The sequence below is a fragment of the Sus scrofa genome, chromosome 15 (genome assembly GCF_054392235.1).
Source record: "Sus scrofa isolate SSC_HxYL_T2T_F1_AM1 chromosome 15, Sscrofa_HxYL_maternal_Yorkshire_Landrace_v2.0, whole genome shotgun sequence".
Classification (NCBI taxonomy): domain Eukaryota; kingdom Metazoa; phylum Chordata; class Mammalia; order Artiodactyla; family Suidae; genus Sus; species Sus scrofa.
The window spans coordinates 146,665,218-146,807,381 of record NC_139397.1 but is presented as its reverse complement, the minus strand read 5'-3'; the positions used below and the strand labels follow the sequence as shown (position 1 = coordinate 146,807,381).

Below are 142,164 nucleotides of genomic sequence, written 5' to 3'. Positions count from 1 at the left end.
GATCTGAGCTGTTCCACCTTTCCTTCCGGTAAGGGTCGTAGCTGCCCAGCTCCGGGGAAGGGTGAGATTTCTTTCCCTGCAATCTCTTTGGGGGAGTGCCTGTAATGTGTGTGCAGCCTGGTTTAATGTTTGTGCAACAGGAAACCTGTTTTCTTTCTCTGCTACCTTTGTGAGAGCTTTTCCAGGTTGGCAGGTATCTGCGTCCATGCAGGCTGCTACAACAAAATAACAAACTTAGTCTTCACAGTTCTGGAAGCCGGAAGTCCAAGGTCAGGACACAGCACGGTCAAGTTCTAGGGAGAGCCATCTTCCAGGCTGCAGACTGCCAGCTTCTCACTGTGTCCTCACGCCACGGTGGAAGGGACGAGCTAGCTTCCTGGGGTCTCTCTCTCTCTCTCTCTCTCTGAGAGAGTTTTATTGTTGTTGTTGTCTTTTTAGGTCCTCACCTACTGCATATGGTAGTCCCAGGGTAGGGGTCAAATCGGAGCTGTAGCCACCAGCCTATACCACAGCCACAGCAACGCGGGATCTGAGCTGCGTCTGCAAACTACACCACAGCTCACCGCAACGCCAAATCCTTAACCTACTGAGCAAGGCCAGGAATCGAACCTGCATCCTCATGGATCCTAGTCGGGTGAATTAACCACTGAGCCATGACAGGAACTCCAAGGGGACTCTTTCATAAGGGCACTTATTCCAATCCTGAGGGCTCCGCCTTCCCGACATAATCCCTTCTCAAAGGCCTCAGGTCCTAGAACCATGACCTTGGGGGTTAAGTTTTAGCATGGGAATTTGATGGCGGGACACAAACATTCAGACCATAGCAGGAGAGTTTGTTTTAATTACTTCCCCAACCATTCACCATGATGCAGCAGTGGATGTGGCAAAAATGGTCTATGCTTTTAGGAGATTCTAATCTACGGGTTTGAGGCGAGATGCAGACCATCTTCAAACCCTGAGGACGTGAAGACAGAGCTAGGGAGGGGGACAGCCCGGAACAGCAGGAGGGTCCCTCTTCCCAGGGCCATTCAGGCCCCTTTTCCTGGGGAAGAAGGGCAGGGAGACCTGTTAACCCCAAGAGCTTCGCCTGGCTTCTTAGCAGATCAGCACTGGGAACTGTCACCTGGGAGACAGGTAGAGGAAGACCAGAAGACCAAAGAAAACTGGACTGACTTTGAACTCTGACGATGCTGTACGAAGACGCAAAGGAAGACATGAACAGATGTGATCATATAGAAATGTACCACCTTGGTGGGTTTTTCTCCCACCTTACCACAAGTATAAGGCTTATCCAAATACGGAAAATAGCTACAGCACAATTAAATGTTGATGAAAAACACGAAGCCCTTCAGCATAAATGGGCAGGGGGTAAAAAGAGACCCTTCTCAAATGAGAAAACACAATATAGGAAATACACTCCACCCAGAAATGGAAACATCTGCAGCTTAAACCAGCAATGAGAGTCCACTTCTCACCCCTTGTCAAATAGACCACCTGCTGCGGGCAGGGCTAGAGGTGATGCAGAGAGGAACGGGATCCAGCGAGCCTGTAGGAGTCTGTCACCCAGGCAGATCAGATCAGATCAGTGCTGTGCAGCAGTTTAGGGAAGCGCCTTAACAGAGGCACCATGATGAAGGGACAGGAGAGACGCGCTGGGTGGACGTGAAGCTTTGGGGAGGAGCTTTCGGGGAGGCTTTGACCTTGAAGGAAGGAGACTCCTGGACGGGGAAGACTAGCAGCAGGTGGGAGAAGCCAAGACCAGAATATTCTCTTGGGCCGCAGCTTTATGAGAGAGAGAAAGCTGGAGAGAGAGGGACTGCCCCCCCACAGAGCAGCCATTCACTCTGGGGGCAGCACAGAGCCGAAGTGGGGTCAGGCTCACACTCTGGTCCCAGTTCTCAAAGAAACAACCCTGCCCTGTCCTGCGAAGGCACCTCTGGACCTCAGACATGCCACATGCCCGCTGGCCAAAAGCAAGTCCCGCCCTACCTAGGCCTCCACTTGGGGGCCTGAACACCAGGCCTCAGGGGACAGTTGAAAGAAGAATTATTGTTTTGGAAGTGTATTGTTTATTTTTTTAATTTAATTTTATTTTTTTTAGGGACGCACTCATGCCATGTGGAGGTTCCCAGGCTAGGCGTCCAATTGGAGCTACAGCGGCTGGCCTACACCACAGACAGCCACAGCAACACCAGATCCAAGCCATATCTGCAAGCTACACCACAGCTCATGGCAACACTGGATCCTTAACCCACTGAGCGAGGCCAGGGATCAAACCCGAAACCTCATGGTTCCTAGCTGGATTCGTTTCCACTGAGTCCCGACGGGAACTCCGGAAGCATATCATCTATAAAGGACTTTAGCTACAAAGGGAGGGTATTCTTGGTGAAAGCTAGGCTGGTTTGTTCTGTAGCCACACAGACTCTCCTGTTTGCATTGGAGGGCCGTACATCATCAAAGAGACATAAAAAGAAAGCTTCGCTATCAGACAATAAAGCTTCAGTGTGCCATTTAGTGACAAAGATAAGGCAGGTGTTCAATGACAGCGTTAGGGTATAAGTGGGTTATTATATGCCCATATAAATTACGGCTGAAGCCAGCTAAATTTCTTCCAGAGTTACACATGGATGAGAAAAAGGGTGTTAGCATTTTTACGAGGTCACAGAATGCCAGAGCTGACTTATGTCTCTGTGAACTACCTCCTGGATGGGATTTAATCTCCCAGATGCCTCTCAGAGGAGAGCCCAAACCGGGGGACAGCTGCTCGTGGTCTGGCATTCTTGTGTTAGAGCACCTGCTAAAAAATTTATTTTCCAATGTAGAGGCCGGTGGACTCACGCCTCATGGCAGAAAATGACTGCAATCACCGTCCTGTCCCTTTGGGACCCTGAGCAAACAGTGGTCTGCGAGCACACTGTCTTCATGGGGTTAAAGTCACATTTCATCAAATTTCAGGTCCCAGACCCCGAGGGCCTGCAGGAGTGCTAGATGAGTTACAGATGACTAGTTGCTGGTACTCCGTGGGGCTTACACTGAGGCTTTGCCCAACCCCCACTAAGGAGGAAGACAGGGGAAAAAAAGAGTGTCCTCCAAGAGGCATCAAAAAGAGCCTGGAGGAGCTCCCTGGCGGCACAGAGGGTTAAGGATCTGGCATTGTCACTGCTGTCTCTCGAGTCACAGCTGTGGTGCAGGTCAAACCCCTGGCCTAGGAACTTCTGTGTGCCACAGGCACAGCAAAAAAGAGAGAGAGAGAGAGCGAGCCTGGAAAGAATAGCCAATCAGGACCCTGCCTGATCCATTCCTGACCACCGCCATCCCCCACAGAAAGAATGGCTAATGCGTGCACAGGTTTCCGCATGGACACGTTTTCTACCTTCTTGGGTATAAACCTAGGGTTGGAATGGAATTGCTGAGTCAGATGAGCGCTCTATGCTGAACTCTTTGGGGATTTACCATATTGTTTTTCTGAAATGGCTGCAGCATCGTACATAACCACCAGCAGTGTGTGAGCATTTCAGTGTCTCCACTCTCATCAACCCTTGTCATTATCTGTATTTGCGGTGATGGCCATCCTAGTGGGTGTGGTGTCTCACGGTGGTTTTCATCTGCGTTTTCCCCATAAGAGATGTTGAGCACTTTTTTGTGTGCTTATTGGCCATTTGCATCTTCTTTGAAGAAATGCCTCTTCAGATCCATGGCCAATTTTTTTAATTGGTAAGAGGTGACACAAAGCATGTGGCTTCTTTTCCAACCTCACTTTTCCAACTTTCCAGCCCTGACTGTGTGTCCTACAGTGCAGGCCTCTGCTGACACTAACTACCTGGAGTCAGCATCAGACTCCACAGGTTTAAGAGTTCAGTCCTACAAGATTCACCCACTTCAGACACCAGCCACAAGTATCAAGTCCCCAGAAAACCTATAATTCTGTCCAATGTGGCTATAAAGTCAGAGGGTCCCACCTGCCCCAGGTCCAACAGTTTGCTAGAATGACTCATAGAACTCAAGAATACTGAGCACAGGGGCCTCTATCCCTGTGGAGTTGGGGTGTGCCACCCTCCTGGCATGGTGAGGGGTTCACCTACTCAGCAGCTCTCCTATGGAGGTTCCGCTGTGGAAGCCCAACTGTGCCACCAGGGATGACCCCAACCTGCAGCCCAGTTCCAAGCTTCTAATCAAGGTTGCTCTCTCTGAGAACCAGCTCTCGTCCTGAGCTACCTAAGAGTGAACCAAAAGTCCCCTCATTGGCAACAAGAGATGCTGCTATTACCCTTATCACGCAGGAGATTTCGAGGGGTTTAGTAGCTCTGTGCCAGGAACTGGAAACAAGGACCAAGCATCTTTCTGACTAGATCACAACAGGATTATTTGTCTTTTTATTATTGAGTTACGACAGTTCCATATATAGTCCCTTATCAGATATATAACTTATAAATCTTTCCTCCTATACAGTAGGTTGTCTTTTAACTTTAATGTGGGTGTCTTTTGAAGCACGAAAGATTTTAATTATGATGAAGTCCAATTTACCTATTTTTTCTTGGTTTCTCATGGTTTTGAAGCTATTACCAAATCAAAAATGACAAAAATTTATTTTTTTTCCTAAGAATTGTATAGTTTTAGCTCTTGTAGTTAGGTCCATGATGCACTTGGGGCTAATTTTGTCTATGGTGTGATGTGGGTATACAACTTTAATTTTTTTTTTTTGCATGTGAATTTCCAGTTGTCCCAGCGCCATTTGTTAAAGACACTATCGTTTCCTCCATTGATTGTCTCAGCATCTTTGTAAAAAAATCAACTTCAAGTGCGAGGCTTCTGTATGGACTCTGAATTCTATTCCATTTTTCTACATGTCTATCCTTATATCACTACCACATGGTCTTAATCATTGTTCGTTTTAGTAAATTTTGAAATCAGAAAGTCCTCCGACTTTCTTCTTTTTTGAGATTTTTTTGATGTTCTTGAATTTTCATATTAATTTTAAGATCAGTTCATCAATGCCTGCAAAGAAGCCAGCTGGCATTCTGACAGGGACTGCATTGCTTCTGCAGATCAGTTTCAGAGAATTGGCATTTAAAAAATATTGAATCTGGAGTTCCTGCTACGGCACAATGGGATTGGCGGCATCTGTGCAGCACTTGGATGCAGGTTCAATCCCCAGCCCAGCACAGTAGGTTAAGGATCCAGCATTGCAGCTGTGCAAATAGGTCGCAACAGCGGCTCAGATCTGATCCCTGGCCATGGAATGCCATATGACATGGGGCGGCCCAAAAAGAAAAAAGAGATCAAATCTTTGGATCCATGAACATAGAATGTCTTTCCATTTATTTGGAATCTTTGAATTTCTTTCAACAATAGTTAAGAGTATAAATTTGACACTTCTATTGTCAAGTTATTCAAAAGCGTTTTGTTCTTTTTGGTGTTACTATAAATGAAATTCTTTTCTTTTCTTTTCTTTCCTTTTTTTTTTTTTTTTTTTTTTTGCCACACCCACAGCATGTGGAAGTTCCCAGGCCAGGGATTGAACCCGCACCACAGGACTGACCTGAACCACAGCAGTGACAATACCATATCCTTAACCTGCTGAGCCATCAAGGAACTCCATGACATTGTTTTCTTAATTTCATTTTCATATTGTTCATTGCAAGTGTATAGACATACAATTGATTTTTGTGTATTGATCTTGTACCCTGCAACATGCTGAATGCATTTCTTAGTTCAAATAGTCTGTTATACATTTTTAAACACTATAGGACAAAAACAGGAGAAGTTAGGAAAGCTTTCTCAACTGACCTCATTCCAAAAGGTCCAGAGAACCAATTCCATATAAAAAAAGAAAAACACAACGTATCAATGTCAAATATCATCTGAAGTGTTTGTAAGGAAAAAAAAAAAAAGAGAATAAGGAGAAGAATTTCACCTGCCGAGACCAGCTCAGCCAGTGGGGGGTGAAGGACGGGCACTGCAAAGCTTGAGAAAAGTTAAACGGCAATGAAGAAAGATACACAGACAGAGTAAAGTTTAAAGATGGGACCGGGGTGGGGGCAGGCGCTCAAGACCTCATGGATCAAGAGCCCAGATTGCAGGTGCCTCACTGCTTTTATTGGGCTCATTCGAAATGTGAGGGGGTGGGGGGGGGAGGCTTAGGGCGTGACTGCTCGCAGTCAGGTGGCAAGCTATTCTTTAACTATGGCCTTTAGGCAGATGTTTCTTATCTATAGGGCACGAGGGAAACTGGCACAGCTATCACTGCAGAACGCCTTGAGAAACACACGTGCCTGCACAGATGGCGGTCCTGCTTGCGCTGACTCTGCAATCCAGAGTGGACGCCCTGTGCTTAGTTCAGGCACATCCTTCTTACCAGTCCCTTTCAGCCCAGTTCCCATAGTAACCATATACCCGCCACGTGCCGTTCTGCAGTCACTTCAGAATTGAGGGAAGATGTTTTCCCACAATCAACCATACAGACAACGAGTGAAACCATACCAATTGTTCCAAATGAAGAAAAAAGTTATAACATTTGGAATTAGAAAAACTCTAACTTTTTATACCACTTAGGACAACTTTAGACATAAAAGATAACAGCACCTAGGACAACTTTAGAAATAAAAGAAAAATAAACTCAGATATGAAGACCAAATCAAAAGAAATACAGGAGTGAATCAAACCATGCCTCACGAGAAACAGAATGAAATTTGAAGGAAAAGAAAGAAATTTGAAGTGAAAAGAAGCAAATTTTTAAAGTCAGAAAGCAAAGAACATATAAAGGGATTCGAGAGAAAATGATAAATTTTGGAAAGAGGCAAAGGATTCCTGAAAATGAAATTCAGAGCCAGGGAACACAACATGTACTAAAAACTAAAATTCAAGAAAACCTAAACAAAAAGGAAAAACAAAAAACATCTGATACTACATCGCATCAGTCAGGATCCATTTAGGAGAGAGTAGCCACAAAGTCATTTGAACAGGGAAAGCTGATTTGAAACATGGAGAATTACTAACCCGAACAGCAGACTGGAGTGATAGCGGAATGGCTAGTAAGGAGGAAAAGGAACTCTATAAAGAAAAAAAGAAGTAGCAGATAAAAGGAGAAGCCTCTACAAATAGGGCCCAGACACAGGAGCCAAGAACAGGTCCCCCATCCCAGGATAGGGACCAAGACTTGGGAGAGGACACAGCTGTGACTCACTGGAGGGTAACGTTTGTCAAGGCTGTGAAGCCACCCAAAGGAAGGCCAAAGGGAGCTCCCCACGGGGAGGTGCCCTGTGCTGCTGATCTCCAGGTGCAGCTGGAGCCAAGCTGCACACACTGTGTGTGCTGCGTGAAGCTGCTGCAGGAGGCGCAGTAGAATCAAGAAGGGAAACCCCTTTCTCCTCCATTGCCCCCAAAGCAATGCTCCAGCTCTCAAAGGAAAATTAGTTTCAGGGTCTGCCTCCATGACTGCAGAGCAGAGACTAAAGGATGCCTTTGGGAACTGAGACACAACAGATTAAAAGAGTACATGAGAGGAGTTCCCGTCATGGTACAGTGGTTAATGAATCTGACTAGGAAACATGAGGTTGTGGGTTCGATCCCTGGCCTTGCTCAGTGAGTTAAGGATTCGGCGTTGCCGTGAGCTGTGGTGTAGGTCAAAGATGCGGCTCGGATTTAGCGTTGCTGTGGCTCTGGAGTAGGCTGGTGGCTACAGCTCCGATTGGACCCCTAGCCTGGGAACCTCCATATGCCACGGGAGTGGCCCAAGTAAAGGCAAAAAGACAAAAAAAAAAAAAAAAAAAAAAGTACATGAGGAGTCCCCATTGAGGCTCAGCGGGTTAAGAACCTGACTAGTATCCACGAGGACTCAGGTTCAATTCCTGGCCTCACTCAGTGGGTCAAGGATCCAGCATTGCAGCAAGCTGCCATGGAGGTCGCAGACGCTGCTTGGATCTGGTGTTGGCTACAGCTCCAATTTGACCCCTAGCCTGGGAACTTCCATGTGCCGCAGGTGTGGCCTTAAAAATCAAAATCAAAATAAATTAAATAATACAAAAATTTAAAAGTACACAATATACGAGAGGAAACTGACTCTGAATGAGCAATACCAAGACATATTTTAGTAAATTTACTGGATATTATAGGGAAAACGCTGTTAAACATCAAGGGGGAACGGAACAAGTGACTTAGGGAACAAAGATCAGATTATCATCAGACTTTTCAACAACACTGCTCGGTGCCAGAATAAAATGGAGTAACCTATCTAAGGGGGCAAAAGCGTGAGCCAAGGAAAACTGACTTTATATCCAAGAAAACTATCAAGTACAGCAAGAACAAGCTGTTATACGAACTCAGGGAATACTGCTCCTATGAACACTTCCTGAAGAATTTGCTAGAAAACAAACCTCAGACTGCCAAAACACCTAGACACATCAGCATAAGAAAGCATAAGAATGGAGTTCTTGTGGTGGCTCAGCGGTACTAAACCCAACTGGTGTCCATAAGGATGCGGGTTTGATCCCTGGCCTCGCTCAGTGGGTTAAGGACCCAGTGTTGCCATGAGCTGTGGTGTAGTTCGCCGACACAGCTTGGATCCTACTTTGCTGTGGCTGTGGTGTAGGCTGGCAGCTACAGCTCTGATTCAACCCCTAGCCGGGGAACGTCCATCTGCTGTGGGTGCGGCTCAAAGAAAGAAAGAGAAAAAGAAAGCATAAGGACCAGGGGAAAGCGTTAAATACATGGTTACTTGGAAAACCAAAACTATATCAGGTTTAAAAAGAGGAGAACATATATATGTGGGATCCAAAAAACAAAACAAAAAACGAAGCAAAAATAGACTCTTGGACGCAGAAAACAAAGGGTTGGTTGCCAGAAGGGGGAAGGGGGGAAATAGACAATAGAGACTAAGAGGTACAAACCTCCACTTAACAATAAATAAGGTACAGGGATGTGACGTACCGCATAAGCATATATGGTCAGTAATAGAGCAATAACTTTATGAGAACAGATGGCTACTGGACGTACCATGGTAATCACTTCGCAATGTACGCAAGTGCCAAATCCTTACGCAGTACACCTACCTTAATGTAATGTTATATGTCAACTATACTTTGATAAAAAACATAAATAAAAGGAAGAGAATATGGTATGTGAAGGCTACAAGCTCTATCGATGAAGATGTAGAATAGCTATAAAAATTGGGGTGAGAACTTTAAAACTATCCCCACTTCTCATTCTGGTGGTAGCAGCATTAGTGTTATTATTCCCTGTTGTGTGTGTAATGTTGCTGAAATAAATGAGTAATTATGGGATATTTTAACTATTGTCCCCATGTGTCCTAAAAATCAGGATTCTCAGCATGGAAGAAAGGAGATACAGCAATAATTTTTTAAAGAGGAACTAAAACATCTGTAGTCATGAAATTCAATTGGCAATAACAGTATAAACGTATGAGGTATGTTATCCATTGTACTCTCCCTATCTATTCGTTCTGGCCACTGCAAACACCTGGAAATAACAACTGACCCGGTAGCAGTGGGCACCTCCTGAGTCCACACTGTGGTCAGGAAGTGCCGCTTCCCGCTAAAAGTCAGGGCTGAATGGAGAGGAGACTGACTGCAGGTCTGAGGAGAAAACGTGCAAAGGGAGACTGGGACATCTTGACCCTGACAACTGCACACGAGCCATCACGGCTCGGCTGGGCACAGACGAGGGCGGTGCCAAAGGAGCACAGGCGCCCACCCACCGATGTTAGCCCTGGCCAAAGACAGGACAGTCTGAGCTGTGACCAGAGCAATAATTGCAACGAAGTAAACCTCACCAAATGGATTTAAATCCATGTGCTCTTAATGATACTGAAAAAGTTAATCACTGGGCAAATATCTGGACAAAAAACTCTCCTTAAAAAAGACATGCGCCCGCATGTTCACTGCAGCACTATTCACAATAGCCAAGACAAGGAAACAACCCAAGCGTCCACCGACAGATGATTGGACTAGGAAGATGTGGTATATATACCCAATGGAATACTATTCATTCATAAAAAAAAGAACGAAATAATGCCATTTGCAGCAACATGGATGGAACTAGACTCTCATCCTGAGTGAAGTAAGTCAGAAAGAGAAAGACAAATACCATAGATCACTGCTATCTGGAATCTAATATCTGGCACAAATGAACCTTTCCACAGAAAAGAAAATCATGGACTTGGAGAATAGACTTGTGGTTGCCAAGGGGGAGAGGGAGGGAGTGGGGTGAATGGGGAGCTTGGGGTTAATAGATGCAAACTATTGCCTTTGGAATGAATTAGCAATTCGATCCTGCTGTGTAGCACTGGAAACTATGTCTAGTCACTTATGATGGAGCCTGATAATGTGAGAAAATAGAACGTGTACATGGATGTGTAACTGGGTCACCATGCTGTACAGTAGGAAAAAATTGTATTGGGGAAATAACAATTAAGAAAAATAAATTTAAAAAAATCAATCGGTCTCCTGCAGAGGATAAGGAACCAGTTTATTATTTTGCAAACTGGTAAATATAGGGAAAGAAGGAAGCATTTCTCCTGCCTCTCCTATTGGAGCTATATCACTGGGTAACCTCATGAGAGATGAAAGGAAGCATCTGCTTATAAAGAATTCCAGCAAATAAATGAAAAGGGAATGATGGAATTAGAATACCATCATCATTCGGTAGCGGTGGCAGCTGTGGTTCTTTTCATTACTGTATATAAAACACTGCAACAGTCTCATCAGTGCTGCCCTCATCTGTTTAACACTCCCAGTATATTTTCTCAAAGCCTATTTACTTATAAATTGTGTGGAATGGCAAAATGAATAAGCAATAACATGTGAATCAGAGCACGATGAAAACAAGGTATGTCACCATTCCGGACCCCCAGTGAAGTCATGGATCTGAGCATCCACAGCTGAGCACACCCAGAAGGAGAGGCAGCTGATGAAGGAACACATCACATTAAGAGTCTTGCCAGAAAGACAGAAGCTGGGTCTGGTTGAGCCTCTAGATCCAGCTGACAGTGGGCAGCAAACCCAGAGGGCAGCGGAGCAAAATCCAGACTGTGCGAAACACTGCAGTCAAATGGCCTGGATTCTTCAACCAACAAAATGGAAAGGATGAAGAAAGAGCCTCATTAAAAGAGGTAAAAAAAGGAAAAAAAAGAGGTGTTTTTTAAAGGAGGCAAGACTAAACCATAGTCTAGAGATACACGCTTGGATGGACTGTAAAGAAACGTGAGGCAGTGACTGCTATAAAAGCCAGGTCATAAGACCCTGCTTCAACCACAGCTTCTCCTCTGCCGCCCGCTGGGCCCCTGCAGACCTAGACCACGGGGTGGGGGTGGTTAGAGATGCCGTGACCAGGTTACCATCCTGAGGCAAGTGGCAATCTGCAGCAGATTAGTGTTTTAAAGACATGAGCTGCCGCTGCGGCAGAGACCTCTCTGGGGCAGCTGCCTAGCCATCACCCCCCTTATGCAACAACTGTACCCCCATCCCAGTAGACATGTCTGTACTTAATGGTCCGGTCCTGGCCATAGCTGCTGGCCCAGGGAGGGACACAAGACCCCATGCCAAAGACAGTGGACACCTGTGGCATCTGTTTTCCATTTCTCTGGAAACACATCACCTCAAATTTCTTTTCAGACACATTCCCTGTGCCATCTGGTGAGGGCGGGAGGAACCCACCTCCAGTCTGCGATTATCCCTATCATCAGGTGCTCGTGGAGGGCTTGGGAGTCCAGACAGAAGCCAATCAGCCTCTCTCGTTCCCTTGGCCCAGCCTCCCTGGTTCAGGGATGGGCACATGACCCAGGCTGGTCCAACCAGACGGAATCTTACAATTTCTGTAGGGAATGATGAGATCCCCTCACTCTCTCTTCTTCTGTGTGGTGTGGGGTGAGGATGAAAGGTTTGGAATTGCCACAGCCATTGTTGGGATCTTTTTATTTTATTAGGTCTATACTTGTGGCACATGGAAGGTCCCAGGCCAGGGCTCGAATCGGAGCTACAGCTGCTGGCCTACACCACAGCCAGAGCAACTCAGGATGCAAGCCACATCTGCGACCTACACCACAGCCACAGCCACGCTGGATCCTTAACCCACTGAGCAAGGCCAGGGATCGAACCTGTGTCCTCATGGATGCTTGTCAGATTCATTTCCGCTGAGCCACGACGGGAACTCCAAAATCAAAATTTTTTAAAAATAAGATGTGTAAGTGCATAGACCATCCTGCATGTGATTTCAAGGGCTGCACATCTCCCCTGACGCTCATCTAACTTCCTCCAGGGAAAGGCTGGGGCAGCCTTCCCAGTCCTCCCCGCGCCACAACCCCACATTCCAGCATCACCACCCAGGCCCTGCCTAGGAAGCTGCTTCTATTTCCCAAGGAGACAGCAAGCAAGGCAGCTCAGAGAGAGGCTGGTTTATCTGAAAGCTTTTTCAGCTAGCTTTCTGGAAGGCGGGGTGGGCATTGGTGTCCACACGCCCATGCCATACTCTGGCAGCAACCTGGGGACTCACGTGATGCCACAACAACCTAAAAAGTGCCCTCTGCCTGGGGCTCTTGCATATCCCCCATCAGACAGAACTTGTCTCCCACTCTGGGACCTTACCCTTTCAAAGTCATCTTCTTGTTCCTAGCCCACCCATAGCCTTTCAGACAAATTACTCAGTTTAGAGAGGGAATTAACCGCATTATCTGTCCTAAATTCCTCTGAGTCCACTGACACCCAGGCCCCAGGGCCCAGGATGTGCCACCGTTAAGATTCAGGTTCCTACACCATTTTCTGGGCACCTTGATGCGCTGCTGCCCTCTGCTGGTAGTTTCCAGGTAGTACTTAGAAATTCGTATTAAAAAAAAGAAAGGACCCCAGTGGAGAAATGAGTGAGGGACAAGAACAAAAAAATCATAAAAGAATAAATGCAACGGGATAATCAGCATAGAGAAACACTTACCCTCACTGGTAATTAAAAGGATGTAAATGACACCATCAGGGAGATAGTATTCCCCCAATGCCAATGGCTAGTGCTGTCCAGGGCTGGGGACATATGAATTGCCACAAGGCACACACAGAAGTGACCACCTCAGCAAGGCACCCTGGGCTCAAGTGAGTCTTAGGAGTGAGAAGGGCTCTTAATCTCATGCCCATAACCCACCTGGGCTCGGGCACCCTGTCGGGAAGCTCTGGGTTGCACAGCTGGGGGGAATGTTAAGTCAGCAAGGCTTTCTGGAGTAGTTTGGTTCCATGTAGCAATGGCCTTAAATTTTTCAACCACTTTAGGGAGTTCCCATCGTGGCTGGGTGGTTAACGAACCCAAAAAGAATCCATGAGGATTCGGGTTCGATCCCTGGCCTTGCTCAGTGGGTTAAGGATCTGGCGTTGCTGTGAGCTGTGCAGCTGTAGCTCTGATTGGACCCCTAGCCTGGGAACATTCACATGCCACAGGTTAAAAAAAAAAAAAATTCCAACCACCCTGGCTCTCAAACATTCCACTTCTAGGAATTTTTCCTAAAGAAGTTATCAGACAATTGAATCAAGAAATTACAAGCAGAAGAGCCGATCTTCATACCCCCATGTTCTTGGGCAAGGTGCCCCCATTCTTCTCCCAGAAGCCAAGCAGGAAACCATTTCAAAATTGAGAACCAGGCCTGTGGTCTCTCAGAGCTGCCCTCCAAGAAGCCACCTCTGTTGTTTGAAACACTCTCCCCACCCCATCTCCCCTCCACACTCACAGTAACGGGGCTGGGTTTTAGCTATTTTATTCTTTATTGTCCAACTCCCGCCTGGAACAAAAGCTCTATGAAGTCAGAGATGCAGTCCAGGATTCCAAGGAGTGACCAGCGGCGGGGTAGCCAGCTGGAGCCCCAGGAGCCAAAAGAGCGCTGAGGAGCTGCGGCAGTAGAACAGACCCAGGTGGATGTGGGACAGTGCGTCCCCCTTCCAAACATGCCACAGGAAGGTGACAACCTTCAAAAACGGGCGGCTGACATCTGCGCTATGTATGTGTAAGTAGGGATTCTTTTCATGGGGTCATTTATAAGAGACAGCCCTGGGTTTGTTGTAGGAATATAGAAGCTGTAGGAGAACGGCCTGGCAAACAGGTACAGCCACATGGTGCAATTCAAGATGAGGGAGGAGTATTACTCTCACTGACATTTATGCCAGTCAGCCAATGCCGAGTACCAAGCCACTGCCAAGCTGGCAGCTTCAACGACAGCAGCATTGATTTTGCTCTGCACATTGGGCGGGCTGGGCAAGAAGAGCTGCCTCTGCCCCCTTTGTCACCTGCCTTGAAGGCCAGGCGCTGGAACCACCTAAAGGCTTGCTCACTCCCAGGCGGCACCTGTACTGGGAAGGCCCTTGGGGCATCTCTCTACATCCCTTCTCCCCTGCTCCTGCCCCTGATCCTGAGGCATGCATCCCAAGACAGAGCTGGTAGAAGCTGTACCACCTTCTCATCCAGCCTCAGATGCCACCCAGCATCACTTCTGCCACCTTCTACTCAATAGAAGTATGTCACTGAGATGGGCCCACCCTCAAGGGGAGAAGAATCAGGCTCTATCTCTTGTGAGCAGCGTGTCAAAAAACTTGTAGACATATTGTAAAGCCACCAGAGGATGTTGGAGTTCTCTCGTGGTACGGCGGGTTAAGGGTCGCGGGTTGTCACTGCAGCGGCTTGGGCTGCTGCTGTGGCATGGTTCGATCCCTGGCCCAGGAACCTTTGTATGCCGAAGGAGTATCCCCCCCCCCCAAAAAAAAGCCACCAGAGTGTGAAAAATGTTCACCACATGCTAAGAGAGAAAAAAGCAAATTAGAGAACAGTATAGACAGCCTGGCAGGGCTAGCAGCCCCTTTGCTGTCACCCACACCTAGTTCCCAGACCTGAACCCCGCCACCCCCGGCCTCCCAGCCTCCTGGATGTGCAGCCAAGCCTGAGCTTCAGTTAGTCTCTGAGTCAGATCCAGACGCACACCCAGCTCTGCCTCGCCGTTACTCAGAGCTGTTTCCTTAGTGGTGAAGCCGGGGTAACAAGAGTTGTTGTGAGGATCCAGTGAGCTACCTGTGAGCGTTTAGCCAGCACCTGGTACATAACAAGCACCCAAGTGCCCTGCCTCCACCTGGGCAAGCCTCACCTGATGGAGGCTCTGCACCTGAAGCCAGCCCCCCAGCCAACTGTTTCTGGTGAGGATGGGATGCTGCTCCACTAGGGTAACCCCCAAACTGCAGAGTGTGACTCCCACCCCCAGAGCCACCCTCCACCCACACCCGGCCCAGACCGGGCCTCGGCCAGTGCTGGTTAGGGTAGGCATCCTGGGTGGGGGTGCCCAGCACCATGCCAGGCGCCACGAACGGGAGGAGCGCACAGCCCCACACAGAGGAAGAGCTCAGTCCGGGGGGGTGGTGCAGGTGAATGGACAGAGGACTGCGCTGAGGGGACAGGCAGGCACACAGAAAAAGATGTGGGACACCAGACGGTGCAGAGAGGGCCAGGGTGTCCCCAGCTCCGAGAGTCAGAAAAGGGTTTCATAGACGAGCGTGTGCCAAGTGGACAAGGGGGAGGGGAGGAAGGGAACCCAGGCAGACAGCACAAAGGCAAAGGGGTCAGAGGGCAGTGCCCATAGGCATGGCGCCTCCAGGCAGACTGGAGATGGGGGCAGGGGGGACACGCGACAGGGTGCGAAGGCACTGCCTGAGGGGGTCCTCAAGCTCTGACAGACTTGGGCTGGGTGGAGGGGAGGCCCCTGGAGAGTCTGCATCTAACACTTGAACGATGATGGGGGAGACGGCGGGAGGGGCCGAGCCATGCGGAGGGAAGGGAGGGGAGGGGAGGAGGGAGGAATGGCCAGCACAGGGCTAGACACTGGGATGCGGCAGATTTGGGCTTGCGGAGCTCTCAGCCTAATTCCTGGGATGCGTATTGCTGAGGGCTCCATTCTCTCCTGAAATGGAGCGTGCGATGGTCCTGACCAATAGTGGAATCCGAACATCAACAAAAACAGAAACATCAACCACGACCAGTGACGTCCTGCTCAGGGCGAGCCTGCCTGGCCTCCTGGAATCCTCCCTAGCCCCCTAGGAAGGGGTGTCACTCTTCTGCTCCCTTTCCAGAAGAGGGCAGAGGCCAGGGGGGCAGGTCACACTACCAGCAGCAGGCCCCTTCCCTCATCATCGGGCCGCGCTGCCTCTCACTGGCCCTGCTTCACCCAAGGCCCCAGGTGTTCAAGAAACTTGCCAGGCGACCAAAGGCCCTCTCCCTGCCAGAGCCATCAGTCACCATCAGGTTTCCAACGTGAGCTGCATGGTCAGCAGCCTGGTAAGACCACTGCTGTAGTGGGGACACCCCCGTGTATTTGCTGAAGTGACAAGGTAGTCACCGGAATTTAATTATATAGCATTTATCAGGTGAAGGAAGCATCCTTTTCTTAGCTCCCTAAAAGATTAGGTTGTATGTCTAATTTTATAAATTCTTTTCATCTGCATTGATAAACAAGATTAAGACACACACAAAAAAACCAACTTTGTTAGATTTTGATAATAGGGTACCACTGAAAAGCTTTTATTTATTTGTCTTTATAGGGCCGCACCCTCGGCATATGGAAGTTCCCAGGCTAGGGGTCGAATTGGAGCTGTAGCTGCTGGCCTACACCACAGCCACAGCCACGCCAGATCCGAGCCACGTCTGCGACCTACACCACAGCTCATGGCAATGCCGGATCTTTGACCCACTGGGCAAGGCCAGGGATCGAACCTTCATCCACACGGATACTCGTTGGGTTACCGCCGAGCCAAGACAGGAACTCCCTAAAAACGTTAATTGAGTTTTCTATTCTTAAAAAAAAAAGGCAGCAAGAAATCTGCTCAGCCTACGATGATGAAAGGAATCACTGAATCCTTTAATAACAAGAATTCACGCAGTAAATAGTATGAACCCAGAGCCTTGTTAGAGATGTCTTCGGTAGCCTTTAAATTTCATTTCTTGACTTTTAGTCAGTTCTAGTATTTTACCTGAGTAAATTATGGTCAATTTTCCAGAAAATTCTCTACCATTTTCAAATAGATTGATAGTAGATATATCTTACAGTTTTTAAATTCTAACTGTTCTCTTTATTGTCTTTTATTAATTAGATTTTTCCAGGTACTTATCTCTTTCATTATTTAAAAAACCCTTAGACTAGCAATTTTTATTTTGTCATTTATTTCTGCATTTTTATCATTTCCTTCCATATACTGTCCTTAATCTTTTCTTTTTTAACATTTTTTGGGCTGCGTTCCTAGCATTTGATGGACATCCAACAAGTGTACTAAGTGAATGGCTTTTCAAAGACTTCAAGTGGCAGAAAAAATGGGAAGACGCTGGGTTCAAAAAATGATAAAAACAGAATAGTCAGGATATGTTGGATCCGATGTGAGCTGAGAAGGAGTTAAAGATGAACCCCAAGTTCTGGCTCAGGTAATAGAGACGGAATTACGTTCTCCCAAAATTCGTATGTTGAAGCTCTCATCCCAGTGTAACTGTTTTGGGGGGCCAGGGCTTTAAAGAAATAATTACGGGTAGGGGAGTTCCCTAGTGGTCTAGTGGTTAGGATGTGGCGCTTTCACCACTGCAGCCCAGGTTCAATCTCCGGTCTGGGAACTGACATCCCATAACAAGCTGCTGCATGTCACGGCCAAAAAAGAAAAATAAGAAGTACTGATGGGTCGGCGAAGCCATAAAGGAGGGGCCCTAATCCAGCAGGACTGCTGTTCTTGTAAGGAGAGGAGGAGACACCAGGGAGGCGCCTGTTCAGAGGAAAGCCCACGTGAGGACCCAGCGAGAAGGTGGCATCTGCAGGCCAAGGAGAGGGCTCGGGAGACACCAACCTTGCCAACACCTAGATCTTGGACTTCCAGCCTCCAGAGGTATGAGGGAACACAGTGGTTGTTTAAGCCCCCTCGTCTGCGGCATTTTGCTAATGGCAGCCCTATAAAATGGTACCGTTGGTGAATGGTGGGCACTTTTGACTGACTGCATGAGCAGACCTGGGAGATGGCAAGGGGAAATGCCCAGGTGGCTGCTGACTATGCACGTTGGCAGAGCGAGCCAGAGCGAGATGTGGTGTTATAAATGTAAGCGGACCGCCACAGGGTGAATGCACAGAAGCAAAACAAGGTCACAACAGAACTCCAGCAAACACCGCCACAGAACTCTCAAGGAAGACTACTTTAGAATAGACAGAGAGGAGTTCCTGTTGCGGCACAGCGGAAAGGAATCCAACTAGTATCCACGATCCCTGGCCTCGCTCAGTGAGTTGGGGATCCGGTGTTGCCGTGAGCGGTGGTGTAGGTCACAGAGGCGGCTCGGATCCCGAGTTGCTGTGGCTGTGGCTGTGGTGTAGGCTGGCGGCTGCAGCTGTGATTCGACCCCTAGCCTGGGATGCTCCATATGGCTCGGGTACGGCCCTAAGAAGACCCTCCCCCGCCAGAAAAAGACACAAGGAAAAATCTAGAGAGACTGAGACCGTCAAAACTAGAACACTTAAGGAAATGGGCTCGAGAGTGCCGACTTTAACATAAAGTGAAAGCCAGACAAAGACCAAAGAGCTGTGTTGGAGGCCTGGTTTCCTTGACAAGAAAACTGTCAGTGAATGGTCGGCAACAGGAGCCACGTGGCAAAGGATTGACCCGTGGATGGGGAGGAGGGACAGAAGGGTAGACAGCTTTCTTGGTAAAGAAGAAAAAAGTGGAGGCTGGAAGGGGCCAGCAGGTGTAGGGAGGGTGTCTCGAAGGTGTAAAACTTCACTACGTGCAGCCGTCAGAGGCGGGGCGGCCAGGGACCTGAGCGAAAGCTCTTGGGGAAAGGGATGCGACCCCTCAGGTGGAAGACTTACACTCCCTCTGTGACAAGAGCAAGAGTATAAAGGGTGGATGCAGATGATTCCGTGGGCAGAAGACAAGAAACCTGAGGGGTTTCCCACCTGGTGGTGTCTTCTCTCTGAACTAGAAACACAGTCATCTGCTGAGAGGGATGTGATGGAGTAAATGGCTTTTTAAAAATGGTGAGGAGCTCCCGTCCCAGCTCAGCAGAAACCAATCTGACTAGCATCCATAAGGACACGGGTTCAATCCCTGGCCTCGCTCAGTGGGTTAAGGATCCAGCATTGCCATGAGCTGTGGGGTAGGTCCAGACGTGGCTCCGATCCCGAGTTGCAGCGGCTGTGGTGTAGGCTGGCGACTACAGCTCTGATTTGACCCCTAGCCTGGAACCTCCACATGCCACAGGTGCGGCCCTAAAAAGACAAACAACAACAAGAACGGTGAAACTTAACAGCTCTAGGGGATGAGTGAGAGTGGACTCATCCCAACAGCCTGGGGGACTCAGTTAAGTTCAGAGGCAAGTGCAAGGCACGGCCCTGCAGCTGTGCTTCTCGAGTGGCTGTATGACGTGCTACATCAGCCCCAGTCTCTCTAGATCGTCCTTGTGTTTCTCTGCCTGTTCTCAAACTTCTTCAGAGGCATCTCTTCCTATAATCTAGCCAAAGGGATCTACTAGGGTCCACTGTGACCTTCTGCTTTTACTTCCATTCGCTCTCCACCTCCCTGGCTCCGCTCCATTTCCTACGGCTCAAAACCTGGAGAGGTAAGTAACTAGGTGAGTCCCCAGTGGGGCTTTGCTGGGAAAAAGCAATGTAAGGACAGGCATAAACAACCTCAAGAAGATGTGGGCTGCCTCCCGTCTTTGCTCCCCTATCCCTGCACGGTGGATTTCATCCTCAACTAAAGGACAACAAACATTTCTCATCCCTAAACAGACCCCAGCATTCACTTTTAAAAATGGACACACACCCACTTTTACTGTCCTGAGGTCAAGTTATAAATAACCTACCTATGATAGACAGATATTTAAAAGATCCATTTAATGCCCTCAGGTTCATGTAAAGGAGATGGAAAATGATGCATAATTTAAATGTATTTCAATCTGCACATCTTGAGCATAACTGTAAGAAAAGACTTAATGAAGCAGCCAGACGCTCGTGGCTGTATACAGATCCCCAGCAAGACACGGAGAGTCAGAGACTCATCAAGGGGTGCTGTACCTGGAGTTCCCCAGGGCACGGCCAAAAAAAAAAAGTATGCTATACTCGAAACTCGGACACGACACGTGAGGAGCATGACATTCCATCACATCCAGTAAAAATCAACCAACTGCTCATTCAAAAAAAAAAAAAAAAGAGTGACTTTCAGCATAAAAACTGGTTTGTAGTTTTGTTTCAGGCAACCTAGCACATCAGAGATAAAGAAAATGCCAAGTATCTAAAATACCACAAGCTCTCTATCATCTTAGCTTCTTTGGTCACCACCTTTTCCTATCAATCTGAAGTCTGGAGATGGGGATTCTGTGCTTCGTGGGAGTCACCTCGGATCTGGAACCTGACATCAGCCTGTACCGGGGGAGTTTGACCACCTCCCTAATGCTACCCCAGAAGGACCCCAATGCCTCTCATCTGGGCAGACAGTAAAGCAGGCAGGAGAGGACTCCTGGAAGCAGACAGCTCAGGGGTAAAGAAGGCGGCAGGGAGTTCCTGCTGTGGCACAGTGGCTTAAGGATCTGACATTGCTGCAGCTGTCATAGGTCAAGGGCTCGAATTCCATCCCTGGCCTGGGAACTTCCACATGTTGCGGGTGTGGCCAAAAACGAATAATAATTATAATAAAGCGGCTAGAGCCACTATGACCAAGTTCCATACCACAGGGTCTCATCCCCATCTAAGGCGTTCCACCTAAGAGGACCCTCTTCTGAGAACAGTGTTTTATGTGAAAAGACCCCAGCCTGCTGTCAGGGCATGCCAGGTGGGAACCGGCGAGCTGGGAGGCCAGGGCTCCTACCAGGGTCCAACAGAGCAAAGAGCATTCCAGCTGATCCCGGAGCCCCACCCCACCCTCTCTGTGTCCTTCTAAGTGGTTGGGAGGGTTTGAGAAGCAGAGGCCGGGATGTGTTAGATGTGAGTGAAGAGCAAGAAGCATCCTCAGAGGAACGAGCAGGTGGGAGGGTGCCAAAGGCCAGCCTGGGGAGCTGATCTAAATGAGAACGTGACACAGAGCAGACTGCAGGCAGGTCAGGAGGTCCAGGAGTCTTCATTCCACCCCGACCCTGAATCCCCGTTTCCATTTTCTCACGTGGAAAGTGAGGACGACTGCACCACTCACCCTTCCAACCTCGGGAGGCCGTGTGGTGGCAAAGACTCGGGGCCCCACTGTGCGTGAAGACACGCGGCTGAGCACCTTATGGACTTGTTCCTATCACCGTCATCACCATTTTTAAGGAACAGCAGACCTGGGGAGGAGAACCTACGGCTCCTGAGGGTCTGGGCAGTCGAACAAGTGGTCGCATTTCCTGCAGTGGGAAACAGAAGGATGGGGGAACCACTAGCTGAGAGCGAGAGGGACTGTTCTGGGTCTAGAAAGAATAGTTGGAAAAACCCATCAGGCAGGGAGGTGTTTTTGAGAAAAGTGTTTCCAAAAATTTCCCCAAAATGCGCTCCACTAAGCTATCACCAAAAAGGATTTGGTGGTGAAGTCAGTGTGGGAACAGGCTTCCTCCCCCAAGCCTTCTCTGAGACCTTAACAATGAATTTCCAGTGAGGATACGGGGGTGCAAGATGTGCCAGATTTATTTCACAACAGAACCCCTTTTCCACAGAGCATCTAGCAAAGGGTTTCATGAAACATACTTTGGGAATTAAACCCTCCAGTTGGGTATAATGGTATATGGGCACACGGACCATGAAAACGGAAACGAGAGTACTTTGTGAACATTCAAGCAACGGCAGGCAGCTGCTGGACATTTTGGAAAAAGGAGAATCCATTTTTTTAACCATGGTTCTGAAACAGTATATCACATTTTCTCTGAACCACCCTCGTGCCAGCCTCTCCAGATCCACCAGCTATGCAATCCCATCATCACATACATTAAACCTACTTTTATTTTTTGTTCTAAAATGTGCTTTTCTCTCAGTCCAGGACCTCCGCCTTTTCTTTAAAACAAACAAACCCCAACAAAACACCACCACACGCACACATACACACACACCACCCTCCAACCAGGTGAAAATCCCCGGCGATTCGTCTATAACAAATATTGACACAAGGGGGGAAAAAAGCAAGTTGAAATGTATTAGAATCAGAACCTGTACAAAAAAAAAAAAAAAATTAAAATATAACCTGAAACCGTTCAAGTTCAGAAAGGCCAGTCAAGTCCTTTTCTCTTGCCAGGAGATCGCCATCATCAGAGGGCTCTGGGTCACCAGCCGGGGAGGGAGGGAAGCCAGAAACAGAAGCAGCAACAGATCCTTCACCAGAGAGGGGCCTGGACGCCGCCATCCCCACCGCAGATGCAGCCGGGAGGGATGGACGATCCCGGGAGAGCAAGTGCTGGCAGACAGGTCCGGGGGGCAGCCGGGGCCTTCACACCAAGACCCCAAGACCCGTCTGAGGAGTCAGAGGCAGCAGGAGGAGCGGCCAGGAGAGAACACCGAGCCGGAAGAAGCTTCTGCCTCCCGGCACACCCACAGCACCCTCCACCGGTGCTCAGATACCAGAGGTTAGTCAGCCCGGGGCTCCCAACTAGTGAGAGACTGGAGCTGGGCTTAAGAGGCTGAAAACCCGCAGGTTTAGTAAACACAGCCCAGCATCACATCCCTCCATGGCCTGATCGGAGCTGCCAGCAAAGGATAAGGCAGGAGAGGGAAAACAAGCATTCTGATACCCGGCTAGAGCGCACCTGCACCTGGGTGGGAACTGCGGGGCACGGGGCTGGAGAAGGCACGCCCCTCACGCACAGAGGGGCCTCCTTCGCGGTCATCCCCGTGGGCCAGCAAAGCTGCTTCGGCTTATGAGCAGCCTGACAAAACGACATGAAGCCAAAGAAAAACTGGGAGGGAGACAAGCCCTTAGACAGAGACAAGAACCTCCTGGAGGGGAGCTGGGCAGTGTCTGGCCCTGTTGGGGTGGCATCCGTGGAGCCCCTGAGTCTGAAGGGAGCAACTGGGGAAGGAGGAGTGGGTGAGGGGAGGGAGTTAACGGTTCTTCTGGAACAGTACCAATGTGGGGGAGGCGCTGGTGAGGGGACAGGCAGGTCTGGAACTCACGGAAGGTAGAGAGGGGAGGAAACAGGCCCTCGGCGTCCCCCTGCCACCTGACCCAGGCCTGGTGAGTGCCAGCTGCCCCCGCCGGCCCTAGTGGCGGCTGGAGACCAGACCTTTCACTTTGGACATCTTCTTAGTGGGCTGCCTCTGCTCGGCGTGCGGGGGACACTCTCGTTCAGCTAGCTGCTGCTCCATCTCCTGCGCGGAAGAGGACGCCGTGGCTTTGAGTGTCTTCTTGATGTTGGTAACCTGCAGCGAGACACAGATCAGTGTGCTCAGCTTGCTAAGTGCCAGAAACCCGCCGTAACTCGTTCTCGATGTAACAGGGGCCACTCGGGGAAGAAGCCAGACTCCTCTGAAAGAAATCTGAGATTATCTTCAGAAACCTAGATGAGGAGAAACAAGCAGGGGCGCCTCATGGAAGACACATGGAAATGGGTTGAGCAAAAAAAGGGGAATTATTGCTTTCTTGGTTGAAAACTAGGAATAAGCCAAGGGGTCATGGTTACATACCTCTTCCAGGTCTGCTAGAATGGTAACTGTTCAGTTTTGTTATTTGGTTTTGTTATTTCTGTGAAAGGCTAAAAGGAGAGAAGATTCTTCGGCAGGTTTGCGATGGGGCTGATTTCATTGAGAGGGAAGGCTCTTACAGCTAATACTCACCAGAATATAGCTGCTCTTATAAGATTCTGGGGGGGAAACATCCAGTTCTCCCCTCTGAGAACAAGCAATCTTGTTTAAGGACAAATAAAGAAAAAAATCCAAGTTCCCGTCGTGGTTCAGCAGGTTTGATCCTGGCCTCACTCAGTGGGTTAAGGATCTGGTGTTGCCGTGAGCTGTGGTGTGGGTTGCAGATGCGGCTCAGATCCTGCATTGCTGTGGCTGTGGTGTAGGCCGGCAGCTGCAGCTCCGACTAGACCTCTAGCCTGGGAACCTCCATGTGCAGTGGGTGTGGCCCTAAAAGCCTAAAAGCCAAAAAGCCAAAAATCCAAAAAAAAAAAAAAAAATCAACTCAGCTGAGAAAATGACTAAAAAAGTTAGTACAGGAGTTCCTGTCGTGGCGCAGTGGTTAACGAATCCGACTAGGAACCATGAGGTTGCGGGTTCGGTCCCTGGCCTTGCTCAGTGGGTTAACGATCCGGCGTTGCCGTGAGCTGTGGTGTAGGTTGCAGACGCGGCTCGGATCCAGCGTTGCTGTGGCTCTGGCATAGGCCGGTGGCTACAGCTCCGATTCAACCCCTAGCCTGGGAACCTCCATATGCCGCGGGAGCGGCCCAAGAGATAGCAACAACAACAACAACAACAACAAAAAAAAAGACAAAAGACAAAAAGACAAAAAAAAAAAAAAAAAAAGTTAGTACAGGAGTTCCCACTGGGTCTGAGCAAGTTATGGACCTGACACAGTCTCCATGAGGATACAGGTTCGATCCCTGGCCTTGCTCAGTGGGCTAAGGATCCAGCACTGAGGTAAGCTATGGCATAGGTCGTGGATGCAGCTCTGATCCAGTGTTGCTGCGGCTGTGGCGTAGACCCCAGCTGCAGCTCTGATTCAACCCTGGCCCAGGAACTTCCCTATGCCACAGGCAGGTGTGGCTGTAAAAAGAAGAAACAGGGGGAAAAAAGGACAGAATTATAGCTTTGTTCATGGTAGATTAGTTTTTTTTTTGTTTGTTTGTTTTTTTGTTGTTGTTGTTGTTGTTATTTCTTGGGCCGCTCCCGCGGCATATGGAGGTTCCTAGGCTAGGGGTCGAATCGGAGCTGTGGCCACCGGCCTACGCCAGAGCCACAGCAACGCGGGATCCGAGCCGCGTCTGCAACCTACACCACAGCTCATGGCAACGCCGGATCGTTAACCCACTGAGCAAGGGCAGGGACCGAACCCGCAACCTCATGGTTCCTAGTCGGATTCGTTAACCACTGCGCCACGACGGGAACTCCGGTAGATTAGTTTTTAAGGTCCACAAATATTTAGTGAGTGCCTTCTACGTGCCTCAGCTGGGGGACCATCAGCATCGTACACATGGTGGCCCAGATCACGCCTCTGAACAGAAGGTCTGATGAGGCTCGGGGCTTCGACCATGCTGCCGCTCTTCTCATACTTGTCCCCTCCAGATTTCCTACAAGCTTATTAAGTTAGTAGTAACTGGTGGTTTCCTCCAATTTCCTTCTGTCAAACTTGATCAAATCTTTACTGCCACCTGGTGGCAGCATCCAGGGCAGCCATAACTGTGTTTTCAAGAGTGGGCCCCTGAGAGCAAATCCAGGGACTCTCTCTTGTTTAATAACCACAATTTGAGAAGCCCAGCTGGGCCTCAACATTAGCCAGTGCCTTCTTTCATCAGATGCCATTTATCATGGAAAGAAACTTCACCCAAACAAAATTCTGGAACTAACAGCATTCATTTTTGCAAACAATCATAATCCAAGCCCACCACCTACCACCCGATTAGCCAGTCCAGGCAATGTGGCAGCCAGTGGTGATCAGGCTGCTCTGGGCTACCCTCCAGGTTAAAGACAGTCTGCTTCTCACACAGGCTATCCCAGGTCAGGTGGGTGTGTTTTGCCTCCAAGCCTCATTTGCTTCCAGGGTTAGATTTACAGGGAAGAGTCAGTGAAGAGAAGAGCGAGGTCAGCCCTTCCTACTTTGCTCAGACATCAATCCCAGCTCAGAGGAGAGACCACAATATTCAAGGGGGGATTACACAGCTTACTAGAGAAGCAGCGGGCTTACTTTCCTAATTTTATCTGTCCTTAGCTAATGCTAATTAAATACAGTTCACACATCTTTAGCTAGAAGTAGGGTTAAAATTAACAGTACATGGAACATTCACGGAGTTAAGTATGTGTATGTATGTAAGAATGTGTGTGTATCTGAAATAAATTTACTCTAGTTCATGAAAAGCAGAGCTCAGCAGTCCACTGACTCTTACAGGGTGAAACATATAACAATCATTTGAGCACTTATTATGTGTTAGGCATGGGACAATGAATTGGTCCCCCAAAGACTAGGCTTTATTTTCAGTAAGACACAGGTTATTTTCAAGGAGTACACGTCACAGAGGAGGGGAAATCTCCAAATTTCACCGATTCCCCTTTGGAAAGGCTGTTCCTCAGCTGCAACTCTGGGTCCCCTTCTGCCACACTTTTGGACACCTAACTTATAAAATTCATTAAGTACCATTAACGCTTCAAGCTCCTTCATGCTAGAAAAGGATTTTCAATGCTAAAATTAAGATTTTTTTTTTTTTTTTTTTGGTCTTTTTGCCTTTTCTACAGCCGCTTCTGTGGCACATGGGGGTTCCTAGGCTAGGAGTCAAATCAGAGCTGTAGCCGCTGGCCTACGCCAGAGCCATAGCAACTCAGGATCCGAGCCATGTCTGTGACCTACACCATAGCTCACGGCAACACTGGATCCTTAACCCACTGAGCAAGGCCAGGGATTGAACCCACAACCTCATGGTTCCTAGTCGGATTCATTAACCACTGAGCCACAACGGGAACTCTTCAATGCTAAAATTCTGATCTTGACTTGTGGTTACCAAGAGGGAGGGAGAGGAAGTGGGATGGACTGGGTGTCTGGGGTTAACGGATGCAAACTATTGAATTTGGAGTGGACAAGCAGTGAGATCCTGCCGTATAGCACAGGGAACTGTATCTAGTCACTTGGGATGGAACATGATGGAGGATAATGTGAGAAAAAGAATGTGTATCTATGTATGACTGCGTCACTTTGCTGTACAGCAGAAATTGACAGAACACAGTAAATCAACTATAACGGGAAAAGGAAAATCATAAAATAAATAAATAAATAAAATTAAAATAAAATTCTGAACTTAAGGGCTCCAAACAAATTAGGAAATGGCTTCACAGGTGTCCAGGCTACAGGACCACAAATGCCCACTCACTCAAAGCCTGGTGCCTGCGTCTCTCCCGGAGGCTAAAAGTGTCCTGAACAGCCAGGCGTCTACCACCACAATCACACACCTTCATCTTCTCTTGCATTTCATCCACCGAATTCCATCTCTTTCTCCCTTTTTTTAGCATGAGACACATGCATTGTAAAAGGTGACAACACACATGTGCAGAGGAGAAAATGAACGTGGGCACGCACCATGCAGCTGAAGCAGAGCAGGGTCCGGGCCCTGAGCCCCACGTGCCCCTGCCCAAGTGCACCCCTCCCTCTGCCCCGCCCGGGAACCACCAACCCGCCATCATCTCTAAGACTCATCCCCAAACTCATTTCTTCTGCTCTGCAGCTGCACAGTCCACGACTACTGAGGAATTACAACGTTCTCTGCCTTCCAAGCCGGTGACCAGGGATCAGGAGAGAGACGAAGGGCTGGGGGAGCTACTGCCGCTACCCCGCGTGTCACCCAGTGCCTGTGTGTGGACTGCTGCGTCGACACCACGGTTCACAAGGCAGAGGAACAGATGGGGATACCCTCGAGCAGGGCCGGACGCCCCCTTCCTTACCTCTGCCTCTACCTGCTGCTGAGTCCGGCTGTGGTTCTCCTTGTACTGGTTGGCTCTCAGAACTTGCTGCTCGATGCCCAGCAGGACCGCTTCACAGCCATCACACCTATAAAGGAGGTAACCAGCCCTGAGCCGCAGAAAGGCCTGGGGGCTCTCCTCTGGCCTCCCCAATCTCCCTCCCGACTCCTCAGAGACTTCCTGTGACACTCCGTCTGCCAGGGCTCTTGCTCCCTCAAGCCTTCGGAAAGACGGGCGTTTCTGAATGCATGCCACAGGGCCTGTGGAAACACACACGGGGCATGCGGAGTGGTTTCTTAGAACACAGCTCTCACTGCCAGCCTCTGCATCCCCTGGGGAGGCTGGACAGGATGCGCGTGTAAACAACTAGGAGAGACTCACAGGTGCACTGATTAGTTAGCTCTCTCAACAGAAAACATTATTTTCCAACATCCTATTTTGGAGATTGCCCTTCTTCTCAGAAGTGTGTTACTTCCTGACTGCCATTCCCCTCGTGTCATTTTCCCCACCTTTTATTTTGAAAACTGTAAAAACCTAAAAAAAAAAGGTGAAAGAATAGTACAATAAATACCCACATAACCTCCACTTTAGAATCAATGGTTATGAACATTTTGCTGTATTTCTGGTACCATTCCACAGGCCAACTTTGTTTCAAATCTAACTCCAACGCCTAAAGACAAGTAGTGAAAATGTGTGCTAGTACACATGCAGGGCAGGGGTCAGGATGGAAGCTAGAGGTGGGGGTGAGAACTGTGTCAGTCGTCTCAGAGACGGAATGAGACGAGCAACATTAGTAAGACTGGAAGCCTAGATTATATCCAACAGACTGTTTTCATGGTCGGGGTATTTTCTAAGTTTATTTCCCATGATTCCGACGTATCAGCTTGACAATATTTCAAAAGCTCCTGCTTGTGTCGGATGCTGTAAAAGGGTGGCGTCCGGAGTCATACTTGGGACAGAACTGGGGGTAAAGTGTGGGGAGCACACGCCCTGGGGTCCAAGAGCTGGAATGAGGGGACCTCGGGGGTCTTTGGACGCCTGGAGGGTCTAAGCTGGGCCGTACACCCTGGGATACATGTTCTTGAGGCTAAGCTAGAGTCAGCCTGTTTTAAAGCAAACCATTTCCCTGCCCCTCTGCAGAAAGTCTGCCTGCCCTGTTTCATGACCTCCAAAGGCCATGTGTCCGCCTGGGAACCCACTCTCCTCATCTCCAAGCAGACTCTAACCCTGGCCCTCCTGCACCACTCCGCGAAAAGCCCTTCCCCGACTAAGCCCATCTGGCTTTCTAAGCCCCAAATCATTTGAGTAACTCCAAAAAAATCCTTGTAGCATGTGCTGCAGCGATTGCAAATTCCACTGAAATAGAGTACATACAGGACTTCCCGCTGTGATGCACTGGAAACAAATCCGACCAGTATCCATGAGGATGCGGGTTCAATCCCTGGCCTCACTCAGTGGGTGGGGGATCTGGCATTGCCGTGAGCTGCGGTGTAGGTCACAGACGCAGCTCGGATCCCGAGGTGCTGTGTGCAGCTGTGGCGTAGGCCGGCAGCTACAACTCCAAGTCGACCGCTAGCCTGGGAACTTCCACATGCTGTGGGTGCAGCCCTAAAAAGCAAAAAATAAAATAAAAGAGTACATACAAATGTCCCACTTCTTTTTATTCGTTTTAGAATACAGTTATCAAATATTCTGTGTGTGTGTCTGTGTAAATACCCTTCACATTGTTTTACAAACACTAAGCAATGTTACTAATGCTGAACACGGGTTCTCTTTTCCCAAGAATCTGACCAACATAAACTTCCTGAGCTTAAGCTCTGAGGGTAAGTTTGCAAAGCACAGGCTCATTGTCACATGGTGAGGCTTCAGAGACTCCACCTGCCAACCCTAGGCATTTTATGGCCTGCTAAAGAGCCCCCCAACAGCAAAGGACAAGGACTATTTTACAACCAAGACACTAGGAAGCCGGAAATGATTCCTGCTGTCACACAGCTGTAGTCACAAAGGTAGCCCAGCTCTCTAGCTTACTGTCCCAAGGCCCTTACGTAGCTGCAGGTGGTAACTGAGGACCGCATCTCCCCAAACAAAGGCACAAAGGGCAGGCCAGATACCCCCTTCCTAAAGAAGGGGGCACTTCCTCTCTGAGCCTCACCATTCATGCAAGGTCTTGACAATATTATTAATATCTTTCTTTCGGATGTCACGGCCAATGCAGAAATCCACTTCCAGCAGCTGGTTTCGCTGGTCCAGCTTGCCCTGGATGATATCCGTGTAGACAGCCTCGATGATGAGGTCTTCCAGTTCCCGGAGGTTCCGCATCTCCAGGTCCCTCAGCAGCACGGAGTAGGGAATACACTGCAGATAAGGCCATGTGACACTTACAAAAGCCAGTGGCAAACATAAAGAAAATGCAAGTATTACCCAGATAGCCAACAGCTGCCTCGGAGCTCGGGGAAATGCAGTCTAGTGGTAGCTATTAACATCTACGGCCACAAGGGACGGATAAATGAGCAGAGACCTGCAGCAACTAGGAATTCGTTCTCCTCCATCCCCAGCCTCCTGGACTGGGCCCAGCTCCCAGCTCGCGTGCTCTGAAGCATCCTCAGAGATCTTAAGGACTCTTCCCGAGGAGAAAGGGAAATAATCAGTATATGGCACTCTGCTGCCTTCTGGAAGATTGCAGAATTTGCATAAAATGCCAAATCATCATAAACTACAAACAATTTCAGGCACCAGAGACACTGGCTGCTTGCCCAGTAGAGCACAATTTAAAAAACTTAGAGGCAGGAGTTCCCATCATGGCTCAGCAGTTAACAAACCTGACTAGTACTCATGAGGACACGGGTTTGATCCCTGGCCTTGCTCAGTGGGTTAAGGATCCAGTGTTGTGGTGAGCTGTGCTGTAGGTTGCAGACACGGCTTGGATCCTGTGTTGCTGTGGCTGTGGTATAGGCCAACGAGTTCAGCTCTGATTCGACCCCTAGCCTGGAACCTCCGTATGCCATGGGGGCGGCCCTAAATAAATAAATAAAAATAAAAAACTTAGAGGCTAACACATCCACCTACAGGTGGCCGGTGGGTACTGCCCGCTCAGAGGTCACCCTGAAATTGACATTTGTTTTCTCTGTCTCCTACAGCCAATGTCAATTTCCTAACAGCAGCCTATACCGGGCTGCAGCAACATTCTGCATGACTCCAAGACAACTGGATATCTAAATATCCAGTTTTTCTGCAAATCCTCTGACCTATCATTATTAGTTTGAAAAGTAACCCAGCAATCAAGTCTGCAGGAATAGAGAAGAGGAAGATGTATGCAGAGAAGAAAGCAAACATACCTAGAGGGATTTTCTATGACTAAAGGTCTGGAACCCTGTGGTAGCACATGGACCTACAATGACAGGCTGCAGAAAGGAGGGGGAAAGTCTCTCCTGCTCTTTGCTACGCTTGAGAAATCCACGATCAGGACCAAAAAAAGTTCAGGTCCTCACTTCCTAACAAAACAGGCCTCCCCCCGAAATGCTAATAAGAATCAGAAATTTGTGATTAGAGCAGGTAAAACAATTTCAGCAAGTGAAACAGCAATCCAAAAACCAACACACATCTCGCAGGCTCAATCACAGAGCAGAGATGCAAAAAGCAAACTTTTTCAAGGCACAGCCCCACAAAAACTTAGACATTTAGGCTGGGATGGGGCAGAAAGCCAAAATCAACTAGAAATTAATCAAACCCGGATCTTCTTTGTTAACGGCTATGAGCATCTGGCTGCATGTCTTCTAAATCGAGTGGGGCAAAGAACTCAGAGACACGGTGGAGTGGTATCTTACAGAAGGTTAGGGTCAGAATTAGCAATATAAGGCAAAATTTTCAATTAGTATAATTAACCTTAAAAATCCCTAGAGGAAGGAAGCTTATTAAAAATCTACCTCAGAGCCCCCTTCGTGGCTCAGCAGTTAACGAACCTGACTAGGATCCATGAGGGTTCGATCCCTGGCCTCACTCAGTGGGTTAAGGAGCCAGCGTTGCTGTGAGCTGTGGTGCAGGTCAGACTCAGGTTGGATCCCACATGGCTGTGGCTGTGGTGTAGGTCAGCAGCTACAGCTCTGATTCTACCCCTGGCCCGGGAACTTCCATACGCCACAGATACAGCTGTAAAAAGCAAAAAAAAAAAAAAAAGTGGGTGTAACACAGCAGGTTCTTCCTCCAATGCTGGCACAGTTCACTATGCACTGAGCAACTGCTGAAGTGGTTCACTTGCCTTGAGATGCTGTGCTGTTTGAAAAATCTGTACCTTGAAACAGCAACCTCCTTGAAGCATGGCAAAAGGCTCACACCACGTCGGGTGCCATGGCATGCCACCACAAAGACCTGCTGATTCACAGCCCCTCCTGGGCATGCTTCTCCTAAATGGCATGGTGACTAACTGTCTACACTCTTTTAACTGTTATCTCTGTCTCGTTTGTCCTCTGCCAGGCAAACTTTACACATTCATGATGCAACTCTACTGTGTGTAGCCGGGAGTTCCCACACGGATGCCAACGAGACACCTGCCTCGAGGTGAGGAGGGAGACAGGAAAGAGTTCAGGCCGTACCTTCATCCTCGATGCCAAGCTCACGATGGTAAGGTGTTTCAGCTTGTTCTGCTGAGCTGTGCTCAGTTCTGGCAGGCTCTCCTTGTTGGCTGCTCAGTCCCACCCACCAAAAAATCAAGACACAACATTAAATTAGGATTTCTTTGTGGAAGAAGTGTACCAACTTCCCACATCAAACCGACTACTGCATCACTGCAGGACTGCATTCATGCGTTAGGTAAATATTCCATGCTCCAGTTTCCCTGTCTCCTCTGAAAGACCACATGCTTCCAAAAAAGAAAAACTGAATCTCTACACACCAGAAGTTTAGTTTCCTGAGAAACCAGGCACGAATGCACAAAATGATATGACAATTATCCTAACGGAATACTATCTGTGCCCTCTGTGACATTCAGTCAAGTTCAGCATGTCTTCACTGAGCATCTGTTATGAGCAACGCACTGTCTTAAATGACTCCAGGGGAATCAAGGTAAAGAAAATGGGCCTGTCAGGGCTGCTGCACTGCACAACTCCAGGAGCAGCAACTACCACCCAGAGTTGTGCAACTCAATGGCCCTGGGCTTGTCCTCAGTCTTACCATCAGATGTTTCAACAGCTACAAATGCAAGACAGAACCACCAGAAGAAAGCTACCAACTGTCCAGAAGACAGCAAGAGGGGGAGAGGGAGAGGCAGAAAGGGAAAAAGAGAGAGCGGGAGAGAAAGAGAGAGAGAGCGTGCAAGTGAGCCTAATCACACCTGCGAGGTACCGGAGAGGAAAAGAAAGAAAGGGGGGTGTGAGGTGATCCTTGAAGGACGGGCACCATGAGCAGTAACAGTAATGATGACAGAAATGGCAGCAGCTGCAGGTAAGGCACAGCAAGGCTTACTCAGTGTAAGTGCACACACAGATCCACACGTACACACACACATCCAGTCTGTCCTCAAAACAGCCCCACAAGACAGAGTCCAGATGTCTTCAATTCCTTATTCATAATCCTGGATTCCAAAACGATGAATCCAAACTGATTTTTCTTTCTAGAGCAGGGTGCTGAACTCAACTGGAGGCATTTCCTGACCTAAATTGAGTTGAGGAATGTCATGGAATACCTTTTTATCCCACTTGTTGTGAAAAGTCATTTGTTTTGCTGTAAAACTATGACTGTGTTTAGCTACCAGTGGTATCTCTCAAGGGTGTTACATAAAAAAGTAGATGCAGTGGAATTCCTGCTGTGGCTCAGCAGTTAACAAATCTGACTAGCATCCATGAGGACGCAGGTTCCATCCCTGGCCTTGCTCAGTGGGTTAAAGGAGCCGGCGTTGCCGTGAGCTGTGGTGTAGATTGCAAGACATGGCTCAGATCCTGTGTTGCTGTGGCTGTGGCGTAGGCCGGTGGCTACAGGTTGGATTTGACCCCTAGCCTGGGAATTTCCATATGCTGCAGGTGCAGCCCTAAAAAGACAAAAAAAATAAAAATAAAAATAAAAATAAAGCAAAGGTCAGAAAAAGCTGGCAGGTGGCAAACTGTCCAGTCTGACATAGCACAGAGTAAGGAGAAGTGACCAAGAGAAGGAAAGTGAGGAAGAGGGGGAAGTCAGGGATACAGCGGGGAAGACCCTGAGTCACACCACAAAGTAAACTGCCAGGCCCATGTCACACCACTAAAATAAACTAGGGAAGCCAGACACAAATGCCCTGAGTGGAAGGTAAGTTAGTGTTTGGACATGTATGCACCTCATTTCTGATATTTAAGACTCTAATTTACAATGGCTCAAATGATCTACAAAAGAGAAGGGGTGAAGTACATGATGGAATATTAGACGAAAGAACATCAAAAATGACTGTGAAGACTTCAAACACAGATAAATGCCTATGACGTAAGTGAAAAAAGCAAGATATAAAACTGTACATAGTCTCATCACACCTACGTATCAGAAATCACAAGCACGAAGAGAAGTCCAGCACCATAACGCTAACAGTAGTTTGATGGTGGTACGACCATGAGTGACTTTTGTCCCCTATTTTAAAACTTTCTTTAGGGAGTGGCGCAGTGGTTAACGAATCCGACTAGGAACCATGAGGTTGTGGGTTCGGTCCCTGCCCTTGCTCAGTGGGTTAACGATTTGGCATTGCCGTGAGCTGTGGTGTGGGTCGCAGACGTGGCTCAGATCCTGCGTTGCTGTGGCTCTGGCGTAGGCTGGCAGCTACAGTTCCGATTACACCCCTAGCCTGGGAACCTCCATATGCCGCAGGAACGGCCCAAGAAATGGCAAAAAAAGACAAAAAAAAAAAAAAAAAAAAAAAAAAAAAAAACTTTCTTTAATATGGTGATGGTATTTACATAACATTTTAAATGCTTAACTACTTTACGAGTGAGTATTCTGACGTTTCACGACCCTCCTAGTGTTCTACAAACACTAGTCCCCAAGAATCTCCTCTGGAAAATAAACAAGGGGTATATTTATGGAGGAGCATACCCATAGCCCCACTTTACCACTGGGAAATAAAAGGTGGGACGGGAAAGTCCCCACGTGAGATCACCTACAGAGCACAGTAAAATGGGTTCGGGTAAAGCTCCCACGCCCTGTTTGGTATCCCAGACCTCGGCGATCCTTGTGAAGGCAACACATCCAAACAGAGCAACATAGAAAGTCTTTGGAGGATCTTAACCAACTCACCTATGTAATCTGGGTATGTTCCATAGGCAAACAGATTCAGCAACTGCAAATAAGCAGCATTAGCTCCTTCTGCAAGCTGGGGAGGGAAAAAAAAAAAAAAAAAAACAGTTCACAGACCTTACTGTCTACCAATCACTGCAGCTGCGTTCAAGCAGAGGGCAGATGATCACGGGCCACAGTCTGTACTGCTGTACAAAGTTAAGGCCGGCTCCACATTTCAGGACTGCATGTAGACTGTGAATGCTGGAGACGATCAGCATAAGGTGTGACAGAAGAGCCGGGGCAGGACAGAACACCAGCATCAGTCAGCCCCAAGGACAAATTTTCATTAACATGACTTATTCCTCACTAATGCTAGCAGGGAAGAGCCATTCACAGAAGGAAAATGAAAGAGACACTGTTCTGCCAGGAACTGCTCTGCTCTGCAACCAGTTACTGCAGCTGGGCGTTTCCCTTACAAACATGTACCCATTATCTTCCATTCACCACACTCAGTGAAGCCGAATCAGGAAACCCAAGCGGTGCGCTGTGCACATCAATAATCTTACTACTCAATTTTAACCATCTTTTTTAAAAAAAAAAAAACAACAACTTTTTTTTTGGCCCCACTTGTGGCATGTGAAAGTTCTCAGGCCAGAGATGGAACCCGAGCCACAGCAGTGACAATACTAGATCCTTAACCTACCGTGCCACAAGAGAACTCCTTAGCCATTTAAAAAAATTTTTTTTATTTAATTTTGTCTTTTGTCTTTTTAGGGCTGCGCCTGCAGCAAATGGAGGTTCCCAGGCTAGGGGTTAAATTGGAGCTGTAGCTGCCGGCCTACACCACAGCCACAGCAACGTGGAATCCAAGTTGTGTCTGCAACCTACACTACAGCTGCCAGCAACACCAGATCCTTAACCCACTGATTGAGGTCAGGGATCAAACCTGTGTCCTCATGGATACTAGTTGGGTTCGTTAACCACTGAGCCACAACAGGAACTCCCTTAATCATCTTTTTAAAAAGTTCCCAAAACTGCATCTGAAATTTCAGACCACTGAAAGGCAACTGGCTTATTTTCAGGTCACATATGGAAAAAACAAACTGTGGGAAGATGAAGGTGATTTGCTAAGCACTCCAGGGATGACTCTGGCATCCTAGACACAGATCTACCTTCTCAGATGACCAAAAACTTCCTGAGGTACTGAATCAGAAGTGGAAGAGACGCGGAGTTCTCTTGTGGCACAGTAGGCTAAGGATCTGGTGTTGTCACTGCAGCCACTCAGGTCACTCCTGTGGCACAGGTTCCAACCCTGGCTGGGGAACTTCTGCATGTCAAAGACGCAGCCAAAAAAAGGAGTAGAAGAGGAGTTCCCGTAGTGGCACAGCGGAAATGAATCTGACTAGGAACCGTGAGGTTGCAGGTTCGATCCCTGACCTCATTCAGTGGGTTAAGGATCTGGCGTTGCCGTGAGCTGTGGTGTAGGTCACAGACGTGGCTCGGATCTCGTGTTGCTATGGCTGTGGCGTAGGCTGGCAGCAACAGCTCCAATTAGACCCCTAGCCTGGGAACCTCCTATGCTGCAGGTGCAGCCCTAAAAAGACAAAAGATACACACACAAAAGGGAGTGGAAGAGACCATATAATCGAGCCCCCACTTTTCAGACAGAGAATTACAAAACTACCATAAAACACTATTTCCTCTAGAGAAGACATTCCAAAGTTTCTCCCACTGGTCTACATCAAAAAGATCTTTCTGGCTTTAATTTTTATCCATCTCCTCTTACACAAACTTCCATGTAAAACAACTATTTGGCATATTCACTCTGACTTTTCCTGAACCTGAAGGTCGTCTCTTCTTTTGAAAAATGATATATCAAGCCATGAAAGACATGGAGGAGATTTAAATGCACTATTACCAAGTAAAAAAAGCCAATCTGAAAAGGCTACATATCTATAATTCCAACTACATGACATTCTGGAAAAGTCAAAACTACTAAGACAGTAAAAAGATCAGTGGTTGCCAGGGATTAGAGGGGAGCAAAGGATGAATGAGTAGAACACAGAGGATTTTTAAAAAAGTGGAAAACTGTATAATACTGTACTGGTGGATATATGCCATTATCCATGTGCCCAAACCCAGAAACTGTACAACACCAAGCCTGAACCCTATTGTAAACGATGGTCTTTGGGCGACAATGACGTGCCACGCAGTTCCACCCTGGTGGGGGGTACTGAAAATGGGGCAGGCTATGCATGTTTAAAAGCAGGGGGTATATGCGAACTCTCTGTACCCTCCTCTCAACTTTGCTGTCAATCTAAAACTGCTCAAAAAATAAAATCTCTTTAAAAAAAAAAAAACACAAGAAAAAGAACTGCTTTCTTAAATTTTCCTCACAGGATGCCTTTTCTATCGCTGGTAAATTAAATTTTTACTGAAAGCCTACTGTGCATCGGGCTACATAATAAACTCTAGGGAAACAAGGGTGACCCACAGAGCTTACAGTCCAGCAAGCCAGCCTAACATTAAATAAAAATTCACAATTAAAAAATAAGTGGGTCTTATTTACAACTGCTGCAGAGAGAGGAAACAACGCCACGTCCACACATCTGCCATGAATGATCATGGGCAACTGCTCAACTTTCCTGATCGAGAGGAATAAGCAAATGAAGAGCAGCAAGTCCAGTAACCTGAAGACCCACAACTCCTTCTGCTACCACGAGCTGATCCACGGCAAGGCTGTGGGCGTGGAGCTGGCAGCCAGTGGCGAAAGTGTCCTAACAGTCCTGAAGCAAAGACGGGCCAACAAAAGCCAGCCCCCTCCTGTGTGTGGACCACCATCAACGAGAAGGCCCTGGGGGACCCTCAGCAGCATCGTGCACATGACCCATACGAACAAGTACTGCCCAGATCTGCATGTGGTGGCTAATGGCAGAGCTGGTACTATCCTGGGCAGCCAGAAATAAGCTGTGATAGTGGAGAGGAAGCCAACCAACCCACCCCACCAAGAGCTCCTCAGCACAACCCCCAAAGTAATAAAGATGTCGCCGGATTTTTCAATCAACATAAGTATCAATCAGTAAACATAAAAGTATCCAAAGTGGGAGGCAGAGGTTGAAAAGTATAGGTTGCTTTACATTCTCTGTCCCACTTGGTTAATCTTCACCAGATCTTCTCATTTTTAATGCCCGACAATCAAAAGTGCTACCCAAGGTTTTAATAACAAGCAAAGAAGTAAACAAAGCAAAAAGGACTACTTACCAGCTTTTCATATCACATCTTTTTTGCACATTTACTTTAGCACAACACTGCCCTTTTCACAACAATATATCCTTTATTTGTGCCCGTCTCCTATTCAATAGCAATCATTTTCTGCCATGTATGTACCCAACCAATCTTCATTGTCTGTATTTGCACTGGAGGTTTTTTGTCCCCAAGAATGACTGAAACTACCGTTGTTAACTTATACTCTACTCTTCTAATTTATCCAGTTCAATTGGCTTTTCTCCATCTTTCAAATTATCAGCAATCCAGTCTAAAAAATGTACCCCAAATTCAGACTGAAAATATTGAAGGAGCCCAGGACATCACCCTCACTCTCTTCTCCTGCCCCATCAACTCCCATCCCTCCCTCAACAGGGCACCTCACAGTCCACAAGGCTTCAGCACTCAAATGCCTTGGACACGTGGAGAATCACATCACAGGAAGGTTTAGAACAAAGAAGAAAGAGAACTTTTTTGGAAACTTCTCTTACCTCCTGCACATTGGCCAGCTCCAGCAGTTCTCCAAAGACATATACTCCAGGAGCCTCTAAAACTTGGCTTATGAGAGCAGTGAGGGCTGAGCCACTGGTACCTTTGGCGAGTAAAATAAACTGTTCCAGGAGGTTACTTGAGGGTTTCTGTTCACCAGCCATTCTCTGGCCTTGAGATCTGTCCAAAAACAAAGTGTTTCAGTAATTCTTCCTTCTCCTTTGCAAAATGTATGCTGGTTTATTGCTAGATCAGAGATCAGAATACTTTTATAGTATTTCAACAAAAAACAAAAAACGTTCCTGAATCCAGATCTCACTTTGTGAGATGCGTAGTGTTCAACTTGGAGTTAAAGAAATTTTTGTCCTGGAACTCCCTATAGTGGCTCAGTGAGTTAAGGATCCAGCACTGTCATTGCTGAGACTCCAGTGGCTGCTGTGGCGAGGGTTTGATCCCTGGCCCCAGAACTTCCACAGGCCATAGACATGGCCAAATAATAATAATAATAAAGAGATTTTGTCCTTACTCTGAGGTTTGAAACTCACTTAGTAAAAGTAATTTCATCACCAACTTGCACTTTCCCAAAGGCAGTACCTTCCTTCCAAGTCGTTAAACCTAACCAAGACCAAACACAGAGTCTCACCACTTGCTGTGTATATGGAAGTTCCCCGGTCAGGGACTGAAGCCGAGCCACAGCTGCACCCTATACCACAGCTGCAGTAATGCCAGATCCTTTAACCCACTGCACCGGGCCTCAAACCCTCACCCCCACAGTGACCCAAGCCACTGCAGCTGGATTCTTAAGCCACTGCTCCACAGTGGGAACTCCTCCACCTCATTGTTAGACTCTAGTTAAAAAGCAGAGAATCTTGGCCATACACAGGCAGTCAGATGTAAGTAAAAGGAATCAGTTACAGCTTCTAGTGTGTCAGTAGAATCCCACCTTCAGCCAGATACAGATAAGGAAAGACCCCAAAAGCAGTCTAGAAAGATGGCCCATTTAATCAAAGTCATTCAAGCGTGGCAAAAGGGGGGGGGAGGGGGAAATCATCTTGAAAGATGAGCAGCAACATATTCCAACTAAGGAAGTACACTCATACATGCGGTGTACGTCCACAAGGAAAAACCTTTTATTTGGCCTCCTAGTGATGTGTGACATTTCACCAACCCAACTTCAGAATTTGCATGAAACCTCAAGAAAACAACAAAAACATGTGAGAAAACAATGAAGATGTAGTACTGCCATCCTGAAGACATGAAGACAGGCAAGTCCCTCAATTGTATAATCTCCTTACTACAAGTTGAGTGTGTGTGAACTCACGCACTGCACACTACTCTACAGGAGTCCAGCATAAGCTAAGATTACTCCTCCAAGAATGATATGCACTGGGCAGTGTGACAAAATGAAGAAGTATAATTGAGGGAAGAAGAGAATAAATCAAAGAAGGATAGTTTGGTGCAAGAGAAACCAAGTTTTCCTTCGGAGGCAGGCACAGAGAGCTGCAGCCCTTTCACAGTATTGCAGAAACAAGTATGCCGTTTCACCCAGGGTTACCTAGGAAGGTCTTGTCAGAAACAGAAAAAAATGAAGTGCGAAAGAGAATAAAGGTTGCTAAGGCCAGGGAAAATTGGAGGAAGAGGGTAGGAGAGAGATGATGGTTAAGAGAGGAGAAACAAAAACCTCCTTTCCAAGCGGACACGTGTGAAGACATTGAATGATAGGGCCTGGGGATGGAGAAAGGGTAAAAAATGGACAGAAACTTCTGTCCCTCAAAACAATTTCGGCCTAAGAAGCAAAGCCAGTGGGGGCAATGAGTGAGGTAAGGAGGAGCTGATAAATGCTTTCTTCCAAAGTGGGAGGGCCCGAGGAGGGAGCTAGGAACTCACGGGGAAGAATTCCCGTCGTGAGGGGCGCTATTTTGACGGACGGCAGAGCGGCAAAGAGGCAGCCTTTGGGGGTGACGAACCGAGAGCAGCCGCGGTGCAGATGCTGAGAGTCGCGGCCTGGGGTGGGCTTCAGGGTGGGTGGTGTGTTCCAGGCAGGGCCGTGGGTGCAGAGTGAGGAGCCGCCCGGCGCGCTCCCCGGAGCGGGGGCGGGGCGGCGTGGCCGCGGGCTTTGCCCACGGCTGGCGCTCAGCCTGACAGCCCAGACAAGCCTGGAGCGCAGGTCCCCGCCCTCTCACCGGCCCCTACCTGTCCTCGCCGCCTCTCCGTCCTCTCGGTCGCTGGCGTGGCCTCCCGGCGCCTGCCCGCAGGTTGTCAAGCGTCCATGATCGGCCCGGCGTCCGACGCTTTTCTGCCTCCGCCGACCCGTTGCCCTTACGGCTCCCCCGGAAGCCTCCCGCCGCTGCACTCGAGTTCCGCCCACACCAGGTTCCCCCTGCCGCGTTGGCGGCCTCAGACCTCCAGGGCGGCCCAGAACAGGGAAATGGGGCTGTAGCCCAGGATAGGGTGGGGGTCCTGGGGAGAGAGGCATGCAGCCCAGGCAGTTATGGAGCCCAAACCATCACCATCACCCTCCTGGGCCATAAATCTCTTTGGCCAAGTTTACCCCTCACAATCTCCCTATGGTGACTGTGGCTACCGCCGCGGTACAGAAACATTATTAAGCCTAGTAACAACCACCGTTTACTGAGCGTTTTTCCATGTGCCAAGTGCTGTTCGTTGTTTCACTGAATTCTCTTAACTCTATGGCCTGTAATATTATTCCCATTTTTCGGGTGAGATAACTAAACCTAAAAATCCAAATGCCAGTAAGTGCCAAAGTCAGCTTTGAAACTCCGGCTACCTGAAGCCAAAGACCATGTCCCTCACTTCTATTCAGGACATATTTTAAAATAAGCAAAAGATGGGTTGAGTCAACAACGGTTCTGTGACCATAATGATATTCCTTGCATTGCATCTGGTACTTACCAACTTCCCTGGAAGATGGCTAAGAATGTCATATAACTGAACGCTTAAGCTGGTTCCTTTAAAGTATATACCAAAGATTTTCGGGTCTTGAAGATGAGAAAAAGAGCCCTATTTACCTTTTGTGCATTCAGAATGCAGAAATCAGATGAGGCAAAGGAGCCTAGCACCAACCCCCTAGCAGCCTCACCTGCAGCATGTGGAATCCTAGGCAGGGACTGAACCTGCGCCACTGCAATGACCCAAGCTGCTGCAGTGAGAAAGCTGGCTCCTTAACCCGAAGCGACAAGGGAGAACTTCAACTCATTCATTTATTTTTTAAAATTCTTCAGTACATATTATGTCCTAGAAGTTTATACGAAGATAAGACAAAGTTCTTGCCCTCAAAAAGCTTCACTGTATTAAGTGCTATGAAAGAGAACAACAACGCTTTGGAAGCATAGAAGAGAATGTGTTGGTAAAGAGAAAGCTGGCACCTTACAGGCAAAAGGAGGAATAAAGGGGGCAAAGTTCCTACCTTGGAGAACTGGAAGCTCCTGGGAAGGACAGGGCTATGACAGGTGGTGCCACAGGCACCCCAGGGGTTCAGATAAGGCTCTCCTGTCTCTGCCCTGGGGACAGGTTATTTAAGGCAGCCTCTTGGAGGAAATGAGGCTTGCGTTGAGCCTGGAAGAATGAATAAGCACATCAGAAAGAGTATAAGCCATGTAAAAGAATTTTTATTTTATCTCAAGGACACTGGGGAGCCATTTCGGGGGTTTAAGCTGTGGAGAGGTCTGAATAATTGCCATTTTGGACACTAGCTGCTATAGGAATGGATTAGATGGGGAGAGAACTGGAGGATGGGAAACCCTTGAGGGGACTGATAAATTCCAGTTAAAAGACTGTGAGATCTTGACCAAAGAGAATGGTCCTTGTTGGAGACATTTAGACCATAGAATCTATCAGACCTGGCGACCATCTGAATGCAGGGAAAGGAAGCTATTGCCCTGGATTCTGGCTGGGGAGGCCAGAGCTGTCTGGAGGAGGTGTTAGGTGAACAGGGCTGCAGAGAAGGGGCAAATTTGATGGTAGGAGGACAACTAAGTTCTGTTTAATTATAAATATTCCAGCTGTGCCTCCGCCTCCTCCACAATCATGTCCAGATGCCAAGGCTACAGTTAAAGTCCCTCTCAGTATGCCTCTTTCCTACCTTTCCAGCTTTGTCTTGCTCTACCCTAATTAGAGCCCAAACTCCACGCCTCCCAAGAGGACTTACATCTTCCCTCTCTGACCCCAGGGCCTAGGCTCAAGCTTGCTCTCTTTTTTGCAATGCTCTTCCCTCATATTTGTCTGCGAAAATTCCACCCACCAGGAAGTTCTGTGGTGGTGCCTCGGGTTAAGGATCCAGTGTTGTCACTGCTGCGGCTTGGGTCACTGCTGTAGCTTGGCTTTGATCTCTGGCCAGGAACTTCTGCATGCTGCAGGCGAGGCCAAAGAAAGAAAGAAAAAAAAATCCACCAACCAGAGAGGCAAAGATTTCTTATACAATGCAAAAAGCACTAATCATAAAAAGGAAACACTGAACTATGGCACTACATTAAAATTAAGAATTTCTCTTTATGAAAAAACACCAGTACAGGAGGTCCCGTCATGGCTCAATGGTTAATGAATCCGACTGGGAACCATGGGGTGGCGGGTTCGATCCCTGACCTTGCTCAGTGGGTCAAGGATCTGGCATTGCTGTGAGCTGTGGTGTATGTCGCAGACGCAGCTCAGATCTGGTGTGGCTGTGGCTGTGGTGTAGGCTAGCGGCTATAGCTCCGATTCGACCCCTAGCCTGGGAACCTCCATATGCTGCGGGAGCAGCCCAAGAAATGGCAAAAAGACAAAAACAAAAACAAAAAAACCCACACACACCAGTACAAGTCTAAAGAGATAAGCCACAAACTTGGAAAAGATATTTGTAAAGCATGTATCAGACAAAGAACTCCATATCCAGACTATATTAAGAGCCACAAATTGGGAGTTCCCGCTGTGGCACAGCAGAAACGAATCCGACTAGGAACCATGAGGTTGCGGGTTCGATCCCTGGCCTCACTCAGTGGGTTAAGGATCAGGCATTGCTGTGAGCTGTGGTGTAGGTCGCAGACGCAGCTCGGATCTGGTGTGCTGTAGGCTAGCGGCTATAGCTCCGATTCAACCCTTAGCCTGGGAACCTCCATATGCCTCAGGTGTGGCCCTAAAAAGACCAAAAAAAAAAAAAAAAAACCCTACAAATTAATAAGAGGAGAATCAGCCCAATGTAAAAACTGGGCAAAAGACATATGAAAAAGTGCTCGACACCAAAGACAATGCATATAAAAATTAGAATAAGATAACCACATTTAGCCAAAATAGTTAAACATTTTTAAATTGACACCACCCTGTATTGTCAAGGATAAGCATCAACTAGAACACTCTTGTGTTGCTAGTGAAGGTGAAAACTGGTACAAATACTTTAGAAAACTGGCAATATCTACTATTGCTGATCATACGCCCTCCACGCAAGCCCTCTTGTAGACACAAGGGCAGGGGTCCACAAAAAGAAACAAACAAGAACGTTCACTGCAGCTTTGTTACTAAAAGCCGAAAACTGGTAACTGAAAATCTAAATGCCCAGGAACAGCAGAGTAGATAAATAGTGCTGCATACATACAATGGACTACTATTCAGCAATTTGTTAAAAACAAGCTATGACTACATACAACATGAATGCATCTCACAAAAATATCGATGAATGCAAAAAGTCAGACTCAAACTGTATGATTACATTTAAATGAAATTCGAGAATAGGCAAAAGTGATCTGTCAGAAAAGACGTAGATGAGGATGCAGTATTGACTGAGAAGGGAAATACAGGAGATGCTGGAAATATTCTATACCCTGATTGGGGGGAGGATAATACATATGCATGTGGAAAAAACTGTTTTCTTGCTATATATGTTATCCTCATGAACAAAAAAATGTACAGATAAAAAAATTTAACCTAGAAAAAATTCCTATCCCTGCCACTGGGGCCTCTAGAGCATTCTAACCGTCCTTTCTTTTGTGCATTTATCACAGCCCGTCTTGAATTTCAGGGGAGCCTATTTCCCTAACTAGATGGTTATCTTCTGCTAGCAGTGATCATGTCTTTCACTTTCTACCAGCAGAGAGCCTGGCCAATAATGAAAACTGAAAAAGCTGTTTGTTAAATTACATGGAAGGAAAAATTGGATGAGTTCCCAGGTGGGTAAAAGGGAGACAGGAGGAGGGACGTAGGCCTAGGAAAAGAGACAGCAGATCTCCAAGGAAACCTTAGCTTACACTACAATTTTGCCTAGTTTCTGAAATCACATTAAATGTCACCTTGAATAACAAAGAATAAATAAAACACCAGGTCTTATCTGGACTGGGGATAAACAAACGTTATCCTCCTTCACTTGTAGGAAATCCACCAAATAAATGCTTACCTAAGGTCGAGTGAAGAAAAACACACAACCTAAAAGTTGTGAGTTATGTTTTATTTCCGGCAGGGGTGCGATGGGGTGGGGGGACTTATTGAGGACTATAGCCTGGGAGACAGCCCCTCAGATAGCTTTGAGGAACTGCTCCAAAGAGATATGGGAGGAGCCAGGATACACAGTTTTTTCCCGAAAAAAAAATGAACATTTAGTCGAACACAAAAGAGCACTGCCAATCACAAAAACTAGACATCTCGGATGAATGATTAATGCTTTTCTATGAATGGGAAGAAGCAAGAGTCTGGGCTCATTGAAATTATTCCTTAGATATGCATCTTAACTATGTAGGGCAAGTATCCTGTTTTCCTCCATGTATCCTGAATTCACCTCTGAGCCCATCTTCCGGGGTGGCTTCAGTGGCCAGTGGCTTGATAGTGGGTAACATTCATTGTTTACTGAAATGGCAGGCAACATTTTTTATTCCCACTAACCTCTGGGTGTTTCAACCTGAGTGGGAAAACTTCACCAAGGAGAATATTAAGATAGCATAGCCATGCTGCTAAAAATATCACCACCCTAGTGTAGAGCAAAGAGCCCAGACTACAGTAGACTTAAGAGCCCAATCCTAACTCTGCCCCAACTTGCTGTAACCTGTGAACAATCTTTTTGCCTCTTTGGGCCTCGGTTTCTTCATATGTAAAACAGGGGCTGGATTAGCAAATTCTCCTAAGCCTAACTGTATTGATATTCTGAGTTCACAATCCATATCTCTTCCAGTCCAACGCAGGAGCACAGCAGAGACCTCTACAAAACACGTAAAAGGCGCCCCAGGCCAACGAGCAAGCCTGATTTCAACGAGTCATTTTGTTATATTAGCTTTCATGGTTTAATCAGTGTTTTGGGGTTTGTTGTTTCAGGCTTACCATGATTTGCAGGAGATTTCTGAGTTCCATGTAAATACAAGTTGTCTCTCTGTGGGCTGTCATCTTCTTTTGAGGTTGAAGAGGATCTTCCCAAAGAGTTTCAAGTCTCGGGATTCAGAAACCACCAAGCCTACAGGCAGATGTATGAATTTGCGCACACTGCGCGGCACACTGGAATCTAAGTTACAGAGGACTAGGGTGCAGGGAATGCTGGGATTTGCAGTCCCTGGGCTTTTTGTTGCGTGCTGGGATATGTGGTCCCTCGGACAACCCCCTAGAATGCTGGGAAGTGTAGTCTCCGCCACATCGCACAGGGCAGCCTGCCGTCATCTCAGAGCCCTACTGTCCCCAGCCGCAGGAGCAAGCCCCTGGAGCCTCTGCCGATCTGAAGCCAACCCTCCTCTGAGGCAAACTCTAGGCAACCACACCGAATGAAAAAATCTGTCCTACGGGACTTTCCGGGATGGGCCCTTCCCATTGACGCTCTTCGTCCCCCTGCGAAGCCGCTGAGTGTTTCTATTGGTTGATCAAGATGCCAATCGCCAAGACGGGCTTTCCATTGGCTTCCGGGCGGGCGCTCCGCGGCCAGGGGGAAGGAGAAGGGATCAGGAGTGGGAGCTGAGGGGAGGGAGAGGCGGGTCCGGGTCTGGTCGCAGCCGCTGCTCGCCCGAGGTGTCCAGGCCGGCTCGGTCCTCGGCTCCTGGGCACCATCTGCGAGGCTCCGCCGGGCCAGCGAGGGAGAGCCGCAGGCGGCGGCCGCCGCATCATGTCAGCCAAGGACGAGCGGGCCAAGGAGATCCTGAGGGGCTTCAAACTGTATCCACCCGGGAGCGGGGCGGGGCCGGGAGGACTTGGGAGGCGGCCGCTCGCTGAGGAGACCGGCCGGGGGCGGGGGCCGCACCAGGTGGGCACCCGGGAGGGGGCGGTGGGAAGGGAGGGAAGGAAAGGCGTCCCGGGTCCCCGGCGGGACGGGGCGCAGAAGGCGCGGAGAGGGACGTCCGGAGGGAGGGAGGGAGGGGACGTTGACGGGAGCCCCGGGGTTAGAGGCGAGGAGCCCCGGAATTGAGCTTAGAGAGGCGCAGGGCGTCGGAAACGGGTGTCGGGAAGGCGCGCTTGGGTCCGAGAAGAGAGGCCGGGAAGGAGCTGCGGCCCGCAGGCAAGGGCCGAGGGGGCGCGGTGGGCTGGCCTCGAAGCCCAGCTGCCTCTTTGGCGGGAAGCCCACCCGGGCAGCAGGGAAAAGTGACTTGGAGCGAGTGACCTTGTGTGGGACAAATGCAGAAGCGGGTATCGAACTGTCTCGGGTTCTCCCATCCCATCCCACCCCACCCCACCCCCCGCGGCTTGTTTCCACAACTTCTCTTCCTCACTTGTGGCTCCTTCCAGGGCTGGAGAGGCAGGTGCGGCGGGAGAAGTCTGAGATGGACCTCATCTTAACTCTGTCTCGGCCCTTGGAGGCATTGGGCGGTCGCTGCTTCTCCCTTAGCTCCTCAGTTTTATTTTCCAGCGAAATAAGGGCCCTAAATTTGTGTGTGTGAGATGCGGTGCGATGCCTCGAGGTATTGTGGTTTTGCACTGGGACTCCTGGCAAAGGCTTCTGCTCCGTCCAGTTTGTGTGGTTAACGCGTAGAGCTGGTGGAGCTGTCCAGCAATTATTTGATTACGTTGGGGACACCGTAGGATTTAGTAGGATATAGAAATCATTGCCTCAGGCCTGTTACGGTGCAGCGGGTGCAACCTTCTCACTGTCGTGAGGCTTGGTGTTTTAATGGAGTGTTAATCTGTGACCATATGATGCAGATGAAAAAAAAATGCAATCTTGTCCATTCCAATTTTACATTTTCCTACTGACCTTAATCTCTTCCTATACCTACCATATGGAACATGCTTAAATTCTTCTCTCAGTGAAGATGTAGTTACCATTTAGGGCACCTCCCCTGGAGGTTTAGTCAATCCCTGTTCTCTGAGCTGACTCTGTGTTTTCACAATGCCCATGTCACCCCTGCAAGTTTTAATTGCTTTGTCATAATCAGAAACCAAGTATAAATTTTAAAACACAACAGCAAAAAAGTTACAGGAAGTTTCGGATGTATAAATGAAATTTTTCAAATAGAAGCTGATTTGCCATAGGCGTTATCACCTTTGCATACTGCCGTTCATGATAAACTTCCAGCAGTTTTATACAGTGAAGTTTAGTAACAGCCTCTTATAGGTCCATATACCTTTCCGTGTTCCTCTTCACAGTAGCGCCTATAAGTAGATAGGGGTGGCTGAAGTGTTAGAAAAGCTATGACATGGACTTTATTTTTCCCTTAAGTAATGTATTTTGTTATGTAACATTTATGCTATAGACAGTAAACTAGAGACTATGGAGAATTGAGAGATTTCAGAAGCAATATTTTTGTCTGATTGGAGTTAACATTTTACTCAAAGTAAAAAAGAGTCTTTTTAATGGCTTTTGAACAAAGCAAAGCAAAAGAGAAAGTTTGAGCTTCTCACTTTCAGTCTTTGCTCCGAAACCTTGTTCAGAAAGAAAGAGGCTAAGAGAGGAGTTCTCTGGTGGCCTAGCAGGTTAAGGATCTGTTATTTTCACTGCTGTGGTTCAGGTCAGAACTTGGTGCGGGTTTGATCACTGGCCCTGGAACTTCCACAGGCCATGGGCTTGGGCAGAGAGAGAGAGAGAGAAAGAAAGATAAAGGAAGGAAGAAAGAAAAGAAAATATAAGAAAAGAAAAGGGCTAAGGGACAAATATGGAAAAACATAGAAAGCAGAACCTGTATCATCCGCTAGAAAGGAAGATGAATTAACCAATTAAGTAATGACTTCAGTGTTTTCTGGGAAATTTTTTGACATGGGCTGATTAAATCGCAAGGGAAGCAGCCAATGAAAAATGTTAGCATGGGAGCAATGGATGCTCATCCTCCCTTTGCCTTCACTGGTATCTGAATTAAGAGTGAAATGGAAAGGAGTTCTAGAATTTGTTACTACCTTCAGGAAAAAATAAAATTAGTGTTTTAGTAGGAAACTACCTGACTGTTGTCCATCTTTTCTTGGATAAATTGTCTTTCTGAACTTTCTTTCAAAGTATCTTTTTTTCTGTAGGAAGAGTTTTTACTATAAAAAATCTCCAAATCTCCATTATATTCTTCTACCAACAATGTTGACAGTGCTTGTTTTCCACATTGACTATGTTGTTCTTTTTTATTTTTACTGATTTGATCAATAGATGATAGCTTGTTTTAATTTGTATTTCCCTGATACCTAGATCCCTCAAGAGGTAATATAGGCTAGTGATTAAGGGCTGTACTGGTCTATAGAGCTATTCTGTCTGAATTGAATTCCAGCCCTGCACACTTGGTGTGTATCCCTTATGTTGCCATAATTTCCTCATCTGTAAAAAGGGATTAAAATAGTACCTTATCTCCTAGGGTTGTTGTGAGGATTAAATAAGTTGGTGTCTAAAGTATTTAGCAAAGCACCTGATACCTAGTGAGCATTATGTATTGTCTGCCATTGCTGTTGTTATTAAAGAAGTCGCAAAATCTTCTCTTTGGCCATTTCTTTTTCTTCTGTGAATTGCTGGTTGATTTTGTTTTTGCCCATTTTACTATTGAGTTGTTTATTTTTCTTACTGTTTTGTAGGTGTCCTTTATTATAATACCTATCCTTTGCCTGTATTGTATATTGCAAATATTTTCTCTCAACGTATTGCTTGCCTGTTTTTTCTTGAACACTTGTCTGTTTTTTTTGTTGAAATTAGCACTTCAAATTTATTGATATTTTTCATGTGGCCTGCATTTGTGTTTTGTTTAAGAAGACACAATACCTTATCTTGAGGTTAAGTAAATATCCTACGTTTTTTTCTTTTCTTCATGTTTAGCTCTTTAACCCACTTGGAATATATTGACACGTATGATGTGTAGTAGAAATCTAACTTCCTTTGCTGTTTGGATAGCTGGTTGCCCCAGAATTCCTTACTTAGTAGTCCTTTCCCCACTGTTTTGAAGTGCCGTCTTTGCCATATACTAGGTCACCATAACACATGGGTTTATTTTTGTAATATTTCTGTTTCATTGATCCATTTATCTCTTCCCATTACTTTCCTGAACACATTGGTTTTATTATTATAGTTTTATAGTATGATGTAGTATAGTTTACAATAGGATTGATTTATCATGAACAGAGTTATGAGTTTGAAGTCATATTGTAAGTTCCTTATAAATATTCATGTCCCCTTTATGCAAATAGAACCTTGCTCATAGGCCCATAATAGATACTCAATAAGTATGAATAACATACTTCGTAAGTCAGAGCTAGTCTGACTTATGTGTCTGAGAGAATTCAATATAAACTTTTGTATTTGCCATAAGGTTTTTCAAAAATAAAATGTTGGGAGTTCCCACAGTGGCGCAAAGGGTTCGCAGCATGTTAGGAGCTGGGATGCAGGTTTTATCACTACCCCTGAACAGTGGGTTAAGGATCCTGTGTTGCCACAGCTGCAGCTTATGTCACGAGTACAGCTCAGATCTGATCCTTGGCCAGGGAGTTCCGTGTGCCACAGGGTGGCCAAAAAAGAAAAAAAAATTTAAGATTTCTTTTTCACATCACCTCCACCTCACCCCCTTTCAGCTCCTACACATTGTGTCTTGCATTTCTTTCTTGTTTGTTAAAAGTATAACATTTCCTAATTATAAACTAAAGTTGTGGATGAAGTATTACCTGGGACACAAATGCGATCCTCCTGCAAGTTTTCGAATTTGAGTATTTTAAGTAGCTGATATGGAGATTTTGTTTGTGAATCCTACATTCCGCATTTCATTCATTCAACTAAGGTCTGTTGGGAGACCTCTGAACAGGGCACTGTGCACTTAAAGGACATAAAAATGAGTGAGTTGTAGACCCTTCTTCTCAGAAGTCTAACCACCTTTATATCTGTTTAGAAGGCGTATTTTCAAAAGTGATGCATTTTAAATGGTATTTAATTTTCCTTAATAAACTCCAGCAGTCTAGTGATGACCTTTGTTAATATTTTAATATTGCCTTTTAATATAGCTAATTTTAATGTATTTCCTTCTATTAAAATGGAATCATAAGTATTATTTTGAAACTTTTTTCACTTAATGTGCCATGTGTATAATTTTCATTACTTTCAGTGATAAAGGTTTGTCAAAATCCTCTTATACTAGTTTTCTAGTGTAGGCTATAATGCACTCTTCTGCCTATTCAAATTACTTTTTCCTCAACATAAATCTATAACTTTATTAAATTAATATCAAGAAATGGACACTGCTATAAGAAAGGATTATGCTTTTATTATTTCATTAGTTTTAATCCATTTGAATTTACTTTGGTATAAGGTATGAAGCAGTAATTTAACTTTTTTAAAGATTAGCTAATTGTCTCCATTTCTTTCTTTCTTTATACTTTAGATATTAATATAATTTCCAGAATATAAATATCTGACTCAAAATAGGCAAAGGAAGAGTTCCCATGTGGCTCAGCAGTTAAGGATCTACCATCGTCACTGCTGTAGATTGGACTGCAGCTGTGGCTCAGGTTTGATCCCTGGCCCTAGAACTTCTGCATGCCACAGGCACAGGCAAAAAAAGCAAACGATCCCTTTTTTCCCAGTTAATTGACAAAACTTTTGAAAGAGTGGTGATATTCAGTGTTAGCAACCACTGGGGAAAAGGGATGCTTCATTTGCTCTGTGTATGTGTGTGTGTGTGTGTGTGTGTGTGTCCTTTATGGACAGTAACTGCTATCTATCAAAAGTTTGCATGTACCTGCAGTAAAGCACAGGGCAGTCATCAGAGCGTGGCCTCTAGGTTGGGACATTGCCTCCACTGCTGTGATGCTAGGCAGAGCATTCACACTCTGAACTTCAGTATCTGTTTCATTTCCGTAGATGGTTGTTATGAGGATTAAATGAGAGTGCATATAAAATGCTTAGCATGGTGCCTGGCACATAGCAAGTAATAAATGTTAACTACTGCATTGTTTCATTAATACTTCTTATTGACAATAGGGATAGTGTTAATGTTACTGTAAAGCCACTTATTTTTCTGAGGTATAACCAGTGATGTCAGTGCTATCATTCTCTTTCTTTTTTTTGTCTTTTCTAGGGCCGCTTCCCACAGCATATGGAGGTTCCCAGGCTAGGGGTCGAATCGGAGCTGTAGCCACTGGCCTACGCCAGAGCCACAGCAACTCGGGATCCAAGCCGTGTCTGCAGTCTACACCACAGCTCAGGGCAATGCCGGATCCTTAACCCACTGAGCAAGGCCACGGATTGAACCCGCAACCTCATGGTTCCTAGTCCGTTTCGTTAACCACTGAGCCACGACGGGAACTCCTATTATTCTCTAACTGAGCAAGTGTAATATCTCTGTTCTGCCCCTTTGAAGAAACAATTCAGTTAATAAGCATTGATATATACGTGTTTATCTTGTTTTCTAGGAAGCAATCACATTCCAATTTGTGGGAGGTGAGCAAAAAAAGAACTAGTTTGACTCAGAAAGTTTCTACAAGCACCTTTCATTTGTGTTCTTGCATTTCCTCTCCACAGTTTGCTTCTAAATCCCCCACATTCTCTTTCTCATAGCACTAGAACTTTGACGTTACTTCAGTCAAAAATATTTAGCTTCAGGGAGTTCCCGTCGTGGCGCAGTGGTTAACGAATCCGACTAAGAACCATGAGGTTGCGGGTTCGATCCCTGCCCTTGCTCAGTGGGTTAACGATCCGGCGTTGCCGTGAGCTGTGGTGTAGGTTGCAGACGCGGCTGGATCCCGCGTTGCTGTGGCTCTGGCGTAGGCCGGTGGCTACAGCTCCGATTCAACCCCTAGCCTGGGAACCTCCATATGCCGCGGGAGCGGCCCAAGAAATAGCAACAACAACAACAACAAAAAAGACAAAAGACAAAAAAAAAAAAAAAAAAATTTAGCTTCATGTCTTATATGCACTTAGATTTCCATATTAAGAATAGTAGACTGGAGTTCCTGTCGTGGTGCAGTGGTTAACAAATCCGACTAGAAACCATGAGGTTGCAGGTTCGATCCCTGGCCTTGCTCAGTGGGTGAAGGATCTGGCCTTGCCATGAGCTGGGGTATAGGTCGCAGATGCGGCTCAGATCCTGCGTTGCTGTGGCTGTGGTGTAGGCTGGCAGGTGCAGTTCCGTATCACCCCCTAGCCTGGGAACCTCCATATGCTGCAGATGCGACTCTCGAAAAGGCAAAAAGACAAAAAAAAAAAAAAAAAAAAAAAGAATAGCAGACTGTTGGAGTTCCTGCCGTGGTGCAGCAGAAACAAATCTGACTAGTAACCATGAGGACACAGGTTCGATCCCTGGCCTCCCTCAGTGGGTTAAGGATCCAGCGTTGCAGTGAGCTGTGGTGTAGGTCACAGACACACCTCAGATCTGGAGTGGCTGTGGCTGTGGTGTAGGCCAGCGGCTATAGCGCTGATTCAGTCCCTAGCCTGGGAACTTCCATATGGCGCAGGTGTGGCCCTAATTAAAAAAAATAAATAAAAAAGAATAGTAGACTGTTGGAGTTCCCACCATGGCACAGTGGATTAAGAATCTGACTGCAGCAGCTTTGGTTGCTCTGGAGGCACGGGTTCAATCCAGCATAGGTCAAAGTGACCTACACAGCTCACGGCAAGGCCAGATTCAATCCCTGGCCCAGGAAATTCCGCATGCTGTGGGTGTAGCCATAAAAATAAAAATAATAGCAGACTGTTGAAGTTCTCTTGAATGTCTGTATTGCCTAAGAGATGCTTTGGCCAAATGTTAAAAATGAGTCTGGGGTTTATAATTCCTGAACATAGTGTTTGTCTTACCAATTCAGATTTTGGGAAGGTAACCAGAATGTACCACCCATACAGTCAAAAAGCACTGTTGATCACAGATTGTCTAGTTACTGACTTCACATGGATAGTGATTGGTAGTTTGTTCTCAAAGATCCTTGTACATGGGCTCTGAGAAGTTGTTGTTATCCTGAATGGATGAAATGACTATAATGTCCTACTGACTGTGTTATTTGGGATTTTTAAACAGGAATTACTGCTTTTGCATTTGGGGGAGAAATTTGCAGCGTAATTAGATCCTTGTAGTCTTCAGACTTTCTGAATTTCTTTCCAGAATTGTGTTTATAGTGAAATATTAACTTCTGGAAAAATGGAACAGAATATGGTTAGACTCTCATGGAAAATCTCAGTTGTATCATCAGTGTCTTTGATAAGGGACTAGTAGAGATACTGAGGCTTGCCAGATCTAGGTTCTCATCAGGCTTTGCCGCACAGGCTTCACTTGTTAGCACTCTGTGTCCACAAATCCCCATGTTAGGACAGGACTTGACTTCTAAACATATGGACCAGTCCCTATTCCTGAGCTTTAGTGTCATAGGAAGATACTGCAAAGGCAAGGCCATCTTGTCTGGTAATCTGACTGTTCCAACCATTGTTTGAATGCTTAAAACTCAAATTAGCAAGATTTTAGGAGCAATATTCTTCTTTTCCTTTTGACCTGCCGATAATTTTGAAGCTGACAAGAAAAACAAATATATTTTTCTTGGAGTCCAATATCCATAAAGAGCTCAATGGATTAGGCTAAAGCAGCATACTGTTTATGGAGGCATTTGCTTAGTCTACGGTGGTGAGGGGTGGGGGGCACACAGCAAAGTGGAGCTGGTTCAGAGGAGAGGCACTTGAAACATGTCAGTACGGTAATTGGAGAACCGAGGAGGATTAACTTGGAGATGAGTTGGACAAAGGACTTGAGTGTTCTCTTTTAAAGTTTAAAAAAACTGTTCTTTTTTTTTTTTTTTTTTTTCCATTTTACAACCATACTTGCAGATATTGGAAGTTCCCAGGCTAGGGTTCAAATCCAAGCTGTAGCTGCGAGCCACAGCCACAGCCACGCTAGATCTGAGCCACGTCTGCAACCTACACCACAGCTCAGGGCAACACCGGATCCTAAACCCACTGAGTGAGGCTAAGGATTGAACCTGCATCCGCAGGGATACCAGTCAGGTTCTTAATCCATTGAGCCACAAGGGGAATTCCTAAAAAAGGCTTTTTTAAAGAGAAAAAATTAAATGTGTTCTGTGTGGCTTTTAGAGGACACAGGGTTAGAAGTTAACAGGGGACAGAGCTTAGCGCAGTTTAATAAACAGAGTTAACCTGAAGAAGTATAATTTTTCCAGAAACTGTTTTAAGCAGCAGATGGATCCTGTCTGTCAAGAGTATTGCCGAAGGAAATGGCGTTCCCATCAGATCAGGTGTTAGGTGATTTCCAAAGGAACTCAAATCCGTCCAACACTGCAGTTCATTGATTTGGTGGCAGCCTTTCTTAGTTAACAAGGACGCTTTTTCAGCAAGTATTTCTACTGAGATGTGTCCTACACCTAAAATAGACAAAACATTTTTTTGTGATTTGATGCGATCAAAGCATGATATCTTTCCTTTTTGTTTTCTGACAACTCTTTTCTTAGATCCTCAGTAATGATGATGTATTTTGTTTAGTGTGTTGTGGATCCACTGATTTAAAAGTTATGGAGAGCAATTTTTGCCTCTGAATTTAGATAAAGTCTAGAGAACTAAACAAAAATAGCTCTAAATAAATAACGCTGTAAACATAGCCACAAGAAGAAAGGAGATATCCTAATAATATCTGAAGTTCTTAGTCTTTTTCAGTTTTTCAAAACATTTGCTACATTATTACATTATCACAACTCTGTATGTTATTATTTATCCTTTATAGATGGAGGAAATGAGGACTGACGAGGTTGTCAGTCAGATAAAGGTAGAACCTTAAGTTAAACCTTAGTTTGTTTTTCTACATACTACTTTTTTTTTTTTTTTTTTTTTTGTCTTTTGTCTTTTCAGGGCCGCACCTGCAGTATGCAGAGGTTCCCAAGCTAGGAGTTGAATCAGAGCTGCAGCTGCCAGTCTCCCCCACAGCCACAGCCACACCAGATCCGAGCCACATCTGCGACCTACACCACAGCTCATGGCAACACCAGATCCTTAACCCACTGAGCGAGGCCAGGGATCAAACCTGCGTCCTCATGGTTACTAGCCAGATTTGCTTCCACTGAGCCCTGACGGTAACTCCCATACTACTATTTTTAATAGTATACCATAATGCCTTTCTGGAAATTTTCTTTTTGTTGCCGTATTATCAATTTTGGGTTTAAAATTTTTCCTCGGTGTTTGTTACAGATTTATTTTTCACTCGAAAGTTATTCTCTTCCATTGTGAGCATATCCCCTATATTCATTTTTCCTCAGCTCTCAGATAAAGGATTTAGCTTGGAATAAGGAAGAATTTTTTAACAATTAGAGTTAGCTGAAAAAAAAATTTTCCAGAAAGTATTTAAGTAGCATGTCTTAGTCTACTATGGCTGCCACAACAAAATACCATAGACTGGGTAGCTGAGACAACAGGCATTTATTTCTCAACAGTTCTGAAGGCTGGGAAGTCTAAGGTCAAGGTCCTGACTGGTTTGGTTCCTGGGCAGGACTCTGTTCCTGGCTTACAGGTGGCCACCTTCTCCCTGTGTCCTCCTCTCATGGTGGAGAGAGAGTGGATGGGCAAATTGTAGGAGGGGTGTAACTATACCAGGTAGTGGCACCACTACCTGGTTCATAGACAGGTCACTGCCAAAAATATTTAAGAGACTAAATCTGAGGCTCTAGCCTGATCACTTTCGTGGAATGAGAAGTGAAAGACTGAAAAGCCTTTGCTTTTGAGCCATCTTCTGTAGAAAGGATAAAAGCAAAGAGCTCTGGCCTTAGTGCTGCCACTTACTAGTGGTTCATTCAGGCATTTGTTAGTAGGGTCTGTAAGGGCCAGTTTGCTAAACCCAAGAGATAGAAAATGATAGGCCAGTTTCCATATCCAAAGAAGTTTTATGAGGGATGGAGGGAGAGACAGAGACAGAGGAGAAGATGAGAACAATCGGAACACAATGTAATTCATGCCTAGTCGTATAAAGTCTTGTGGCAACCCCAGAGAAAGAATGACTCCTGCTGGAGGTGTTCTGGAAGACAAGAATTGTCATTTGAATAGGATCGTGGATGATGAGTAGGCGTTGAGCAGTTTAATTTTAAAGATACTGGGGAGTAACAGAGGAAGGAAAGTGATGGAAAAATGAGGGAAGAGAGGGTTTCAGAGGGGAGCTGGTGTCAAGAATGAGGATCAAAAACAAGTCCTTGAAGTTGATGGAAATTGCATTCACTCATTGAGAGTCTCGTGACACCTTGTAGGCCACTGGTGGTCTTTCTGAGAAAAGCAGATTTTGAGAATAGTAGTTTTGGGGGGAATCAAATTAACAATCAATCATCTGCCAAGATTAAAAAAAATGAATAATAGATGAGAAAATAAATTCAGTAAGAATAAATTACTCTTTCAAGAAATCTGGTGACTTGAGAAAGCAGAGATCAGAGGAGTAGCTTGAGTAGGTAGATTTTATTAAAGAATAAAAGTCACTTATTTAAACTTATCTAACTTTGTGCAAGTTCCTCGGAATCTATAAAACAAGGATCACTCTTGCTCCATCTGCCTTACAGCAGTGTTATGAAATTTAAGTGGAATAATGTATGGCAAGTCGCTCTAAAAACTATAGCTCTATAAATGCATTAGGCTTACTATTACATTGTTAAAATTATTTATCTTTGCTTTAAAGTTCAGAGGTGCTTTCTGTTTTGGAAATTTGTAGGTTTCATGTTTCAGGGTGTCGATAAAGCCAGAGTCTGAGTGCCTTTTTTTTTTTTTTTTCTTGCCTTTTTTTTTTTTTTAACTGCAGGTTAGACATCTGAAGCCTTTTTCCCAATTCTGGGAATTATCACTGTTGGAGTGATAGTGAGGCAAGCCCCCTACCTGGCACATATGTGCCATTTGAAAGCCAAAATCGTCTTTGGCTTTGCTTTTTTTAAAAAAGGGCTATAATTTGAATGTTTATTTCTCAATACGTTAGTTTTTTGTTTTTTGGGTTGTTTTTTTTTTTTTTTTGTCTTTTTCTGCCTTTTTCTAGGGCCGCTTCCTGCAGCATATGGAGGTTCCCAGGCTAGGGGTCAAATCGGAGCTGTAGCCACCAGCCTACGCCAGAGCCACAGCAACGCTGGATCCGAGCCGCGTCTGCAACCTACACCACAGCTCATGGCAACGCCGAATCCCCAACCCACTGAGCAAGGCCAGGGATGGAACCCAAAACCTCATGGTCCCTAGTCAGATTCATTAACCACTGTGCCACAATGGGAACTCCAATACTGTAGCATTTTTAAAGCTAGGTAAAATTCAGGGATTTCTGAATGTGGATTTTGATAGGATTTAAGGGAATATTCCTATTCCTCTAATTAGCGTATAAGAAATAGTTGTTACTCCTTTGGGGCCTGCACCTTTGGGGAAGTGCCCTGTGCTATCTCTTCAGTCAGGAGGTTCTGGGAAGCAAATAAAAATGCAAAGGGAGTGTCTATGAATCTCTTTGGTTATGTCTATTCTAGCTTGTTTCTGAGCAGTTTCAGGCTCATAACTGCACATACATCAGTAGAATAATAGACCTACTAGAAAAAGAAAGGTTTGTTTCATTGTTTGACTTTGCTAGTGAGAAGACTGTGTTATGTTTCAAGTAGTGATCTTTTTCTCAATACTAAATTACTTGCATCCCCTGTTTCCCAGGGCCAGTCTGAATTTTGATTGTGTGCTTTCCAAGCCTGGTACCTCTACCTGGGGCCAGAGTATTGTTTCACTGGGATATCACCACTGATTACGCTGCCCCATATTCTGTTTCAAGGATACTGAAACCAGGTTTCTCAGGGATCCATTTATGTCTTCTCACCTTGCCCCATAAGGAGGAAAAATACCACAGGGAAAATCCCTGGGAAATTATTGGGAGGAGAAAGATGTTTAAATGTCCATCAATTAGAATTTGTTCTTAAAATGCCCTAAAAAATAGGATGCTCTGTATAACCAATGCTGGTGCAAAAGGAGCCTAGGAGGGCTTTGATGTTTAAGAATTGCTGAAAGTGGGAGTAAGAGAAGGAAATGAGTTCGGAAAGTCAACACGGAGGAGAGGGTTTGAGAGGGGAGAGCTCGTAAAGGCAGAGTTAAAGGACCGAGAACGAGAAGAAAAAGCCACTGAACCAAGAACTAGGAAAACAGAGCAAAGAAAGGCATTTCTATGATGAAAATGCTCAGGATACCACTAAATAGAAACTCCCTTTGTTTCCTGCTGGTCTTTGCAGCTGCTTCCACCCCAGAGGAATGAGAAGGGGGAGGTGTTTCTTCGTGCCTGTGACTTTGGTATAGACGCTTTGCCTCCTATTGCTCGGGTCTGCCCAGTAGGCATTAGCATACGCCATCTGTGCTTAGTCAGCCATTTTGCCTGAAAATTCTCCTTACCTTGAAATTCCTCAGACTGCAGGTAATGAGCCGCATGCCCACGTATAATTTACAGGTGCTCTGCCAAGTCAGGAATTCAACTTAGTACAGAATGGGCTTTTAAATCCTAATATGTTTTTACCTGCAATTTGGGTGACTGACTTAACTGTTCTCCTTAAGTAGAATGGGGTTTTTGGTTTGTTTGTCGCTGTTTGTTTTTTGCTGAGCTCCAGCTCTAAGCCGCCCTTTCCACAGCCTGCTGAACCCTGAATGAGCAGCCCTCCTTGTTTGGCTTCGAGACACTCTTCAGTGAGCCTTGCTTTCTGGTTGTTCAGCCTGAACAAGAATTCTAATCAACCCCTCTGACTTGTCAGTTCTCTGATGCTCAGTGGGGTTCAACACATATTTGAGAGCCAGTTATGTGCTGAGCACTGAGAAGAAAAGGATAAATAATATAGTGCCAGGGGAATTTGACTTGCAAACTTACACACATAACAATACATGCTCATGAGTGCTGTGATGCAGGTATAAACAAGTGTACAGGTGCACTGATGAGGAATCAAAGCCTTGTCTTGGGGTGTATCAGGGACCGTAATCAGAGAGGTTGACAATAGCGTCGGGTCCTTAAGGAGAGTACTGAAGGGTGGGATGTTGTAGGTCTGCTAAACACTCAAGCAAAAGAAGATATTGTCTTTGGGAAGTACAGCAAGGAGGGATGGCTGGAGGACAGGCTGTGCAGGGGTGACTAGAGAATGGAAAGGTTGGCAGAGGCTAGATTCAATGTCTTCCTCCCTCCAGTAAGCTTTGACCTCACTCCACGACTTATAGCAGTTCATTATACCTGCTGCCCTCCTGGTTGCATGGTAATTGCCTGTTCTTTATTAAATAAGCCTTTTCTTCTTGACCTTCCTTCTTATCTCACCCTTCTCCATTCTTCTGTTAACCTATTGATACCTTACAACCTTTTTTTTTTTTTTTTTTTGGTCTTTCTTAAGGCCACACCCGAGGCATATGGAGGTTTCCAGGCTAGGGGTCTAATTGGAGCTGTAGCCGCCGACTACACCAGAGCCACAGCAACGCAGGATCTGAGCTGAGTCTGCGACCTACACCACAGCTCATGGCAATGCCGGATCCTTAACCCACTGAGCGAGGCCAGGGATTGAACCCACAACCTCGTGGTTCCTAGTCAGATTCAATAACCACTGAGCCACAGAGGGGAACTCCTTACCTTACAACCTTTTTTAAAAAAATTAATATTCCCCAAACCTGTTTACAGGCCTGAACTTTATATGTTCCTCAGAAGTGTATGTGTCTGGACAGCTGTAGCCAGAGCCCTAGCAGTGCAGTGACAATGCTAGATCCTTACCCTGCTGAGCCATGAGGGAACTCTGCCTACCACATATTTTGAACATGGCCCATTTCATCAATGAAATAATTTTCCCTATGTTTCTTGTGCTAATTTAACAATCCCTCTGGTTTAGATTTGGATATCAATGTTTGATAACTGACCCTGTCCCTTTCTCAAGCATAGGTTGCTGACTGAGGCAGTTCACCCCTAAGCTGTAAATTAACATTTATTTACACTTACATATGTGTTTACAGTAACAATAAATAAATGTGTTTAGTCATATGATCCAACCATATATAAATTACATACAAAAATATGCTAAAATATTTAAAGAAAAAAAGAAATGTGTATGTCTGAGAATGGAAGGACTTTTTTTTAGACACTCACTGAAGATTAGCCAAGCCCATGCAAGAGCAGAGGTCTTGCCTTTCTATCCTCTGGAACAGTGCTTCTAAAACTATTACTGGTAACAAACCAGGTTTTTACTTCTAATCCTTTACAGACTGATATTTTTATAAAAATTATTAGAAAAGTGACATACAAAATATAATTCAAAAATGTTATTATTAGAATCAACATTCAAATTACTCTGCTAAATTGCTATCAAATTTTTTAAACACTCGTCGCAGGTGGTACCCAGCACATTCACAAACCAGCACCAGTCTGGGACCACGTTTTGAGTAACACAGGTGTAGAATCCCCCACACAACTTGTGCCCGATACACAGTAGAACTTCAGTGCGTGTTTGGGGAATAAATATGTGAATGAAGTGGTGAGCATGAATTCTAGTAGCAGGAAGGGAAAATGACAGTAGCAGCTCTCTTTGGAGAGTTGAGGGGAAAGGATTTAGTGAGAAAGCAAAGAGTGCTATGGTAATATTAGCCTTCAAGTAAAATAAATTTTTTGTTATCACTCTCTGACCATTGTTCCTTGGGCTCTTTAGTGAGGCAAATATAATACTAGTAAATCACCTATGTGAATTTCTGAGAAATAGTAGTTTTGATCTTGCCAAATATATAAAACTTTTTCTTACTGTGTGCAGAAAAATGTTAACCTGACTATCTGAACAAGCTCTTATGAGCAAATCTACAGTTGGCAAGATTGACTTCAAATACTAACTCCTACCCTTTAAACCAAAGAAGTTCTTCATGTTGTAATATGGATCACACTGCCAAATGCTTTCCTTGCCTGAGGTTTTTCTTATTTCTTTTTGCATCTTCTTAGAAGATTAACTGTATAGGATAAGTAGTCTTTATATCAAAAACTATGTAATAAACTTTCTATGTCAGTTAATTTCAGATTGCCTATAACATGGCAAATTTTTAGTTCTTAAAAGCAAATTATAAAGTCTTGAGTATCTTTCAAATAAGGAATTACGGCTTCATTCAGGAGATAGAAAAGCGTGAGGTGTACGTTTTAGTGTTCGAACACATAGCTACATTTCAAGGAGATCATTAATTTGAAGTAATTAATTGAATGCAACTTATAAGGGAAGTTTTATTTTCATAAATAGAATTTTGTTTCCATTGTGGATCAGTCAGCCCTCCATACCCATGGGTTCCACATCCAGGGAGTGCAACTGCAAATCAAAACTATTCAGGAAAAAAAATTCCAGAAAATTCCAAAAAATTCCAGAAAATTCCACACCAGCAACTGTTTACATAGCATTTACATTGTGTTCAGTATTATAAATTTCTGTAGATGATTTCAAGTGTACGGGAGGATGTGTGTAGATCATAAGCAAGTACTATGCCATCTTATAAATAAGGGACTTGAGCATCCACAAATTATGTTTTGATGGAGGGTCCTGGAACCAATCCCCCCACAAATACTGACGGAAGACTGAACAGCATCAATAGCTCAATACATAGTTCTTATTCTCTACTAACCATATCCCAAAAGAACACTGTTAGGAGGGGCAAAAGGACCACTTCTCTGGTATATTTGGGGGTCTGTCGTGCCTTTCTCACCCTCTCACCGGTTTCCTTAGCTCTTCTAGCAGTGGGGGCCTGTCCTCACAAAGATAACCAGGATTTTTGCAGCTGGCTGAAGCCACTTTCTTCCCAAGAGTATGTAGTGTGGACAGGCCGCTGCTTGAATGCTCGCTATGTTGACTAGCTGTGAGTTCCTGGGAAAGGTATTTTAACTTCTGAGAGCAGTACTGTTTCATGTGAGTATCATTATTAAAGGAGATAAGATTGAAAAACAGAAAAGAGAGGAGCCCTTTGGACAGCACTTCGCATGTGTGTTGAATGTAGGTACTGAGCTATTAGTTCCTTTACCCTGCCTCCTCTTTCTTTGAAGACCAGCTTCAAGTGATTAATGGAGCCAGATGCCAGATAAGGCTGGAAATACTGTTCACCTTTTCCCTGGCCTTAAATGTCTGCAGTTATCAAGTTGAACTAGCCTGCTAGGAAGCGAATGCTGAGAAATGCTGAAGGGTAGGACTTTATTTATCTGTCTGCGTTGGTAATGAATCATAGATTAAGAATTATTGACCTTTATAGCCATTGCTAGGCTAATGCAATCAGTGGAGTTTCCCTTAGCCATTGGAGATTTTATAGAAACTCGGAAGAGACAGTAACCTCAACCTGAGACTGATTCTATCCACCAGTCCTGACTAAACTGGATTGTCCAGCAACACCCCTTAACATTTGAATGGGGAAGAGACCAACCTCTCAACTACAACTAGATCTGTTACCTGGACGTTGTTGTGGCTTTATTGATTTTAGATAGTTAGAGTGATTCTAGAACACTTGCCTGAGGTAAAAAAAAAAAATGTGTCTAGTCACGTAGTGTGTCCTTTTTGTAAATATGTCTTCTACCCACCAAGGAAGGTTAAGAATCAGGGTCTCCAAAAGTAAATTCGTTCTGACCTGTGGATTACACCAGCTGCATGATCTGAGCCGGCATTCCACAGCACCGGAAGCCATCCTGTATTCTGCAGTGTTTGAAGTGCTTCTCTGGCCTCATGCCCTGAAAGAACTGCTTGTCCTGTACTGCAGGCTTCGGGATCATGACTTACTCATCTTCTGTCCCCTAGTCTTTTTTCTTTCTTTTTGTTTTTTTATTGTGATGTCTTTATTTTATTTTTTTAAACTCAACAAATTTTATGACATTTATAGTTGTACAACGATCATCACAACCCAGTTTTATAGCATTTCCATCCCAAACCCCCAGCCTACCCCCCCCCCGCCTGTATCCTTTGGAAACCATAAGTTTTTCAAAGTCTATGAGTTGGTATCTGTTCTGCAGAGAAGTTCATTGTAGCCTTTTCCTAGATTCCACATGTAAGTGATAAGCATATGACATTGGTGTCTCACTGTCTGACCAACTTCACTTAGCATGATAATTTCTAGGCCCATCCATGTTGCTGCTAATGCCATTATTCCTTTCCTTTGAATGGCTGAGTAATTTCAACATCTTCTTCATCCACTCCTCTGTCGATGGACATTTAGGTTGTTTCCATGTCTTGGCTATTGCAAATAGTGCTGCAGTGAACATTGGAGTATGTGTATCTTTTCGAGTCATGGTTTTCTCTGGATAGATGCCCAGGAGTGGCGTTGCTGGATCAAATGGTAATTCTATTTTTAGTTTTTTGAGGAATCTCCATACTGTTTTCCACAGTGGTTGTACCAATTTACATTCCCACCAACAGTGTAAGAGGGTTCCCTTTTCTCCACACCCTCTCCAGCATTTATTGTTTGTAGACTTTTTGATGATGGCCATTCTGGCTGGTGTAAGGTGGTACCTCATAGTGGTTTTGATTTGCATTTCTCTAATAATTAGTGATGTTGAACATCTTTTCATGTGTTTTTTGGCCATCTGTATGTCCTCTTCGGAGAATTAGATCTTCTGCCCGTTTTTTGATGGGGCTGTTTGTTGTTTTTGGTATTGAGCTACAGGAGGTATTTATAAATTTTGACGATTAATCCCTTGTTGGTCACATCATTTGCAAGTATTTTCTCCCATTCTGTGAGTTGTCTTTTCATTTTGTTTAGGGTTTCCTTTGCTATGCAAAAACTTTTCAGTTTAATTCGGTCCCGTTTGTTTATTTTTGTTTTTATTGTCATTACTCTAGGAGATGGATCTGAGAAGATATTGCTGTGGTTTATGTCAGAAAGTGTTTGGCCTATGTTTTCCTCTAAGAAATATAGTATCTGGCCTTATGTTTAGGTCTTTAATCCATTTTGAGTTTATTTTTGTGTATGGTGTTAGGAAGTGTTCTAATTGCATTCTCTTACATATAGCTGTCCAGTTTTCCCAACACCACTTATTGAAGGGACTGTCTTTTCTCCATTGTACAGTCTTGCCTCCTTTGTCATAGATTAGTTGGCTGTAGGTGCGTGGGTTTAATTCTGGGCTTTCTGTCCCCTAGTCTTGAGTATAGTTTCTCCCTGTTGCATACGGGGCACGCAGGAGGGCTGTTTATGACATACAAAGCTAGGAGAATGGATGTTGAAACCAGGCACTCAAAAACCAACTTTAGGAAGGTCCCCTGTGGTACAGCAGGGTAAGGATCTGGCATTGTGGTAACTTCGGCATAGGTTCAGTCCTTGGCCCCGGGAATTTCTGTATGCCGAGGACGCAGCCAAAAAAAAAAAAAAAACAAAAACAAAAACAAAAAAAAACCTCCCAAAAAACCACTCTTTAACTTATTGGCTTTGCAACCTTTGAGCATGGTACCTGCCATCTCGAAACTACAGATTCCTCATCCATACAAGGACTATAATAATAATGCCTATTACATAGGGTTGTAAGGATTAATTTAGATGTGAATGAAGCACTTAGCTAATATCTGGCACTCAACACATGTTAGCCATCACCATTATTCAGTAAATAAGTACTGAATATAAAGATCAGCGGGATCTGGGAGTTCCCGTCATGGCTCAGTGGTTAACGAATCCAACTAAGAACTATGAGGTTTCGGGTTCAGTCCCTGGCCTCGCTCAGTGGGTTAAGGATCCGGTGTGGCTGTGGCTGTGGTGTAGGCCGGCAGCTACAGCTCCGATTAGACCCCTAGCCTGGGAACCTCCATATGCTTTGGGTGCGACCCTAGAAAAAACAAACAAACCAAAAAATCAGTGGGACTATTATGATTGTGTATGATTCTGTCAAAGATTCTTACACCCAAGAGATGTATGTCATGCATCATCTGACATCAGAATTCTTTCCATTTCTTGGTAACGACTTCCCTTTTCGTTTCTTCTGTCCATTTAAACAGAAATTTACTCGGATGGCCCATTTAATAAGGAATGTCTGATAAAGTGTACCAGCTGGTTCATATAATGCTCCAGATAACTTTATATGAAAGTTTTCCTATTTTATTGTTTTTTAGAAATTATTTTTCAGGAATAACCGTCTGATGGTGACTTAGGAATATTTCTATATTAAATACTGTCATTCTAAAAGTTATGCTAAGCATTTCTAATTTCCATAGGGAAGCCCTCAGGGGCAAAAAAAAAAAAAAAAAATTCCCCTCTCTATGTCTAGTGGAAGAAGAGTATTGCCAAGAAGCTGCAAAGACACCCCATGTTTGAGCTTCTTGATATTCTTTCTGCACTCAGAGAGAAGCCTTTGGGTAAATAGTCCACTGTTTGTTGTTGGTTCCTAAAGCACTGCCAGGGGAGACTTATACTCCTGGGGTCTCTGATGTCCCAGGAGGGAGTTAATGGAGGCTGGTTATTAATCTGCATCAACTTCAGTTTATTAGCTGTGCTGCTTCCCAAACATGTTTTTATCAGTGAAATATTATGCATGTCCCCTTATAGTGTTTCTCTATCTATTTACAGCACTGCAGCAGCAGATTTTTATTTTGTCCATAACAACATTTATTATTATTATTTATTTATAGGACCACCCCTGCAGTATCTGGAACTTCCCAGTCTAGGAATCAAATGGGAGCTGCACCTGCCGGCCTCCCGTCACGGCCACAGCAACACAGGATCTTCGTCTGAGACCTTCACCACAGCTTAAGGCAACGCAGGATCCTTAACCCACTGAGGGAGGCCAGGGATCAAACCCGCATCTTCTTGGGTACTAGTCAAGTTCATTTCCACTGAGCCATACCCGGAACTCCCCGTCCATAACAATTTTTCAGACATTTGATTTTTTTTTCTCTCTCTTCCATGCTTGCTTGTTTTCCTTCTTGCACACAAACTGTATAAGCTCCAATGGCTATTTTCCCCTGAAAAAATGTAGTTATTCCAAACTTTTTTTCAGTTCCTTAAAATCTTATTTCCTAGAAACGTCTTTTAACTCCCATATCAATTCTTTGTTCATCTGGTATAGACCACCCTTCCCTGTCTGATGGCGTAGTATATGGGCTTCAGTGGCTATGATTTTTTCCTTCTCTTCTTTAAAATAGAGTTCTCTTTCCCTGAGCCTTGCAGCTACTCAGAGTATGGTCCTATCCCAGGGCTACTGAGCCAGAATCTATATTTCTAAAGATCCTCACATGATTTGTATGCACGTGAAAGTTTAAGAAAGCACTGCCGTAAATCACATTTTGCTCAAAGGGGGAAAAGCAGTCAAGTAGTGGTTGTCAACCCTGGCTGTTCAGTGGAGTCACCGGGGGAACTTTGAAATACTGATGCCCAGCTTACATCTCTGATTTTCATTGGTCTGAGAGGTGGTCCAAGCATTGGAGATTTTAAATATTCCCCAGGCAATTCCAATATGCAGCCAAGGTTGAGGACCACTCTTGTGCATAAATCTTATAATTTGCCTCAGTTTCTTAAAATATCATTATATATAAATCAATGCAAGACTAAGAACTTAACAAAAGCCAATGTTTTGTACGATTACTTTTTTGGAAAGGTATATATATATGTGTATATAATATATCTTATTTGTATATATATTATTTATGTATATAATTAGAAATATAGACACTAAAATATTAAATGGTAATCTCTGGTCTATAGGTAATAGCTTGTCTATTGGGGGGTTTTTTTGTCTTTCTTTTTTTTAGGGCCATACCTGTGGCATATGGAAGTTCCTACGCTAGGGGTTTAACTGGAGCTATAGCTGAGGTCTGTACCACAGCCACAGCAACACAGGATCCTAGCCACATCTGCAACCTACGCCGCAGTTTGTGGCAGTGCCAGGGCCTTAGCCCACTATACAGCTGTTGTTTTTCATCCCCTCTTTTCCAAACTTCCTATAGTAGCCATGAGTTCTTTAGGTTAAAAAATCCTCATGTGTGTATGTATACTTTTTAATAAATGTGATCACGTGTATTTTGTAAATGGCTTAATTTTTAAAAATTTTATCCTTTTCACATATAAATACATTACAAATATTTTCTCATACCATTAAATATCATTTACATGGGCTTTTATATTGTTTAAAGTGACTCTTAATCCAAGATGACTGGACTTTTGCTGTAAAAAGTACATTTGTGTACTAATTAGACTCTTTGAGAGACTAACTCTTGGGAAACTTTCCTTGTCTACAGAAGGGAAGATTTTTAAATGGAGATGTCAAAATTGCAGTGAGGTCAGATCAGACCTTCCCAGAGGCTTTTGTAACTGTTGTCAGCTGAGTACGAGCATTTTTTTGAGCTCTTAAACCTAAAACATGAACTTGACTTTACCATCCCAGAAGATTCTGCACCCCAGGAAACCCTTAGTGATGTTTAGGTTGCAACATTATGGTTCCTGTTGGAGGGAGTTAATATTTCTTTTTTTGCTTTTTTTTTTCTTTCTTTCTTTCCTTTTTTTCCTTTTTTTTTTTTTTTTTTTTTTTGCCACATGTGCAGCATATGGAAGTTCCCAGGCTAGGGGGTCCAATTGGAGTTGCAGCTACTGGCCTACACCACAGCCACAGCAACTCCAGATCAGAGCCTCATCTGCGCCCTACACCACAGCTCATGGCAACACCAGATCCTTAACACACTGAGCCAAGGCACAGATTGAACCCACCTCCTCATGGTTACTAGTCAGGTTCTCGTTACCACTGAGCCACAACAGGACCTCCAGGAATTATATTTCTAAACTTCCTCTTCAGATCTTTTTGGCTTAGCTGAAATTGTGCTTCAAGACAACTAATATCCCTTACAATTTGAGTTTCCTCTGCATTAATATGTACATTATGATATGGAAAGCTGGAAAATCCTTAGGGCAGCATCTTGAACATGTCCATGGAGTATAGTGGCCAGCCTATGTTATAATTAAAGAAAGTCCAGTACCTCCTTTTCCCCGAACTTGGGAATAAATACTTCAGCCTATTCTTCTTGACTGTTCTATTTTTGTCCCAATCCAGCTGCATTGTATGGGAAAGGAATAATTTTGATAATGGTCCTTTTTTACTCAGAAGAAAGGAGATATAGTCTGCAGTTGGGGAACCTTTTAAAAGATGTCCACTAGCTGACTCTGCAGGAGAAAAGTTCTGCTTGTCATCTTTTTACTTCATTTAAGCTTTTCTCTACCAGAAGCTGTATCTAAAAGGTTCAGAAATGTGGAGTTTTTAATTTCAAGCTTAATGTTTTATTTGCAAAGTTGTAGTTCTAACAGAGCTTTTAAACTTAGCGTTTCTTCTGAAGAGAAAGATTCCATAATACTCCACAGCCTAGAGACTTAGGGAGCTATACCTACGGACTGAAGTCATGAGGGGATATGTGTTCCTTTGAGTGGTGTTTGATCTGAGTTTGTGCCTTAACCTGAGACAGTGGTGCTATCAACCTTGGCTATCTTATTGGGGTATGCAAATCAGGAAGGGAGGAGACACCTGGGTATGGCGCAGTATTGAAAGTTGATACAGTTTCGTGAGTGAATATTCAGCTTTGAAGGCATGTTTTAGACACTGATACTTGTCTTATCTCATAAGACCTGATCACAGGCAAGCCAAAGATGGTGCTTTGTACAAGCCTCCAGTGTAGATAGTCCTTCTCACGTTGCATTGTAATTATTTTTTTACCTGGTGGTTTTCCCTACCTGGATGAGAACTCTAGAGAACATGTATGGGCTCATGTCTTATTAATCATAGTACATCCTAGCCCTGAGCCTAACACTCATAGATGTTCAGTAAATGTTAAACAAATTAAATGTCCAGTTCAGCCATGTTATAATCCAAAACCTTTCGGTCATATTCAAATATGGATTAATTTGATTTTTTTCCTCTTTTTTTTACCAATGATAATTTGATCATTACTTCGTATCAATAAATGTTTTTTGTTTTGTTTTGTTTTGTCTTTTTAGGGCCGTACCCACAGCTTACGGAAGTTCCCAGGCTAGGGATCCAATCAGACCTGTAGCCGCTGGCCTTCGCAACAGCCACAGCAATGCCAGATCCCAGCCGTGTCTGCGACCTACATCACATCTCACACCAATGCGGGATCCTTAACCCGCTGAGCGAGGCCAGGGATGGAACCTGTGTTCTCATGGTTACTAGTCAGATTCATTTCCACTGAGCCACAAGAGGAACTCCATACATAAGTAAATATTTTAACGGCTGCATAATAGATGACTATTTGGAATTCTAGACATTCTGGAAGGAAAATTAAGGGGAAATAATTAAGAAACTTTGTATCTAAAATTACATCAAAATTTGAAAATTAGGTTTTTAGACCACATTTATTATCCTTTATTTGTATTTATTTATCTTTTTTTTTTTTTTTTTTTGTCTTTTTGTCTTTTTGTCATTTCTTGGGCTGCTCCCTCGGCATATGGAGGTTCCCAGGCTAGGGGTCTAATTGGAGCTGTAGCCACCGGCCTACGCCAGAGCCACAGCAGTGCGGGATCCGAGCCGCGTCTGCAACCTACACCACGGCTCAGGCAACGCCGGATCGTTAACCCACTGAGCAAGGGCAGGGACCGAACCGGTAACCTCATGGTTCCTAGTCGGATTCGTTAACCACTGCGCCACGACGGGAACTCCTATTTCTATTTATTTATCTATTTATCTTTTTAGGGCCACAGCCATGGCATATGGAAGTTCCCAGGCTAGGGGTTGAATTGGAGCTGCAGCTGCCACCCTACACCACAGCCACAGCAACACCAGATCCGAGCTGCATCTGTGACCTGCCCTGCAGCTAGATCACATTTATCTATGTTCAGAATGGTATTGTATTTTGTATGTGTGCATACGCTATGCTATCTATCATTATAATGCCTTAACTCTTAAATAAGATACAAAAACACAAAGTAAGGAAAGAATTTATCCTGACCACTGATGTTAGCATATTAGGTAAATTAAATGAATAAAACTCATATTTGGTTTTTGGATGCCTTACGAAGTTGCCCAAAAGCATTATTTTGACTTCTTAGCCATTAGCCAGTCAACATGGAATTTGTTCATCCTGCGTAGTTTTTTGATTTTTTAAAAATTGAAATATATCTTTGAGATTAGTGTAGAATAGATGTTATACGGTATATTAAGCTGTGTTCCAATATTACCAAATTACTATTTATTTAAAATTAGTTCCTAATGCTATATGTAAGAGAAAAGTCAAGAAAAAATTGTTTACTAAAGGAATATTCTGTACAAAAGAGCAATGTTTTCTAATAAACTTAGAATGTAGCTTAGTAGAGCGGGACCTAGTTCTAATCTGTCTATACCTCTCACTAGCTGTGAGGCTTTAAATAAATCTGTTAATGTCTCTGGGGCTGTTTCTTCATCTTTAAAATGGGGGTGATGGCGTTCCCATAGTGGTGCAGCAGAAATGAATCCAACTAAGAACCATGAGGTTGCAGGTCCGATCCCTGGCCTCGCTAGCAGGTCAAGAATCCGGCATTGCCATGAGCTGTGGTGTAGGTCGCAGACGTGGCTCAGATCTGGCGTTGCTGTGGCTGTGGTGTAGGCCGGCAGCTATAGCTCTGATTCATCCCCCAGCCTGGGAACCTCCATATGCTGCAGGTGCAGCCCTAAAAATACAAAAAAAATTAATAATAATAGTAAAATAAAATGGGGGTGATAATCTGCTTCAAGAGGGTCAGCTGAGATAATATATGTAAAAGTGATTTATAAATTTGAAGGTACTATGCAAATGAATTACCGATTTCATTGATGGCCTTAGTAGATTTGTAATTCTGTATCTTTTTATTATTATTAAAGTAATGGGGAGTTCTTGCTGTGGCTCAGTGGTAACAAACTCGACTAGTATCCATAAGGATGCGAGTTCCATCCTTGGCCTCAATCAGTGGGTTAACAATCTGGTGTTGCCGTGAGCTGTGGTGTAGGTCGCAGACACAGCTCAGATCTGGCGTTGCTGTGGCTGTGGCATAGGCCGGCAGCTGCAGCTCTGATTGGACCCCTAGCCCGGGAACTTCCATATGCTGAGAGTGCAGCCCTAAAAAGACTAAAAAATAAAAGGCAATGGTTTAGAAAACAATAGGAGGGAAGGTGTATTTGGCATGAGAAATAACTGCTATTAAGCTGTTCCCGTATCTAAAGAGTCCATATGCAGACTAGACCTTTTTTTGTCATTTATAAAATAAAACTGCAGAAAAAGTGGACTAGATTGTGTTAGACTCATTTTCTTAATTTTTTCTAGTTTTATTGAGATAGAATTGACATAATATATGCAGGCTTTTTTATTGAAGTATAGTCGATTTACAAAGTTGTGTTAGTTTTAAGTATACAGCAAAGTGATTCAATTATGCATTTTTTCTCAGATTTTTTCTTTTATATGTTATTATAAAATATTGAATATAGTTCCTTGTACTATACCGTAGGTCCTTGTGTATCTATTTTATATATAGTAGTGTATGTATGTTAGTCCCAAACTCCCTCTTTATCCCTCCCTACCACATGTTTTATAATTTGTTTTTCAAAATAGATCCAGACCAAGAATATTTTAACTTTGTGCTAGATCCTTTCTCTTCCTACAGATTCCTTTTTTCACACACTTACCAAGTGTTTCTCTGATTCTTTTCTGGGTTTTTGCTTTCAAAACATTTCATGACCCTTTCATTACTTTTGAAGCCTTTTTTTTTTTTTTTTTTGATATCTCTATAATTCTTTTTAAAATACATATCTAACAGCTTGTATACAATTCACCATCCCATGCACTTCACCCATTTGATATGTGCAATCCCGTGGTGTTTAGTGTGTTCACAATGTTGTGTAGCCATCAGCACAATCACTTTTGGAACATTCCACCACCCTGACGGGAGTTCCGAGCAGCCCTTAGCAGTCATTCCCCATTTCCTCCACCCTCCCACCCCGGCTCTGGGAAACCACTGATCTACCTTCTGTCTCTGTGGACTTTCGTGACTGGTTTCTTTCACTTAAGGTAACGTTTTCAAGGTTCACCCATGTTGTAGCCCGTACATTATGCCTAATTCCATTTGAATTCCAAACAGTAGTCCATTGTGTGGCTGTGCCACATCTTATTGATCCAGTTACCGGTTGATGGACATTGTCCTCACTTTTTTTGGCTCTTGTGCATAAGGCTGCTATGAACATTCATGTACAGGTTTTTGTGTGAACGTGTGTTTTCATCTCTCTTGGGCGTATACCTAGGGGTGGAATAGCTGAGACGTGTGGTAAGTCTGTTTAACCTTCTGAGGAACTGCCATACTCTTCCAAAGAGGCTGTACCATTTTGCATTTCCACCAGCAGGGTATGAGGGTTTCCCTTTCTCTAAATCGTCGTCAACACTTAAGTCTTCCTGGTAATGCTCGTTAAGAGGGTGCAAAGTAGTATCTCACTGTGGCTTTAATCTGAGTTTCCCTGATGACTAATGATGTTGAACATCTTTTCATGAGCTTTTGGCCATTTGTATATCTTCTGTAGAGAAACGTTTGTTCAGATTCTTGCCATTTTTTAATTGGGTTATTTGTCTTATTACTGAGTCGCAAGAGTTCTTTAGATACAATTCCCTTATCCGATCGGCGATTTGCAAATATTTTTTCCCATCCTGCAGACTGTTTTTCCACTTTTTTTTCTTTTCTTTTTTTTGGGGGGCCGCATCTGTGTCATATGCAAGTTCCCAGCCAGGAATCAAATCCAAGTGGCAGCTGTGACCCATACCACAGCTGCAGCAATGCCAGATCCTTAATCCACTACACCAGGCCAGGGATCGAATCTGTGCCGTTGCAGAGACAATACTGGATCCTTAACCCACTGTGCTACAGTGGGAACTCCTTGCTTTTCCACTTTCTTAAAGGTGTCCTTTGAAGCACAAGAGTTTTAAACTTTGATGAAATCCAACTTATTTTTTCTTTTGCTTTTTAGGGCCCCACCCACAGCATATGGAAGTTCCCCAACTAGGGATCCAATTGGAGCTACAGCTGCCAGCCACAGCCACAGCCATAGCAACGACAGGTCTGAGCCACATCTGTGACCTACACCACAGCTCACGGCAATGCCAGATCCCTGACCCACAGAGCAAGGCCAGGGATGGAACCCATGTCCTCACGGATTCTAGTAGGATTCATTTCTGCTGTGCCACAACAGGAACTCCCACATGTGTTTTTCTTGTCTGTCATAGCTAGGAAGGCTTTAACTAGCTCAAAGGCACGAAGAATTACTCATATATTTTAAGAATTTTGGGGCACTTCCCATTGTGACCCAGCAGATAGAAGAAGAGGGAATGAAGCTGAATGTGAAAGAAGCCTAGAATATGGAGAAGTAAGAAGGAAAGGGTATTTCACGTGCGAAATGGGGCTTAGGAAAAGCATAAAAAAGGTTTCAGGGATGGTGTCCCACACAGGGACAGGTCCGTGACTGGACCACTTTCACTGAGGCAGATGTTTTATAAAGTGAACTAGAGTCACGTGGTGTCGTCTACACTTGACCCGATGACAGGAAAAGGCCCTGAAAGGTTTTTGAGCAGGGCGAAGACACGATCCAAGTGATATTTTACAAACAATAGCCTGGCAGTAGTGTGCAGATTGGATGGGAGAAAATCCTGAAAATGCATTTTAATGGAAGAAAATAGCAGGACTTGCTGACTGACTGGAAAGGAAGGTCAGTGCCCAAAGAAACAAAGCTCTCGGGCAATTTTGGCACCAAAATAATTGGATCAGAGTTGGAAACCTTGAGAGGAGGCTATAAATGACTCCATGACTCTGGAGACTTCCCGTAGCCTCCCAGATGCAGGCTCGTTTGGGCCTCAGTCCTTTCTGTGGTCTCTTCCCACAGCCTTTACTCCACCCAGTTCTCCGCAACCTTCTCCATTCTCAACAGTCTCCTCCCTCCCAGCTGCCTGCCTCTCTGAAACCTGACCCTCCCCAAAGGAGGCGCCTCCCTGGGAACCCTGGGGAGACAGCACTTTCTCCCCCACCTTCCTGGGGTCCAGGCTCAGGGGCCAGTTTTTGGTTTGGGGTTGTTTGGGGGAGGGGCACACCCACAGCATATGGACTTTCCCAGGCTAGGGGTAGAATCGGAGCTGCGGTTAATGACTTATGCCACAGCCACAGCAACACAGGATCCGAGTTGCAGCCTACACCACAGCTCACAGCAATGCCAGATCTTAACTGGCAATGCCAGTTTAACAGGTGAAAACCTGTATTTCCCCCATGTTTTGCCCAGTGTTCTATTGAGCCATTTTATCTTTTTCTTATAGAAGTTCTCCTTATATAATAATAACTATCCATTTGCTTGTCTTATTTTTCTAGTTTCTCATCTGACTTTATAATGAGTTTGAAATAGGAGGTGTTCTATGGTTTTACTTTCTGCAATACTTTTAAAATTAAGGTAACTCAAGTAATACACATATAGGCGTTCCCGTCGTGGCTCAGTGGTTAACAAATCTGACTAGGAACCATGAGGTTGCAGGTTCCATCCCTGGCTTTGCTCAGTGGGTTAAGGATCCGGCATTGCTGTGAGCTGTGGTGTAGGTTGCAGACATGGCTTGGATCCCGCGTTGCTGTGGCTCTGGTGTAGGCCGGTGGCTACAGCTCCAATTTGCCCCCTAGCCTGGGAACCTCCATATGCCATGGGTGTGGCCCTAAAAAGACAAAAAATTAAGCTAGTCTGTTTTGATCTCTGCCCCCAAGCCTCGTACTCTCCCCTTCCTTCTGAAACCACTCAGCTCCTAAATTATTTTTATGGAATTATGTGCACTGTATTCTTTATGATCTTTGCTTTTGCATTTCTGTTTAGCCCTCCTCATCCTTAGGTCACATATTCACCTATATTTTCTTTTTATCTAATTCTTGAGGCCAACTATGGTATATTATAGTAATAAAACATAATTAACCATTTTTCTTCAGTGGTTTAGAATTTAGCATATAGTATAGAAGTCTTTTTGTGTATGTGTGCTTTTTAGGGCCACACCAGAGGCATATGGAGGTTCCCAGACTAGGGGTCGAATCAGAGCTGTAGCGACACAGCCACAGCAACTCGGGATCCCAGTCATGTCTGCAACATACACCACAGCTCATGGCAACACTGGATTGTTAACCCACTGAGCGAGGCCCGGGACCGAACCGAGTCCTCATGGATGCTAGTCGGGTTGGTTAACTGCTGAGCCACAACGGGAACTCCAAGAAGTCTTGATATATGCTGAGGTCACGGCTAGGTTTTCTAGTACAGTCTGCCTGCCTCTGTGCTAGTCCCCTGCTAATCACTGTAGCTTGAGTACACGTTAGTACCTCCCATCACTGCCACCTCCGTGTTTTATATGGTTTTTCATCCTTGAGGTTTTCAAAGGGCCTGTGTGTTGCATCCTCCTTCACCACACTGTTACCAACTCTTTTCCCCTCCTTTCTAAAATAAAATTCTTTTTCATTCTTAAATTTTTTATGAAGGACCATTATTTTTCTAGTTACCTGGGTTCAGAACCACTACCAGCTGTTTATAACTCAGCAGCTCTCTCCCCACCCCAGACCTGTAATTCTCAGCACGAGAGAGAAACCCACAGTCAAAGGAGGACAAGAAACCGCCTCCTCCTGTCCCTTCCCACAGTTTCTCTTTACCTTCACTTGGAAATAAGTCCTTTTTTTGCCTTATTTCCCTATTGAAGTTTTTGTTTTAATACTGACCATCATTATTAAGGAAAAAAACCAACTCAATAAGGTGTAAACATAAGTAAAGTAAAGCAGCAATGGAATTTTGACGGCCTTAAGAAAAGCACCGCCTTAGAGTCTTGAATGTTATCGTAAAGCTCGTAATGTGGATGTGCATATGGGTGTCTTTGTCTATTTTTTTTTATTTTTAAATTTCATTTTGGAGTAATTTTAGCTTATTTTTTTAGCACAAGCAGCTGCAAAAATAGAACAGTGAGTTTCCCTGTCCCCTTCATCCAGTGTCCATCACTGATAACACCTTAAACAGCCACAGGGTATTATCAGAACCCGGAAATGGACATGGGTACAGTACCATTAACTACAGTTTTCTCTGGATAACATATGTTCTAGGGTTACCCTAGAGTCCATTTGGTGAAGAGCAGTAAAGCAGTCAACTATCTAATGTACAGTCAGACTCAGCAGTGTGTAGAAAAGAAGTGAGAAGTTGAGCAAAGAAACAGAGTAACAAGGAAACTAATAGACCTTGTCAAGTCAGCGCTGCAGAATTTCCTTTTTTTTCCCCTTCCTCTGACAGACATTTCCGTGTTCACCAAGTAGCCAACTAAAAGTTTCGTGGAAGAGATTACTTGTCCTGTCTGGCATGCTCTGTCTCCAGTTTTACCCTGTTTCCAGGGGAGGAGCCAGGAGTCAGGTTAGGCCAGGGAGGGAATCCATAACCTCTGCTGTTGTTACAAGTCAAAAGCAAACCCTGTAGCCCTCCCCTATGGCTTCTGCGGGAAACAAAGGATAATATGTGAGAGCACATGGACAGCAGCCGCCTGAGCCGGCAAATGCGGCCGTAGCACAGAATTTAAGGTCCTCCTGGTCAGATAAAGTTAGTGCTGCCTTGGACGTTGTTCTCCACATAGGTAATTTGGACTCGACCCTTGCTTGCTTGAGGCTATTGACGGTCTATGATTATTATAAGGTGCCATTGATGTGGCAGGGATGCGCCTCAGGTTCTTTGGCTCAAAAAAAGGAAAAAAAAATGTAAATTTATGAAGACATCAAAGGATTATTTTTTTTAAAGAGAGGTTTTGTGTGATATGGAAAGATTATTGCAGTGGTGTGAAATTAAGTTCTGGTTTTTTAGAGGGTTCAGTTCTGAAATAAGATTATAGCTAAGTGGGTATGATCTTGAGACGTTGTTATCTAATGTGACTGGCATTCTTTCCTATCACAATGAAGACTTATCTCGGATGTACCCTGCCTGAAGAATCACAGTAAACAAAAATTCACTTACAACTTTCAAATGAGGACTTTAAATATTACAGAAAGTTTACTCTCTCTCCCCCTCTCTCCTCCTCTCCCTCTCCTCCCTTTCTCTCCCTCTCTCTCTTCTTTCTCTCTCTCCCCTGTTAGATTAAGACATCTCATACAATCTTAGATGTGGTGTCTTTTTCTAGTTAAATGTGTACATTCAGATGACCAGAAAGCAGATGTTATTTTTACAAACCAGCAAATCTCTAAAAATAGTATGAAAATATAAAGGATACTCTGCTAGTTATTTATAATAATAGCCCATATAAAAATAATTCCTGGAGTTCCGATCATAGCTCAGCAGAAACTAATCTGACTAGCCTCCATGAGGACATAGATTCGATCCCTGGCCCCACTCAGTGGGTTAAGGATCCAGCATTGCCGTGAGCTGCAGTGTAGGTCGCTGACACAGCTGGGATCTGGTGTGGCTGTGGCTGTGGCTGTGGCGTAGGCCAGCGGCTACAGCTCCAATTTGACCCCTAGCCTGGGAACCTCCATATGCTGCCGGTGCAGCCCTAAAAAGACAAAAAAATAAAATAAAAATAATTTCTAGAGTCCCCACATTGTGGCTCAGCGGATTAAGCTGTGGGGATGCAGTTTCAGTCCCTGGCCTCGTTCAGTGGGTTAAGGATCTGATGTTGCAGTGGCTGTGGCGTAGGCCTCAGCTGCAGCTCTGATTTGACCCTTAGCCTGGGAACTTCCATATGCCACAGGTGCGGCTATAAAAAGAAAAAATAATTAAATAATTTTTAAAATTAAAGTGATTCCTTCATTCTTGGTCAAATTTCAGGCTAGAGATCTTTCTTTCTCTGGCTTAGTTTAGGAATGTGCCCCTGTTTTGATTTTGTTGGCATCTTGAGAGATTCCATTTTCCAAAATTTGTAATTCTAAACTGTTATTAAAATGGCAGGAAAGGATTATTTCCAGAATTTGATTAATTTTCAGGTAGACTGAAAACAAGAACCAAGTCCTAGGTAAATAAAAATTATACAATAATGCTAAAGATACCTGTTTATTAACAGGTGCCATGAAAAAGAGATAAATTTTTCTTTACAAAGTAAAATAAAAATGAAATACTGATTAAGAAATTTGTCCCTCTTTCACCTTAATTCAAACATAATCCTAAAATTAAAATCCTTCCTAAGAAAATGTACCCTATAAAAAACTAATATTGGAGTTCCCATCGTGGCTCAGTGGTTAATGAACCCTACTAATATCCATGAGGACACGGGTTTGATCCCTGGCCTTGCTCAGTGGGTTATTGATCTGGCATTGCCCTGAGCTGTGGTGTAGGTCACAGACGTGTCTCAGATCTGGCGTTGCTGTGGTTGTGGCTGTGGCGTGGGCCAGCAGCTACAACTCTGATTCAACCCCTAACCTGGGAACCTCCATATGCCGTTGCTGCAGCCCTAAAAAATAGACCAAAAGAAAAAAAAAAAGCAAACTAATATTGACTATCCTTTTATAGAATACCCCAGACCTAGTAATTTGAGAGCAGTTTCTTCATTGTTCATCCTTCTTAGCCCTATTACCCGAAAGAAAAGTAAAATTTTTGCCGATTGCTTTTGACACCCTGGAATGTTACTGATCGACATGACCAAAGCCAGGAACTCACGGCCAGAAGATGTCCCTGTTTTTGCTATCAACTCAATGAGAGAAAACACCTCTGCCCTCGAGAAGCCCATAGTCGAGTTAGGCGAGTACACAAAACACCTCTCAAAGCCTGTGAGAGTTGAGAATAGAGGGAAGTAGAATGAGGAGCAAGCACTAGAAAATCAGATAGTCGTCAAGGAGGGACCCCTGGCAAGCAGAAGCTCATTTTTAAGTCTTGATTCATTCAGAGATGTCAGTTTATAGTGTGTTTTAGCCAGGAAGTGCAAACCTGGTACAGAGCCTGGTAATTCCACCCCTCTCTTTAAAGAAGCCACACACTGGCCTTTAGGGAAGTGAAACCAGTGATTGACATGGCAGAAGCAGCTACAAAGATTGATCTGATCAAATCAGTGAAAATCTTTTGAAGGTTTTTTTTTTAAAGAAGTACCAATATGATCCAGCTTGTGTTTTAGGAAAGTAACTCTAGTCACAGCGTATTAGACTGTAAAGCCCAGACAAGTGGGACTTCAACTTTACTGCACATAGGAATTACTGTTTAAAATGAACATCCCCAGGCCTCACTTGAAGAGATAGAAATGAAATACTGATTAAGAAATTAGTCCCTCACAGCCACACTTTGAGAAACAATGGACTACAGATTGAAGGAGAGAAGTTGGGAGGCTCTTGTATCAAACATATAACAGGAGAAAAAATACCTTAAGAGAATTAGCTTAACAACAAATGCCGGAAGAAAAAAATCATTTTCTCATGATTTTTCTCAAAAAAAAAAAATCTACCTCTTAATTTTAGTTAATACATATCAGTCCTGAGTTCTGTGTCCTAAGATATGAGCAAAGTAGAAAACCAAAAGGAATTAAAGTTAGGTTTTATTTGAAATGTAAAACTAAAGGAGCTATATCTGCCTTTAATTTGTTTTCATGTTAAGCTACTCCAACTCCTGAATACAATTTCTGCTCTCTATGTATCTAATATTTAGTATATATGTATTTACAAGTATAAAAGTAGAGTTAGGTCTTACCTATACTCTTAAACAGGTAAGATGTTTTAAAAAGAAAAGAAAAAAAATGAAGATGGGAAAAGAAATGTTGATTAATGTGTGAGCAGCACAAAGGACTGCAGCATATTTTCTAATGGAATTATAAGGTTTTGAGTGACTAAAACCAAAGTCAAACATTAATACAACCATGTTTTTCATGACTTTTCCTTTGTTGACAAGTATGGAGCATTTAGATAATACATGCCTTGGAGTTCCCATCATGGCTCAGTGGAAATAAATCTGACTAGCATCCACGAGGATGCAGGTTTGATCCCTGCCCTTACTCAGTGGGTTAAGGATCCAGTGTTGCCTCAAGCTGTGGTGTAGGTTGCAGACAGAGCTCAGATCTGGCGTGGCTATGGTGGTGGTGTAGGCCAGTGACTACAACTCCAATTCAACTCTTAGCCTGGGAACCTCCATAGGCCACAGGTTCAGCCCTAAAAAGCACACACACAAAAAGGTAATATGTGCTTTTATTAGGGAACTTGAAATAGCTTATGAGAAGTTACTTCCCTTTTGTTTGCTTTTTCCAGTCCGGAATAATTATGACATAATAATACCCTACATTTTTATCATGGTTTACAATTTATAATGTACTTTTGCAGGCATTCTGCATAATCCTGCAATAACCTTAAGGCTTTGGTATTATCAGCCTAAAACTCAGACTAAAACTCAGGCAGGATAAATGACTTACCTAAGATCACACAGCTATTCAGTGGTAGAAATTGGACGCTAATCCAGGTGTTCTCCTCCAAACCAATTTTGTTTTCCTCTCTCTCAGTTTTTCCTTGTGACTACATACTAATATGCCCTCTGGTCACTATCTTCCCTCCACAATCCAAATGGATTCCTGAGACTTATAGAAAAATGTTTTTTTGTTTGTTTGTTTTTTGGGGGTTTTTTTGCTTTTCAGGTCCACCCCTGCAGCATATAGAAGTTCCCAGGCTAGGAGTCAAATCAGAGCTGCAGCCGCCAGCCACAACCCCAGCAATGTGGGCTCTGAGCCCAGTCTGCAACCTACCCCATAGCCCACGGCAATGCCGGATCCCCGACCCACTGAGTGAGAGGCCAGGGAGTGAGCCCACATCCTCATGGATGCTGGTGAGATTCATTTCCAGTGGGCCACAATGGGAGCTCCAATAGGTGAATGTTTTAAATAAATATTTTTAAACAGATTGCTTAGTGTTGAAATATTTTTTTGCTGGAGAAAAAAAATGTAGGGAGCACAGCCACTTGATAATAGAACCATCTGGACTGATATAAATAATTGGATTTAAAAACAAATGGGACAAGGGATAAGTTTCCACTGCATAATTACAAATATTCACACAGTTATTCTTCCCTTAGGGAGGTGGCGTGTAACTCCCCCACCCCTTAATTTAGGCAGTGACTTCCTTTAAAGAATGCACGGTGGGAACAAGAGGAAAAGACCTACAGTGGAGAAACCTGGCAAGCACCACCTCAGCCAGGTGGTCAAAGCCAACATTAGCCGTGATAAGTCATGTTGGTAGTAGGTTCCCTTTTCTGGATATGATGGAAATGGCACTTTCCCTCAATGTTCCTCCTCCCGCAAACCCACAACTCCAGTCTCATCAGGAGAAAAATCAGACAAACGCCAATTGATGGACGCCCAGGAAGGACTGACCAGCGTTCCTCAACACTGTCAAGGTCATCCCAAACAAGGAAAGCTGGAGCTCCCATTGTGGCTCAGTGGGTTAAGGACCCTATGTTGTCTCTGTGAGGAGGCGGGTTCAGTCCCTGGCCTCATCCAGTGCGTTAAAGATCCGGCATTGCCACCAGCTTCGGCGTAGGTCACAGATGCGGCTCGCTCGGATCCAGCATTGCTGTGGCTGTGGTGTAGGCTGGCAGCTGCAGCTCTGGTTCAGCTCCTTGCCCCAGAACTTCCTTGTGCTGCAGGTATGGCCATATAAATGAATAAATAAAATTTTTGAAAATCAAGGAAAGTCTCAGAAATTCTCACAGAAGGGTATCAGGAGACTTGACCACTAAATGTAATCTGGGATCCTGGATGAGATCCTGGGACAGAAAAAGACTAAGGATTAAAACTAAGAGAATCTGAGGAGTTTCCATTGTGGCTCAACAGATTAAGAACCTGACTAATATCCATGAGGATGAGAGTTTGATCCCTGGCCTTGCTCAGTGGGTTAAGGATCCAGCATTGCCACAAGCTGCATTTGTAGGCTGCAGATGCTGCTCGGATCTGGTGTTGCTATGGCATAGGCCAGCAGCTGCAGCTGCAATTCGACCCCTAGCGTGGGAACTTCTATATGCCACAGGTGTGATCCTAAAAAAAAAAGAAAAACCCTAAGGAAATCTAAACAAACTGTAGACTTTAATTAATAATAATATATTGGTGTTCCCATTGTGGTTCAATGGTAACGAACCCCATTAGTATCCATGAAGACTCGGGTTTGATCCCTGGCCTCGCTCAGTAGTTTAGGGATCTGGCGTGAGCTGTGGTGTAGGTTGCAGGTGCCACTCGGATCTGGCATTGCTGTGGCTGTGGTGTAGGCCGGCAGCCACAACTCCAATTCAACCTTTGGCCTAGGAACTTCCCTATGCTGTGTGTATGGCCCTAAAAAAAAAAAAACACAGAACCTGGGCTTTCAGGGCCAGGAATGGGAGATGCAGCCCTTAAAAAATATAATAATAACTATATCTCACTGTTGATTCATTAGTTGTGACAAATGTAAGATGTTTATGATAAGGGAAACTGGTTACTATTTTACAACCTTTCTATAAATCTGAAACGCTTCTAAAATTAAAAGTTTATGGAGTTCGCATTGTGGCTCGGGTTAAGAAGGTTAAGAACCCGACTAGTATCCATGAGGATACTAGTGGGTTTGATCTCTGGCCTCACTTAGTGGTTTAAGGATCCAGCATTTCCTTGAGCTTCACTGTAGTTCACAGACACAGCTTGGATAAAGCATTGCTGTGGCCATGGTGTAGGCCTGCAGCCATAGATCCAATTCAACTCCTAGCTTGGGAACTTCCATATGCCAGGGTTGCAGCCCTAAAAAATTAAAAAATAAAAGATTAGAATAGAATAACACCTGATAAACCAATTCCCTTCTTGGTGAATTGCAATGTTATATATCTTTCATCCTTAGATTGATATTATTGGAGAATTAGAGTTTATATCATTGGAGAATTATCTCAGTAGCCCTGCAAATTATCCAGCTTGAATATGAATCTTTTAGGTTCACAGGTGTGGCATATGGAAGTTACCAGGCTAAGGGTAGAAAGGGAGCTGCAGCTGCCAGCCTGCACCACAACCACAGCAACCCCAGATTTGAGCCGTGTCTGGGACTTAAACCCACAGCTCGCGGCAATACCTGATCCTTAACCCAGTGAGTGGGGCTAGGGATCAAACCCAAATCCTCATGGATACTAGTCTGGTTTGTTTCTTCTGAGCCACAGTGGGAACTCCGAGTATGAATTGTTTCGAAGGAAATGAGTAAATAAGTTCTTTGATTTTCTTTTTTAATGATTTTTATTTTTTCCATTGTAGCTGATTTACAGTGTTCTGTCGGTTTTCTTCTGTACAGCAAGGTGACCCAGTCACACATACATGTATACATTCTTTTTCTCACATTATTATGCTCCATCGTAAGTGACTACATATAGTTCACAGTGCTATACAGCAGGCTCTCATTGCTTATCCATTCCAAAGGCAATAGTTTGCATCCATTAATCCCAAATTCCCAGTCCATGCCACTCCCTCCCCCTCCCCTTGGCAACCACAAGTCTATTCTCAAAGTCCATGATTTTCTTTTCTGTGGAAAGGTTCATTTATGCTGTATATTAGATTCCAGATATAAGTGATATTATATGGTATTTGTCTTTCTCTTTCTGACTTCACTTAGTATGAGAGTCTCTAGGCCCATCCATGTTGCTGCAAATGGCATTTTGTTCTTTTTTATGGCTGAGTAGTATTCCATTGTGTATATACACCACATCTTCTTAATCTATTCATCTGTCAATGGACGTTTAGGTTGTTTCCATGTCTTGGCTAATGTGAATAGTGCTGCAGTGAACATACAGGTGCATGTGTCTTTTTCAAGGAGTGCTTTGATTTTAAGTAGAGAAAACCCACATAATTATCAGAATAATGCCCAAACTTAAGGGGCCCTGAATATAAGGCAGTCTCTTATCTTTCCAATGAAAAAGTATATTTAGAAAGAGCTGTGGATGGATTAGGCAAATGTATGTTTTTACATACATATTTAGGATCATAATTTTAATAAAATAATATGTGAATTTAGAAATATTATCCCCCTTCACCTGTCACTTTTATTTTCTTTTAGGGCCACACCTGTAGCATAGGAAGTTTCCGGGCTAGGGATCAAATCAGTGAGTTAAGGATCCGGCATTGCCATGAGGTGTGATGTAGGTCGTAGACACGGCTCAGATCTGGCGTTGCTGTGGCTCTGGTGTAGGCTGGGAGCTGTAGCTCCGGTTAGACCCCTAGCCTGGGAACCTCCATATGCTGAGGGTGCAGCCCTAAAAAGACAAAAAAAAGAAAAATGCTTCTATAGATGATTGTGACAATGTATTTTAAGGCGGTTTTTGGGGGGGTTTTTTTGCCATTTCTTGGGCCACTCCCGCAGCATATGGAGGTTCCCAGGCTAGGGGTCGAGTCAGAGCTGTAGCCACCAGCCTACGCCGGAGCCACAGCAACGCGGGATCCGAGCCGTGTCTGTGATCTACACCACAGCTCACAGCAACGCCGGATCCCTAACCCACAGAGCAAGGCCAGGGATCAAACCTGCAACCTCATGGTTCCTAGTCGGATTCGTTAACCACTGCGCCACGACGGGAACTCCCGAAGGTGCTTTTTTTAAGGTATGAGGAAATTTACCTCATATCCCACTCTTCTAACTGGTTTCTTCCAATCCCTACACCTTCGCTTCCCTGTCCACCCCCACCTCCCTAACTGCCTTCTCTACCTCAGGTCTATCCCCAGCTCCTGTGCTGGGCTGCACCTAAATCACTCCAGACCACGGCTGGTCTTTAAAACATGAAAGGACTTATGCCACCTTCCACGTGGAGCCAAGTGTCTCTCATTCGTCCGTAAGGTTTGTCTTAGTTTATTTCCTTCCTAAGGCATGGCACCTTACAAACGATTGCTTTTTGGTCTGAAGCTTATTTTTAAGAACTCTTACTTTTGTCTGCCTGGGTTCCAAATAAGGGGCTACCAAGGGCCAGCTCTCTTCCCAGCAAAGGCCCTCAGTAAATGAGCACTCCTTTGTGTCCTCCAACCTGCGCATAAATCACCAGGGAGCTTTTAAATGAGAAAAGACCTGGCTGACCCAGAAGGTGGTATTTATAAATAGTCCTCCAGCACCCCCTCCTTAAAGCTTGTCTACCTAATCCTCTCCTCTCTCAAGATTGGAAGTGACTTGACCTTTGAGTCTTAAAACTCAACGTTCTTTCTAGTTGGCAAAAAACTGTTAAAAATATTTTCAGCCAGATGATGATCAGCCATCAGAGTTTGCCTTTCATTTCCAACATTTTTAGCCAAATATGCTTCCTCTTTTGCAGACCAGCATTTCTCATTGTTATCATTTTAAGACACCTACCTCAATCATTTTTATTTATTTTTTGCTGATAGGCTATCGTGAATTTGTATTTTTATGATTTAGAAAGCCGTTTGCAAATGACCGCATCACTGATCTAAGAGCCTTCCTTTTCACCCCTAAAATTGTAGAACCTGAACTAAGTAGCCTCCATCCCAGCATCATTGGATGGAGCTCTGTTTGTATTTCTCTCATTTTGTGTTATTTATTACAGCTAAAATCTCACAGGCTTTTTTTTAGGATTATGAAATGAAGTGCATGATATAGACACTAATAGATAGTTTTCCAGATTAGGGTGTATACAGGAAATGCCTAATTGTTGAACTAGCCAAATATATTTTTTAAAAAATGCATTTTCCCAAAAGATAATTAAGTCCTTAATCTGATAGTTTATCAGAGAAGAGATGCTTCTATTAGGGAGATAAACCATATATTTTTCGCAGCCTCTCTCCTTTGCTACAAAATGGAGGAAACTTAAATTCACTATCCACTAACTTTCAGAGAGACACTCTAATTTAAGCCTTTCTTCTTTTTATCCCCTAGTAGATTGAAGAGTGAGTCCTGGCCCAAGGCTTTTCTTTGCTGACCTGGGCCAGGGGCAGTAATGCTTTTTCTGGAAGCTGCTGAGTCTTATCCATCTGTTGCTTTGTGAGGAGAGCCCCTTCCCTGAGGCTTTTCTGGCAGTACTTCTGTTAGAATGTCCTACTTGCATGTGAGCCTAGAACATTAAGAGTAATTTTAGTTTTGTTGTTTAATTTAAGAAAGTCTGGTGGTATGGCTGTATCGGTACATAAAAGACTATGTAGAAGAAGACAGTTCCCTGGTGGCTCAGTGAGTTGACAAGACCTGGTGTTGTCACTGATGTGGCTCGGGTTCAGTCCCTGGCCCCAGAACTTCCACATGCCTCGGGCATGGCCAAAGAAAGAGAGGGAGAGAGACTGTAGAAAAAGAACAAAAAACCATGTACAGAGCAGGTTCAGTGAGTACTGTGTCTTCTGAAAACCTTGGGCTTAAATTTCTAAGGCGGTTCTGTTTAGATCTAAGCTCAGAGTGGACTTGCTAGAGCCATATTATAGATTGTTTTATCTCTCCAGTTCAGGAAGCTTTCTCTTAATATATGAAGACTCTAGAATGGGTAAGAATATGTGTTAGAATTATAAGACATGGCAAGTATGTATACTTTTGCTGTTGAATTTAGTTGTTAAAGAATAGGGGAGTTCCCGTCGTGGCACAGTGGTTAACGAATCCGACTGGGAGCCATGAGGTTTCGGGTTCCATCCCTGGCCTTGCTCAGTGGGTTAAGGATCTGGCGTTGCCGTGGGCTGTGGTGTAGGTCGCAGAAGTGGCTCAGATCCCACATTGCTATGGCTCTGGTGTAGGCCAGTGGCTACAGCTCCTTTAAACCCCTAGCCTGGGAACTCCATATGCTGCAGGAGCGGCCCTAGAAAAGGCAAAAAGACAAAAAAAAAAAAAAAGAAAAGAAAAGAAAAAGAAAAAAGTAGGGAGTTCCCACTGTGGTACAGCAGGTTAAAAATCTGGCATTGCTGCAGCTGTGGAGTATGTTGCACTATGGCCCTGGATTCATTCTCTGGCCCAGGAACTTCCATATGCCACAGATGCAGCCAAGAATAAAAAAGCAAAGGGAGTTCCCTGGTGGCTCAGCGGGTTAGGATCTGGCATTTTCACTGCTACAGCTCTGGTTTCTGCTCTGGCTCAGGTTCAATCCCTAGCCCAGGAATTTCCACGTACCATGGATGCCCCAAAAAAGTGGAGCATGGAAATATGAAACAGAGGAGAGAAAACCACAGAGGTGACACAGAGCAGCAATATCCAGCAATATAATGAGCAGACAAAGAGAGTTTGTTCAGGATTACACACTGAGAGGAGAATGGCACAGCCAACACAACCTCAAAGCAATGGTGGGTTCAGGTGGCAGTGCGCAAGCAGGTTGAAGGCACAGGAGGCTTTGGTACCCATCACATTCAAGGCACACTGCTGAATAGCCCTTGGTTATCTTTTGTGGCTTTTCTTTTTTTTCTTTTTAGAGCTGCACCCACAGCATATGGAAATTTTCAGGCTAGGGGTCAAATCAGAGCTGCAGCTGCTGGCCTAGACCACAGCCACAGCAACTCAGGATCCGAGCCGTGGCTGCCACCTACACCACAGCTCATGGCAGTGCTGGATCCCCAACCCACTGATGGAGGCCAGGAATCAAACCTGCATCCTCATGGATGCTGGTCAGATTCTTTTCCCCAGCGCCACAGCGGGAACTCCCATGACTTTTCCTATAAAGCAGCAAAACTTAGAAAGTATCTCTCCAGAGGGTGAAATGTCACACCATCACATACGTGACGATGCTCATCAACCTGTTGTTAGGGTTCTTCACTGCAAGCTACCCAGACCATGGGAGAGGCTCTGGAAGGCTCTGGTGCTTTCAGAATTGACTGGCAGTTGGAGGGACGGGGCCTAGAGCAGCCGGCCACACTGCAGGAAGGGTCAGGTTGGCACAGCCTGCTGCCCCACCCTGAAGAACTGCTAACTCTTCCTTAAATCCTTGTGTGACTACAGCTTCAGGGCTCAGGGGTCCAAGCCTAGGTCATGTGCTTCCCCCCAGCTGCACCATGACCCAGAGAGAAGGATCTAGATCTTCTAGTCGCTGTAGTGCAGAGCAGTCACTGCCTCCCATGGGGGAAGGGAGGCTGCAGGGAGCTGCTTGAAAAGAGCGTTTGGTTGCTAGACAGCAAAAAAGAAAAAGAAAAAAAAAGGCATGTAAACTGTATTAACTATTTCTATGAAGATTCGTCTCTACAAATACTGACCGTCTTTCGCAGGCTCAGCCTGCAGGCACAGGGGATATTCATTTCCTTTTCCTCTAGTGATTTGTCCCTGGTTTTTAGAAACAAAAAACTTGGGTCTCTCCTTTTAAATTGAGTCTTTATTGTTATCAGAGCTGTATGTGTACAGCGTTTAGAGCCTTAACTCCACCCGTTTTCCTAATGAGGAAGAGCACATTCCGTGTGCTCCCACTCCTATGTTCTACTCCCCAGAGAAAAGAATTTTTTCCCTGGACGATTTCTTTTCCTTGAGACTTCTAAACAGCACGCTGTGGTTGTGTCTGAATGTTTCTGCTCTAGGCATTGTCTCTCTGTCTGTCTCCTGTCTTAGGAAATGAGTTTTGTTCTTTCTCACCGCTTGACACTTGATCACACGCACACTCTCTCCTTCCCGCAGCCTCCCAAGGTGACTGTAGTGGGTCCGTGCGTGGTCTGCTTATATACGATATAAGCCTCGGCGTATATCGTATATCGCGACCCCTCCTTTCTCCCAGCACCACCTTTGACTTTTCCCTCATGCTAACAATTATCTCTTTTTTTGTTCAGTTGCTTAAATTGTCTATACGTCTCACTAGTTTGACCGCCAAATCTTCCCTGATTGAATAAATCCTCTTTCCACATAAACACACCAGCTAGTCTATGAATTTCTCTCTTTTTCTTTTTTTTTTTTTTTTTTTTTAAATCATTTTCTTTTTATTTGTTGTCTTTTTTGCCATTTATTGGACCGCTCTGGCGGCATATGGAGTTCCCAGGCTAGGGGTTCAATCAGAGTTGTAGCCACCGGCCTACACCAGAGCCACAGCAACGCGAGATCCGAGCCGCGTCTACAAACTACACCACAGCTCACGGCAATGCCGGATCTCCAACCCACTGAGCAAGGCCAGGGATCGAACCCGCAACCTCATGGTTCCTAGTTGGCCTCATGGTTCCTAGTTGGATTCGTTAACCACTGCGCCATGACGGGAACTCCTCTTTCTTTTTCTTTTTTAATTTCATCTTCTTAGAAGAAAGCCTCGCCCTGAATGTTCTGACTTGCTCCCGTCTGGCCCCTGGACCCCCTGCTCTGGGCCAGCGAAGGAGCTTTTGTCTTGGGGTCTCCTTCACCGTCCCCCTGAGGATCCCTCTCCTGCCTCTCGTTTTAGGCCCTTGCTTCATGGGTTCAGTGTCATCCTCTTTGCTCTTCCCTGTCATCTTGAAGAGACCATTCGTTTTGTGAGAAAGTAAGGGGTTTTTAGTTTTAGGAATCACTTCCTTGAGAATTTTAAAGGCGCTGCTCCATTTTTTTCCATCCTCCAGAGTCCCCGTTGAAAAGTCTCATTCATTCTGATTTTGACCCTTTTTTTTTTTTTTTTTTTTTTTGTCTTTTTGCTATTTCTTTGGGCCGCTCCCGTGGCATATGGAGTTTCCCAGGCTAGGGGTCGAATCAGAGCTGTAGCCACCGGCCTACGCCAGAGCCACAGCAACGCGGGATCCGAGCCGCGTCTGCAACCTACACCACAGCTCACGGCAATGCTGGATCGTTAACCCACTGAGCAAGGCCAGGGACCGAACCCGCAACCTCATGGCTCCTAGTCGGATTCGTTAACCACTGCGCCACGACGGGAATTCTTTGACCCTTTTTTAAACAACTCCTTTCCCTCTGGAAGCTTCCCTTTAACTTGATGTTCTCCAAGTTTACAGTGATGTGACTTGGGCCCTTGCTAAACCCTTTAATCTAGGACAGGGCTTTGAATTCGTCTTCTTGATTTCTTCTCCTTGGTTTCTTCTGTTCTGTCTTTCTTGATCTCCTCTTAGTTAAAAGTGGGGCCTCTTATACTGATGTCCAGTTTTTGTATCTTTACTCCTATCTTCTATCCTTATAATTGTTTTCCTTTTCTTTCTGAAAGAATCTCTTCGTCTTCCAACCCTTGTATTGAATTGTTTGATGCTCCTGTCAAAATGTGTATTTTCCTAGAGTTCTTTTTGTCCTCTGAACATTCTTTTTTTTTTTTTTTTTTTTTTAATGGCCATACCTGTGGCATGTGGAAGTTCCCGGGCCAGGGTTCAAATCAGAGCTGTAGCTGAGGCCTGCACACAGCCACAGCAATACTGGATCAGGGCCTCATCTATGGCCTATGCCACAGCTTGCAGCAATGCTGGATCCTTAACCCACTGAGCAAGGCCAGGGATCGAACCCACGTCCTCACAGAGACAGCAGCAGATCTGTAACCGGATGATCCACAATGAGAACTCTGGAACATTCCTTTTTTTTAATTGTTATTATTGATTCATTTATTGTGTGATGAGCAATATAGAAATGAGAAAATATAAAAACATAAGTGAGAAGGCATTTTCTGACTGAAAGGGATTTTTAGTTGATCGGTCTCAAAATCACCTAAAATATGCAGAATTCAGTTGTATATAACTTTTAGTATTTGTAAGGATTATGTTGTGGACGGTCATTTGTGTGTGTGTTTTTAATGCTTTTAAAAAGTTTTTATCTTCCTCTGTAGACTCTTTTTTCCTCTAAGTTACCTTTTTCTCCATGTTTTGTCTGCCTTTCATAGTAAATACTTTCTTGAGTTTCTGGTGATCCTCGGCTGTCTTCTCATACTTAAAAGCAGGCCACTAAGGAGTTCCCGTCATGGCTCAGTGGGTCGCAAACCCCACTAGTATCCGTGAGGATGCTGGTTCGATCCCTGGCCTCGCTCAGTGAGTTAAGGATCTGGCGTTGCCATGAGCCGTGGTGTAGGTCACAGGGGTGGCTCGGATCCCGAATTGCTGTGGCTGTGGCTGTGGCATAGGCCGTCGGCTACAGCTCCGATTGGATCCCTAGCCTGGGAACTTCCATATGCCATGGGTGTGGTCCTAAAGACAAAAAAAAAAAATAAAAAAATAAGAATAATAAAACAAAAGCAGGCCACTAAAAAGCTGCTTGAGAAGTCTGGACTTGTGAGTAAAGCGTATGGATTGTGCTCTTCGCTGGAGGGCAATCTGCCTGAGTCATTTCCTGGGATTTCTCTCATATCTGTTTCTTTAGGTTTTTATCTTGGCTGGTCAGATTCTGTTGGAAAATTTTAGATTTTGCACTGTTCATTTTCTACCTCTTTCTTGCCATTTCTAGATGTGTACAGTCTTAAAGTTCTCACGATGTCGATAAAAAGATCTCCCCAAGTCTCTGCTGCTTCCTTTAGGTGTCTTTTGCACTCTCCTGTACGTTCTTATTTGCTTTCATGGTCCTTAACACTTAGGGCAACTTGCTAAAAAACAAATAAGAGTTGATAAAAGCAAACCTGAGATGCCTAGAGTACAAAGCAGGAGTCCGTCCCTCCGATGCCTTATTCTTCCTTAATATGTTTGATCAGAAATTGGATGAACCTTCGGGATGCTGAGACAGGGAAGATACTCTGGCAAGGAACAGAAGACCTGTCCGTCCCTGGAGTGGAGCACGAAGGTACTTTCCACGCTTTGTCTGCACAGGGCTGATGACTCAGGAGCATGGACAGCGGAGAGCTAGGTTAATGCAGACCCACCAGGGAACCAGCCTCTACAGGCCCAGCCCGCCAGTCCACGTGGTGCTGAGATTTCTAGTGTCTATCTCATATTTCCCCCACTCCCCAAAACCCACTTTGTGCTGAAACTTTAACATTAGCTACATTAGCCTACTCAAAGTTAAAAACTAAGATCTCGACCTTTTTCCAAAAGAAAATTTGCATTTGTATCTCCCTGAAGTAGAAGAAAAACCAAGGAGTTAAAACTAGTGGAACAGAGGAGTTCCCGTTGTGATTCAATGGTTAACGAATCCGACTAGGAACCATGAGGTTTCGGGTTCGATCCCTGGCCTTGCTCAGTGGGTGAAGGATCCGGCGTTGCCGTGAGCTGTGGTGTAGGTTGCAAACGCGGCTTAGATCCTGCATTACTGTGGCTCTGGCGTAGGCCGTCAGCTATAGCTTCGATTAGACCCCTAGCCTGAGAATCTCCATGTGCCGTGGGAGCAGCCCTAGAAAAGACAATAAAATAAAATTAAAATAAAATAAAATAGAATAAAACAAAACTAGCAGAACAGAATAGAGAGAAGGTTCCCATGCATCCCCTTCCTGATAAGAGGAGCTGGGTAAGGCCTTTAGATGCCCTCAATCGGTTGTTCCTGGAAGATCTTTCCATCAAATGCACTGGACCAGTTTGGGACCTCTGCTTTTAAGAAGTGTAATTCTATTACCAAGGCATTCTCTGAAATTTAACATAGATAACATGTTCTCTAAATCAGCTCTAAGAAGCTCTCAGAAATGGTTTCAATATTTCTTTTTCTTTACCAGCCCGTGTTCCCAAGAAAATCCTCAAATGCAAGGCAGTGTCTCGAGAATTGAACTTCTCTTCAGCAGAGCAAATGGAAAAATTTCGCCTGGAACAAAAAGTTTACTTCAAAGGGCAATGCCTAGAAGGTATTCTGCTGCCTCCATGCCTGAAATCCGGGCTTAGGGTGACAGGGACAAAAGTCAAGGCTCAGCGAACTAGAGCACTGCTTTGATAACATTTATTTTGCATCTCAGTTTGTGATAGAGTTCCTACAGGCTGGCAGACTGGGGAGCCCCAGCGAAAAGAAGCAAAAACAAAGCTAGCAACTCCACGGGGGCTCTGAGCCAACAAAAGGGTTTCTGAGCCTGGTGGGCTGCCTTGTCACTGACGCGTACTGTAACCCGGTCACGAGGAAGCTGCTGTTTAGGGCCTGGTACAGTGCTCTCCATACAGTCTCGTACAGACTCGCCTGGCAAGGCCACTCTGCATTCACTTCACCGTGAAGTGGAAGAGTGCACGTGTGTGTCTTCGAGCTGAAATTGCAAGTGAAAAGGCCACTCTGTACTTTTGTTTATAATCCACACCCAGCCCACTTCCAAGAAGGTGTTGCTGGTCCTAGTCCTTTAGACCCCAGCGCCTAGGGCGCAGGCCTCCGACAGCCCGAAGAGGGCTTCTGTGTCTTTCCTTGTGCCTCTGGCCCGGGGAGTTTGTGATGGCTTCCTCCGAGGTCCTCGGGTAGGAAGAGGCTTGCTCTAACGGAGGGGACAAGGAGCCTGAGAGTCTGCGCAGGGCGCCAGCTCACCCGCTTTTCCTTCTTCCCTCAGAGTGGTTCTTCGAGTTTGGCTTTGTGATCCCTAACTCCACAAACACCTGGCAGTCCCTGATAGAGGCAGCGCCCGAGTCCCAGATGATGCCAGCCAGCGTGCTAACGTGAGTGAGCGGGCCGCAGGAACTGTGGGCCGTGTCTCGAAGCAGGAATCCCAGACTGGTGGGACTTGCGTCCCGGTCGGCAGGCAGGCAGGCAGGCAGGCGGCCAAGGTTGAGAAAAAGGGTGAAAGAGTATCGGGGTCTGGAGTTTACAGCTCCCTGACTTTCGTCATGTGAAAAAGCCAGTGGGATAGAATGGGAAGAATTAACCACCTCGGATTAGACCTTGGACTTAATTCCTGATTAACTCTGACTGGCTCTGTAACCTTGGACCCTGTACTTTACCTCTCTGGGCCTTTTTGGTCTTATTCTCCTCCTCTGTAAATGCAGAATTAATAATTCTCCCGCACAGAGGTGTACGGAGGATAAAATGAGATGGTATGGAAGGAAACTGGCACCTAATGTATATAAAATCTGTGCTAATTTGCTCCCTTTCCTGACTGCCTAACTTCTGGTACTCTGTACTTCCTTTGAAGGGCTTTCAACAAAACCGGACAAAGTCCTGATTCTGCTTTAGAGGCTAATGTTTGGTTATAGTTTTTCAGAGGTTCGCTTACCGTTTTAATAGCTGTGCTTCCTGCTCAAAGAATAATTATTCATCCTTTGTTCCCCCCAAAAATGTCACTAACTGCCCACCTACTGTTTTCTCTTGGGAAAAGATATTAGTCTTTCAAAAGCTTTAGGGAGTTTGCTTGCGGTGCAGTGGGCTAAGGACCCAGCATTGTCCCAGCTGTGGCTTGGGTCACTGCTTTTGCATGGGTTCAAACCCTGGCTCAGGAATTTCCATGTGGCACAGGTGTGGCCAGAAAAAAAAAAAAAAAAAGTTTTAGTAATATTGCCTAGTAACAAACTATTCACACAAGTAACTGTGTACTATTGGTTCATCTCTTTAAGCAGGTCCTTTATGACTGCTACACTGAATCTGTAAATAGAGGTTATTTACCTCGTAAATCTCGAATCGATTTTTAATCGTATTTTTAATACCCATCATCGTATAGTGGGTTTTTTTATATTTTGTTGGCCAGTCTGAGCTCGAGTTCCTTATTTGCCTGTTTTATAATTAACTACCAGCAAAAATATATCCGCTGGCTGTTAATTACCCTGGAAAAGTATAGTGTCATATGTCGTGTCATATGCTTAGATTTTATTGGCCCTTGTATGACTTCTTCTTGACCAGGCCTGATTTCTTTCAGGTACTAACATCAGTAGGTCTGTGATAACATATTTAGTTTATTTAAGTCATGCCTTACTTTTTAGAACCCAACATAGTGCTCCTGTTACCCTTAACTCAGTTCAAGAATAGTTTGATTTGGAAGCACTGAGATACTCATCAAGAAAAACGAAATTGCCCTCCGTACAATACAGATGTATCCTTTGGGGTTCCTGAGCTGTAGGCCATAGAAACTGACTCTGGCCTGCATGACAGTTGAAAGAGTAGGGCTGAGACCTGAGCATCTCGAAAGATGCAGGTAGCGAAAATTGTGGATGGTTTCGTCCTGAAGCAGCCATCGGAAGGATCCTGCCCCAGGGAGGGAGTCTGACTGGCCCAGAGTACATCCTGTGCCCACCCCTTTGCCAGGTGAGGGAGGGAGCCTTCGACTGCCCCAGGAACTGGAGATGGGGTGTCCCCAGTAGAAGAGCACAGCGCCATTACGCAAAGTGAGCAGAGGAGATGCAGGCCAGCCAGCCCACAGCTGTCCACTAGAGTCAGTTGTAGAGGGAAGGGCCCCACTCCTGGGGCCTGCAGGTTTCCGTGTGGTCAGAAAGTCAGTCTCTTGGAGTTCCTGTCCTGGCGCAGCAGAAACCAATCCGACTAGGAACCATGAGGTTGCGGGTTCGATCCCTGGCCTCAATCAGTGGGTTAAGGATCAGGCATTGCCGTGAGCTGTGGTGTAGGTCACAGACCCAGCTTGGCTCTGGTGTTGCTGTGGCTGTGGTGTAGGCCGGCAGCTACAGCTCCCATTGGACCCCTAGCCTGGGAACTTCCGTACAGTCCTAAAAAAAAAAAGAAAGTCAGTGTCTTAGAGCACTCTGCTAAGGGCCTTCAGTATACAGTGGTTTAAGACATGCTCTCTCTTTCGATTTCTGACCCTCGAGAAGACAAACCTAGTCACATAAGTTAAGTGTCCTGTTAGATGTCTAACCCCATGTGGACACTGATTTTAACATCCCTCAGTCGAGGTTATAGGTGAGGGCGTGTCCACAGGCCCAGCACCAGCAGACCCAGGTTGAAACCACTTAGTGGAAACGAAATCTGTTGCCTAACACACTCACTCTTTCGCCCTCTCTTCTTACTTATAGCGGGAATGTTATCATAGAGACAAAGTTTTTTGACGACGATCTTCTTGTAAGCACATCCAGAGTGAGACTTTTCTACGTTTGAGAGAAGAATGTGTGTGCATTTCAAGAATATGTTTTTTTAGGGGGAAGGAGAAAACTGTTTACTTTTTTCCTCCATACATTCGATTTTTGACACTTCCACCCCTAATTCCCTCTACGGCAAAACCCACCTGCAGCCACCAGGGGACCAGCTCTGTGTAGGTAACCAGAAGCCTTTTTTCTCTCAAGCCACCACCTTCCACTGACCAGACTAAACTCCCAACCCCAGACCAGGGCAGAGGGGGAGTCTGGACTCCTTCCTGGAGTAGACACGGGGACAAACACACCAAGAGCCGTGCCCGTCACCCTCCCTGCCTCTTCCTCGGGCCCTGCAGGCAACACATCTTCCTTTGGCCCCTGGTTTTGGAAAAATTCATGTTCCTGACCCACGTTTAGTATTTTCCTACCATTTCTATTTCATACATTCTCATTCATTTAACTTGTAAAATAGACTGTGATATTATTATTACGTAATGAATTAAAACATATGAATTAAAATATTCCTACGTCTTTAGCATGGCCTTGCTTTCATCTCTCCTTTTTTTCGGAATATGAACCTGGCTCCGTGATGGGAAGAAAGACACTTAACAGACTGTAGGATCACATTTCCTGTACTTACTCCCGAGGTGAGCGGATAGATCTTGCGGTGCCCAAGTGCTTCAGCCACTGCTTTCCAGGAACGTACCATGTATGCGAGCAAGACCCGGGACCTTAACATTGGTCTTTCATACGGGCTGCTTAGTGGTTCTCTCCCACAGCCTACGTGCACCCTGTTTGTTTGTTGTTATTGTTTTTAACTTTTTCTTTTATAATGTGTTTTTATTCGAGAGGTTTCCAGAAAGGCTAGATGTTCTAAGTTGGTGGAAGAGGGCCTCTCATATTTTTAAGTGAAAGGATAGAAGTCACAGGAGTTCGCATCATGGCTCAGCGGAAATGAATCCAGCGAGGAGCCATGAGGTTGCGGGTTTGATCCCTGGCCTCGCTCAGTGGGTTAAGGATCCACTGTTGCTCTGAGCCGTGGTGTAGGTCGCAGACACGGCTCGGATCCCGCATTGCTGTGGCTGTGGCGTAGGCCGGCAGCTGTAGTTCCTATTCAAACTCTAGCCTGGGAACTTCCACATGCAATGGGTGCAACCCTACAAAGCAAAAAAAAAAAAAAAAAAGAGTTTTCAGGATCCTAAAGTCCTAAGATCTGAGATCAGAGGAGGGAAAAATACACCAAGAAATAAGCCCTCTTTGGTGTCACCCCTGCTCCCAGATTCCTGCTCCTTCCATCTGTTACCGCCCAGGGCCTGTTCACATGTGTGGGTGGGGAGGAAAAGCAGTGCATTTTCGGTAAACCTTCACCATCATTCTTCACATTAGATCTATTATCTTCAGAAGCTAATTTTTAAATGCCAAAGGTTGGATTTAAAAAAAAAAAAGTAAAAGTGCTTTCTTCTGCTTTCCAGAAATGCCATGTCTTTTCTCAGAGTGAACTTGTCTCCTTTCCTCTTGCTGAACTAGATCTGCTCCCCAGAATCCTGTCGGGGGGGCTTTCTCAGGCCTGGACTCCTCCGGTGGAGAAGAGGCTCCTCCACCTGCTGAGACCTGCTTCACTGCCCATCTCCACTCACTCCCCAGCCAGCACTGTCAGGAACACACTTCTTTGCTCACTGCTCTAAAAAACCAACAAAAAAATTCGTAGCCCAGTCACTCTGAGACGCTTTTGATCATTCTGTCATGAAACAAGCAAGGCAAAAAAAAAAGTGTGTGCACTTCGGGAACAACACTGATCAAGGAATTGCGAGCCCAGGTGGGATCTGAGCTGACTGGGAGGATGGCTGAGTGCCGTGATGGGAGGAGAAGGGAGGGGGCACAGGCCGGGGCACAGGACTCAGGAGCTGCAGGGACCGAGACCCTTGGTAGGTGAAGGTCAGGCCTTGGAGGGTGGGTGCAGTTCCAAATGCCTGGAAATCTGGAGGGGTTGTGAATACATTAAAGGGCACACAATGTTACTGGAAGGAGAAGCATGCAGACCAGGCCTGGCACAGTGTACAGACACTGGTTCTCAATCGTGCACGGGTACCTGCCCACCCCCAGAGATGCTGATCCAGTAGGTGTGGGGCCCAGAAATCTGCCTCTGAAAGCATCCTGAGTGATTCTGCCATAGGTGGTCTGTGGACCATACTTTGAAATGCTGGTAGAGGCACTTAGTGAACATTAGAGACACGCATATGTACACCGGTGGCTGTAGATAACCTGAGGTCTCCGAGCAGCGCGCTTAAGGTACAGAGGGCGGTCCCAGTTCTGACCTGTGCAGGTGAGGGGAAGCGTTCAGTGCACAGAACCAAAAAAAAAAAAAAAGAAAGGGAGCAGAGTTCCCGTCGTGGCTCAGTGGTTAGCAAATCTGACTAGGAACCATGAGGTTGCAGGTTCGATCCCTGGCCTTGCTCAGTGGGTTAAGGATCCGGCATTGCCGTGAACTGTGGTGTAGGTCACAGACACGGCTCGGATCCCGAGTTGCTGTGGCTCTGGCGTAGGCCAGTGGCTACAGCTCCAATTCAACCCCAAGCCTGGGAACCTCCATAGGCTGCAGGAGCAGCCCAAGAAATGGCAAGACAAAAAAAACAAAAAAAAAGAAAAAAAAAGGGAGGCCTTGCTGTTGGTTGCTCTACTAGAGACAAAGCTCAGGAAAGGCAGGCCTGTGCCTCCCATGACTTCTCACTGATACACGCAGCAGGCCTGTACGTGTAGCCTGCACATGGCTAGATCCCCTTGGTAGATGGAGCTTGTGCTCAAGAGGACATTGAGAGGAGAGGACAGGGGAGTCCCAGGCAGCACGGCCTTTGAGAGAGGCGTGGGAGAACTTGAGGCTTTTTTCAGACAGATTCCTATTTAGAGAGTTTTGGCTAAAGTGTCCTCGGGTCCGTCTTCCCATCTGTGTCACTGGCCAGTGTGTTGCGTGACCTCTGCAATGCACACGGCGAAGTACTTTGTCTGGCTTCTTTGGGCCTGAGCTGGGGAGGAAGCTCCATCTACCACATGCAGGCTACACGTACAGGCCTGCTGCGTGTATCAGTGAGAAGTCATAGGAGGCACAAGCCTGCCTTTCCTGAGCTTTGTCTCTAGTAGAGCAGCCAAAAGCATGGCCTCCCTTCTTTTTTTTTTGTGCTTTTTAGGGCTGCACCTGCAGTGTATGGTGGTTCCCAAGCTAGGGGTCCAATTGGAGCTATAGCTGCTGGCCTACACCACAGCCACAGCAACACCAGATCTGAGCTGTGTCTGTGACCTACCCCACAGCTCACAGCAGTGCCAAATCCTTAACTCACGGAGCAAGGCCAGGGATCGAACTCGCATCCTCATGGATCCTAGTCAGGTTTGTTCACCGTTGAGCCACGACGGGAGCTCCGTGGCCTCCCTTTCTGATTTATCCTTCACATCACAACCCAGAGAGGGTCCCAGGATATGCATCTGATCACCAATCCCTGTGTATTGCCTGGTTTATTTTTAGAACTTCTTGCTAGTGACCAGGACATTGTTGTGCAGTGTTCAAAATGCACTGTTAAAATGGGTTCTCAAAGTGAAAACATAAAATGGCTTAGCAGTTCTTTTTGGTGCTTTTATTTGGTCTGAAACTGAGTAAATTTGACTGTAACTCTTTTGGGTTTTTTTGTTTTTGTTTTTGTCTTTTTGTCTTTTTTAGGGCCGCACCTGCAACATATGGCGGTTCCCAGGCTAGGGGTCGAATCAGAGCTACAGCTGCCAGCCTACACCACAGCCACAGCAACACCAGATCCAAGCCTCATCTGTGACGTACAACACAGCTCACGGCAATGCCGGATCCTTAACGCACTGAGCAAGGCCAGGGATGGAACCTGCATCCTCGTGGATGCTAGTCGGGTTCGTTAACTGCTGAGCCACGACAGGAACTCCTTGACTGTAACTCTAAATAAACTGAGGGATGCAATGGAGTGGAGCGAGAAGCAGAAATCTGGTAAATTCATTTGGTTCCCAAACTGTATGGGAACAGGCACCCCAGGGGCACCCCAGGGCACTACAACAAATCCACAGGAGTGCCATAGGATCTTTGAGTTGTTCAAGGAAATGCAGTGATATGGGGCATCTGCTCTACACTATTCAAAGTCAGTGTGAACAGGGAGCTCGTTGGTGGCGCAGTGGGTTAAGGGCACAGTGGGTTAAGGACCCAGTGTTGTCACTGCTGTGGTGCAGGTTCGATCCCTGGCCCTGAAATTTCTGCATGCTGTGGGCACAGCCAAAAAAAAAAAATCTGTGTGAACAGGCGGTGGGTGTGATGTCCAATCTGATTCCGAGGTTGAGAAGCTATGCCCAACAGACATACACACCCTGTTAGTATGATATTGTGATTGTCAATGAAATAAAAATAGTTTTTCTCAATTTATATGGCTTTTCTTTTTCTGAAATAATACAACAGCTACTAAGTTAAGACCTAATTTACGATGTTTGGACCTAATTTCTTAATAAAGAGACTATTATATATTTTGGTCTAGATGCACCGTGAAAAAAATTACTGAGACACATAGTGAACAGTGAGAGTTTGGGGACTTCTGGTAAAGCCCTTAGTTTTAAAATGCCTTTCAGAGGGTTAGAAATCCACACACACCTCACTGTCACTGGCAGCGGTAGCAACAAATGGTATTGACCACCCAGCTCTGAACTCCTGGCTCTTGTTTCCATGGAACGCTTTTAAACTCTCGTACTTACTGAAGGAAATGTATTCACAGTAAGATAAGGCATTGACTCAAATTTCTTAGAAGGGCTTCTTCTTTTTTTTTTTTTTTTTTTTGCTTTTTAGAGCCACACCTGCAGCACGTGGAGGTTCCCAGGCCAGGGGTCTAATCGGAGCTACGGCTGCCGGCCTACGCCACAGCCACAGCCACACAGGATCCGAGCTGCATCTGCAACCTACACCACAGCTCACAGCAATGCCGGATCCTTGACCCACTGAGCAAGGCCAGGGATCAAACCCGAAACCACATGTTTCCTAGTCGGATTTGTTAACCGCTGAACCACGACGGGAACTCCTATAATTCTTACTTTCATGTTTGGCTACAGTGTGTTTTGAGCTATACACTATGTTATCTGAATGGTGCTCAGGACTCTGTAATGGAGCAGTACGTGATTGCTCGACCTATTTACAGAACTGGAACTTCATTTCACCTTTTTGTGTTGTTGCAGAAGTTGCTAATGGTCGTTTCTTTTCTTCCATGGGTCATTGTTGGTCCTGCATACTGGTGCCTTGGAACCCAACCCTCAGTCAGAACTGGAATTCACATCAACTCTTCTGGCAGATTGTCTGCTGTCACTCTCTTTTAATTGGCTTGAGTTGAGCAGCAATCTACAATGCATTTGGTACAATTAGGCTAAAGGTTTTCTTGGAGGGTTTACATTTACTTAAAAATTGACATTTGATGGTGTTCCTGTTGTGGCTCAGCAGGTTAAGGGCCCAACATAGTGTCCCTGAGCATTTGGGTTTGATCCCTGGCTTCACTCCGTGGGTTAAGGATCCAGTGTTGCTGCAAGCTCCGGTGTAGGTTGCAAATGCAGCTCAGATCTGGTGTGGCTATGGCTGTAGCGTAGGCTCCAGTCGAAGCTCCAATTTGACCCCTACCCTGGGAACTTCCATATGCCTCACACGCAGCCCTGAAAAAAAAAAAAAAGAAAAAGACATTTAGGGAGTTCCCGTCATTGCTCAGCAGTAACAAACCTGACTAGTATCCATGAGGACTCGGGTTCAATCCCTGGCCTCCCTCCGTGGGTTAAGAAGCCGGCATTGCTGTGAGCTGTAGTGTAGGTCGAAGACGCAGCTCGGATCTAGTATTGCTGTGGCTGTGGTGTAGGCCAGCGGCTCAGATTCAACCCCTAGCCTGGGAAACTCCATATGCCACAGGTGCAGCCCTAAAAAGACAAAAAAAAAAAAAAAAAAAAAAAAAGACATTTAGGAGTTCCTGCTGTGTCACGGTGGGTTAAGGATCTGGTGTTGCCACAGCTGTAGCTTGGATTCATTCCTTGCCCCGGGAACTTCCATATGCTACGGATGGAGCCATTAAAAAAAAAAAAAAAGTAGATATTTATGCTATTGAAATGGTTCTGTCCCCGCAGTGATCCTCAAGTGTTTCCGGGCTCAAATGACATTATTATGGCTCAGAAGTCTGAGAGCTCAGTTGTGGATTTGGCGGCATCGTGGAGGAGGTGTGCAATCATTTGCAGCGGAAAACCTTGCCTCTGCCACAGCCACCTCCTTGGCCTCCCCAGGGTGGCAAGTAGCCACTGAGAGTGCCCATCTGAAAAATGTCATTGTGTAACGACAGACTACGATTTTTTTTTTTTTTTTTTTTGGCCATGCTCATGGCATGCAAAATTTCCTGGGCCAGGGATTGAACCTGTGCCTCAATAGCAGTTAGAGCTGCAGCAGTGACAATACCAGATTCTTAACCTGCTGCACCACAAGGGAATTCCATTTAAAAGTCAAGTTACAGGAGTTCCATTGTGACTCATCAGAAAGGAATCTGACTAGCATCCATGAGGATGTAGGTTCAGTTCCTGGCCCCACTCAGTGGGTTAAGGATCTGACGTTGCTGTGAGCTGTGGTGTAGATCATAGATGCGGCTTGGATCTGGCATTGCTGTGGCTGTGGTGTAGGCTGGCAGCTACAGCTCTCATTCGACCCTTAGCATGGGAACCTCCACATGCCAGACTGTGGCCCTAAAAAGACTAAATAAAATAAAATAAAAGTCGCAGGAGTTCCTTGATGGTCTAGTGGGTTAAGGATCCAGTATTGCCATTGCTGCAGCCCTGGTGGCTGCTGTGGTATGGGTTCAATCCCTGGCCCGGGAACTTCTGCGTGCCTCGGCATGCATATATAAATAAATGCATGTATGTATGTATGTCACGGTTTGTGATTTTTTTTTTTTGTCTTTTTGTCTTTTTGCCATTTCTTGGGCCACTCCTGAGGCATATGGAGGTTCCCAGGCTAGGGGTCTAATCAGAGCTGTAGCTGCCAGCCTATGCCCAGAGCCACAGCAATGTGGGATCCGAGCCGCGTCTGCGACCTACACCACAGCTCACGGCAACGCCGGATCGTTAACCCACTGAGCAAGGGCAGGGACCTAAGCCACAAGCTCATGCTTCCTAGTCGGATTCGTTAACCACTGTGCCACGACAGGAACTCCACGGTTTGTGATTTGGGGCAGAGCAAGAAAGTAAAGACTGCCCACCTATTTGGGACCCATTTATTGCCCAGGTCAGTAAATGTTTTTTCTTTAAATGCATTCAGATCACATTGTCTCTAAGGAAATGCATGAGCTTCTGGGGAGAGCTGCTGACTGCAGGTTGACTAGGAGAGCAGCTCCCAGGGCAAGCTGACCAAGGGTCAGGATTGTAGATTCCAGTGTACTTCCCCAGGCGATTGGATCCCTCCCTCCCTCAGCCCCTTCAAGACTGGGTGACTGTCCAGCAGGCCACAGCCCTGGCCTCCAGTGGACACCACAGGAGTCAGACTTGGGACACCGTGGGGACTGAGAGATCAACTATGTGAGAAGGGGTAAAAGTTTTCCTAGGATACAGAATGGCATTGCAGGTGAATTCCTATGTCAAAAAAATCTGTACTCACTGAATCTTGATATACAGGGTCCGATGCTTTCTAGAAAGGTTGGTACCACTTTCCATCCTTTGCTGCCCCTCAACCCTACTGATACCAGTTCCCTCCTGGGCTGCATTGACAAGGGGCACTGCTGTGAGCAGAGGGCCCCAGACCACCTGGAGCCGAGGGAGCTTGCAGGAGGCCCGTGCAGGGCTATAAGAGCCAGACCGTGGAACCAGTTCCCAAAGGAATCCTTTCCTCTCATCTGCTTAGTTCAGCAACTATTCCCTGAGCCCTAATGATGGTCCTTGTGCAAGATCAGCTTTTTCTGGACCCAAATGTCCTTCACCATGTTATTGGGCTTTCTGTGAAAAAAATCCTGGTCAAATAAATTTGGGCTGAGCTGCATGTTAAACCTTATTCTTAGAGGCTCCTTGGTATATTAAAGACCTGGTGAGTTCTGTGCAAAGAAAACGCTATTAACATTGTCCAGGGAGTTCCCGTCGTGGCGCAGTGGTTAACGAATCCAACTAGGAACCATGAGGTTGCGGGTTCGGTCCCTGCCCTTGCTCAGTGGGTTAACGATCCGGCGTTGCCGTGAGCTGTGGTGTAGGTTGCAGACGCGGCTCGGATCCCGAGTTGCTGTGGCTCCGGTGTAGGCCGATGGCTACAGCTCCGATTCAACCCCTAGCCTGGGAACCTCCATATGCCGCGGGAGCGGCCCAAGAAATAGCAACAACAACAACAACAAAAAAGACAAAAAAAAAAAAAAAAAAAAAAAACATTGTCCAGCCCAGGAGTTCCCATCGTGGCTCAGTGAGTTAAGGACCCACCGTAGTGTCCACAAGGATGTGGGTTTGATCCCTGGCCTTGTTCAGTGGGTTAAGGATCCAGCGTTGCCAGGAGCTGTGGTGTAGGTTGCAGATGCAGCTCAAATCTGGCATTGCTGGTGGCTGTGGCAAAGGCCGGCAGCTACAGCTCTGGTTCCACCCCTAGCCTGGGAACCTCCTTATGCTGCAGGTGCCGACTTAAAAAGAAAAAAAAATTGTCTAGCCCAACACTTCTCCCAACAGGATGACTCTCACCTCTCCAGTCCAGCTTGGGGAGAGAGACAGTTGGGAGGCACCAGCCACATAAAGATGAGGGGGTCTCACCTCTTATCTAGGAGCCTCAAGAGCAATGGAGGTAGTTCAGTGGGGTGGTTTGGCTGTGAGGCACGAAGTTCAGCGAGTCCCTGGAAGGTCAGAGGAGATGAGGGAAAAGGAGGCTCCAGGCAGGTGATTCAGGAGGATGGATCCAAACAATAAAAAAGGAGGGGCAGCTCCGATGACCCTGGGCCATCCCTTCCCCAGACAGGAAATGAGCAGCACTCTGCGGTCCTATTGAAAGATGGACCATGAGCATCTGAGGCTGATGCACTTGCCTCTGTTCCCTCTCAACCTGGAAACCACACCAGAGGAGCCCCCCATCTCTGAGCTCCTCCCTCCTCAAGCTGTCTTTGTTCATGGAGGCCTGGTTGGCCTTGGAGATTGGAGCCTGGAGCCCTGTATTCTCCTGTTTACTAGCATGACTCAGAGACCACAAAAACCCAACCCAAACCAGCCTAAGCTAGGAAGAAGTTTACTGACTCGTATAATTAAACAGTCCAGAGATTGTTCTAGCTTCAGGCACTGCTGGACCCAGGGGCTCAAGCAATGTCATCAGAACTTAGGGCGCCTCTGCCTCTTGGCTCAGCTCTGCTCCTGTCTGTCTGGGCTGCAGCCTCAGCTTCTCACTCAGCTGCCTAAGTTCAAGGCCCAAATTTGCTACCTTCCCAGTAATGCAATCAAAAGTCCCAGGGCTGGAGTTCCCGTCATGGCGCAGTGGTTAAGGAATCCGACTAGGAACCATGAGGTTGCGGGTTCGGTCCCTGCCCTTGCTCAGTGGGTTAATGGTCCGACGTTGCCGTGAGCTGTGGTGTAGGTCGCAGATGCGGCTCGGATCCCAAGTTGCTGTGGTTCTGGCTCCCAAGTTGCTGTGGTTCTGGCGTAGGCCGGCGGCTACAGCTCTGATTAGACCCCTAGCCTGGTAATCTCTATATGCCACGGGAGCGGCCCAAAGAAATAGCAAAAAGACAAAAAAAAAAAAAAAAAAAAAAAAAAGTGTCCCAAGGCTCACTCTGATTGGATCAACTTGGGTCATGTGCCAGCCCTGAGCCAATGAGTGTGGCCGGGGGGGGGCCTCCAAGCACTGAATGGCCATGGAGCTTGATTAAGAGTGGGGAAGAGGGAGTTTCCTGGTGGCCCAAGAGGTTAAGGATCTGGCATTGTCACTGCTGTGGCATGGGTTTGATCTCTGGCCTGGAAACTTCCACATGCCCTGGGTGTGGCAAAAAAAAAAAAAAAGGAAATACTCCAGGAGGCAAATGACAGTTTCAAGAAATTATTACCAAGAGAAGAGTGAAGGGATGGCTGCTGGTGGCAAAAACAACAGATGTCCCTAGTACCTTCTGGAATCCTCACCAGCAGCTCCTTCTTGCAAGGGATCTGCTCCCTGCCAAGAACCTCGCAGCTGGACCCCAGCATGAGTGCATGTAAAATGAGGGTGTCTCAAGTGACCACCTGGCACTTCCTGTTGCTATGGGAGCAGGCTTGATGGAGAGCTCAAGAGGGCAGACACCTTCCCAGCTGATTTTTGGCTAGGCCCAGGACTTCAAGGAATCCACCCATGACTTCAAGGAATCCACACCAGCCCCTGGCTGCTAGGCCTTCTCCATAAATAATGCACATATAATTTTCACCCAGGATATAAGGTTCATATCCGGAGGCCTTAGATTGTTTCAGCTGTGTGTTCTAACCTGAGTTTTTCCCACCTCTCAGAGCTCAGACCAGAGCCTGCGGGCATAGGCTGAGGTCTCTGGAGACAGCCCCACCCTTGCCTTCAAAGGCTTCAGGTTGGGAGGGAGGAGCAGCCACACTGTAAAATTAGATTACCCCTGTAAAGTTGTTGCAGTGTTTTCATTCTCATGAAGCGGCTTCTACCAGGAGGGGACCACGGAGTGGTCAGGGGCCTGAAGCTGGCAGGCAGGACCACCTCAGGGCACTGGAAGGACTGGAATCTAGGAGGCCTTTGGACCCCTGGGCCTGCAGTGGAGCTGTGGAGCAGCAGCATCAGATCCTGGCACTCAGGCCTGCGGCAGCCTGGAGGGTCCCAGAGGGCAGCTGGGAACACCCCCCCCCCCCCCCGTGCCAAGCCGCTGAAGGCCAGGGCAGTGGCTGCTGTGAGGGACCCAAAATGGCCAAGAGCTGGGCCTGCTGTACACACTAAACCATTTTTTGTTTTGTTTTGTTTTTTTAGCTTTTTAGGGCTGCACTTGTGGCATATGGAGGTTCCCAGGCTGGGAGTCTAATCAGAGCTACAGCTGCTGGCCTACACCACAGCCACAGCAACACCAGATCCGAGCCATGTCTGTGACCTACGCCACAGCTCACTGCAATGCCGGATCCTTAACCCACTGAGCGAGGCCAGGGATTGAACCTGCAACCTCATGTTTCCTAGTCAGATTCATTTCTGCTGCGCCACGACAGGAACTCCAAGTTTTTTTTGTTTTTCTTTTTTTTTTTTTTTTTGGAGGCACCCATGGCACATGGAAGTGGCCCAAGCCACAGAAGCCACAGCAGTGATGTCAGGTCCTTAACCTACCAAGCCACCAGGGAACTCCTACACCAAGCATTTGAGCAGAACTAAACAAGACGGATCCCAGGGGTCCAGAGCCCAGGGAAGGCCCATGATTCCAGAGGAGCTGACCCTGGCCTCGGCTCTGGCTCTGGGAAGGCCTGGGGTCTCCCCTCCAGGAAAAGAAGGACCAGATCTCTGAAATGGGCCATCAGCTGCCCAGAGGGAAGGCTGAGATCACTGACTCTCAGGTCTGACTAAGGTTCCCTCAACAGAAAGGGGGGAGGACCTTGCTGTTGAGGGTTGCTGAGGCTGTGTTCCCTGCTAGGTCCAGGGCCCCCTGAAGAGCCCTTTCCTGGACTGAGCAGCACGCACGGGAGCCCCGTGCAGTTCCTCCATGTCCACCAGAGGGCGCCCGTTCCCCACGTAGCTTCCAACTTGGGCTCCTGGGGCGCCCTGCTCTTGCCCTTGGAGGGGACTTTGGGAGTAGGAGCAAGGTGACCCTGGACCCTGGGGACACGTCCCAGGCAGTGATAAATTGTACTAAGCTCAGGACGGAGAAACGTGGGCTCAGCTGAAGGCAGCCAGGGCTGTTTCAGATGAAACATTGCGAGGGGTGCTGGCAGCAAGGGGATGCAGCAAGTTTGGCCCCACGGTGCCACCCTAAGAAAGGCAGCTCTGCGCCTGGCACGGGCTTCATTCTATTGCTCCCTTCACGCAGGGGACGAGGTTGAGGCCCAGCAAGTTTCAGTTACTTGCCTCCTACTAACAGGGCTGTACGCCTGTGTCTGGACAGAGTTAAGAAGCTTCTGTCCTCCTTTCTAGGGGCTTGGGGGGGTTCTGGCTCCAAGCTGGGTGAGACCTGATCCCAGCGCCTTATGTCGCCTGCTATGAGGTCTTCCTCAACTCCTTCCCCTGCCTCAGGGGCCCCCCACCCCCACCCCCAGGCTCTGGGCCTTGGGAACAACCTCAGGACAAGCTGCCCTGGGCAGCAGGACAGAGAGGCTGGCCAGTCTTGCCTCCAGAGTCCTGCAGCCGAGCCTGGCAGGCATGTGGGATGGGCACACAGGGTCAGAGCGGCCCTCCTACCAAAGCCTTGATCTGACATTGACCCAGCAGTCTGGGGACAGCTCCAGGGGAGATAGATGAGCAGCCTGGGGCCTCCACACTGCTTCCTCCACAGGCTCCAACCCCCTGAGAAGGGCAAAGCCTTCCCAGGGCCTGGGCGCCTGGCAGAAATCACAGTGTGTGGGAGACAAGGTCTGGAATGACATCCCACCACCAGGAGGTGTCCCGCTGTGTCTCTCCTGCTCTTTCTTTTTTTCTGGAGCCAAGAACAGTGCCTGGCACAGAGAGGGCATTTGGTAAAAAGGTGGGCGGATGGGTGAATGAACAAATTAATGAAATGGACAGAATACCATGTGTAGAAAAACTTGGTGAAGAAGCGGTGCCCCCCCAATCCCCCGGACTTTCCTGGTGGCGCAGGTTAAGGATCTGGAGTTGTCACTGCAGCTGCTTGGGTGGCTGCTGTGGTGCGGGTTCCATCCCTGCCTGGGGAACTTCCACATACTGGGGGCATGACCTCCCCGCCAAGAAAAGAAGTGCCCCCCACCCGACCTCAGTGAGGAAAGCCAAAAAACACACAGGTAAGTATACAAGCTGATATTGTGAGAATTGCTGTGTGGCCAAGGGAGAGAATGAGGACCAGGGACGGCCTCTCTGGGGAACTGTCGTTGGTACCGAGACCTAACATGGAGCAAGTAGCCAAAGGCCTGGAAGTGAGGCATTCCTGTGGCAGAACAGCAAGTGCAAAGGCCCTGAGGTCAGACCAAGCTTGCCCCAGGCACAAAGAGGCTGACCTGGCTGGTGAGCAACGGAGGCTGGGCATGGAGCAGAGGAAGAGGCCACCCTGGTCTCTGAGCTTTCACTTACTGGAAGGGACTGGGCCCCGTTTGGTGGGCGCCCTGGTGTGACTGGCCTTGTGTCTTCTTGCTGTGCCCTCTCCCTGGCCCACCTTGTTCCCACCGCCCTCGATCTTGGTTACTCTGGCCTGGCCAGGCCTCTCTCCTGCCCTCTAGACCTGCGCACTAGACCTGCGCACTCAACAGCTCTGACAGCCCACCTCACGGCGAGGCCACCAGGTGGCTCCAGAGCCTCGTCTCCTGCCCCTTCCAGGCGCTAAGTGGCTCCTCGCTGTGCCGGAGGCTCACGCCTGAGCCTGGGCTCCGGGGTGAGAAGGGTCTCCACCACCCCATTCATTCCTCAACCTGGAGGCTTTGTCTCACGTGACAGTTTAAACGTTTCTCTCCCTCTCAGCCCTCGCCACCCCCACCATCACCACCAACCCCATGCCTGCAGATGTCACTTCAGGGCTTTCCAGAGTTTTCTTCTATGAAAAAAACCTCATGGCATCACCAAATCCTTCCTGGGGACCTGGCTCATACTGCCGGTCCCTGTCTGCCCCTTTTCACTGTGTGCCCTCTTAGCCTCCACCATCTAGGGCTGCCCACACACTGCTCCTGCCCCCTAAACAGCCTCGCCACCTCTTTTGTTCTTCCTCCTGGGCCTTCCCGTCTGTTTCAATGTCACCTCCACAGAGAAGCCCTCCCCGCTTCGGTCAGGTCCCTTTGTCCTTGTGCTCCGAGCACCCTAGTCAGTGGCCCAGGGTAGTGGGTGGTCCTTAAAGAGTTGTAAATGGATAAGCCTGGTTAATAACATCTGCCCCCACCCCCCATTCACACCCGCCACAACTTGTCACCTTGAAGGGTGATTACTTCATGCAAATAGTTGGGGCCTGAGAGGGAGGAGCAGAAGGCAGGAGTGGAGATTTTATTTTATACCCTGTCTCCTCCCAGCAAGAAGGGTTTGGGTCCCTGGGGCTCTTCCTCGACGTAAAGCAGGGCAGGGTATGTGCCCCCACCTCAGCCAAAGGCTGGCTAGCCCGTGGCCAGCTTTAGAGGCGGGAGTGGGGAAAATGCCTCCGCTGCCCAGAGCCACCTCTGCCTGCAGGACAAACTCAGGGGTGTCCCCCAACCCTGCCCTCGCCCCTCCCATGATCTCGCTTGGACCCTGCCACCAAAGAAGCGTCTTTACGACCGCATTCGGGAGGGACAGAGGCTGCCAGGGCCATCCAGCTTTTCCACCTGGAAACCAAAGCCCATTGCCAGCACCCCCACCACTGGGGCTTCCTGACCCCCCCCCCAAAGAGCACACCACACACTGGGTGCTCATGATTCTCATCTGTAAGACCCCAGAAAGTTCTCACAGGGCTCTTAACAGTCACCTCCCTCAAGGTTGGAGCTTGAGGCCACCCTTCCTCCAGTTTGCTCTCCTGACCCTGCTCACCTGTCTGAAAAATCCAAACAGCTCACCTACCATCTCCAACTGTGTTTAAACAGCAGGTAGGATGTTTCCCCTGGAGGCCCGAGTTTGGAGAAAGGGCAGGGCTGCTTTAGCGCCCTGGAAGAGAGCAGCTCATGTCACCACCAGAGGGCACCATCCCCCAGCCAGGATCATCCAATGAGGATTCTGAGGTGAAAGGCTGGGGCCACCAACAGTACCACTGGGAGTTGGCATCTTTGGCCCTAGGCTCACACTTGGCCTGTCCCTCGGGAGCTGTGTACATCTCCTTCCAGGGCACCCACGTTAATGTGGCAGCACCCAATGACGTGGTCCTGGGGAAGGAGGTTCCTGGTACCAACAGTAAGGAGACCAGACTGAACCCCCTTCAGCCTGTTAACTTGTGTCCCCCACGTCACACCAGCCAAATGCAGCTCAGTCCTTGACCACCAAGGCCACTCACCAGTCCCTGCTGCCCAAGGGGCACACCCACCCCCAAAGGGGTGTCTTCAACCCACTGTCCCCAGGAAAGATAGCTGGGCCAGAGGTCAAGATCTTTCCCTCTTCTCCATGCCCCCCCCCGGCCCCCCTTCCCTAGAAAGCCTGAAGAACAACACAGAATAACCAGGCTTGAGACAGCTTTGTTAGAACAACTCAGCAAAATAAAATTCCGGTTTATTGTTGGACAACATTGTTTCACACATACATCAAACAGGCCAAAAAAAAATAAACAGCAACTTCATAGACAAAAAAAAGGAAAAAAAAGAAACCTTTTATCTTTGGCCTTTTTAACCATCTCATACAAACCAACTACTTATAGTACAGCTAAGTACATACACAAAAAAAGTTATTGGAATGCTCGGAATAAGATTGTTTTTTTTTTTGTTGTGGTTTTTGCTTTTTTTACAAGGTTTTTTTTCTCCTTTGAGATTATAATGAACATGGTCACACCACAAGTAAAGTCAGAAGTAGGACAGAGAACGCTCCGAAGGCTGGTTTGGTCATCCGAGATCATTAAAAATGGCTGACCCCTAACAATATGTACAAAAATATAAAATGTAAATAAAAAATACAAACAAATTTTCCTTTTTAAAGTACTTTAAGAAAAAAAGCAGGGCCTTGGAAGTTTTGGTTCTTTCTTTCCTTCCCTGTGGCAAATTCACGTTGTGGTTTTGGTGGGGTGGTGGAGAGCGCACGTCATCTGCGGGTGGCGCTGCCCGCGGTGGGCGGGCGGGCAGGCGACTCTCTACTCGAAGGTGACCACGTTTAGGATTCTTCTGAGACGGGAAGTGGAGGGTGAATAGGTCACGGTGGCCTTTTTTTTTTTTTTTTTTCTGTTAAGTTTTAGCTTTTCCTTTTTTGCTGTCTAGTCATCCTCATCGGTCTTCTGCTTCTTGGTGTCCACATCGTCGTCCTGAGCAGGGAGAGACTGTCAGCGCCCCTCCCACCCACTGCGCCCACCCACCAAACACCCTCAGCCGCTGGGCGCACAGTGAGGAGAGGCACAAGCAGCCCCGGGGGCCTCTAGAGCTCTGGGAGGCTGGGCCCAGGCGCCTTCCAGTTCCCGCTCAACGTGAGCAAGGACCCCCTCGGGACCAGGCACCACACCAACCGGCAGCTCCTCAAGTTCCATCAGTCCCCCCTTTCCTGCCCCCGATTCCAATCTTGAAGCCAGACCCACCTCATCATCTTCAGCTGCCCGTTTGCCTGTAGCTGCCTCAGCCTCCTCATCTTCATCTCCATCCTCTTCCTCACCTGGAGAGAGTAAACCCAGGTAAACCACTGCGCCTTCCTCAGCCAGCCAGGGAGGGTGGTCTTGGTACCGTCCCACCCAGTGGCAGCCAGCAACGGGGTGGAGGCCGCAGGAAAATCACAGCCGACTTGGGCAATCTCCCAGTAACAGACTAGCCAGGGTTGAGTGCCCCTGATCTGTGTCTGCCACCTGACAAACTGGGCAGCCAGGAGCAGCCACACTGCCCATCACAGGCATCTTGTCTTCAGAGAGAAAGTTCAAGCAGCCACACCCAGAGAAGCCAGACCAACTGGTCAGTGCGGAGGGCACGCTCCAGTGGGAGCGGGTATGCAAAGCGCAGGACACAGCTTCCCATCACCAGCCTAAAGCAAGGAGGAAGATGCTGCCTCTACAGGAACAACTGTAGGTGTTCCAGTGGCCCCACTGCCACCCTCAGGTAGCCCCCCAACACCTCCCCATTTTCTACAGACCAGGGAAGGGTACTCACCATCACCTTCCTCCTCCTCCTCCTCTTCCTCCCCACCTTCTTCCTCTTCTTCATCTACCTCATTGTCAGCCTCCTGCTCCCCATTTTCCTCATTCTGCTCACAAGAAAACAGAGTGACTTACCGACAAGGACAGAGCAGCAACTCTGCCCCCTCCCTTCTTCCAGACCCTGCCCAATGCTGCTCCAGACCCCCGAGCATCCCCGTCAATTGACCCTCCTGAAGAGACCCAGGAGATCCCGACACAACAATCACCTAAGGCCTCAACCCTCCCGCCCCCCCAACTAAGCCCAGGATCTAAGGAATCTTGGCCAAAAACTGCCAGGAGATGGGTCATGAGCAAGGCGGCCGGACACTCACAGCATTGCCATTAGCAGGGGCCTCTCTCCCATTCTCCGCCTCCTCCACGACTTCCTTCTTCTCTTTTAAGTCCTTCAAAAAGGAAGAGGGAACACCAGTTAAGTCTTCTGAACAACTCGGGGCTGGCAAAGAAGCCCAGGGCCCAGGCCTACAGGTAGGAAGGATGCAGTGATCCGGCCATCCAAAGCTGAAAGCCCAGTTACAGGTGAGTTACAGGTGGAGGGAGGGACCACAGAATACTAAGTGTACCTGTGGTCAGGATTTTGTCTCAAGTCAACTCTTCAAAAGCAAACACTCTTTCTGAAAAAAAAAGCCCACCACGGCTATCCCCACCGCCGCTTTCCTCAAGCTTCTTAGGAAAGGAGCCATGTGGCACCACAGCCCGAAACCTGTCTGGCCGGGCGGACAAGCCCAGGAACACTTCACTCACGCACTCATCACAGACTTGTTTCCAACCAAGAGTTGCTCCGCCTCTCACAAATCCTTCTTGGAAAACGGGAGGTATGTGCCATAAATAAATAAGCCAACGAGGGGAGGGCCCTGACACTGCGGGCGGACTCCCGTGGGCGGACGAGCCCGGGAAGGGAACCGGAGGGAGCCAACAGGCCAAACTGGGGAGGCCGCTCCACCAGCCAGAGGCCCCGCGGGAGAGCAGCAGAGCGCGGAGACCCAACCCTCGGTGGTCGAGACCTGGCAAGCGCGGGTTTTCCGAAGGAACCCGAATCCCACCAATCCTCCCATACCCAACAGCTGGCCCAGGCGACGCTCTCCTGGGCCGGAGGCCTTCCCGAGCTCAGAGGTGCGCTGCCGGGAGCACGGGAGCGCCCCATTTCCGGCCCGGCCTCTCTCCTGCGCGTCCCCGGGTCAGCTGTGTCCAAGGGACCGCGCCTCGGGTTCCAAAGGGGAGCGCCGCCGTGGGCGCCCCAAAGCCCCGTGTAACTGGAACTTTTCCCACCCGGCGCGGCGACACTCCGTCGCCAACACAAACAGGCATCGAGCGGCCCGGGCTCGGGGCACCGCTCCGCCGCCACGCAGAAGCAGCCCCACCACGGCACCTGCGGGCCCGGTTCTCCCCGAACGACCCACGAAGGACCCCGGCGCCGCCCGCTCCCGCCCCCTGGCGGCCGAAGCCCCGGGGAGCTGTGGGGGCGGGGAGGTCGCGGCGCGCAGGCGCGCACCCCCGCCCGGCGCGCTTTGCGCGGGCCTCGGCACGCACCGCGCGCGCGGAGCACGTGGCCCCGGGCCGCCGAGTGCGCCCCTGACCCTGGAGACCTGGAGCCCGCGGACCGCACTGGCTCCGCCGATCGCGTGCGAGTTACTCGCCAGTCTTCCCGGGCCTCTGGACGCACCCCCAAGCAGGCCTAGATGCGCGGGCCTACGTTCCTGCATTTGGCGGGCAAAGTCCCGCGGGAGGCCGCCCCGAAGTCCGCGGGGCTCTTGTGAGTCCCGTAGCCCGTGGCTGGCGGAGACGCGCTCTACGGGGCTATTTACTGCTCCTAGCGGGAAATCACCTAGAAGGAAAGCGAACGCCCGCGCTGGGGAGGACCGACCCTCCCCTTCAAACTAGTTCCCAGGCTGGGCCCAGAGGGTGCTAAAGGGAGCCCCCTGCCGAGATCCGGACCCCAAGCTCCGCTCCTCCGGAGGAGTCGCCCCTGGGGAAAGACCAGAGGTGACGCCAGGGGCACAGGGGTTAAGGAGACGCCAAGGTGACTTGCGTCGGCACCCGCAGGGGCACGAGAGGAGTGCGCACAAGGGCCGAAGGGTAAAAAAGCGGTCCCGCCTCAAAGTGCCGTGCTCCCGCCGAGGGCGGAGACACTCCCCAGGGGAGACAGCGGGACCGACGCGGCGCGCAGGAGCGGAGCTGCGCCAAACGCGCAGGACCTCACAACCGAGGGCAATGATTCCGCAGCACCGGGGCCCAATAACTCCTGGACCCCGCAAAGAGCCAGCCGCGGCCGCAGCTTTTGTTCACCGGCTTAGCCCCCGAAGCCGCCGCACATACGGTGCCCCCCGGCAGCCGCGGGGGGCGCCCATCATCGCCCCGGCGTGCCGCTCCTTCACTTTCCGTTTCCTCCCCTCCGGCGCGTGGGCTCGCCGCCTCCTCAGCCCAGCCCCGCACCGCTGGTGAATTATTGAAACTGGGCGGCTGCTCCCGGCACACTCCCCTACCAAGACGCCCACCCCCGCCTCCCTAAGGGCACCCAGGGCGGAGAAGACCTTCACACCTCCGCGGAGACAACCGACGTCGCGGCCCGCCGGCCCACACCGCCTTATCACAGATTAGACCAGATAAACCTCCTCGGACCCACTACTAGGCGCGAAACAGGGCGGCCCGGAGCCGAACAAAGAGCAGCGCCGCCGGCGGGCTCTCGCCGCGGAGCCGCCACTTCCCGCAGCCGGCCCGCGCCGGCACACGCGCCCCCCCCCACTTCCGATTCCAAACGCGCTCGAGTTTCAAAGTTATTTCCGTGCGCCCCGCGGGCCGACGACCCTCAGCCGGGCCCCTAACCTCTCGCCGCCACTCAGACGAGTCACAAACAAGTTTCGGGAGCCCTGCAACAGCCTCCCCTAGAGCCTCTCAGCCGCCGCGCCCGCCCCCCCGGGTCCCTGAGGACCCCGGGCCCACTCCCCGACGGGCATCACGCTTGCCCGCGGCGCTTCCCACCCCCTCCCCCGCACACACAAAGAGTGGGCTGCCAAAGGGCCTAGGACGGGGGCGCGCGGGTTACCCGCAGAAAAGAGCAACAGCGGGGTCGGGGCACCCAGCTGCCGCGCGCCAAACACTATTCCGGCGGTGGCGACGCGCGGACCCCGAAGGGGCGGGCGGCGTCTAAACTCACCTTGGTGGTGATCTCGGAGCTGGTGTCCACGGCCGCGTCTGACATGATGGGGCACGCCGGTGATCCGATGCAGCGGATAAAAAAGGAAGCGGGAGTCCAAGGACTCTGGCGACAAAGCTGCCGGAGTCCGCGGCGGCAGAAGAGGCGCGCGGCGGAGGCGGCTGCGGCGAGCGGAGAGCCGGGCACGGGAACAATGCAAAGATGGCTTTTCAGACCAGCCAGTGGGGAACTCACGCGGCGCCAGAACCTTTAATATAGATTAGTGGGCGGCGCTCGGCCTCCCTTGCCCAAATACTATTGGCTGAGAGCAGGGAGCGGGCGCTCGCTCATTGGCTCGATTCCGAACAATGGGCAAGCGTGCTTAAAGCGGCAGTGCCTTGGTGCGTCCCGCGCTGCGCAGTCGCCCGCCGCACTGTCATTCAGGGTCTGAGTTTGCCGGGTCTCAGCCGCACCATTGCGGTGGGGGAGGGGCGCGAGCTCGCGCTCCGGGTGCGCGCTCCCGTGGCTGTTTTGCTGGGGCTGCTGACGCAGAAAGCTGAAGCGCGGCAAAGCTGCCCGCCCAGCCCCCCGTCCTCACCCCTCCCCGCGGCTGATCGGAACGAGGGGGAGGGAAGAGGAGGCGGCGGCCGGCGCATACGACGGCTGCCAGCGAGGGGGAGGGGAAGACCGGGTGCTGGGCTGTGCTCTCCCCGGGCGGTGCCCTGCAGGGTGCCTGTGGAGATGCCCGCCGCCCGCCCCGTGCCTTGGCACATTTCACCAAGAATTGTCCCTGCGCGGGTCCGCGAACCCCACGACGAGAGATGAGGGCGTGAGGCTGGGACCCGCGCACCTGGGCCACCCCGCCCTCTACCACGTCTACTCCCTCTGCCCTGGGCGCCCTGAGTCTTTGGGGAGGGAGGAACCCCGTTGCCCACCACCAACCCCGGCATCCATCACCTAAGCCAGCCGACGAGCGGGCTCTGTGCCAAGCACGCACACTCGGGGATTCGTGCTTCGAGGGGATTCGAGGGCCAGTTTGGGCTCTGCCCTCGAGCAGCACAGCCCGCGGGCCTCGCATCACACCTCGGGCCCCGCACTTTAGGATTCTGGTTTGCGCCAGCTCCGGGCGGTCATTGCCGTCGCGACAGCCTCTAGGATCCTTCCAGGGCCCGGCCTTCGAGTCTGTCCCTCTCCCACCCTACTTAAGGCTCTGCGGAGGGCATGTGAACTGCAGGCACGTGAACTTATTCATTGCTGGGGCGGGGGGCGCTATTGAGGGTAACAAATCTTCGCTTAGTCCCGCTGCTCTAGTCCTTGGGGGCTCCTTGAAGTTTGGGGCGCCATTTAGGGAACCACGCGGAGCCCCGAGATGGGAACCATCAAGACGCCACACTCAAAATGGCGTTGGGCTCGGCAAGCGTGGCGTGACGTGGCGACCTAACCCACGCAGACGACCCGCAAACCGTAGGCTACGGTCTCCTTATCACCAGTGCACTTGGCTCTCGAACTGAGAGACCAGCTGTATGGGAGAAAAGATTAGAATAAGTGAAAAGACGTTCCAGAAAAATACCTGTGCCACACACAAGATGGCGACAGATAGGGTTCACCTCTGTGTTGCCAGAAGGGGGCGCCCGACACGGAAGGCGGGACTCCCGCGAAACGAGACCGCACTGGCTGAGAGTGGCGGGCGAACACAAAGTTGACGCTTTGCGTCCTGCCATTGGCAGGTTCTGCTGTCTGTCTCTAGGGGCCGCGGATTTGGGAATGGCGAAAACCCGGAGTCTGGGATCATGGTGAAGGGACGGATGCCAAGTCCAGCAGTGCTTGAAGTCTGGGGCCAGAGGAGAGGCTGAGTGGCTCGCCCTTCTAGGTTTTCTTAGGTCAGGGGCCAACTGGCCCCACTCCCGCCGAGAGACCCTCTTAATTGAACTCACCACGCACTCGCCCGGCTACTTCTCTGGGCCCCGGGCTCCACTGCCCAGCTGGGAACGGGCGCGCGGTGCCGGGGCGCCACCCGAGTCTGGGCCCCCTCCCACTCGCCCCGTCCCTCGCGCGTCACTCCCGCATCCCGGTTCACATCTGCCAGTCCGGCCCCTCGCCTGTGGGGACTTTCCCGAGCGAGCTGCCCTTCGGAGAGAAAGAAGCCTGGGCTCCTTGTCCTTTGGTCGGGAGGAACGTGGGGCAGGTGCTGGGCAGGGCAGGGGCACCGGGCCACCTCTCGCTGCCCGGCGGTCGCCATCCCGCTCCGGGTATGCAGCGGCGGAGGGGGTGCCCGCTGGGTCCCCACGGCGGGCCGGAGGTGGGATTCTCCTCAGGGTAGGCGCGCGCGCCCATCCAAGGGACTCGCTGTGCTGTCCCTGAGGACCACGCGTCGCAACCCTTTGTTCGATCCCCTCCCGCCCGCCGCCAGTTGCCTTAATAGCGACGCGGACTTGCGGCCAGGAGGAAGGGTCTCCTTAACCACCGCTGCCCCCACCCCTCCTCTGCGCCTCGTTCTCCGAGGGAGGGTAGAAGAGCGCCTTCTACCTGCGGCGCATCCATTAAGCTCTGGTTACCCTGGAGGAGATTGTTTATCCACAAAACCCGGATGCAGTGAGAGCTTGTTCTCTGCCACAATTAAGTGGCCTTGGGCAGTCGTCTCTGTGTCCGCAGCTGGAAACTACGTGACTGTTGTGGATTCTGGCCGTTAAGGGGGTGGGGTGGGAGGTAAACCTCCAGGGAGGAACTGGATGAATGTGAATTTCCCTCGAAGAACTGCTATGCCTGACCCTGTTGCTGTGCAGCTGGCTTTGTTGGAAGCGGGAGAGAAAGGTTCATGCCCAGCATTCCTGGCTCTGGAATCTGCATTTACCTTCACCAAGCAGCCACTGCGTGCCTGCTGTGTACATGGCAGTGAGCCTTTGGCTCACACTTCAAGCATTTGCACTTATTCTCTGCACCTTGCAAAGGAGATAGGACAATTGTAGGGTTGAATCATGAAATAGATGTTTTTGTACCTCAAAACCAGTTGAGGGGAGTTCCCATCATGGCTCAGCCTTTAACGAATCTGACTAGCATCCATGAGGACGCAGATTTGATCCCTAGCCTTTTTTGATGGGTTAAGGATCTGGCATTGCCGTGAGCTATGGTGTAGGTCACAGACGGTGGCTTGGATCCTGTGTTGCTGAGGCTGTGGTGTAGGCCAGCAGCCACAGCTCCGACTGGAGCCGTAGCCTGGGAACCTCCATGTGCCTCCAGTGTGGCACTAACAAGCAAAAAAAAAAAAGGAAAAAAAACCAATTGAGGAGTTCCTGTTGTGGCTCAGTGGGTTAAGAACCAGACATTATGTCTGTGAGATTTGATGCAGTTTCCATATCTGGCCTCACTCAGTGGGTTAAGGATCTGGCATTGCAGCAAGCTGGCGGTGGAGGTCACAGATGTGGCTCAGATCCAGCGTTGCTGTGGCTGTGGCGTAGGCCAGCAGCTGCAACTCCAATTCCCACCCCTGGGCCAGGAATTTCCATATGCTGCTGCAGGGGTGGCCATAAAAAAGAAAAAAATCAAAAATAAATATAAATAAAATAAAAAATCGAACATCAGCAAATGTATAGGTTAAACCTCTAATGTCCTATCACTCTCCTTTTATCAAGTCAAGACAGCAAACCAAGGGATATATATGTATCCATATGTAGCGAGGGACTTGCAGTAACCACGTGATTCCACGACCAAGTTGGGGCTAAAACCCTAGAATGGAGGAATCTGCGTTGTTCTGTGAGCCATGGGTCAGGAGTGGCCTCGGACCTCCATCTTGCCACAGGAGTGTGGTATGTGACAGCTCAAGAGTGGCGGTGTTATTTAGGCTCTCAAGAGCCCCATGCCTCCAGTAACAGGCAACCCCTCACCTCTTTTGCTGTTTCTGAACAGGTTGTTTGTTCCATTCCCTATCACTTTCACTTACTGATGCATCTCTGCCCCGTACTGCTTTTGTGGCCTTTCAAACCCCTCAAGACAAACTGGTATGCCCTGGTAGCCCACATTTCCTGCCCCAGCTCTATTTACAGCCCGAGGTGCACTGGGCTTAGGTTAGAGACGCTCTAAGCCAGGGGACTCAAATGGCCTCCAGGCAAGTTTTATCTTTAAAAAAGGTGCATGAGGGACACCTCTGGGTTGCCTACACACCCTCCAGGGGGACAACCAGCCTCTGCCAGCTGGCCTCAGACACATGTGTATTTCACTTGCCTGGCCCTATAGGCACTTAAATTCGCAGCCTTTGCGCCTAAGCTATTTCCAATGTATTCCCAACGGGGCATCTCATCATTTTGATTCCCCAAAGACCCAAAAGAATATAAATGTGAGTGAAGCAGCCTGGGTTCAACGCCCAGCCCTGCTACGTGCTAGTTGTGTGAAATCAGGCAGTTACTTCCCCACCTCTAAAGAATGGAGATGCCAAAAATCGTACCTACTTCCCAAGGCTATGGTAGGAACTGAACAAGTTAATATTCAGAAACTGTTTAAAGTAGAGTCTGGCACACCCAGGAAACCTGTTAGTGTCCTTGGGACCCCGTTTTCCCGCTGCCATCTGTAGCTAAGTGGGTGGGTTTCACAGTGTTTGCGGGACTCTGGACAAAAGAACAATGTCTTCAGCAAATTCTTCCCATATTCGGTGGGAAATGAGGGCACCAGCCTAGCTGAGTTTCTGGAAGCCTATGATTCGGTGCCCAACATGCTTGGCAGCCCGCTGGCCTCACAGGAATGACAGAGTTGGAGAGGCAGCCTGAGTGGAGCAGGCCTCCAAAAAAATCCCGCCTTCAGAAACCCAGGAGTTTCAGGCTGTGGTTTCCCTGCCCGGGCACCAGGGCCTGGGGAGCTGCCAGGGGCCTTTCAACTCTCCCGCCCGGCCGAGCCCGGATGCGGATTGTGTAAGAGCCACCCCCCGCACGCCTGCTCTCTTGCGCAGCACGCCCGGGCCTGCCCGGTCTCACGGGGAGCTGTCCCAGAAGGCTCTGGTACCCACACAGGTCTGGCCACCCAGAGGCTCCTGCCTGACAGGGAGACGGGGGGACATCTCTTGAAGTTCGGGGCCTGCCCCCAAACTGCTGCCAGGCTGGAGTCCTGGCTGAAGACGAGCTCAGGCAGCTGGAGGAGGTGTGTGTGTGCTGTGTGCATGGCCACTGCCACCCCCTGAGCACACTCATGCCACGGTGGCTCCGGAAATCTTCTGTCTGCCCATGTGCCACTTCCCGGTCCCTCTTCCGTGCATCCATCCACGTGTGTGCGTGACTATGTACACAGCTCGAGTGGGTGTTTTGCCTAAGCCTAAGCTCTGGTTACCGTTGGTGAGTGTGTGGGCCCAGCGTCGAGGTGGCAAGTGAAGGTGCCGACAAGGAGAGCACGTGTGCGGGCACATGCCCGGTGTCCTGCCAGGGAACACCTGCGTGAGCAGCGTGCCTGAAGAGGAGCTAAACACCTTTATGTGACCACGAGGAGGCCTTTACCAGAGCAGCTCCGCACCTGCCCTCCCTGCCACGCAGCCCCACGTGGAAACCCAGCAAGACAGGAGCCAAGAGCGGGCCCCAGCCAAGAATCTAGGGGCTCTGGGTCGGGCCAGAAATCCCAACCCAAGTCAGCTTGAAGTTGCAAGAGGCAGGCTCTTTGACATCTTTGTGTGTGTGTGTGTCTTTTTAGGGCTGCACCCGCGGCATGTGGAGGTTCCCAGGCTAGGGGTCCAATCAGAGCTGTAGCAGCCAGCCTACACCACAGCCACGGCAACGCCAGATCTGAGCCATGTCTGCGACCTACGCCACAGCTCACAGCAACGCCGGACTTAACCCACTGAGGGAGGCCAGGGATCGAACCCGCATCCTCATGGATCCTACTCAGATTGGTTTCCGCTGAGCCAGGCAGGGAGCTCCTCTTTGCCATCTTGAAGTTGCCTCTGTCCTCTTCTCTCTTAAACTAAAAGGGGTCTTTTCTCTCCACCCCCCACCCCCAGCCGGCGGAGGAGCCACTCCCAGTCTGTTTGGGGAAAACAGAGGACACACCACCAGCCAGGATTTGCTCACTTTCTCACCCAAGGGGGAGTGCAGACAGGGTGACCAACGGTCCTGACTGTGCGGGGACACAGCACCCTCAGGACTCCAATGAGGAAACTCCTGGACACATGGGACAGGGTGATTACATGGTGATAACCGGCCAGGTCCTTAGTCACGTGCTGCTGAGGGTGGCATTTCTAAAGAAATCTATAACACACTGTCGGGAAGAACGGTCCTATGGTCCTCAGTGCCAACCCCGCGTCCTCTCTGGATTCTGCTTCTCTGCCATGGAGAAGCCAGGGTGACACGGGGAGCCTTTGGTTTGCATATGGCAGAGCAGAAGGATTGAGGGGCTTGGCGAAGATCACAGAGTGAGCTGGTGACGCCGGGATCAGGACCTCGGGCACCCTCCTGCGAGGGCTGGTGGCTGCCATGTGCGGTGACAGTCGTGAACGTGGGACTCCTTTGGATTCCGGATCCAGGTGGCACCGAGGGTCTCTACAACTGCGGGAGATTTCTTGGGTTCCTGTTAAAAGTGTTCTCTCTTCCAAGAGATATTCTGGGAATCTCATAGAAAAAAAAAAAAATGAGGCCCTGACTTGGATAATTCTATAGGAAAATCTCAAAAATGGGATAAAACATCCTAGAACCTCAAACATCCCCAGGGAAGGAAAAGAAAGGTGGCAGCACCTTTTCTCAGGAGGTGCAAGCTCCACGTGCATTTAATGCCTGGGAGGAAAGCCCAGAGCTCACGCACCTGAGCCAAGGGCCCCCGGCCTCTTCAGCCGACCATGCCTGGCATCGTGGCCATTTACGGGCTCTCAGCAGCCTTCTCCGGGGCTGGCCAGTCTCTCTTGTCATTTAGGTACTTGAAGAGTATGACCTCAAAAGCATCAGCCAAGGAGTTCCTATTGTGGCTTAAGAACCCAACTAGTATCCATGAGGATGTGGGTTTGATCCCTGTCCTCGCTCAGTGGGTTAAGGATCTGGTATTGCTGTGAGCTTTGCTGTAGTTTGCAAATGTGGCTTGGATCCCGCGTTGCTGTGGCTGTGGGGTAGGCAGGTGGCCGTAGCTCCGTGTGGCCCTGTGCTTTATACATCGGGCTATACTTCATCAAGAAATAACCATTCAGTTGCTCTGGATCAAATGGAATTGGGCCTGACATTCCACTGAGCCGATCCCTGCTCCGTGCCAGAGAAGAGAAAAATTGAACACACTTCCAACAGCTATGGCAAGCACCCCTGCAGATGGAGAGGACAGGAAACAGCCTCATTTTACAGATGGAGATTCTGGGACCCAGCACAGGAGACTGGTTTGCCAGCAGAGTGGCCCCCTGGCCAGGACGAGAGCCCCCTTGGCCCTGGCTCCACACCATCCATCCTCCCTCTCCATGAAGGACTGGGGCCCTGGCTGACACCAGCCCTAAAAACTCAAAGACCAGGGCAGACCAGAGAGGCCAGGGGTGCTTCCTGGAGCAAAGTGGGGCTTGGCCAGAGCCTGGAGTCAGGGTAAGATGGAAGGGAGAGAGCAGAAGCGAGAGCGTCTGGGCAGTTGCAACGTGGAAACAAGCCAGGCAGGCGCAGGACCAAGAGGGACGAGGGGGTCAGTGGGAAGAGGATGCTGCTGAAATCTGCCTTGTCCCCCACCTAACAGAGATATTCCACTTGGGTTTATCCCGTATGGGGTTTGCTGGGCTTCTTGGACTTGACCGTTTCCTCTCCCAGGCTAGGGAGGTTATTGGCTATTCTCGCCTCAATATTATTATTATTTTTGTTTTGTTTTGTTTTGTTTTGTATTTTTCGGGCCGCACCTGTGGCATATGGAGGTTCCCAGGCTAGCGGTCAAATTGGAGCTACAGCTGCCAGCCTCCACCAAAGCCACAGCAACACCAGATCCAAGCTGTTTCCTCACCACAGCTCATGGCAATGCCGGATCCTTAACCCACTGAGTGAGGCCAGGGGTCGAACCCCCAACCTCATGGTTCCTAGTCGGATTCGTTTCCACTGCACCACGATGGGAACTCCATTTAATATTATTTCAATAATATTTTCTCAGGCCCCTTCTTTCTCCCATCTCCTTCTGGGACCCCTATGATGCAAATATTGGTGCATTTAATGTTGTCCCAGATGTCACTTGGACAGACCTCATTTCTTTTCATTCCTTTTACTTTATTCTGTTCTATGTCAGTGATTTCTGCCCGTCTGTCTTCCATCTCACTTGCTCATTGTTCTGCCTTATGTATTCTGCTACTGATTTCTTCTAGTGTATTTTTCATTTCAGGTATCATATTGTTCACCTCTGTTCTTTGAATCTTCTTCTTTGTTAAGCATTTCTTGTAATTTCTCAATCTGTGCCTCCTTTTTTCCCCCAAGATCTTGGATCATGCTTATTATAATTATTCTGAAGTCTTCTTCATAGAGGTTGCCTATCTCCATTTCACTTAGTTGTTCTTCGGGGGTTTTTGTCATGTTCCTTTGTCTGGAAGTTACTTGTCCAAGCAGAGACATTCCAAACATGCTCTTCCACTTGGGGCATGGCCACCAGCTAGGACCCTGCAGATCTTTGCACAAGAGCGACAGCAAGTGACACGGCCGCAACCCTGGCACATTGAAATGTACACGGTAGAGAGCCCATGTGAGAATCGTAGCTCCTGTTTACCGGGCAAAGTCTGGGCCAGACATTGTTCTGAATTCTAGACCCACGTTAACTCATTCAATCCCATGAGGCTTGTTATCCCCACCTTACAAAAGAGGAGACGAAGGCGCAGAATAGGTGGGTGTTGCCCAAAGTACACACCAGATCTGAGCTTGAAACCAGGTGCACGAATTCCCTGATGGCTTAGCGTGTTAAGGAGCCTGCATTATCACTGCTGTGGTACAGGTTTAATCCCTGACCTGGGAACCGCTGCATGCCGTGGGCGCAGCCGAAAACAAAACAACAAACAAACAAACAAACAAACAACAGGGAGTTCCCTTGTGGTGCAGTGGTTTAAAGATCCATGTTGTCACTGCAGCGGCGTAGGTTCAATCCCTGGCCTGGGACCTTCCACACGATGCAGGTGCAGCCCAAAAAAATAAACCAATACCTCCAGGTGCAGCCCCAGCTTTCAAAGGAAAAAGTCATTGATCACAAGCAATGCTGCCCCCACCAGCCTGTGCCCACCCCCAGCTCCTCAAAAGGCATGGCCAGGTCTTGGGCTTTCCTCTGTTGATGGGTAAGGAGTTTTTCACCACCTGAGGCTCTTGTCCCCCAGCACATGCTTCTCAGGTTGCAGAAGAAGCAGAGAATCTTTCCCAGGTGAGGATTTCTTTCTTTCTTTCTTTCTTTTTTTTTTTTTTTGGCTTTTCCAGGGCTGCATCTGCGGCCTAAGGAGGTTCCCAGGCTAGGGGCCTAATCAGAGCTATAGCCACCGGCCTACACCACAGCTCACAGCAACGCCAGATCCTTAACCCACTGGGCAAGGCCGGGGATTGAACCGTAAACCTCATGGTTCCTAGTCGGATTCTTTAACCCCTGGGCCACGACGGGAACGCCCAGGTGAGGATTTCTGCTTGTGAGGCAAGATTCTTTCTGGTGGGATGGGGATGACCCAGGCGAAGGGCATTTTGCAACTGTTTGTGGCCAAGGGCTCACCAGCAGTCAGCCTTCGGAACACTAAGCCCGCCCGGGCTGGTTCATTGAGCTTCTTCATGACATCAGTAGACAATTGGCAGCAGTGCCCTGAACATTTATCCAGGCTGCCATTGACCATGGCCTTGCTCTGAACTCTGGAAGCACAACATTGCACAATGATTCTTTTAGAGCGACCCACAGGCCAAATTTCTCTCAGGCCTCAGAACCATCAGGGCAGTGTAGCCTGGTGATTTAGGAGCACAAACTCCAGGTCCCTCTGCTGTGTCCCTGTGGGGTGGGGACAGAGCGCATCTGACCAGGGTTCCTAGCGCATCTCGGTGGCTTAGCGTGAGTCCTCGGGCGAGTTTAACCTCCATGAGCTTCACCTGTAAACAGGAATCCATCTCCTGAGACGTCTCCTGAATAACTTGTCGGTTTTTCTTTGTCGACTGTCAGCAGCATCTTGGTGGGGTTTTTGTTTGTTTGTTTGTTTTGGTTTTGGTCTTTTTTTAGAGCCGCACCCATGGCATATGGAGGGTCCCAGGCTAGGGCTCAAATCGGTGCTATAGCTGCAGGCCTCCACCACAGCCACAGCCACAGTCACAGCCACGCCAGTTCCGAGCCGCATCTGTGACCTACACTACAGCTCACAGCAACACCGGATCCGTAACCCACTGAGAGGGGCCAGGGATCGAACCTGCGTCTTCATGGGTGCTAGTCAGATTTATGAACTGCTGAGCTACAATGGGAACTCCCATTGTCAGCATCTTGTAACAGCACGTTTCCCTCCCTGCCTGGGCTGCCCGAAGCCCAGCACCCACCTCGAAGGCAGTCTGGTTTCCAGAGCACACCCCAAGGTTGATGAAACTACCCTACCCCTCTGAATTCTTACCCTATTTTCCCTTAGTGATTTTTTACCTTTTGTAGCCATGCCTGTGGCATGTGGACATACCTGGACCAGGGATCGAACCCGTGTCACAGCAGTGACACTGCTGGATCCTTAACCTAGCGAGCCACCAGGTAACTCCCTCCAGTGATTTTTTTTTTTTTTCCTGTTGGCCTTTAGGTAATTCTATAAATTTTAGAACCAAGGCCTAAATTAATTCAAGCAGTAATTAATTTTTTTATGGCTGCACCTGCAGCATATGGACGTTCTCGAGTTAGGGGTTGGATCTGAGCCACAGCTGTGACCTACACCACAGCTGCAGCAACGCCAGATCCTTTAACCCACTGCACCAGGCTGGGGATCGAATCCATGCTTCCACAGCAACCCATGCCACTGCAGTCAGGTTCTGAACCCGCTGAACTGCAGCGGGAACTCCAAAAGTGGCAATTAAGCAAGCTGGAGCCCTTTATAACAAAGCAATTTCTCTCAGGTTATGCCACGTCAGCCTCAGACTAATCAGGTAGGTGCCCCATTTTACAGAAGAGGACATGGAGGCCCCCAGAGAGAGCTGGTGAGGTAGAGACAGGCCATCCCACACCACCCCAGCCACCTAGTGCCAGCCTCCCTCAGCCCCCACCCTGGCTCCAGAAGGGGCTGCTCCTGCCTCTGCCTGCCCTTCCCAGCATCTCCCACCTGCCTGGAAGACGGCGGGGTGTTTCTGGCCCCCGCCCACTTCCTTCCATCCCACCCCCAATTCCCCGTTATCATTCTCTGACTTCGGGGGGACTTTCCGAAAGGAGGTCAAGTTCATTGCAGTATTTAAGTGAAAATCAGCCACTCCTCTCCCTGGTCCCCTCTATGGCGCTTACCCAGATAATTCAGATTTGGCTCTCTCCTCCCCTGACAGCAATGCCCCTACAGCTGGCATGCTGTTTGGCCCCCAGAAATGTGGTCCAACCCCCTAGGACAAAGGCCACAGGAGCTTGGAACTCAGGGGCCACCAACAGCCTCCCTAACCCTTTCCTGGGATTGTCGACCTGGATGTTCCCCGGCGGAGCCCGGGCTGGTCCCTCCGAGAACGCAGAGGCAGGCTGGGAAGAGCCACCACCCGGCCTGGCTCCCCCTCACTCCCCGAGCTGGCTTCCTGGGTAAGGCCCGAACCCCCACGGGCTCACAAATTCCCAGTGACATGCGGTGAGGACCCTCCTCAAACCTGCAGCTGCCGTCTGGGGTGCAGAGCCTTCGCGGTCAGCTGAACACCTGAAGCCCCGATGTGCCAGCGTGGCCTGGCTCTGAGTCAGGGTGGGATGGAGGGAGCGGAACTGCTCTCAGAGGATGGGGCGGGGGCGGGGGGGAGATGCGAGCCCTTTCGGGACACAGGCAGCAGTCATTTGGTTCACATCTCAGCCAACCGACAACTTGGAGCTTATTGGTAGCTTTTATTATTATTATTTGGTAGTAATGTCTCTTCGTGTCATTCAAAGTTCGTGATTGTTGCCTCTCAAGCAACTGTAGCGGTGTGGTTGTGGTATTAGCCTCCGAGGTCACCCAGCTCTGCCCTGAGGCTCTGATCCCTGCCCTCGGGTCCCCCTCCCAGGGGACCTCAGTCCTTCTCTGTCCGCAGGGGCTGCACCTGTGTGCCAGTCTCCCAGGAGCCAGGGCTGCCTGCTACCCCCCAGCTGCTGGAGGCCAAGGAAGCCGGGGGCTGCAGGAAAGGCCACGAGAGAGCCAAGCATCACTGCCTGAAACCCCAGAAAGAGTCAGGGAGCCTCAACACTGGTGGTGTACTTGTGGGGTCCCCGTAGATGAGGGGGCTGCCTTGGCTATCAAGATAGAAACACATGGAGTTCCCGTCATGGCACAGAGGAAGTGAATCCGACCATGAGGTTACGGGTTCAATCCCTGGCCTTGCTCAGTGGGTTAAGGATCTGGCGTTGCCATGAACTGTGGTGTAGGTTGCAGACATGGCTTGGATCCCGTGTTGCTGTGGCTGTGGCATAGGCCGGTGGCTACAGCTCAGATTTGACCCCTAGCCTGGGCACCTCCATATGCTGTGGGTGCAGCCCTCGAAAAAGAAAAGAAAAGAAAAAAAAAGAAACACAGAGTGAGAATTGCAGCCGGGGGCATCCTGGTGCCACCCTGAAAACCCTCAGTAACAGGCACATGGGAGGCAGGCCACACCCTGGCCTTGGCCCAGTTTCTCTCCTCTCTGGACCAGGCCCCGTCGCAGTCCTTCCGCCTCCTGATTATGGGTGTGCATGTGTGTCGTGTGTACAGCCATAAACCCAGAGTCATGTTTGGTGACATGTTTCCTGAGTCATGGGAGCCAGACACGTGTGTGCATGCGTCATGCAAGCATCCTTCCCATCTAGGGGCTGGGGCACAAGGCCAGTCCCTGCGGGGACAAGGGTGTTGCTTTATTTTCCTTTGCACTTTTCCGTATTTCCAAATCTTCCCAAATGTTAGTTCGCATGCACAGACACACACAGACACACAGACACACAGACACACACACACACACACACACACACACACACACACACACACACACAGAGGCTCCCTGCCCTGATCCCCACCCAGTGAGGGAGGCAGCACAGTCAGGAAGGGCCACACTTAGTTTGACAAGGGTCAGAACAGCGAGAACCCAGGGGAGAGAGCAGACCGGCTCTGAAAGAGCAGTTAGGGCGGGCTTCCTGGAGGAGGCATCTTCTGAACTGGGACTCAGAGATGACGAGGCTGCTCCACATCGACTGGGGGCCTTCCCTGCTGATCGCGCCTGCCTGCCCCCCTCCCCTTTCCTCTGGAAGCGCCCCCCACTCCTGTGGCCCCTGGCTTCACGGTCCCCATCTTCCATCCTCGCCTCACTGTGCCTCTGGGACAAGTCCACGTACGTCCCTTGAGCCTCCGTTTTCTGATCAAAACAACGACGACAAACATAAGGAAATCACCAAACTTCTCTATCACAGCTTCTCTGGGCACATGCCTGAAAGGCCCTCAATTCCAATGAAAGCATTTCACTCGGTCCAGTCTTTTTCTAGAAGGTTCCACATCACCTCCACCTAAGAACAGAAGGGGACTGTGGAACTAACCTAGTCCTACATCCCCCCTTGGGAGGCATAATCCCTAATAAGTCCCCTTCAGGCGTCACCTGGTCTCAGCCTGAACACCCACCTGCACACACAGGTGAGCACACAACGCTGCATGGATGCCAGGGTGCCCAGCCAAGTGCCCACCTCCCCATCGGCCCTCAGATCCCACGGGCCCTCTTTGCCTCCTGCAGAGTTCGCTCCCTGTGCCTCCATCCCCTGCCTGGAACTGGGGACACGGTGGCCTGGAGACCAGTAGGCCCCAGAGCCTGGGGCGGGGGGGTGAGCTCTGCTTCCTCGCTGTGTGGTCTTTGGGAAGTCAATTAACTTCTCTGAGCCTCAGTTCCTTTTTGTAAAGGTGGGAAGGGGATGAGGGAAGAGTTAGAGTTTGTACAACTATCAACTGCTCTGCAGATGCTATTTATTATAATGAAACCATTTGAGAGCAATTACAGAGCAACCATCAAGGATTATAGAACAATAAGGGGAAATTGCACACATATGTGCTCGGGAGGCCCCCCCAGGAAGAGCATGTTGAGCGAGGCCTCTGTGGCTGCCTTTGGGGTGGTATCTCTATGCCCCGCATCCCCTGCACAAGATAAAACGCCTCTAATCCTCACAGCCAGCCTGGGCGCGGGATCAGCTCCACGTGACCTCAAGGGCCTGTTGGCTCAGAGGCGTGATGGTCCAGCCTGTAGAGAATAGGCCTGCCCTCGCATCCAGGTCTCTGGCCCTGAGATGCAGGTGCTTTCCACTCTGCAGCTGCAGTAGGAGGGTTTTCAAGCCAGAGAGGTTTGTCAAGATGCAGGTCACCTGCGTGGATGCGGAGACGTCACATGTGCTGTGGGGGGAGGCATCGATTCCTTCGCACCTGCTGCTGGACGCCTACCTCCTGCCGAGTAAAGGAAGGGGGAGGGGGGGTCCCTGAAGGGACACGAGTGGGTTCCTAAGGACTTTTGTGGCCGAGACCAAGGTTGTGCCCTCGCATCCACCTTAGCTCTAAGCAGGGCCCCGGCCCCAGGCTGGTGGGGACCAGCCCCAGCCCGTTACCAGGAGCCTCTTCGACATGGGTAGAGCCTCTGTTTTTCATCAAGACCAGTTAAGCGGATCCCAGGGCCTCAGCTGAGGGGGGCAGGAAGGCCCAGAGGGCGGGGGGAAAGGATGAGGGGGCCTCTCTGGGTCACTCGAGGTGCCCAGGGGACAAAGGGAGCAGAGACAGAGCCTGGAGGGGCAGGCCAGGTCGGCGGAACCAGGGCCGGGCTCAGAGCCAGGGCCACCAGGCCTGCGTGTGGGAGGGGCCGGCGGATGGAGGCCAGCACCACCGGGAGGGCACGGGAGCAGCCGGGTTAATAGGATGAGGGGGCAGATGGATGGGCAGCCAGGGCTGCTCTGGGCACCAGCCTCCCGCTCCTCAGCCTCCAATCAGGCCGGTGGGCTGGGGGCAGGGACGCCGCTGGCCTCAGGCGGGGGTGAGGCTGTGGGAATGAATCACTGGCCAGTGCCAGGAGCCTGCAGGCCTCAGCACCCGCTCCCCGAGGACCAGCTAATTCACTTGGAGCGAGGCCGGCCGCTAATGACGAGAGCAGCCTGCCTGGGCCCTGGCGAGCCCCACACGCCCCTGACCACGGAGCGAGGGCCCAGGCAGGGCTGGGGGCTGGGATGGGAGGAGGACAGAAGAGCCCACCCCTGCCGCAGGCTTGGCCAGGGCGCCCCACCCACCTTCAGAAGGGGCAGCAATGCCCTTGAGGGAGGGGAGACCCCCAGCCTGGGCCACCCTGAGTCTGGGGGTGGAGAGGGGGCACGGACGCCCCTTCCTGAGCTGCAATGAGCCTAATTATGGTGGACAACTGGGGGGGAGGGGGGAGAAGGGGATGAGGAGGCCGGGCCCAGCCCCTGCCTCCTGGAGAAAGAGGAGGAAGGACCTGCTTGATTGCTCAGCCCCACCAGGAACAGATGCTCAAGTCCCCAGAGAAACTAACTAACTGCTTGGAAAAGCATCTTGCCAGGCTCCCCGGGACCCGTGCTGTTTGCTGATGGCACAGGTGCAGCATCCTGGGGCTGCCCCCATCCTGTTCATGTCCCAGGTTGAGTGAGCACCTACGGGGTAGCTCTCTGCTGGGGTCCAAACCCGGCCCCAAAGGCCCGGCCAGGAAAGCAGTCAGCAGGCAGTAATCGCCACAGTGATACCAGCCAACTTCCGCACACGGGGCACCAGCCCCAGACCAGGGCTCTGCGGCCTTGCTGGTCCTCGTGTCCACCTGCAGGGCAGAGACTATTAAGGATGCCCATTGTACAGATGAAAAAGCGGAGGCTCAGAAGGGTAGAGCACTCACCCAAGGTCCTGAACTTGTAAGCAGCGGAGGCAGGTCTTGAATGACCCCTGTGTGTAATCTCTGCTCCCACAGCTCCAGGAGACTGGGTTTCAGGGTGGAAGGCGAGGGAGAGCTCAGGCTTCGGTCCTCATGGAATCGAAGGCCCCTCCAGTGGCTCCAGGGGCAGGAAGAGCTGGGCACTGGCTTTAGGGCAGGATGGTAGGGCTTGTCTTTGATGGGATCCTTGTTCCCATTTCAGTGTTCTGCCCCCACCCCCTGCCAGGGGACATCACTTGACAAACTCTCAGAGACACAGCGGGGAGAGGGAAAGGGGCTGCAGGCCTGTGAGAAGTGTGGGCTGCCCGGGCCCTGGGGGCTGCTGAGTCCTCCTGGATGGGCAGGGGGTGACGGGCTGACTCTCCCTCCTTGCGGTGGCTGCCATCCCCAGCCGCGGGCAGGTCCTCTCCCTGCCCGGTGGCCCCCCAGGCTCATCTCGGGAGGAGACAAATGTGAGCCATCAGGGCCCGGGGGTCTGTGGCTGGGCGTCCCCTGGGCACAGCGGCCTCCTTCCGGGTGGGGGAACAAAGCGGACCTGGCTCCGGGCAGTGGGTGGTACTGGCCCTCCCTCGTGGGCAGGACCTGGAGGGAAGGAGCCTCGGGCGCCCTCTGCCGGCCTGGGGGCTCTGGGAGGCAGGAGGTGGCAGCTGTGGGCCCATATCAGCCAACCCACCTCCTGCCCTAAGGCCCAGCGGCCTGTGCACAGGTGGGTACCTGTGTGTGCAAATGTGTGCAGGTGTCTGTGAGGGTGTGCCGTATGTGAGTGCATCTTGTGTGCACGTCTCTACAGATGTGTCTATGGTTGCATGTGTGTATGTGTGCATGCGTGTGCATCAGTGTCTGCCTATGTGTTTGAGTGCCTGAGTGTGCCTGTGTCTCTGTGTCTGTGTGGGTGCCTGTCTGTGGGTGGGTGCATGTCTGTGCACACACTTGTCCCCCTGGGCTCAGGTTGGGGGGTGAACGGGGCCTGGCTTGCCTTGAAGCAGCTGCTTGTTCTGGAAGCACCCTGGCCAGGTGGTCCCTTCAGTGGGCAGTTCATGTGGGCATCAGTACGAGGCCGGGAGAGGCAGAGCTGGCCACTCGGTGCCTAAAGTGGAGACAGGGAGGAAGACACCAGGCCTTCTGTCCCTAAGGAGATTTCCATGTAAGCAATTATAATCTAGGATGATAATTAAGATGATAAGGGCACTGGAGGTGCCTGCAAAATGCACAGGGAGCCTAGGAGGGCCTAACTTGGCCTGGAGCAATCTCAGAAGGCTCCATGGAGGAGGCAAGCCTGAGCTGAGGCTTGAGGGTAGGTAAAGCCTGAGAACTAAACAGGTGGGCAAGAGGGGTGAGGACATGAGGGTCTAGGGGACAGGCCACAAAGAGTGGAGCATCAGAGAGGGGGGTGGGGGAGTTCCCTCGTGGCTCAGAGGGTTAAGGACCCAGTATTGTCACTGCCGTGACTCAGATCACAGCTGTGGCACAGGTTTCAATCCCTGACCCTGGAATTTCCACGTGCTGGGAGCACGGCCAAAAATAAGAGAGCGAGGAAGGCAGGGGCATGCAGGCAAGTGAAAGCTCTCCAGGAGCTCCCGTCATGGCTCAGGGTGACAAAACCAGTTGGTACCCAGCCTCACTCAGTGGGTCAGGGATCCGGCGTTGCCGTGAGCTGTGGTGTTGGTTGCAGACATGGCTCGGATCTGGCATTGCTGTGGCTGTGGCATAGGCCGGCAGCGGCAGCTCCAATTCAACCCCTAGCCTGAGAACCTCCATACGCTGTGGGTGCGGCCCTTCAAAAAAAAGGACCAAAAAAAAGCTCTCCTGAGAGTCCAGGGGGAAAGCAAAGCCTGAGAGGTGGGCTAGGCACCTGCTCCAATCCCTCCTAGTGATGGAGGCCCACTGAAGTCTAGGCAGGGCTGCCACTACCCACTGTGAGGGTGAACAGGGGCGCCCTCCGCCTCCACCAGCCTTGAGAAGGAGGGCCCAAGGCTTTTCCTTCCAGGGCTGTGTGGGCCCCGAGTCAGGCTCCCCTGCCTGCCATGCAGAAGCATCTCAGGACAAGGCGCAAACACTCAGTCTTGGGCCCTGGAGCCTGACGGAGGCCTGGGTGCCGCAGGGGTCAACTTTCTCCCCCTCCAAGGCCCAGCGATGCCCACGCTGCACCAGCTGCAGTGGCCTCTGGGCGCCTCTTCTGCCATCAATGCCTCCTCTGTGGCGTGGGCCTGGGAGGGTGGGCCGGGAAAGGCCTTGGGCCCTGGCCAGCCTGGTCCCCTCTCGGGGTGGCACCGGGCCGGCCCTCTCAGCCCTGGCCTTGGGGTCTTAACTGGGTATTTTCCATCCTTAGGGCCGACTGCCCCTGAAGACCCTGCCAAGGCTGGGCCCATGTTCCCTGATGGAATCCCCGAACCCACACTCATCCGGACTCAGGAAAATGGGTACCTGTGGACACACGCGGGCTGGGAGAAGAGCTTTATTTCTCTACATTCCAACAGCCTTTGATGTCAAACCCCATTCACCATCTAGAACCTTGGGGTGCCAGCTTCTTGACTCCCCCTCTTTTCTATGTGGCACCCAGGCCCCTCCTGGGGAGCCCTGGAGATGCTAGAGGCAGTTTGCCTCTGCAGGCTGCCTCCCCAACACCCCTTGTTGTTGTTCTTCTTCTTCTTTTTTTGTTTTTGTTTGTTTGTTTGCTTGCTTTTTAGGGCCACACCTGCAGCATATGGAGGTTTCCAGGCTAGGGGTCCAATCGGAGCTACAGCTGCCGGCCTACATCGCAGCCACAGCCACGCAGGATCCAAGCCACGTCTGCGGGCTACACCACAGCTCATAGCAATGCTGGATCCTTAACCCACTGAGCAAGGCCAGGGATCGAACCTGCATCCTCGTGGATACTAGTTGGGTTCTTCACCCACTGAGCTATGAAGGGAATTCCAACACCCCCTTGTTCCTGCCCAGCCACTCACCTGCTCAGGCTGAGATTGGGCTCAGGGACACCTGTGCTTCTGGACCCCGGCTGCAGGGCTATTGCTGTGCAGCCCCCACCCCCCACTCCAGGGAGCCCATCAGCATTCTCACTGCTGGCACCACTGCTCCCTCCAACCCCGGGAAGGGAAGTGAGCCTCGGTGCACCCTGGGACTCAGGAGCCCGAGCCCCATTCCAGCCACTCTTCCTTCCCACTAGGACAGCGGTTCCTTTCAGGATAGCTCCCATGTGCATTATATCACCCAACCCTCGCAATGAACCCGACAGGGAGGCTCATGTTGCCCCCAACCTAAGCCGAGGGAGTTGAGGCCCAGAGAGGCTCAAGGGGTGGATTGGAACCGGGCCTGTGTGACCCCAGGTCCCCTGGTGTTACCCCCACCCTAGGCCCACCTCACCTCCTCTCACTGGCCTGGGGCTGAGGCTCTCCCCTGCCCTGTCCCTCTGACGGCTCCTTGCTCCGCATCTTCCGCGCTTCCCACAGATGCCGGGATGAACTCCGCAAGGCCCCCCGGCTGCCTGGCCCCAGGCCTCCTGCTCACTGTGACCCTCTGTGCCCCTCCTAGGTTCGCTGCCAAGCCCTCAGCCAGCTTGGCCGCCTCCCCCGACTGCCCTCCCCCAACTCCCCCTCAACTCCCGCTGCACCAACCCCATTCCAGCCCTGAGAGGAGCCTGAACGGCTGATCAGGAAACCGAAGGTCACAGCCCTGTTTCCGGCGGTGCTCTGGCCCAGGGATTAAGGTCCCCAAGGTGGAAGCTTCCTCGAGGAGGTTGCTCCCCACAAAGCTCGGCCCCCGGCTCCTTAGGGACTGGCCCGCAGAAGCCCAAGGCCCCCAAGATGTGTGATTTGCCAGATCCTGCTTCTGTCTTTGGAGCCTGGTGCCAGGCCGACCCTCCTTTGGAGCAGGTGTTGACAGGGAACTCAAGCATCGGGGGAACAAGGAGGCCGTGGGCGGGAGGGGAGCGCACGGGAGCTGCCAAGCCCTCCTGGCGCTGCCTCTCCCAGCCCCTGGGAGCCGTTGCTAGGCTGGCACACGGCAGCAGGAGCGCATGTACTAGTACAGGCGCAGCCTGTCAGCTGCACCCACGGCACACATGGCAAGACTGGCTGTGGGGCAGAGGGCAGCTCTTTGCCCCGAGGAGATGCCGACTGGCCAGCCAGACCCTGGGAGCCAGAGAGATGCACGAGACAAGCAGGAACCTGGGGCCACAGGAGAGGAAGCCCTTCCTGACACCCAGGGTCCCGGCCGGTCTTCCTTGGGCCTTGGGGTTTTTTGGAGGTTTTTTTATTATTGTCTTTGTTTTGCTTTTCAGGGCTGCACCTGCGGCATATGGAAGTTCCCAGGCTAGGGGTCAAGTCCGAGCAGCAGTTGCCGGCCTACACCACAGCCAGAGCAACACAAGATCCAAGGCACATCTGCAACCTACACCACAGCTCCTGGCAATGCTGGATCCTTAACCCACTGATTGAACCTGCATCCTCATGGATACCAATCAGGTTCTTAACCTGCTGAGCCACAACGGGAACTCCTCTGGACCTTGTTTATCTGCACTCTGTCTGATGGGCCACCCAGGGGCCCTCCTGGCATTATGGGAGCCCCCGGAGGGCTGATGGGAGCCTCCAGCCTTTCCCCCCATCCCTGGTCTGCAGCACTGCTCCTGTTGGGGGTGCCCCAGGGCCAGATGACTCTTCCAGGCTTCACATCTGGGAGCCTCCCCCTTTGTCCAAGCTCCAGGCCCACAGAGCCCCTCCGAGGGCCCTTGTCTGACCAGAGCTCCGAGACTGGGCGTCTGGGCCTGCTCTGGGTCCTCGGCACCCTTGGGCTTCCCCAGGCTCCAGCCCTTCCTGTGGGCTTCCTCCAGGCTGCTGTCAGGATGTGGGTGGTCTGAGGAGGAAGCTTTGAGCCTTGGGCTGAGGGGGCCAGAGCACCCACGCTAGACCCTTGATGCCCTCCCCGGCTGCGGTCCTAGGAGCAGATGTACAGCTGGGTGCGAGCAGGGAGGGCCCAGAGTGGGGGGCGGTGCAGGGAGGGTGCCGTGATTCTGGGCAGACTCTTCAGCTGGCAGAGGCTCCTGCCAAGGCATCTCCCCGCCCCGCCCCCGCCCCTCCACTCATTATCAACTTGGGGTTTGTGTGCAAACAGCAGCTGGCCTCTTTTGTCAGCCTCCCCTCCCTCCCTCCCCGGCCCCTTCCCTCCTCGTCAAGCCTCCCAACCGGCTCTCCCATCTCAGGTCCTACCCCTGCCCCAGGTGATTTAGAAGCCGAGGCTCCAGGGAGTACCTGGGAGGGCGGGCAGTCCCTGCCCATTCTTGGCTGTGGATCCCAAGTTCTCTGGCCCTTCATAGAAGTGCTATTAAACCCCTCTGGGACATGAGAGCCAGAGAAGGTAACAGCCAGAGCCACAGAATGCAGAGCCGGAACGCAGACCCAGCTGTGCCTATCTGCAGAGCCTGTTTGCAGAGTCTGTTTGCAGAGCCTGTGTGCTGACCCCTTTGACTCTCCAGCCTCAGCGCTGAGTGCCCCGGTGCCTGGCATCCCTCCTTTTAGGGAGCCCTGGGAAGGTGGACCCTCTCTGACCTCCTAGATGGGTCAAGGGCTTCCACCAAAGTGCTTCTGTGCGCGTGTGGCTGAGACAGGAAGGCAGGCAGGTGTGGATGGCAGGGCCTTGTCAGTCACACCCAGGAGTTGGAACTGGAGGCTGACGGCAAAGGGAGGAGGAATCGTGCGAGCAGGGGGCTCTGCAGACCGTGGGGGCAGAGAGTAAGAGGCCAATGAGGAGAACAGGCAGAAAGCAGAAGAGTATGGGCCAAGGCACTGGCTCTGGGACACGGGGGCAGCCAGGCCTGGGACCTCAGACCTGCTCACCTGGATGGTGGGTGGGGGTAGGGGGTGGATTTGACACCTGGGTCTCTGGCTTGGGCAATGGCAAAGATGTGGGTCCATGGCAGATATTGGAGCAGGTGTGGCAGAACGAGGACCTTGAGTGTGAGACAAACTGGGTTTGAGATGCTTGAGTGACGTCCAGGTGGAGGTCTCCAGGGGACCCAGGAAACAGGTCAGGGCAGGGCAGGTGGAGGCCTGAGAATGGATGAGCTCATAGAAGGTGGTGGAAATAAAGGGACTGAGGAAGGAGCGCTGAGCGGAGGTCAGGGAGGGTTCTGCAAGGAAGGGAGGAGGGACAAAACAAAATCCACTGGATTTAGGGATTGAGAAGCCGCAGGGACTCTGGGAGGGCAAGTCCATGGGCTTCCACCTGTGCGGCTGACGTGGCTCCTTATCAGGCACTTGCTCTGTTCTTCAAAGATTTTTAGCTCTTTTAATCCTTACAGCAGGCCTGGGATAACAAGTCTCAGTCTCAAGTGGAACCAAGATTAGGCCAGAACGTGCTGTGGGACCCCCTAATTTTGGGGGATGAGGGCTTGTTGCTGTCCCTTGTGTAGACATGCATGGAGCACCCTGCTCAGGGTGCTGGAGTTACTGAGTCTAAGACCCTCAGATGCTGCAGATGCCTGCAAACCAGACTGGAGGGGACCACATGATGCGTGAGTTGGGGGGGAGTACCTGCCACCCCCACGGGCGTCACAGAGGATGCAACCCCCAAAGTAGGTCTGGAAGGAAGACTCCGAGTGCATTAGGTGCGCGGTTCTAAAAGGCAGCAGACGGGAAATCCTGAGCAAAGGCAAGGACGCATGAGAGAGTGCGGAAAACCGCGGCCCAGGAAGGAACGGTGGGGCTTGAGCAGGACCACTGCCCAGTCCTGGTGCTTCCTCGTAGCCCTCAGCCCGTGGTCCAGGTCCAGTCTCTCAAGAGCTTTTCCAGGGCTTTAGCTAGGTCATCTAGGGGCAGCTGCGGGCACACGCGTGTGCAAGGCCTGTGCTTGGCGGCCGGGCCCAGAGTGCCCCTAGGGCTGGCAGAACGGACCTGGCACATGCGCGCGTGCACCCGCGGAGTACACGGGCACGTGCACTCAGCCGGGTATACGCGGGCCGGAAGTCGCAGGTTCGGAGGCCAGGAGCCGGGTCGCCTGGGCGCGCCAGGGGCTGCCCTGGGGGAGCAGGAACAAAGGACGCGGCGGGGGCGGGGGTGGCCGGGCCCGGCCGTGATTGGCTGCTGGGGGGAGAGGGGAAAGCCTGGTCGGGAGGTGATTGGCCGCGGCCTCCGCGGGGCCCCTCGCGGCCGAAACCCGAGCCCCAAACGGCGGCCTGGGACCCGCCCGCATCCAGCCATCTGCGCCGCCGAGGGCAGGGCGCAGGCTAGGGTCGGGTTCCTGCCCAGCCTCCCTGGCTGGCCCCAAAGCTGCGCACCCAGCTCCACCCCCACGGCACCCCCAGCCCAGCTGTGCGCGGGGTCCCCAGGGCCCGGGCAAGAAGGGCTAGGCCACCACCCCGCAGAGACCCCCTCCCAAGAGCAGGGTTCCGGGTGCAGGAGGGCCAGGGGGCCCGAGTGGAATGGGGCTAGGGACCAGGAAGCTGCCCCTTCCGGGAGCCTGGCCGGCGCCTCGTGGCTGGACTGGGAGAGGGGTCGTAGAACAGGGGACACTCAGAGAGAATGGCTGGGGGGAAAAACGAGTGGAGGAGGCCACGGGGCTGAAGGATGGCTCAGAGGAGGGGTGTCTGGATGCCCCGAGGCCGGGCACCCTAGCCTGACAGCCTGGGGAGTCGCTGAGGCTGATGGCGGCGCCAGAAGGCCAGACAGGGTCTCCGGGAGCGCTTGGGGCACGAGAGGGAGTTAATTCAGCTCACAGCCAGCCAGTCCACCGCTTTGTGCTTAGGGATTTAGGTTGAGGGGGCTTCTCCGCCCCAGCCCTCTTTCCCAGCCGCCTGGGAGGTGAGAGAGAAGGGGTGGCGCGAGGGACCCGGGCCACCAATCACAGCCTCGGCTCCTCTTTGAATCTGGCCTGGCGGGCTGGGGCTGTCGGGCGCCAGGTGTGCTAACGCCCTCTTGGTACCGCCCTTTTCGTCCCCACTTGCCTGCCCAGGCACGTCCCACTCCACCCCCACCCTTTGCGAGGCTCTGCCCCACCTCGCTGCTTCCCCATCTGGGACTGAAACTGGACCCTGCTTTCACCCTAGGACCCTAGTGACTCCAAACCATGCCCCTCGCCCAGCCCCATTCTCACTCTGTGGAGTGATCAGCACCCCCTCCGCCCCGCACAGCTGCCTCCATCTCCCCAAGATGGCCAGCAAGGACCCAAGGGTGCTGGGAGTGGAGGGGATGAGCCGGTGGTTTGCAGCAAAAGTCCTGGCAGAAGGCTGGTTCTGGCACAAGCTGTGGAACCCGGGCAGATTTGGGGGCTGCCTTTCTTTTATCTTCAGCCGCAGGGGTGTGGAGTCATCTCCCAGGTCAAGGTCAGAGGGCAGGTAGGGGGCCTACATGTCCCTCCCCCTCCCCCCTCTGCATCCCCATACAGTGCTTTCTGCCTCCTCCCAAGTCTGGCAGGAAAGGGGCCACCAAGACCCTCTGGGCTGCTTCCTTAATGTCTCTCAAATCTCTCTCCCTTCCATAGAGTCCCAGATAGTCTGGGACTGTGGCGACAGCCTCCCCCTGACCAGTCCCTCTCCCACCAGGCTGTCCCATCCTAGAACCAGCCTGAAATGCAAATTAGGTCTTGTCCCTTCCCTGTGAAAATTCTCTAGTGGCTCCCCACTAGAGAACCCCTGACTGGACCCACCCCTAAGGAGTTCTAGTAACTGGGTAAAACCACACTCTGGAATCAGCCTGCTTACGATTGACTCCTGAGGCCACTCATTGCTGGCTGTGCCTTACTTTTCCCATCTGTACAATGGAGAGGATGATAACCACTGGGCAGGGTTCCAAGAGCTTTGCATATAATCAGACTGATCCATTTACTCCTTGCAACGACTTGATGAGGTAACTATCATTACGCCTGCTTTACTGCACCCAGATGCCCACAATAAAAGTAGAATAATGGAGTATCTAGTTCATACAGTTACGGATTAAATGAGTTAATGCATATCAAAATGTAGAAGAGCTTGGAACGCAGCTGGTGCTCCGAACAATCTAGCTGTTTTTTTTGACTCAGCCCCTCCTGCCAGCACCTTCTTCATCCAATCCTACGAAGCACAGGTACCGGCCTCCTCCCTTGCCTGAACCACGCCCACCCCTCCGCCCCCCGTCTTTTCTTCTCTGGGTCTTACCCCCTGCCACAGAATCGGCGCTTAACACAAATTTAGGAATGAATGAAAGAGGTTTGGGGAAGAAGACAGGGCTGAAAAGGATTAGTCGGTGCTCGTGCGCCCCCTGGTGTCCATCCTGGGTATTCCAGGCCGTGGCCCATCCTTCAGAGAGGAAGGCAGAGAAGACTCTCTAAACCCGGGAAGGTGGAAGGCCAATGTCTGAGGACAGATTTTGCAGCCGTCGGGGTTGATCCCAGGGCTGAGGCGCCAAATGTCTACGTGGCTGCAGAGATTCTTAGCTCCTAGCCAGCTTGACCTTTCTTCCTCTTCTCTGAGGGCTCTGTGTGTTTATGTACCTGTCAGTGTGAGCTGGACTGTGTGCCCCAGGCCAAGAGTTCAGCTGTGTCTGCACAGAACAGATGGCGCAGCCGGTTCTGTCTTCAGAAGATATGTGCGTGCGTGGGGCGTGTGTGACTGTGTCCCCCACTTGTGTCTGGCCCTCCCTAGAACCTGTCTCAGCCCTGTGGGGGTTGAGAATGCTGGGCCTCAGCTGCCCCCCCGAGCCGAGGGTGGGCTGCAGCCTGTCCTTGGAAATGTCTGGA

At 48.6% G+C, this 142,164-nt stretch overlaps 2 protein-coding genes and 2 long non-coding RNA genes across 10 annotated transcripts; 1 reads left to right on the top strand and 3 right to left on the bottom strand.

The window, feature by feature from the left end:
- Nucleotides 1-21,616: 21,616 nt before the first annotated feature.
- Nucleotides 21,617-46,083, bottom strand: LOC106506400 (COP9 signalosome complex subunit 7b). 6 transcript variants are annotated; one of them, XR_002339490.2, is made up of 7 exons: nt 45,875-46,083; nt 38,581-38,758; nt 34,844-34,919; nt 32,188-32,276; nt 29,751-29,953; nt 27,581-27,686; nt 21,617-23,356 (listed from the first exon to the last, which is right to left on the bottom strand). It is a non-coding gene; the product is annotated as a COP9 signalosome complex subunit 7b (long non-coding RNA). The 6 variants fall into 6 exon arrangements; XR_014830236.1 differs by lacking the exon at nt 45,875-46,083 and adding an exon at nt 40,762-40,875; XR_014830234.1 differs by lacking the exon at nt 45,875-46,083 and adding an exon at nt 40,772-40,875 and having other exon boundaries at nt 27,581-27,858.
- A 394-nt stretch (nt 46,084-46,477) lies between these two features.
- On the top strand, nt 46,478-96,995 carry PDE6D (phosphodiesterase 6D). The gene is made up of 5 exons (XM_003483755.5): nt 46,478-46,690; nt 92,245-92,333; nt 93,196-93,321; nt 94,000-94,105; nt 96,404-96,995. Exons 1-5 carry the CDS (start codon nt 46,641-46,643, stop codon nt 96,483-96,485), a joined length of 453 nt encoding a protein of 150 aa, XP_003483803.1. The 5' UTR covers nt 46,478-46,640; the 3' UTR covers nt 96,486-96,995.
- A 14,722-nt stretch (nt 96,996-111,717) lies between these two features.
- PTMA (prothymosin alpha) lies at nt 111,718-116,742 on the bottom strand. The gene is made up of 5 exons (NM_001160086.3): nt 116,516-116,742; nt 113,676-113,747; nt 113,318-113,411; nt 112,759-112,832; nt 111,718-112,491 (listed from the first exon to the last, which is right to left on the bottom strand). Exons 1-5 carry the CDS (start codon nt 116,558-116,560, stop codon nt 112,444-112,446), a joined length of 333 nt encoding a protein of 110 aa, NP_001153558.1. The 5' UTR covers nt 116,561-116,742; the 3' UTR covers nt 111,718-112,443.
- Nucleotides 116,743-130,494: 13,752 nt separating this feature from the next.
- Nucleotides 130,495-132,996, bottom strand: LOC106508574 (uncharacterized). 2 transcript variants are annotated; one of them, XR_002339049.2, is made up of 2 exons: nt 132,424-132,996; nt 130,495-132,348 (listed from the first exon to the last, which is right to left on the bottom strand). It is a non-coding gene; the product is annotated as an uncharacterized LOC106508574 (long non-coding RNA). The 2 variants fall into 2 exon arrangements; XR_014830242.1 differs by having other exon boundaries at nt 130,495-131,014.
- Between the last annotated feature and the right edge of the window lie 9,168 nt (nt 132,997-142,164).

Coding starts and splice junctions, on each gene's coding strand:
- PDE6D (XM_003483755.5), top strand. CDS start 46,641: ATGTCAGCCAAGGACGAGCGGGCCAAGGAGATCCTGAGGGGCTTCAAA. Junction 92,334..93,195: donor CCCTGGAGTGGAGCACGAAG/GTACTTTCCACG, acceptor TTTCTTTACCAG/CCCGTGTTCCCAAGAAAATC. Junction 93,322..93,999: donor CAAAGGGCAATGCCTAGAAG/GTATTCTGCTGC, acceptor TTCTTCCCTCAG/AGTGGTTCTTCGAGTTTGGC.
- PTMA (NM_001160086.3), bottom strand. CDS start 116,560: ATGTCAGACGCGGCCGTGGACACCAGCTCCGAGATCACCACCAAG. Junction 113,748..116,515: donor GCTCCGAGATCACCACCAAG/GTGAGTTTAGAC, acceptor TCCTTTTTGAAG/GACTTAAAAGAGAAGAAGGA. Junction 112,492..112,758: donor GGGCAGCTGAAGATGATGAG/GTGGGTCTGGCT, acceptor CTCCCTGCTCAG/GACGACGATGTGGACACCAA.